The sequence below is a fragment of the Schistocerca nitens genome, chromosome 10, assembly GCF_023898315.1.
Source record: "Schistocerca nitens isolate TAMUIC-IGC-003100 chromosome 10, iqSchNite1.1, whole genome shotgun sequence".
Lineage (NCBI taxonomy): Eukaryota > Metazoa > Arthropoda > Insecta > Orthoptera > Acrididae > Schistocerca > Schistocerca nitens.
Genome location: NC_064623.1, coordinates 225272690 through 225416868, shown reverse-complemented (window position 1 = coordinate 225416868; position 144179 = coordinate 225272690). Strand labels below are relative to the sequence as shown.

At 43.1% G+C, this 144179-nt stretch overlaps 2 protein-coding genes across 3 annotated transcripts; both read left to right on the top strand.

Annotated features, from left to right (window-relative positions):
• Positions 1-30597: 30597 nt before the first annotated feature.
• On the top strand, positions 30598-32520 carry LOC126210029 (uncharacterized). Its single transcript, XM_049939132.1, has one exon. The coding sequence runs from the start codon at positions 30598-30600 to the stop codon at positions 32518-32520; it is 1923 nt and encodes a 640-aa protein (XP_049795089.1).
• Positions 32521-80320: 47800 nt separating this feature from the next.
• LOC126210329 (hemolymph lipopolysaccharide-binding protein-like) lies at positions 80321-143830 on the top strand. 2 transcript variants are annotated; one of them, XM_049939531.1, is made up of 5 exons: positions 80321-80375; positions 102956-103080; positions 103148-103283; positions 113029-113271; positions 143561-143830. In XM_049939531.1, the coding sequence occupies exons 1-5, from the start codon at positions 80363-80365 to the stop codon at positions 143713-143715; spliced, it is 672 nt and encodes a 223-aa protein (XP_049795488.1). In that variant the 5' UTR covers positions 80321-80362; the 3' UTR covers positions 143716-143830. The 2 variants fall into 2 exon arrangements, with proteins under 2 accessions (XP_049795488.1, XP_049795489.1); XM_049939532.1 differs by lacking the exon at positions 143561-143830 and adding an exon at positions 127898-127956.
• The last annotated feature ends 349 nt before the right edge of the window (positions 143831-144179 follow it).

The following is a 144179-nucleotide window of genomic DNA, read 5'->3' as shown; positions in this document are numbered from 1 at the left end:
CATATTAAAATAGCTATTTCTTAGGTAACTATGATATAAAATGGTGTTGTATCCTAATGAGATCAGGTTAAATAACTAAACAAATAAAGAAAATATATAGCCTATGCTTACCTACGGAATTTAAAAAAATGGTATCGACTTTTTCACTAGTCTAAGGGGGAATAACTCGAAACTAATAAAACCAACGTAATAACTGTTTTGCGTTTTCAACCATAATGGTTTTGCCTGCTTAAGATCTTATATTTAACAAGTCAGCCAATTTGCAAAGGAACAGACGTCTGACGCTGTTTTATACACGGGTCTTCGATTCCTTACGGAATCTGGGGTAGGGGGTTGTTGGTACCTTAGGATAGGAGAAGCCTATGTACTGAATCAGTACGTCAGTGCCTGGGATGATGCCACAGGAGACGCTGCGGCTGTTCCCGGTGGCTCCGGTGATCCCTCGGATGGTCACGGAGGACATCTGGTTGTCCAGAGGGAGGGTACTGGTCCCGAAGGGCGCGATGCTGGGTGTGATGCCCTTCCTCACGCATCGCCTGCCGCAGTTCTTCCCAGACCCGCTGAGGTTCGACCCTTCGCGCTTCCTGGTGGGACGAAGCGGCGAGGGCCACCTCTGCAGCTACCTGCCGTTCGGATTGGGCGCACGCAACTGCGTGGGCTCGCAGTACGCGCGCCTCGATGTGAAAGTCTTCCTGGCGACCGTCTTGAGGCGACTCCGGTTCCTGCCGCACAGCCGCAGGGAGGACCTGGAGAACGCCGCAGTCTCCGTCGCCATGCACAGCATCGAGCCGATCCAGGTCTACTGTGTGCCTCTGCAAGAGTCTGGCCCGTAGCACCACCACCCGGCACACCCGCGGGCCTCAATGTCCAGAGGTCCTGGGAGGAGTTGGAACGCTGCATCCTTTCCGTCACCCTTCACACCATACATTCAGGGATTCCATTCAATCAGGGGCTCTCGTGTGCCTATCCGGGGTCTTATCGCATAGCTCACCCTCAATATTGCCAGAGCCCTCAGTCTCCGTAGGCAGTACCCAGGGGAGATTTAGTTTCCTGCTACATGCCCACTATAAGGACCTGTAGAATAATACGTTCTCCATCAGCCTATAGATCATCTGTCTGATGAACGTCTCGTTTGTGTCTTCGAGAAGACTAAAATCATCACTGTCCATACTGCAGCAATTCTGATGTGTCTCCCCTCACTACAACAGGTCTTGCTGCTCATCATCAGGAGGTGCTTCTGCTTTCTGCTGCGGAGCAGCTATATGATGTAGGGGACAGATGACCGCCTGCCAGCGTCCACACCGTCCACCTGGCCGTGGCTGCCCTACCGTCTCTGCAGGAGCCTCCAGCAGGCAACACACATGACTGTACACACAATTTATTCTCCACTGGATTAAACGAGTTCCAGTTAATCAGTCTTCAGATGTTTCACGTTCCTAAAGTGGCCCAAAATAAAAAACACTGATATTGATCGAGGTCTTCCTGGCCAATGGCCTCAGGCACTTCCCCTTTCTGCAGTCCAGCTGCTGGAATAGACCTGGCAGACAAGGTACTCTCTATCAGACAGCACACTATCCAGCTCATCAGGGCCTCCTCTGTGTCTTCTGCCTATGCAGGGAGCGAGTGTACAGTATCCATGCAGGTGGATACTTTTGCATACCTGTGTGGCAAGGCCACCGCGTACCACCACACTCCACACTACTGTGACTCAGGGTCTTGCTGGCTGCCATCCTGGAGCGCTCCCACTTCCTGCCACACTGGTGCTGAGACGGCCTGGAGCGCAACTCCCACTCAGTGCCGTGCACACTGAACAGTCAGGGCTTCCTTTATGCCTCTGGAGGCTCCCAGCACATACCACCACCATTCGCACGGTTGGAGCTCAAGGTCTTGCTGCTCATCATCAGGAGGTGCTTGTGCTTTCTGCTGCGGAGCAGCTAATGATGTAGGGGACAGATGACCGCCTGCCAGCGTCCACCTGACCGTGGCTGCCCTACCGTCTCTGCAGGAGCCTCCAGCAGGCAGCACACATCACATCACTGAGCACACTGATGGTGGGCACTAGCTGCACCTCTTGTGATGAGTGGTTTCTGACGAGCAGTTCAAACGGAGATTTCCCTATTAACATGGACATACTGGTCTGTATGTGCAATAATTTGTCGATTCTCCAATTTTATTGTGTAAAATATCGCTTCTGTTGTTAATGTATGTCTTCTGACAAAGTGTAGAACTGTTTCTGTTTTCAGTGTGTATAGGTATTGTCTAGGTTATAATTAATAAGATAATTTGAAAGTATTTTCTCTATGTAAAGTTATCCGATGGCCAATTAGGGATATATTTTATCTAATATTTTGTGAATATTGATGATATTTTGTTGCTTAAACGAGATAACACGCATTGCTGTGTCAAAAAGAGGACGCGAGAATATATACAGAGTGCTATGAGGATATTTTGATATGGCTGTTTGGAGTATTTGGTTAAGTGAAAGCGATGTGAACGCTGTTGTATACTAATTTCCTACGGCGCATTATAATGAAAATGAAGGTTACTGCTGTATTAAAACCCGTGGATTACTAAAAGACTGTGCTCGTGGATTTGAGCCGTGTGGGAGATGGAGTTTTAATAATAGGGAATTCTTGATAAGAACTGTGTGAACTGTAATAATTAAATGCTGAAGTGTATCAAACTCTAATTTAAGCAATCGTCTTTTGTGTGAGGATTAAAATGAAGTTCAGGCAGACGGTATGTGACAGATTGTATGGGCCATTCGCGCATTTTACGTGTGTGTGTGTGTGTGTGTGTGTGTGTGTGTGAACTAAAATTAATATATATGCTGTGATGAAATAAATTTGGAAATGCTGTGTGCTGTTGACAGTATTATCTATGTTTTGCCCTAATTAAACGCTAAACTCCAATCCCGAAACTGTCGAACGGTGGACAGCCAGTGAAGAAATTCAACACCTTAAATTTTAATTTTATACTTTCTGCCATTAAACTTTGGACTAAAGACTGTTCTTCAATCCAGTCGTGATCTTGTGTCCCAGTGACATGAAGCACTGTCATCCATAAAAATTCCATCGTTGTGTGGGAACATGAAGTCCGTGGGTTGCAAGTCGTGTCTAGGTAGCCGAACACAACCATTTGTGAGCAAAGATCGGTTCAGGTGGTCCAGAGGACGCAGTCCGTTCAAGATAAACGCAGTATACACCAGCGCGGCGCGGCGCGGCGCGGCGCCACCACCAGCTCTCACAGTCTCCTGTTGACAGCCTGGGTCCACGGCTTCGTGAGGCCCGCACCACACTCGAACCCTGCCATCAGCTCTTATCAACTGTCTGACCAGCACACAGTTCTCCAGTCGTTTAGCGCCCAGGCAATACGATCGCGATCCCAGGGCAGGCGCTGCCACGGATGTCGCACTATTAGCGTCGGTCGTCTGCTGCCATAAATCATTAACGTCAAATTCTGCCGCACTGCCCTATCGGGCAGGTTGTTCGTACGACCTACATTGATTTCTGTGGTTATGTCACGCAGTGTTGCTTGTCTCTTACAAGGGAACCTCCCCATCGCACCCCCCCCCCCCCTCAGATTTAGTTATAAGTTGGCACAGTGGATAGGCCTTGAAAAACTGAATCCAGATCAGTCGAGAAAACAGGAAGAAGTTGTGTGGAACTATGAAAAAAGTAAGCAAAATATACAAACTGAGTAGTCCATGCGCAAGATTGGCAACATCAAGGATAGCGTGAGCTCGGGAGCGCCGTGGTCCCGTGGTTAGCGTGAGTAGCTACGGAACGAGAGGTCCTTGGTTCAAGATTTCCCTCGAGTGAAAAGTTTAATTCTTTATTTTCAAACAATTATTATCTGTCCGTCAGTCCGTCCGATGCGAGGTAACTGCACCGTAGTATGGGGACGCTACACCTAAACAAACATCGAAACACACGTCAGTCGACTACAGCGAACGGAAGAGAGAGTCTTCCTGCTAACGAGGCTCCCTGGCTGGCAGTTGACTGTTCGCTACTTTGGACGAGAGTGCATTAAATACGTGGGATGTATTGCGTGCGCAATATAAATTCAGCAAATATAGCTCGCGACTTCAATAACAAGGTCAATGAATATTTTCCGAACTGTAAGTTTGCGGTGCGGTCGCAAAACACAGACACTAAACTTATTACAGTGAACAGAGACGTCAATGAACGAACGGACAGATCGTAACTTTGCGAAAATAAAGAATGTAAACTTTTCGCTCGAGGGAAGACTTGAACCGAGGACCTCTCGTTCCGCAGCTGCTCACGCTAACCACAGGACCACGGCGCTCCTGAACTCAGACCATCCTTGAAGTTGCTATCTTGGGCATGGACTATTCACTTTGTACATTTTGCATATTTTTTTCATAGTTCCACACAACTTCTTCCTGTTTTCTCGATTGATCTGTGTTCAGTTTTTCGAGGCCTATCCACTGTGCCAACTTATAACTAAATCTGAGGAATGACCAGAGTACGAGTGACAGGTTCGCCGACGCACTGTCCTTTGGTACCTTACGTACGCGATACTACCGCCGTGTGTATATATTCATATCGCTGTCCCACAACATTACTCACGTCCGTGTACACCAGCAGAGTCGAAGAATTTTTCATCAGTACAGCTACAAAAAGTATAGAAAGGCCCAACAGCTTAATACAGTGACTAGGTTACGCCGATAGTAAACATGTTTCAGAAATGAATCCAAGGACTCCACATCTGTATGGCTTACCCATATTCAGCAAGCCAGTAATTCCGAACCGACCAATGGTACCTCCAACACGAGCTCCAGTACACAATATTGCCAGGAGGATAATCACCATTTTGAGGAGGAAAGTGAACTTCACAGATAAATATAGCATTAAGAACAGTTTAGATTTACTTAACAAATTAACAGATGCTAAGATTCCAACAAATCCAAATTTTTTTTTTTTTTTTTTTTTTTTGTAATCAGTCTACTGACTGGTTTGATGCGGCCCGCCACGAATTCCTTTCCTGTGCTAACCTCTTCTTCTCAGAGTAGCACTTGCAACCTACGTCCTCAATTATTTGCTTGACGTATTCCAATCTCTGTCTTCCTCTACAGTTTTTGCCCTCTACAGCTCCCTCTGGTACCATGGAAGTCATTCTCTCATGTCTTAGCAGATGTCCTATCATCCTGTCCCTTCTCCTTATCAGTGTTTTCCACATATTCCTTTCCTCTCCGATTCTGCGTAGAACCTCCTCATTCCTTACCTTATCAGTCCACCTAATTTTCAACATTCGTCTATAGCACCACATCTCAAATGCTTCGATTCTCTTCTGTTCCGGTTTTCCCACAGTCCATGTTTCACTACCATACAATGCTGTACTCCAGACGTACATCCTCAGAAATTTCTTCCTCAAATTAAGGCCGGTATTTGATATTAGTAGACTTCTCTTGGCCAGAAATGCCTTTTTTACCATAGCGAGTCTGCTTTTGATGTCCTCCTTGCTCCGTCCGTCATTGGTTATTTTACTGCCTAGGTGGCAGAATTCCTTAACTTCATTGACTTCGTGACCATCAATCCTGATGTTAAGTTTCTCGCTGTTCTCATTTCTACTACTTCTCATTACCTTCGTCTTTCTCCGATTTACTCTCAAACCATACTGTGTACTCATTAGACTGTTCATTCCGTTCAGCAGATCATTTAATTCTTCTTCACTTTCACTCAGGATAGCAATGTCATCAGCGAATCGTATCATTGATATCCTTTCACCTTGTATTTTAATTCCACTCCTGAACCTTTCTTTTATTTCCATCATTGCTTCCTCGATGTACAGATTGAAGAGTAGGGGCGAAAGGCTACAGCCTTGTCTTACACCCTTCTTAATACGAGCACTTCGTTCTTGATCGTCCACTCTTATTACTCCCTCTTGGTTGTTGTACATATTGTATATGACCCGTCTCTCCCTATAGCTTACACCTACTTTTTTCAGAATCGCGAACAGCTTGCACCATTTTATATTGTCGAACGCTTTTTCCAGGTCGACAATTCCTTTACTTTTCCTAAAGCCAAACTGATCGTCACCTAGCGCATACTCAATTTTCTTTTTCATTCTTCTGCATATTATTCTTGTAAGCAGCTTCGATGCATGAGCTGTTAAGCTGATTGTGCGATAATTCTCGCACTTGTCAGCTCTTGCCGTCTTCGGAATTGTGTGGATGATGCTTTTCCGAAAGTCAGATGGTATATCGCCAGACTCATATATTCTACACACCAACGTGAATAGTCGTTTTGTTGCCACTTCCCCCAATGATTTTAGAAATTCTGATGGAATGTTATCTATCCCTTCTGCCTTATTTGACCGTAAGTCCTCCAAAGCTCTTTTAAATTCCGATTCTAATACTGGATCCCCTGTCTCTTCTAAATTGACTCCTGTTTCTTCTTCTATCACATCAGACAAATCTTCACCCTCATAGAGGCTTTCAATGTATTCTTTCCACCTATCTGCTCTCCCCCCTGCATTTAACAGTGGAATTCCCGTTGCACTATTAATGTTACCACCGTTGCTTTTAATGTCACCAAAGGTGGTTTTGACTTTCCTGTATGCTGAGTCTGTCCTTCCAACAATCATATCTCTTTCGATGTCTTCACATTTTTCCTGCAGACATTTCGTCTTAGCTTCCCTGCACTTCCTATTTATTTCATTCCTCAGCGACTTGTATTTCTGTATTCCCGGTTTTTCCGGAACATGTTTGTACTTCCTCCTTTCATCAATCAACTGAAGTATTTCTTCTGTTACCCATGGTTTCTTCGCAGCTACCTTCTATGTACCTATGTTTTCCTAACCCAACTTCTGTGATGGTCCTTTTTTGAGATGTCCATTCCTCTTCAACTGTACTGCCTACTGCGCTATTCCTTATTGCTGTATCTATAGCGTTAGAGAACTTCAAACGTATCTCGTCATTCCTTAGTACTTCCGTATCCCACTTCTTTGCGTATTGATTCTTCCTGACGAATGTCTTGAACTTCAGCCTACTCTTCATCACTACTATATTGTGATCTGAGTCTATATCTGCTCCTGGGTACGCCTTACAATCCAGTATCTGATTTCGGAATCTCTGTCTGGCCATGATGTAATCTAATTGAAATCTTCCCGTATCTCCCGGCCTTTTCCAAGTATACCTCCTCCTCTTGTGATTCTTGAACAGGGTATTCGCTATTACTAGCTGAAACGTGTTACAGAACTCAATTAGTCTTTCTCCTCTTTCATTCCTTGTCCCAAGCCCATATTCTCCTGTAACTTTTTCTTCTACTCCTTCCCCTACAACTGCATTCCAGTCGCCCATGACTGTCAGATTTTCGTCCCCCTTTACATACTGCATTACCCTTTCAACATCCTCATACACTTTCTCTATCTGTTCATCTTCAGCTTGCGACGTCGGCATGTATACCTGAACTATCGTTGTCGGTGTTGGTCTGCTGTCGATTCTGATTAGAACAACCCGGTCACTGAACTGTTCACAGTAACACACCCTCTGCCCTACCTTCCTATTCATAACGAATCCTACACCTCTTATACCATTTTCTGCTGCTGTTGATATTACCCGATACTCGTCTGACCAGAAATCCTTGTCTTCCTTCCACTTCACTTCACTGACCCCTACTATATCTAGATTGAGCCTTTGCATTTCCCTTTTCAGATTTTCTAGTTTCCCTACCACGTTTAAGCATTGACATTCCACGCCCCGACTCGTAGAACGTTATCCTTTCGTTGATTATTCAATCTTTTTCTCATGGTAACCCCCCCTTGGCAGTCCCCTCCCGGAGATCTGAATGGGGGACTATTCCGGAATCTTTTGCCAATGGAGAGATCATCATGACACTTCTTCAATTACAGGCCACATCTCCTGTGGATACACGTTACGTGTCTTTAATGCAGTGGTTTCCATTGCCTTCTGCATCCTCATGTCGTTGATCATTGATGATTCTTCCGCCTTTAGGGGCAATTTCCCACCCCTAGGACAAGAGAGTGCCCTGAACCTCTATCCGCTCCTCCGCCCTCTTTGACAAGGCCGTTGGCAGAATGAGGCTGACTTCTTATGCCGGAAGTCTTCGGCCGCCAATGCTGATTATTTATCAAAATTTAGGCAGTGGCGGGGATCGAACCCGGGACCGAACACGTTTTGATTATGAATCAAAGACGCTACCCTTTTTTTTAATCTCATTTTGTTCACTTTTGTTCGTTGAATCTGCTCGGCGTGGACGTCGTAAGACATCCGTTTTAAGTTCGTTGTTGATCGATTAACTCAGTTTTTTTTTATTACAGAGGGCAGCTAACCCTCTGACCGAACACGCTGAGCTACCGTGCCGGCAACCCCTAGACCACGGGTACTCTCTTTATATACAGAGCGCTATGAGGATATTTTGATGTGACTGTTATGAGTATTTGGCTAAGTGAAAGCGATGTGAAGGTTGTGGTATACTTATTTCCTACGTTGCATTATAATGCAAATGGAGGTTAGTGCTGTTTAAACTCAATGATTATCAAAAGACTCTGCTTGTGAATTTGAGCTGTGTGGGAGATGGAGTTGTAATAATAGGGAATTTTTGATACGAGCTGTGTGAACTGTATTAATTAAATGCTGCAGTGTACCAAACTGTAATTTTGTTCCTCAGTGGTTTTAAGTAATCGTCTTTTGTGTGAGCATTAAAATGAAGTTCAGGTAGTCGGTATCTGACCCATTGTATGGGCCGTTGGCGCATTTTACGTGTTGTGTGTGTGTTTGTGTGAAATAAAATAAATGTACACGCTGTGATAAAATAAACTTGAAAACTGTGTTAAAATAAACTGCTGTTGGCAGTATTATCCGTGGTTTGCCCTAATTAAACAGGTGTCCGGATACTTTTGATCACATAGTGTAAGTCCGAAAGAACTGACAGCGCACATGTAAATAAATGCGTCTTAACGGCAATCAATCATAACCTTCAGTACGCATGCATTCTCCGTTCGACCTCTAGCGGGAATGAGGTGAGGCTACGAGCAGTGAGCATAATGGACGAGGGGCACTACGTCTGTATTGTTGGCAGACGTGTGGGAATGCGGGTTGGACGGAAAACGTGCTCGGATAGCCGAAGTGGTTGCCGTGACCGCTCACGATAAGTTGTAAATCCGCGTTCGAGCCCCGAGCGCAAATTTTCACTTCTCGGCACAGGATTTATTTCAATGCCCAATTGCGGCTGATGTCGAAGTTCCTCTTCCGTCATGTTTACATACGGCTTACGGCTGCAGGGTCATGAATGGTGCCCGTCCTTTCGGACATGTCCGAACAACAGACATCACACACATAAATACAATCACTATGCTTCAGAATTTCTTATTAACGAAGTTTTTAATTTTTCACGATCAAACTACGTACTTCTTTGGTAACATACAATCGTATAAACCAAAATTTCTGTAATAAGTTCCATTTGCAGAGAAGAAAACAGACAAGATTGTAATAATTATAGAGGAAAGAAGGTTGTATGGTCGAATTCTGTGAAACAGTCGTGAAGCAGAAATTGTAGTTCTGGAAGAACAGCAGATTAAAGAAAGAGTGTTTTTCAAAAATCGATTTTTCGAACCCAAATCCATGACATCCCTCTTACGGGCAGAAAATTGCGAAAACATAAAAATATTTTGATTCGTTTGGTGTGAAGTATTCTTTGCGCCAATACAAAAGTGTTTTAGACCGAATCCTGATTTAAAGACCCTAATTGTCAGTTTAAATGATAGAGTGAGACACACGCAGTTTTAGCCGACCGGTGTGGCCGTGCGGTTGTAGGCGCTTCAGTCTGTAACCGCGTGGCCGCTACGGTCGCAGGTTCGAATTCTGCTTCGGGCATGGATGTGTGTGATGTCCTTAGGTTAGTTAGGTTTAAGTAGTTCTACGTTCTAGGGGACTGATGACCACAGATGTTAAGTCCCATAGTGCTCAGAGCCAACCACACTCAGTTTTTGCTCTGTGTGTACATTGCTTTTTGAGTTCATAAACCTAGGGCATTTTTTCCCGTCGCTTTGAGCTTTCAGATATTGGCTACGCTGTTTGTAGTCTCGTTTTCAGTTCTTTTCTATAGCAATAAAGTTAACACGTGTGTTTCTTTTTCTGAACAATTGAAAGCTGACATCGAGCTTCTAAGTTTACAAGAAAAGTTCTGGAGGACTTGGAAGAAAAAAAAATAGTCAATATACCCTTTATAAGTACAAGGAGAGATGACAGTCGTTTATCTAGTGATAGTTGTCTAAATTTAAGGTTGGATGATACTAATACTTCTATGAGCACAGAATCAAATGGAAGTGCTCTTCTAGGAACAATCAAAGAACACTCTCAAACCAGTAACCAGAATGTTATATTGGATATCAAAGAACGTTTAGAGGATATCTACACCTAAATGTACATGATTATATTATTCTGCAATTCCCAATCAGGTGCCTAGCAGAGGGTTCATCGAACCACCTTTAAGCGCTTTCTCTAACGTTTCTCTCACGAACAGCGCGCGAGAAAAACGAAATCTTTTCGTGGGATCTGAGATTTCCCTTCTTTCATTGTAAGATAATTTCTCCATATGTAAGTAGGCACGAACAAAATTTTTTCACATTCTAGATAGAAAGTTGGTGATTGAAATTTCATGAGAAGATCCTGCTGCAGTGAAACACACTATTGTTTTAATGACTGCCACCCCAGTTCGTGTATCATATCGTGAGACTCTGTCATCTATTTCTCGGTGACACAAGACGAGCTGCCCTTCTTTGGACTTTTACGATGTCCTCCGTCAGCCCTGTCTGATGTGGGACCCACACAGCACAGGACGGGAGGGGAGGGGAAAGCGCGGTACAAGCACTCTGTTTAGCAGAACTGTCACTGCTAAGCCAATAAATCGCACTCTTTGGCTTGCCCTCCCTACAACGTTGCATTTTAAGTTATTCGTAATTATAACCCCAAAGTATTTAAAACTTTAGATTTGTTTCATTTATATTGTAACCGAAATGTGGTGCACTCCTTTTAGGATTCCTGAGGATGACTTCTCACTTTTCATTATTTGTATTCGGCTGCCGCTTTTCATACCATAAAGATATCTTGTCTAAACCATTTTGCAATTAGTTTTGATCATCTGATGACTTAACAAAACGGTGAAATCACAGCGTTATTTGCAAACGATCTACATTGCCTCCTAAATCATTTGTGTGGTTTAGGAACGCCAGTTATCATTTCTATTTTACTCGTTCACTTTCCGTAAATTGCCACGAAGTGTGACGTTTCGGATAGGAAATCACGAATCCAGTCGCACGACTGAGACTATATTCCATAGGCACGCAATTTCGTTACCACCTGCTTGTGAGAAACGGCATCAAAAGGCTTTTGGAAATCTTGAAATATGGAATCAATTTGAGATCCCCTGGTGATAGCACTCATTACTTTGCGAGAATAAAAAGCTAGTTATGTTCCACAAGAACGATATTTTTTGAATCCATGTAGGCTGTTTGTCAATAAATCTTTTTTTTTTCCGAGGTCATTCATAATGTTCAGAGTCAGTATACGTCCCAAAATCCCACAGAAAATCGACGTTAGTCATTATGGGTCTGTAATTCAGTGGACTACTCGTACTTCCTTTCTTGGCTGTTGGTGTAACTTGTGCAAATTTCAAGTCTTTGGGTACGGATCTTTCTACTAGCGTATGGTCGTATATGATTGCTAAGTGTGGGGCTGTTGTATCAGCATACTCTGAAAGCAACTTTATAGTTATACAACCTGAACCGAAGACCTTGTCCTTATACAATGATTTAAGCTGCTTCGCCACAACGAGGATATCTAGTTCCAAGGTACTCACATTGACAGTTCTAGACTGCTAATATGAAATATTTACATCGTCTTCCTTTGTGAAAGAACAAGCTGTATGTTCGTTTTGAACATAAAAACATGTCAGTAATGCGTTACAGACAGTGTAAATGCAATTAAACAGGAAACGCGGTTTCTTGTAAGCTTTGTTTTTCCGAGCTTAATGTATCTTTCCTGTGAAACCATTTATCCTACAGCAAAGAAATTCTAACAACCAATTGTCTTAGTGCCAAGGGATGAAGTGACACTTCTTTTAGCTTTCCAGCTCTATTACATGGCAATTTTATTTTAAAAATTTGCCCACAAAATAGTTTTTATTAAAAAATTACAAATTACAGTTTTAATACATCTTTCTTAAAAAAATGCCAGATTGTTAGCAAGTAGCTTGAATGAATCTAAAAAAAATTTCCGTGTTCTACAGTTAATACTTTGCATGGGGGCTTAATTATAATAAAATGCAAATAATTTTAATTTTTTGATTTTAGTAACTGTCTGTTCGGTTACGAAGTCTCGTAAACGGTTGGCCCTGACTAGTATTATTACGCAATCTGACTGCTTAGAACAACAACAAAGAATGAAAGAAAATTTTCCTTAACACAATTAATTAATTAAGTCCCCAGCAACTATAAAACCTACGAAACCAAAGCACAAGTGTCACTGTTCTGTGTGTGGAAGTATGACTCAACGTACACATCTGGCACGGTTCTTCTTCAATAACACAAAAAAAATTTTACATATCATTTATACTGAAGTAATTAAAGAAAATAGAAATAGTATAATTACGCAAGAAAACCAGAATAACACTCTAATCCAAGAACACAAGCCAGATGCTTTGTTGACTGAACCTGTAATGACGCATTATTTAAGACACTGAAATAATAAAAAGAAAACATGGAATATTTTACCTTCATATATATTGACGAAAAGCACTCTGATCATTACAATATCTCCATTCGAATAACATCTGCTGTCTATCCATCAAACAACTGCATAAAACATGGAACAAACACTTTTCGCTATGACATCTCAGCGAGCACTCTCCTCCGCTACCTCTCAATAACCACTGACTACTACGAGTTCTCGACAAGCACTGCCTACCACGACATCTCAAGAATCACTACTAGTGGAGGCGGCGAAACAAAACTCTCTGGCACGATCTCTGGCGCTGTGGCTCAGTGTAGCCACCTTTCATATGCCCTTCCTCCACGGGCTAGAATTTGATGGTATTTTTGCCAGCATTGGTGGTGAAAATACCACCAAATTCGTCCAAAAAAAATACAGACAAAAATAAAAGATAATATTAATGCGTAAATATCACATAACTAGATAAAATTTTGGCTTTGCACTGACCTTTCAATAACCTAATATATAAAATACAGTAAGCAATACAAATTCTTTCATACATATGACTTTACATAATAGTTTACACAATACACAAAAAATCAGTTTATACAAATGTTCACATAAAATGCATTCAATTATTAAAAAAAAAAAACAAGTAGTTGATAGTTCCAGCAGTAGCACCCAGCAATGGTCAACAGGTGCAAATACCAACAAGTGACATCATTTTAGTAGAAGCAGTTCCATCAGTTGCACCCAGCAATGTTGAACAGGTGCTACAGCAACAAGTGACATCATCCCAGTAGAAGCAGTCCATCAGTGGCACCCAGTAATGTTGAGCAGGTGCAGACACCAACAAGTGACATTATTTCAGTAGAAGCAGTCCATCAGTGGCACCCAGTAATGTTGAGCAGGTGCAGACACCAACAGGTGACATCATTTCAGTAGAAGCAGTCCAACAGTGGCACCCAGTAATGTTGAACAGGTGCAGACACCAACAAGTGACACCATTTCAGTAGAAGCAGTCCATCAGTGGCACCCAGCAATGTTGAGCAGGTGCAGACACCAACAAGTGACATCATTTCAGTAGAAGCAGTCCATCAGTGGCACCCAGTAATGTTGAGCAGGTGCAGACACCAACAGGTGACATCATTTCAGTAGAAGCAGTCCAACAGTGGCACCCAGTAATGTTGAACAGGTGCAGACATCAACAAGTGACATCATTCAGCAGAAACAGTTCCATTAGTAGCACCCAGCAATGTTGAGCAGGTGCAGACACCAAGAAGTGACTTCATTTCAGTAGAAGCAGTCCATCAGTGGCACCCAGTAATGTTGAGCAGGTACACACAGCAACAAGTCACATTTCTCAGCAGAAGCAGTTCCATTAGTGGCACCCAGCAATGTTGAACAGGTGCAGACACCAACAAGTGACATTATCTCAGTAGAAGCAGTTCCATTAGTGGCACCCAGCAATGTTGACAGGTGCAGACAGCAACAAGTGACACCATTTCAGTAGAAGCAGTTCCATTAGTGGCACCCAGCATTGTTGAATAGGTGCAGACACCAACAAGTGACATTATCTCAGTAGAAGCAGTCCATCAGTGGCACCCAGCAATGTTGAACAGGTGCAGACACCAACAAGTGACATCCTTTCAGTAGAAGCAGTTCCATCAGTGGCACCCAGCAATGTTCACAGGTGCGGACAGCAGTCCATAATATTCACTATCACTAATCACACTGTTTATCAGAGTTTATCAGCAGAAATTAAACATGTCCTAGTGGCACCAATCATGTAGAAAAAGTGCAAGTAACAGTCCATAATATTCACTATCACTAATCACACAGTTCATCAGCAGTAACTAAACATTTCTAAGTGGCACCCATTATTTTGAACAAGTGCAGGTAACAGTCCATAATATTTACTATCACTGATCACACAGTTCATCAGCAGAAATTAAACATTTCTAAGTGGCACCCATTATGTTGAACAAGTGCAGGTAACAGTCCATAATATTCACTATCACTAATCAGACAGTTCAGGCATGAACAATAGTTTGAATACACATACAAATGCTTTTACACACTAAACATATAAATTCTAATAAATTCTAATAAACACACAAATGATATCAGATAATTGTCATATTAACTATTACAAATACTCAAATATCAGTAAACCTATAATATTTATGGGTGTCAGTGCAAGCCACTACAGACAAATAAAATAATATTTAGGAGATAGGTGGGTAGGATTAGGAAAGGAAAACACACAAAACACACTCACTCATCTTTCATCCACATTAAGTACTACTGTGTAATTGAATAGTGTTAACTATGTAAATGCAATTCTGTCAAATTTTGATGTTCATCATGTGTATCAAGTAGTAGTGGCAGCAACGTATAACAATCAATAATAGTTAAGTCAACGTCATAGTCATCATGTCAAGACCAATGTTTGCCAAGCCAGATCAAATGTACTGTTGCTGAACAACTGTCAGTGAGCCAAGATATGCAAATACTTCCTCTCTTAAAAAAAAAGTATATACTGCTTATTGATTTAACAAAGTGTGTGTGTATAGACTATCTTCCTTCTACTTTAGTGTTGTAGTCTGCTATCTTCATCGTCCTTGTTCCATAAGACCAACAAAAAAAAATATGCACCTCACTTACTTTACCTCTTATACACCAAAACTCCAATAATCATCAGCATCACATAATCTCAATACTTCAATAATACCTCTTACGTCGATACATATAAACCTTAGCATCAATATCATCAATAATACCTCTTCAATACGTCGATACATATAAACCTTATCATCAATATTATTTACCTTACCTCTTGTCCACGAAAACTCCAATAATCATCAACTTCACATAATCTCAATACCTCAATAATACCTCTTCAATACGTCGATACATATAAACCTTAGCACCAATATCGCTTCACTTCCATAACAACTCTTTCCTCTAGTCAGTCTCCTCGAACAAGTACAGACAAAATCCTAGTGCAAACCTCAATTCATCATCTCATGCAATCCGAAGACACAGTGTCCACACACAACATCTGTGTAATCCACCTGACCCATATCTTCTACTCATTATGAATCATAAAATATATTTTGGTTTCCTTGTTCATCATTAAATAAAAGAAATGCATACCTGACCTCTAACAGACTTTAGTTCGAATAACTCTCAGTAAGTAAGTACAATTACGGATTGTGAATGATCACAATATTTCACAGTTTGTACACCACTTCAAGAATTATGGCAAACAGAAGCAAACATGTGGAGTATTTCTTGTGTCAAGTGTCACTTCCTATTTCAATTGCTCACGAAAATGCAGTGTAATAACTGTCAATGGTCTAACCCTAGTGTTGGTATGTCATGTCGTTAGCTTCCTTCCTATTAGCATACATTTATACAGCTTCCATAAAACCTCCAGCTCATGTGACTTCTATGAAGTTTCTTGTACTAATGTCGTTCGTCGAATTATAGCAGTTCATTTTCTTATCTTAAAAATATAAGGCACTGAGCGTAAGCAAAACATGCAATAGCGAGTAAATATACCAGTAGAGAACGGAATGTCAACAAGTGGATGCAGCACAATTCTTACAACGAGGCTCTGCCAAGCGAACAATCTGTAACTAATACCATAGTGTAACCTAAACTCTATGTTCATACACAGTATATCAGCATTTCTATATACTAAATTGAAGAGTAGCTATGACAACAAAACAGAAATGTGTAAATATGCAATCCATACGCACAGCAGCAAACATATATCTTACGTAATAAACAAGTCATTAGCATCATATCAGCATAAGCAAATAAATGTACATATGTAATCTTAATAAGTAAACATGAAGGCGCAAGCAGATAAAAGACAAAGTATAACCTACATACATAACCATATCAGCACAATTAATCAGGTGACAGTTATAATTTAAATAAATAAGCACAGCAGGCACATAATAAAAAAATATGACGTCAGTGAAAAAGCATAGCAGCCAAGCGATGCATAGTATACACAAGTAACAACCCTGTTCATTAATCACTCATTGTCAAAAACAGTTAATGTGCGCAAGCACGTCGCTTCACAAGTAAATTCATAGAACATGAAATTTAGCACAATGTATGAATCACGTAATCGGGAGCAGCAAATTACGTCTAAAGTACGTACCTAAGTGGAAATATGTTACCTGAAAAATGAACTCAATTAATCGTTACCTTTTTAGTTTATTAGTTTCTTCTTCGAAATTACATTCTTCCTGAAAATTTTCTCGATAACAAGTCCTCTTAACGTCGGACACACACAGAATTTACCTGAAGGTCTTAAATACTTTATACAACCGTATCCTGAAAAATACTGAACGTTAATAACATAATTCATCAAGTCACTATAGCTTTATACTGAATTTAATTGGAGAAATTAGACTGTGTATTTGTTTACGGCTGTCAGTGCGTTCGCACTGAGCGCTCGATCAGCTGTTGGTGCGTGACGTAGGAAGTAATTGTTTGCGGTCAACGACTGCCTTGTGCGGCGCGCAGACTTCACTGTTGCTTTGAGTATCTGCCGCCGCCAGAACACGGCGCGGTATCCTTGTACTCTCTTCGTGTTTACCTGTAGCTGTTAGTTTCTCACAAGTATGTCATTCCACAAAGTTTTTTCAAAAGTATATCATTCCACAAAAATTTTAACGTTAGATATATGATGTATTCCCTTAGAGCGTCGAGATTTAAGAGTTTCTACTTCAATAGTGTTATCATGAATAATTTTGCGAATTCTATACGGACCGTTATAAAGCAGAAAAAATTTGCGAGACAAGCCTTTTCCTTTGTGAGACAAACGGTGAGACTTAATTAATACCTTTTGGCCAACTGACAAGATTTTTAAACGACCAGGACGCTTAACTGATTTCTCTCTTCTAGCAGCCGCAGATGCAATATTTTTCAGAGCCAGGTTCACAACTTCAGAATGCCGCAGTTTCCGTGAAGGCGGAAAAGGAACGATTTCAGAAATGCAATTTGTCGGTGCTTTGTTTTTTAATATCAGTATAGGCAGTAAAGAAGTTGAATCATTAGGGAGTTCATTCAGAATGTTTTGAAAAATATGAAGATACTGATCCCACGTTCTGTGATTCTGATGACAATAAAGACGACACAATTTATTAATTTCTTTCATCTATCTCTCTGAAGCGTTAGATTGAGGGTGAAAAAGTGAAATGAAGATTGGTTTAATTTTACGACGCCGTAGAGTACGAAGCCAAATTTTAGAGCGAAACTGTGATCCATTATCTGATATAACCTTATCAACATGACCAACTTCTTTAAGAAAATGTTTGATGAAAGCATTAGATACTGAACGAGCTGTTGCTTTGCGTAAAGGTGTAAAACACACATATTTTGATGTCAATTCCACTGCTACGAAAATGTACGCAAAACCATTAGTAGAACGAACCACTGGACCGAACAAATCGACTGCAGCCATGTCCTTTAATTTCGCTGGAATGATAGGAAACAACGGTGCTCTGTGAGAAATCGTTGGACGCTTAGCCTTTTGACATAATTTGCATTTGGCAAGAACAGATCGAATACGTTTTTCCATATTACTGAAGTAACAATTTTCTCGTAATTTATGAAAGCATTTTGGGACCAAAGTGTGCATAACTGAAATGTGTAAACGAGGTGTGGCCAAATCATCCAATCTAACAAAGCGTCTAAGAAAATTACAGACACCAAGGAAACTACGAATATCACGTTTTGTGGTAAGAACAGCCTAATTACGAATAGCGTCTAGTTTCTCTGGATCAGGAAGAATACCTTCTGTAGAAATAATGTGACCGAGAAATTTCACCTGTGAACGACCAAATTCAGATTTTTTCCAAGTTCACTGTAATGACAACTCTTGCAAAAATACGTAATAATGAATCCAAAATTTTGTTGTGCTCACTCCAAGAACGTTTAGCAATAAGAATATCGTCAACATATGAAGTAATATTGTCACGAAGATAAACAGGTAAAATTTCTTTTAAACTACGAATGAATGCTGCAGAAAATATAGTAAGTCCAAACGGTAATTTCCAAAGTCACTTTTGGGTGAAACAGTCATATTCGGTTATTCTTCACCTACTGTCTAGATAGATGGATAGTAGAAGAGTTATTTTTATAGATGCAAAGAATAGTGAAAGAGTAGGCAGCGGTGCAGAAAACTAAAAGGGAAATAGCACCACTACAGCTCGGGGCCCTGTGAACGCTACGGCACATATTCACTTAGTATAGTGAATCCCCTGAGGACTTTAATAGCTGCACATAAATTTCAGTTTGTGACTTAGTGGCAAATTCGGCGGAAGTGCGTACATAAATTGATCTAACCATGCACATGGATGTATGTCATTCTTAGAATTGCGGAAGATCTTAAATTTCCGAACAGTCAAAAAGTGTTTATAGTCAAAGTTTTCGCCTCGTGGCGACAAAGACCTACCGCGTCTGTCCCAGTCCCAATGACGATTATTGTTAAATTCACGCGCCTGGCGCTCTCTTGTTGCATCCCGTACACGAAACAAATTACTTTCTTCAAAGCCCTCTGGTATCTGTGATTCTAAATTTCTTTTGCTGTCTTTTCCTACGATTTCGCCTTCAGTTTGTTTGACTTGCATTCGTAATGCCTCAAATTCCTTTTTAACGCGTTCATTAAATTTTGCCGGATTTTCAACATGATTATTTATGTTCTGGTACTCTTCAGTCTCCGCAAATGGCAATGGAGCTGTATCATCCGAATCTCTGTCCCCATGTAAACTAAGATTTGTCAATTTCCTACGATTTCGCCTTCAGTTTGTTTGACTTGCATTCGTAATGCCTCAAATTCCTTTTTAACGCGTTCATTAAATTTTGCCGGATTTTCAACATGATTATTTATGTTCTGGTACTCTTCAGTCTCCGCAAATGGCAATGGAGCTGTATCATCCGAATCTCTGTCCCCATGTAAACTAAGATTTGTCAATTTATCTGAAATCTCCTCATCTCTTTCCGATAAGTTTACGTCTTCCGTAAGTATCGCAACTCGGGTTTCGGTATTGTCACATTTAGTAGTTGACTGTTCACACTGTTGCGTCAAGTCATTTGGTACGGATTCCTCGATTCTTTCAAGTATTTCTTCCTTGTCGTTTGCACGTTGTAAATTTAATTCTGAAAATTTTTGTACTATCACGCGATCTTTTTCTTCCCGTTCTCTGTCCTGTTCCTCTTGTCTGATTTCTGTTGAAATTAAACTATTATTGTGAGCATTCAAAATCGGTTGTACTTCTTCTCTAATTTCTTTCTTTGATTCATCATTCGTATTTTTGAAACATGTCCCTATTCGTGAGCATAACCGTGTTGTCATTGCTTTCATCTCAGTTCTAATTGTTCCCATCTCAGCTTTCATCTCGGTTCCAAATGTTTCTATTTGTGAGCCTAACTGTATTGTCTTCGTGTTAAATCTTCTTATTTGTGACCCCAAATCTAATATAGCACTCATCAACTGCTCCATTTCTTCTGTCGTTAACCACGCAATCTGAGAGTTTTGCGATTGTGAAAAATTTTGAACTGTTTCCGAACTATTTTCCCTGCTTATTAAATTGTTTTCAACACCATTATTCATCACACTGTTGTCCTGTGTTGGCGAGTTCGCCATGTCAACAATTTCGTTATTCTCACTATTCATCATTTTTGCCTTTTTCATTGCTCGCGTAATCATTTACAAAATATACAAAACTCGTCACTGTACGAAAGTTACACAGAATGACACTATATCTCCAACAATATCATTCACTCGAAATGCTTCCCTCAACCACAATTAACGAACAATTGAAATAATTGCACTAAATTGTCAAACCCGTAGACAAGACAACAAATTTAAATTTTGAAAAATACCATTAGAAGAATCTACACATGCAAAATAGACTACAATTACTAAACTACAAATTACTACAACAATACTACTGTCTACACAATCAGAAGAATTCCAAGGGACGATCCGAAGCAGCGGTCGCCACGTGCATGGGGGCTTAATTAAATGAAATGAAAATAATTTTAATTTTTCGATTTAGTAGCTGTCTGTTCGGTTACGAAGTCTCGTAAACGGTTGGCCCTGACTATTTTTATTACGCAATCTGACTGCATAGAACGACAACAAAAAATGAAACAAAATTTTCGTTAACACAATTAATTAATTAAGTCCCCAGCAACTATAAAACCTACGAAACCAAAGCACAAGTGTCACTGTTCTGTGTGTGGAAGTATGACTCAACGTACACATCTGGCACGGTTCTTCTTCAATAACACAAAAAAATTTTAAATATCATTTATACTGAAGTAATTAAAGAAAATAGAAATAGTATAATTACGCAAGAAAACCAGAATAACACTCTAATCCAAGAACACAAGCCAGATGCTTTGTTGACTGAACCTGTAATGACGCATTATTTAAGACACTGAAATAATAAAAAGAAAACATGGAATATTTTACCTTCATATATATTGACGAAAAGCACTCTGATCATTACAATATCTCCATTCGAATAACATCTGCTGTCTATCCATCAAACAACTGCATAAAACATGGAACAAACACTTTTCGCTACGACATCTCAGCTAGCACTCTCCTCCGCTACCTCTCAATAACCACTGACTACTACGAGTTCTCGACAAGCACTGCCTACCACGACATCTCAAGAATCACTACTAGTGGAGGCGGCAAAACAAAACTCTCTGGCGCGATCTCTGGCGCTGTGGCTCAGTGTAGCCACCTTTCAACTTCCTGAGAAAAGGTACACTGAAACCGATCAATTTAACATGGCGGAGACAGAAGGTACCCCCTCCCCTTAAAGTGGTGACTAATACTTTGTCTGATGAGGCACTTTAAAGTCACCCCAGGGACGCAACTGCACAGGGGCACCCTAACGACTGCAGACTGCAACACACGGACACTCTGCGGGTGGCCTAAACGTCAGGTTTAAGGCGCCACCGTACAGAGGCTGACTCACGCACGATGTCAGCGGAAGGGAACGGAACGAAAGGCGACGTCACCGTCACACCTGTCTCCTCGCAGGGCGCAACGTTCAGACAACGTCTTTTCGTTTAGGCCAAATGTTGGAGAACAGAAACACCGAGACGTGAACTGTTTTCTAATCTACAAATTGCGCATATCAAATCAAAATTGTATCATTCTAGATTCAACTGAAGACACCTTAAAATAAAAGGCGAAACGGGTTTGTAACAAACAGAACACGGTGCAGAAAGGAAAATGCGTTTCTTACTTACAAAACGAATATAGTAACAGTACTTATTACCGTCGAAACAAATTCTGTAACCTAGAATCTTGACGAAAGTAAACTGCTTAGAAGTGGAAAAGTGACGTTTAAACTTTTTAGAAAACTGGCTGGGTGTGACTAGGACCCCGCAGAGGGTGCCTCGCAAACTCAATTATGTATGTAGACGGTTCATCCATTCCGAGAATCGACGATCTCGACGATTTTTGCCTGTTATCGATATTGTTACTGGCAAGATATCGATCCCAGGGGCTCGAAGACTTTCGAGAACTTTTTAATCCCAAATACGAAGTTGCATAACAAATGACAAAAGAAATATTTTTTCGTGTGATACAAAAATGGAAATGACAGCATTGACAGGGAGGCCCCTGTAGCGCCTCGTTTTCTTCTCTCCCAGTAACTCACCGAAAAATCTTAACACAAGCGTTAATAAAAAAAATTAATTTTAGCATTACTGAGGATGAGGAACCGGGGAATATAAATCACCCACAAGCTTCGCTTTAAGTTTGCATTTATTGCAACACAAGCAGTTAAAACCCCAACAATTACGTGTTGTAATTGGTTAGGTAGGTCACAGCTATACTGACAACAATTTACACTAAACAGACTAAGGCTTGGAAACTTAGAAATTTTAAATTCCACGGAAATTAGGGAATAAACAGTTAAACTGGAGAACAACTTTGTTCAGATTTGACTGGTAGGCTATACATTATAGCACTCAAACACTTTTTGACGAAATAAACCGTAGAACACAGAGAAATAAACAAATTCACGTGTTACAGGAAGCCGGATCAGTTAGCTTAATTTGAGAGTGATATTTCAGTGGGCTTACTTAAACACTAAACAAGACAGCATAAATCTAGCACCCATCAAAAGGGGCATATACATTAAATCATGGAAACAGCACAATGAATTTAAAGATATTATAAATATACATAAACTAGCTTCCAACACAACTCTGTTTCACCCTGAACAATTCAGCATATAAAAGGGGTTACAAATTATTCTTAAAACCATCACTTTTGGATCAAATTAATAAACTCTACCACAATAAGTTACTCTCTAGAGCTATATAAAACTATCGTATCAAAGGAATTCTAATGGACCTGCGCTGGCCTAAATCTAGCTTGACTAATTAACCCCCCCCCCCTTAAGGCTGAGGCAGGTAAAGAAAGGGTACGATTGACCTCCACAAGGTGCTAAACACATTAATTGAAGCGATTGGCTGAAGAACAAACAGGTACGATAAAAATCGTAAAAGCCACCAGAAGCCGAGCAAGTGCAACAGCATATAGGAAGAGACCCGCCAATAAATCTTTACATATTACGGGCATTCACACTTCCAGAATAAGGGTAGAAAATACGAGACCTTGTAGTCACTCAATAAATGAGAGGACTGGAATGATCCGAACAAAATTACTATTAATTAACCTAAGTAATAAATTATATATACCCTATATGACTGTTGCGAGTGCTGAGACACTTAATAGACTATTAAGATGACATAACGTGGACTTGACCAGAACCTAAAAAGAGTGAACATTGCATGTCAGAACCCTGTTTCAAAGGCAGAACAAGTTTTACATAATTTAAAGAATAAATAGTTATTTAACTAATGAACTGAAACCTGATAGAAAACTGAATAAACAAGTAACACAAATGCAGATTTAAGTCACATTTATTTTGGTTGCTTGACGTGCGTCGTGAGTGGTATGGGACGTCCTGGTTATCGATTCAAACAAACCCAGGACTCAACCACAAGACAACAAGAACTCATTTCAAATACATTGGGCTGAATATTAACGCCGAAATGAACCCAAAAGCACACAGTGGAAGAAACGGAAGAGAATACTAAAGCGTCTGATAGGAACAGTCAACAGTAGTCACGACGAATAACTTCGCCAATATGGCCGGGTTACTGAATAACCTTTGAGCAGAATGTGAATGTCAACCACCGCTAAACAAAGGTGTATGATAGGACTTACTTTGATTGATGCACAAACCGACGAATAGCTACCGGTACCGGGACACAGTCTTGCTTCCACACCGACAACGTAGACGAAACAGAACTGACAGAATTTCAATCCCCCCCAAGAACCATGGACCTTGCCGTTGGTGGGGAGGCTTGCGTGGCTCAGCGACACAGATAGCCGTACCGTAGGTGCAACCACAACGGAGGGGTATCTGTTGAGAGGCCAGAAAAACGTGTGGTTCCTGAAAAGGGGCAGCAGCGTTTTCAGTAGATGCAGGGGCAACAGTCTGGATGATTGACTGATCTGGCCTTGTAACACTAACCAAAACGGCCTTGCTGTGCTGGTACTGCGAACGGCTGAAAGCAAGGGGAAACTACAGCCGTAATTTTCCCCAAGGGCATGCAGCTTTACTGTATGGTTAAAATTACCGAACAATCAGTTTAATAAGTCACGGATGCAAAATACTAACACGAATTCTTTACAGACGAATGGAAAAACTGGTAGAAGCCGACCTTGGGGAAGATCAGTTTGGATTCCGTAGAAATATTGGAACACGTGAGGCAATACTGACCCTACGACTTATCTTAGAAGCTAGATTAAGGAAAGGCAAACCTACGTTTCTAGCATTTGTAGGCTTAGAGAAAGCTTTTGACAATGTTAAATGGAGTGCTCTCTTTCAAATTCTGAAGGTGTCAGGGGTAAAATACAGGGAGCGAAAGGCTATTTACAATTTGTACAGAAACCAGACAGCAGTTATAAGAGTCGAGGGACATGAAAGGGAAGCAGTGGTTGGGAGGGGAGTGAGACAGGGTTGTAGCCTCTCCCAGATGTTATTCAATCTCTATATTGAGCAAGCAGTGAAGGAAACAAAAGAAAAATTCGGAGCAGGTATTAAAATCCATGGGGAAGAAATAAAACGAGGATAATCGAATGTAGTCGAATCAAGTCGGGTGATGCTGAGGAAATTAGATTAGGAAATGAGACACTTAAAGTAGTAAACGAGTTTTGGTATTTGGGGAGCAAAATAACTGATGATGATCGAAGTAGAGAGGATATAAAATGTAGCCTGGCAATGGAAAGGAAAGCGTTTCTAAAGAAGAGAAATTTGTTAACATCGAGTGTAGATTTAAGTGTCAGGAAGTCGTTTCTGAAAGTATTTGTATGGAGTGTAGCCGTGTATGGAAGTGAAACATGGACGATAACTAGTTTGGACAAGAAAAGAATAGAAGCTTTCGAAATGTGGTGCTACAGAAGAATGCTCAAGATTAGATGGATAGCTCATATAACTAATGAGGAAGTATTGAACAGGATTGGGGAGAAGAGGAGTTGGTGTGGTACAACTTGACTAGAAGAAGGGATCGGTTGGTAGGACATGTTCTGAGGCATCAAGGGATCACCAATTTAGTACTGGAGTGCAGCGTGGAGGGTAAATATCGTAGAGGGAGACAAAGAGATGAATACACGAAACAGATTCAGAAGGATGTAGGTTGCAGTAGGTACTGGGAGATGAAGAAGCTTGCACAGGATAGAGTAGCGTGGAGAGCTGCATCAAACCAGTCTCAGGACTGAAGACCACAACAACAACAAAATTTCAATAACGTCTTGAATCAGACACCACTATTTCGTTCCGAAGCCAGTAACCTTATCGAGGCCACGCCCACTCTAGGCATATTCCGTCGACACGACCACCCCCCCCCCCCCTGCCGGCCTTCCCGTCACCCCCTGCAGCGCGTGCAGCGAGGAACCGCTCCGCGCAGAGCACACAGCGCCCCCTTGGAATCGTAAGTAAACAAAAGAAGGCGCTAGGCGCGAATTGAAATTAACGCTGCATGCGACATTAAGAGGGAGAGGAATCAAACTGTGAGAAAGACACAGTTCAGCCCCTATTCGGGAAAGTTCGGCCGCCAAGTGCAAGTCTTATTTCATTCGACGCCACATTGGGCGACTTGCGTGCCGGTTACGAGGATGAAATGATTATATGGACAACACAACAGCCAGTCTCCGAGCGGAGAAAATCTCCACCCCGGTCTGGAATCGTACCCAGTCCCGCTTGCATTGGAGGTGAGCAAGTTACCATCCAGCTAAGCAAGCGGACTGCGTGAGATATAATTACAAGTTAATAATTTTCTGATTTCTTTTCCTTTACTTGTAATGTGAAACCTATCTTGTTGCCAAATTTCGTGATTCTAGGTCAAAGGAAGTACCCTACAGGTTTTGATGGGTGAGTTTGCGACTATCGAAATATGTGACATAAGAGGCCGTATCTTTTCATTCTTAGAAGCTCTAATTTTTTACATCGCCAGGAGACCGAAGACCGTAATATCCGACATTAATTTCAACTTGATACGTGCGCCCGTTCCTCAGAAAAAAAGTTCTGAACAGTCGGACAAACAGACAGACACACAGAGTCATCCTATGAGGCTTCCGTTTTTACTGATTGTGTTACGGAGCCGTAAAACTCGACAATCATTTACTAAATGTACACATAAGCACATCTTATTTTTTTCATTATAAACAGTTTATGAAAGCCTGCGAAAATAAAAGCCAGTGGTTTCCTTTTAATCAACTTTTTTGTTTACAAGACACGATTTTCGTTTACTTATTTCTGGCACGACGCTTTTCAGGAAGTGATTCTCATTTTTCGCATTTTCATGCGACATGTGCTAATGATGTTTCCGATGTGTGGAGTGCAGCCATTTTCTATTGCTTTTACTTAATATGCAGGGTGTAAACAATGTTTGCAACAGACAACAGTGGTGGAGGGGAAGTCGAGACCAACAAACTGATACGCGGGACACTTGTGGTCTAATTTTTAGCCGGCAAGCAGCCTTAAATTATCCTACAAAAGCAACCTAAGCCAGTGCGCATGCCCACCGTGAGATGCTTTGACTGAAATCCTCCTTGATGTTAATAACTCCTTAGCCTTCCACTTACAAAATGTAAAATTGAAGTTTGAGTGAACTGAGTAAATCGTTTCGTTTTTATGGCCTTCGTAGAATTAAACAACTGTTAAATTTGTAAGTAGGCTGGGATGACATGAACTGATATATATATTATGACTTTTGAACACTATTAAGGTAAATACATTGTTTGTTCTCTATCAAAATCTTTCATTTGCTAACTATGCCTATCAGTAGTTAGTGCCTTCAGTAGTTAGAATCTTTTATTTAGCTGGCAGTAGTGGCGCTCGCTGTATTGCAGTAGTTCAAGTAACGAAGATTTTTGTGAGATAAGTGATTTGTGAAGGGTATAGGTTAATGTTAGTCAGGGCCATTCTTTTGTAGGGATTTTTGAAAGTCAGATTGCGTTGCGCTAAAAATATTGTGAGTCAGGTTAGTGTTGATCAGAATAAGTAAAGAGGGAAATGTCTGAGTACGTTCAGTTATGCTCAGCTGTTTGAAAATCAAATAATGTAAGAGGTTTATCAACACAGTCATTTCATTAATTTTTCTAGGGGGACGTTTCAAATTTACATCGAATTCTAGATGTAATTAATTTTTCATAATATTTACAAAAGTCTTTTTTCTTCCATTACCTTGACGGGTAAGTTTAAATTAATGATCTTAAAGATATAATTGACTAACCCGGTGGCGCAAAGGCCCACCCTCACACGACAATCTTTCGGCGCAATTATCTGAGCGGATGTGTGCGCGAGTATACGTGACAGGTCTCTAAAAATGTGATACGTTCACACCACACAGGCTCGTACTGCTCGCCCGCCATCTGTCGGTGCGAGAAGAAATTTCAGTTGCAAGCGACTACACTTCCAGGCTGTAACTTCAAAGTTTATTTCATTTATTCAGAAATGAAGTAAATTGTATTACGATCTTCGTTTGCTACTTGTGTTGCAAGTAGCAAAAAGCAAACAAATCCTCAGATACAGAAAGACCGGCTGAAATGGTCTACACTGTGGTTGCTTAAGCAAAGGCAGTTCTCACGCATAAATTTACTACACGAGTTGCACGGCAAACTCTACGAATGGCGTAATTACTTGAGTATGGATTTAGAAACGAATAATTATCTTTTAACACTCGTAATTCCTAGTATAGAGCAGAAAAAAACTTGTATGGCGACAGCAGTTTCTCCACAAGAGTGGCTGACGGCAACGTTAACATTCACGGCAATAGAAGCTACAAGCATCTAGAATTTGCTCCTACAATTTCGAAAAAGCAATAAGTGAAGTAGTACTCAACACGTGTGCTATTTATGCTGTCCTAAGGAAAAATTTCGTAAAAGCAAGTAAAGTTCGATTGTGACAAGTTACAGATCATATTTTTACAGTTTTAAACACGTTTGAGACACAATATATTGCTACAAGTTATGTAAGTGGACAGTGAGATGTAGTTCAGTTTGTTTCTAAGTCGAGATTTTCAGTTCCCTGGCTGTAATCTGCCAGAAACTTTTGCACCAGAATATAAAATTACATTCTTAACTCTATACATGGATTCATACTATGTCTGGAAAGTCTTACTCGTAATGCGGTGGCACTTAATTCTACAGTTCACCTCTAAATCACTCTTGTTATGAACCACATATTATACTGTAATTACCGCTATGTCCCCGAAGGCACTGTTCCAAGGCCTTCCATTATCAGCTTAACACAATAATCTGACTGCACTCTTCTTTGGAACAAACAGGGCCTACTTTTCGTCGCTACGTTGCCACAACTCACGTTACATTAAGGCACAGTACAACACCGACAGAAAGTATGCTAGCAGTTCCCCGGTCCCAGATAGAAAAGATTTCGCAACTGCTAGCCGGAGTGGCCGAGCGGTACTAGGCGCTGCAGTCTGGAACCGCGAGACCGCTACGGTCGCAGGTTCGAATCCTGCCTCGGGCATGAATGTGTGTGATGTCCTTAGGTTAGTTAGGTTTAAGTAGTTCTAAGTTCTAGGGGACTGATGACCTCAGAAGTTGAGTCCCATAGTGCTCAGAGTCATTTGATTTCGCAACTTTGCTAGCTCTTTGTAGTAAACAGTCCGCAACGATTTTTTTTTATTATGAACTGCTTCCCTATTTGCTGTAGGACCACCCGCTCGCAATTTCTTCGTTAAGGAATTATAAGCAGCTGCCTTCTTGTCCCTATCACTGCATTCCCTACTTTTAATTTTCCATAAACATGTATGTCTCCTGTACATTCCAGCAAATTCGGCAATGAACTACTGGTAAATAAAATACTGACATGTATCTGTCATTTTAAAATTCACTCTGCAGAGAAACACACAGACAGAGGAGAAACACCTGAGTTCAAAAATGGCTCTGAGCACTATGGGACTCAACTGCTGAGGTCATGAGTCCTCTAGAACTTGGAACTAGTTAAACCTAACTAACCTAAGGACATCACAAACATCCATGCCCGAGGCAGGATTCGAACCTGCGACCGTAGCGGTCTTGCGGTTCCAGACTGCAGCGCCTTTAACCGCACGGCCACTTCGGCCGGCCAACACCTGAGTCAACAGACAGCTGACTCACATTTTAGCTCGAGATTTGCGACTATCCCCTGCCCACACTCTCTGCGCAGATGTGATTTGAATCCACTCATTTGAGAAATTTCATTCAAATCTCCAACTTTCAGGTTTGCGCACGTAACGATCTATCTGGGTAGATGTGGGGCGCAATGAAATTTCCGCAGACACATCTCTGCGCGTGGACGGGCCTTTTTAAGAGAGCGCGCATCCGCCAGTTAGAGGTAGTTTCCCAGCGTGACACAGCGCGTGTTTCCCGTGTAGCAACTTCCTCGTCTCTACTTCCCCGACGCCATTGCGGTACGCTGTAAACAGATAGCGCTTACATGCTCTATAAACACGCGCAATTTTGTAATTAGTGATAAAGGTTTATGCGTAGTTAATGATGAATTCCGAAAAACTTTTTCACTTACTTGCTCGAAAACTCACACATTAAACATCACCCATACAATTTACAGTACGGGGTACACGTTGAAAAAAGCAAACGTACATTATCAAATTCGGACACAGATATTCTACATACATAGTGGACAGAAGTAACGCTACAGATCATTCAAAGAGTTTGTACACTACTCTTTCCTGCAGAGGATGTTGTTCGCATTTGTAATCTGAATCATTAAATGAGTTTAAATATATTGTTTAGAAAGCTACTTGCATTCAAGGGTGCTATCGCAACATCGGAAGAAATTCACTAAGTCACTTTCCAGTTTTCATTCAACATTTTGCCTTTATATTTTTGTGATGTAAACTTATCTCCAGTTGCTCCAACAGATTACTAAACTTTTTCACTTAGTTATGTCTCTGAAGGCTCACCGTCGCTGTACTGGAGGGATGAAGTGAACACAAACGCCACACAGACAACGCACAGCCCACCAAGTCGCCCATGGCAGAGCACTGCATCTCACACGGACATGACATGAACTACAATGGCACAAAGGTGTTACAGCAATAGAACACCTTCTGGGATTGTCTCCTCAGAGAGGCAGTGGAGATCTGGCTGCATGACGAACTAATAAATAAAGACAGCGGTTTCCAGTTAAGCAAAGCCTGGGATCCAGCTTTGAGTGTGGTTAAAACACAACAACAGTCCACCCGGAAATCCGCTCCTGCCAGGACACCTGAAGAAGAAGAAGCATTGTCACCACGACCTCAGAGTTATGCAAGCGGCCGTATCCACGACAGGACTGCGGCCCACGACCCATTGTGGGGCGCCGCACTTCCCCCACCACCCAGCCCCACCCTTCCCCAACCACCCAGCCCTGCCCATCCCCCACCACCCAGCCCCACCCTTCCCCCACCACCCAGGCCCGCACTTCCCCCACCACCAAGCACCGCCCTTCCCCCACCACCCAGCCCTGCCCATTCCCCACCACCCAGACCCGCCCTTCCCCCACCACCCAACCCCACCCATCCACCACCACCCAGCCCCACCTTTCCCCCACCACCCAGCCCCGCCCTTCCACCACCACCCAGCCCCGCCCTTCCACCACCACCCAGCCCCGCCCTTCCCCCACCACACAGCCGGCCCATCCCCCACCACCCAGCCCTGCCCTTCCCCCACCACCAAGCCCCGCCCATCCCTCACCACCCAGCCCCGCCCATCCCCCACCACCCAGCCCCACCCTTCCCCCACCACCCAGCCCCACCCTTCCCCACCACTCAGGCCCGCACTTCCCCCACCACCCAGCACCGCCCGTCCCCCACCACCCAGCCCCACCCTTCCCCCACCACCCAGCCCCACCCTTCCCCCACCACCCAGCCCCACCCTTCCACCACCACCCAGCCCCACCATTCCCCCACCACCCAGCCCCACCCATCCCCCACAACCCAGCCCCGCCCTTCCCCCACCACACAGCCCCGCCCATCCCCCACCACCCAGGCCCGCACTTCCTCCACCACCCAGCACCGCCCTACCCCCACCACCCAGTCATGCCCATCCCCCACCACCCATCCCCACCCTGCCCCCACCACCCAGCCCCACCATTCCCCCACCACCCAGCCCCATCCTTCCCCCACATCCCAGCCCCGCCCTTCCCCCACCACCCAGCCCCACCCTTGCACCACCACCCAGTCATGCCCATCCCCCACCACCCAGCTCCACCCTTCCCCCACCACCCATCCCCGCCCTTCCACCACCACCCAGTCACGCCCATCCCCCACCACCCAGCCCCGCCCTTCCCCCACCACCCATAACCTGCACTTCCCCCACCACCCAGCACCGCCCCCCACCACCCAGCCCTGCCCATCCCCCACCACCCAGCCCCGCCCTTCCCCCACCACCCAGCCCCGCCCGTCCCCCACCACCGAGCCCCGCCCTTCCCCCACCACCCAGCCCCGCCCTTCCACCACCACCCAGCCCCGCCCTTCCACCACCACCCAGCCCCGCCCTTCCCCCACGACCCAGCCCTGCCCATCCCCCACCACCCAGACCCGCCCTTCCCCCACCACCAAGCCCCGCCGATCCCCCACCACCCAGCCCCGCCCATCGCCCACCACCCAGCCCCACCCTTCCCCCACCACATAGCCCCACCCTTCCCCCACCACCCAGGCCCGCACTTCCCCCACCACCCAGCACCACCCTTCGCCCACCACCCAGCCCTGCCCATCCCCCACCACCCAGCCCCACCCTTCCCCCACCACCCAGCCCTGCCCTTCCCCCACAATCCAGCCCCGCCCTTCCCCCACCACCCAGTTATGCCCATCCCCCACCACCCAGCCCCGCCCTTCCCCCACCACCCAGCCCCGCCCTTCCACCACCACCCAGCCACGCCCATCCCCCACCACCCAGGCCAGCCCTTCCCCCACAACCCAGCCCCGCCCTTCCCCCACCACCCATAACCCGCCCTTCCACCACCACCCAGCCCCACCCATCCCCCAACCACCCAGCCCCGCCCTTCCCCCACCACCCAGGCCCGCACTTCCCCCACCACCCAGCCCTGCACTTCCCCCACCACCCAGCCCCACCCTTCCCCCACCACCCAGCCCCACCCTTCCACCACCACCCAGCCACGCCCATCCCCCACCACCCAGACCCGCCCTTCCCCCACAACCCAGCCCCGCCCTTCCCCCACCACCCATAACCCGCCCTTCCACTACCACCCAGCCCCACCCATCCCCCAACCACCCAGCCCCGCCCATCCCCCAACCACCCAGCCCCACCCTTCCCCCACCACCCAGCCCCACCCATCCCCCAACCACCGAGCCCCGCCCTTCCCCCACCACCCAGGCCCGCACTTCCCCCACCACCCAGCCCTGCACTTCCCCCACCACCCAGCCCCGCCCTTCCCCCACCACCCAGGCCCGCACTTCCCCCACCACCCAGCCCTGCACTTCCCCCACCACCCAGCCCCACCCTTCCCCCACCTCCCAGCCCTGCCCATCCCCCCCACCCAGCCCCACCCTTCCCCCACCACCCAGCCCTGCCCTTCCCCCACAACCCAGCCCCTTCCTTCCCCCACCACCCAGACCCGCCCTTCCCCCACCACCCAGCCCCGCCCTTCCCCTAGGGATGAGATGTTAGCCAGTTCCGCACGTTCAGCTTTGACGTCGCCATCTGAGGTGAATCATTATGTTGACGTTCTTCTTTGAGCAAGATGGGCCCATTCTGATTCACTTCTTACAGCACGGGACAGCAGTGAATGCCCAGTACTACTCGCAAACTTTGACCACCCTTTGCCAAGCGATCAAATCAAAACGACCAGGCAATCTCACCCATGGGTTCATTCTGCTCCACGACAATGCAAAGCCTCATACGGCCAACACAGCCGCGGCACTCCAGGAGAAATTCAAATGGTAGGTTCTTGGCCACCCTGTTTACAGTCTGGACCTCTCTCCCTGTGATTACGCCATTTTTGGTCCCCTTAAAAAGGCTCTGAGTGGCAAACGATTCGCCTCGGACGACGACGTCCAGTTGTACGTGCGGAACTGGTTAACATCTCATCCCTGGGAATTTTATGAGACAGCCATTCACTGCCTTGTGTCACAGGTGTCTCAACACCCATGGTCAATACTTCTAACATACATTACTGGTTTCTGTAATTATGCCTCCGGCTCTTTTCTTTATGAACGCCCCTTATATTTCAAAAGTAATCACCATAACTTTTAATATACAGAGTGTAACAAAAAGAATCCTCTGATATGGCACGTCTATACTGCCGAAACTAATAAACACATACAATGAATTATGTTTTTTGATGAACGAGAAACTAAAAAAAATTTTTTTGATGGCATTTCATAGGTGTTCAATATGCCCCCCTTGAGACGCACGGCATATGCCTGTGCGGTATTCAAATTCTTTCCACACTACAGCGAGCGTGTCTTGAGTTACAGTTTCCACAACTTGTGTTATGCGATGTCTCAGTTCATTCATTGTTGTTGGCAACAGAGGCACATAAACAGAGTCTTTCATAAACCCCCACAAGAACTAATCACATACAGTCAGGTCCGGTTATCTTGCAAGCCAGTAATGTAAAGCTGAATCATTTGGTCCAGAGCGACCGATCCATCGTTCAGTAACCCTTTACTAAAAAATTCCCCCAGTTCTAGACCAATGTGGCGGCGCGCCATCCTGTTGGTAAATAAAGTCGTTCGAATAAGTCTCCCACTATGGGAAAATAAGGTTCTGAAGCATATCGAGGTATGTATTCTCCGCAAATAAAAATTGACCTCAAACCTTTTGCCGTGAAACTGCACAAAAGACATTAAATTTTGGAGAGTCATTCTGATGTTGTACAGCTTCATGTGGTTGTTCTGTACCCCATATTCTCACATCATGACGGTAGACCTTTCCGTTTAAATGGAATATTGCCTCGTCACTAAACGCTAAGCGTGGGAGAAAAGTATCATCCTCCATTTTGCCAAGAACGAAATTACAAAACTCCACACGTTGTTGTGTGCCACCTTCACGAAGAGCCTGCAGTAGTTGAATTTTGTACGGTCTCACGTGTAAACGTCGACGCAACACACGCCACAGGGACTGGTGGCATGTCGAGCTGTCGAGCTGTCGAGCTGCACGGCGAACGGATTTCTGTGGACTCCTTGTGAAACTATGGCGGATGCGTTCGACGTCGGCGATTTGCCTTTACACAACCTGAAACTTCCTGGCAGATTAAAACTGTATGCCGGCACACAGTTTTAATCTGCCAGGAAGTTTCATACCAGCGCACACTCCGCTGTGGAGTGAAAAATCTCATTCTTTACACAACCTGTTTCTCGGAATTGTTTATGCCATCGACTAATGGGTCTGTGCTGTAGAAGGAGCCACACCATACCTAGTATAAAAGTCACGCTGAACAGTTGTTACTGACCAGCTCTGCACGAGACGTAGAACACAAAACGCTTTCTGTTGTCGCCACACCATTTTTACTAGAGCTGAAGTGGGCGCACACTGCTGCTACCTAGCGGGAACCATGTGAAACTGCAAAGTTTGCTCTTTCCAACACTACGTTGTTCAGGGTCATATCTGAAATAATAGCTACGATGTTTTTGAACAGGATGATTCTTTTTGATACTCCCTGTATTTCCCCCACAGTGAGACAAGACGGCCAGTGGCATCGTGAGAAAATGTTTGCGGTTGCCTGTCCGAAGCACATCGACGACCACCATTGTCTTTCTTCAGATCTTCAGAAATACCGAAATCGCATGGGGAGAAATCGGGAGCGCATGGACGATGTGTTTACCACAGAAACTTGTGCAGCGTACTCGAAACAAGGGGCACGCCAGGTCCGTCAAAGTTATAATAGCGTTTTTCCTTGACTGTAAGCGTCTGCTATTCATTGACTGTGCGAAAGACGGTGCCACAATTAAATCACAACGGTACGCGGACACTTCGCAAAAACTGATTTTGGGGAATAGTCGGTTGCATTCAACGCTTCGATCACCAAAAGCGACTCGTCTTACAATCGGGCCGTTTTTTTTAAATTCTTTATTAATACAATACAATACAATATGAAGATGCAAACAAGTAGTGGGTCTACATATGATACAACATAGTTCAGCAGCATTTTTACATTAAATTTTCTGCAACTGGCATATTTATGAGCAAGATTAATCTATTTTATTAATCTGTTCTATTTCTAAGCTAATGTACTCTGCAGCGATAAGAGTTGTTCAAATGAGTGTGAAATCTTATGGGACTTAACTGCTAAGGTCATCAGTCCCTAAGCGTACAGACTACCTAACCTAAGGACAAACATACACACACCCATGCCCGAGGGAGGACTCGAACCTCCGCCCGGACCAGCCACACGGTCCATGACTGTAGCGCCTGAGACCGCTCGGCTAATCCCGCGCGGCGATTACAGTTGTGCCAGTTTATGTATAAACCTCCTCTTGTGGCCTGCTCACCGAGCTAAAGCCAGTGAGCGTGGCGCTGGCACTGGGCTGGACAAGTCTGTGTTGTCGCTGCAGTCCCTACTTTGTGAGCGAGGTTAGTGTTCTAATCTAGCTGCTACTGACTTCTACTTGTTACAGTAAGAGTGCAGTTGTCTCTGCCTGGGAGGTGACGCACCCGCCGGCCTGGTCCAGTATGGCGGCGGATTCCAGTCGTGAAGCGACTGGCCAGTTCCGCACCCGGCGGCATGGCGGGTACATCTCAGTCTATTCCGGGTTTTCTGTTATCCATTTTGGTTCCTTTAAAAATCCCGCAAGATCTTCTGTGATACCTCGTTTGCCAGAATGTTAAGGACATTAAAGGTATCAGCACGTCGTATTAGGGTATAGGTGTCGTTATTCGGTAATTGTGCTCTTATGCGCCACATCATCGTATAACAAGCAGTCATAGATGATGTGCTCAGGTGTGCCGTCTTGAGCGCCACAGTCGCACGCTGGTGTAGCTCTTTTCCCAAACCGACATAGGTATGTCGGTTATGGTGCATGGTTATGGTGAGAAAGTGCAGTAATCCCCTGCTTGGCTCGAAGTAGCTCATCCCAAGTCGTTCCTTAATGTTAGGCAGCAGTTGGAAGATCTTCCTACCAATTTCTTCATTTTCCCATGATAGTTGTCACAACTCCTCCCCACTTCTTTCAGCAGCAAGTTTGTCTCCCACCTGAACCCCCAAGATGTCCCTAGTCCTAGCTATCTTTCCTTTGGAAATCCAGTACCATGCTGCCTGTTCTCTTATTTTTATGTCTAGTGGGTATAATCCCATCCAGGAGTTGTTCTGCATGCCCCTACAGATCACATAATCATGTTTCTGTGCACCCTTCTCACGGCCACGGCTGGCATCACCCTCGTGCGCCTGTCAGCCCAGTCCCCTCACGCGTATCCTGCTACTGATGATAAGATGCAGTTATGGTAGAGCTTGATCAGCGTGGGTGGCAGGTGAAATCTTTTATGTCCTGTGTTAATGAGATTATTTAGAGCTTCTAGGGCTCGTTGCGTTGTGGTTTGTATATGGGATGTGTCGCTCCATTTTTCATCAATGATTACTCCTAGGTATCGTGCTTCGCGACGACGGAGAACTGGTGTCCCATCGACTATGGGATTCCTGATGAGACTGCCTTTTAGAAGAAGATATGTTGACTTATGCGGTACAACCTTCATTTTTGCTTCTTGGCACCACTCAGTTAGTATTGTTATTGTTCTTTCTACTTTTGTTTCTACATCTTCTCGGCTACGGCCGCCAACAAACAGGAGGAGGTCGTCAGCGTAGGCTGTCACGTCTAGCACTTCCTCGCTGAGTTGTAGTTCCTCCAATAACGGCTCTCTATTAACGTCCCAAAAGAGAGGCCCCGGAACGAAGCCCTGGGGACCCCTCTTCGTGATGGTTATGCTTATTTTTTTGCTAGGCGATGATAACCAGACCTCCCTGTCCGTGCAATAGCTCCTCAGACAGCCGTAGATGGGCCCTGGGCACTCCTTCTCACGCAACCGGGAGAAGAGCGATGGCCACCACTGGTTGTCAAAGGCGCCGCTGATGCCTACCACGTACTTGTGCGGGGCTGAGCTGCAGACCTCAGCCGCCACGGCGATCGCATCAGACGCCGATCGGCCCGGCCGCAAGCCGAACTGCCTGCCGCTCATCCCGCGCAATGTCCTGTGGGCAGTCAGTCTGTCAGCCAATAGCTTCTCTAACAGTTTCCCCGTGATGTCCAGGAGACATATTGACCTATAGGACTTCGGCCCCATGGGATCTTTGTCCTTGCCCTTTCTTATAATAATCGTGTTTGCTCTTTTCCAGATCTTTGGGAATTTACTGGTCCTAAGACATTCATTAAATAACCCCGTGAGAGGTGCTGTTTGCTGCGAGGCGAGGAACTGTACCACATCCTGAACTATACCGTCTGGCCCTGGTGCCTTTCCCCGTTTTAATGACCTAACCTGTGCAGCAACTTCTTTTTCAGAGATTTGCTGTAGGGTCTCCGTTTGTCCATTTTCCTCGTCGTCTGGCAGCAGAGTCTGCAGGAGGACCTCGGCAGCCTCTCGCCAGGACTCTGTTGTTCTGCCACCTTCTCTGACTGTGGAGAGGACCGCAGGAGACCTTATCTTTCCCCTGACCAACTTGTAGGGTGAGTTGCAAGTTGCCTCAGTACGTAGCCCTCCCAACTTTTGAAACGGGCGGTTTGCGGAATTACTGCCGGGTACAACGAACCAAAGAGCGGCTAGGTGGCGTACAGCACGCGCGAGGAGAGGCCGCGGTGAGGAGTCCCACACAGGATAAGGCCTGTAATTACGTGAAAAAAGTTATTGTCTTCTTTAATGCGTTCTGTTAGATGCTAGTCTACTTTAGCTTTGCTCGATAAACTAAAAGGTGTGAAGGAATATGTTGTTGTGGTCTTCAGTCCTGAGACTGGTTTGATGCAGCTCTACATGCTACTCTATCCTGTGCAAGCTTCTTCATCTCCCAGTACCTACTGCAACCTACATCCTTCTGAATCTGCTTAGTGTATTCATCTCTTGGTCTCCCTCTACGATTTTTACCCTCCACGCTGCCCTCCAATGCTAAATTTGTGATTCCTTGATGCCTCAAAACATGTCCTACCAATCGATCCCTTCTTCTAAAGTTGTGCCACAAACTTCTCTTCTCCCCAATCCTATTCAATACCTCCTCATTAGTTACATGATCTACCCACCTTATCTTCAGCATTCTTCTGTAGCACCACATTTCGAAAGCTTCTATTCTCTTCTTGTCCAAACTAGTTATCGTCCATGTTTCACTTCCATACATGGCTACACTCCATACAAATACTTTCAAAAACGACTTCCTGAGACTTAAATCTATACTAGATGTTAACAAATTTCTCTTCTTCAGAAACGATTTCCTTGCCATTGCCAGTCTACATTTTATATCCTCTCTACTTCGACCATCATCGGTTATTTTACTCCCTAAATAGCAAAACTCCTTTACTACTTTAAGTGTCTCATTTCCTAATCTAATTCCCTCAGCATCACCCGACTTAATTTGACTACATTCCATTATCCTCGTTTTGCTTTTGTTGATGTTCATCTTATATCCTCCTTTCAAGGCACTGTCCATTCAGTTCAACTGCTCTTCCAAGTCCTTTGCTGTCTCTGACAGAATTACAATGTCATCGGCGTACCTCAAAGTTTTTACTTCTTCTCCATGAATTTTAATACCTACTCCGAATTTTTCTTTTGTTTCCTTTACTGCTTGCTCAATATACAGATTGAATAACATCGGGCAGAGGCTACAACCCTGTCTCACTCCTTTCCCAACCACTGCTTCCCTTTCATGCCCCTCGACTCTTATAAATGCCATCTGGTTTCTGTACAAATTGTAAATAGCCTTTCGCTCCCTGTATTTTACCCCTGCCACCTTCAGAATTTGAAAGAGAGTATTCCAGTTAACATTGTCAAAAGCTTTCTCTAAGTCTACAAATGCTAGAAACGTAGGTTTGCCTTTTCTTAATCTTTCTTCTAAGATAAGTCTTAAGGTCAGTATTGCCTCACGTGTTCCAACATTTCTACGGAATCCAAACTGATCTTCCCCGAGTTCGGCTTCTACCAGTTTTTCCATTCGTCTGTAAAGAATTCGCGTTAATATTTTGCAGTTGTGACTTATTAAACTGATAGTTCGGTAATTTTCACATATGTCAACACCTGCTTTCTTTGGGATTGGAATTATTATATTCTTCTTGAAGTCTGAGGGTATTTCGCCTGTCTCATACATCGTGCTCACCAGATGGTAGAGTTTTGTCATGACTGGGTCTCCCAAGGCCATCAGTAGTTCTAATGGAATGTTGTCTACTCCCAGGGCCTTGTTTCGACCCAGGTCTTTCAGTGCTCTGTCAAACTCTTCACGCAGTATCGTATCTCCCATTTCGTCTTCATCTACATCCTCTTCCATTTCCATAATATTGTCCTCAAGTACATCGCCCTTGTATAAACCCTCTATATACTCCTTCCACCTTTCTGCCTTCCCTTCTTTGCTTAGAACTGGGTTGCCATCTGAGCTCTTGATATTCATACAAGTGGTTCTCTTCTCTCCAAAGGTCTCTTTAATTTTCCTGTAGGCAGTATCTATCTTACCCCTCGTGAGACAAGCCTCTACATCCTTACATTTGTCCTCTAGCCATCCCTGCTTAGCCATTTTGCACTTCCTGTCGATATCGTTTTTGAGACGTTTGTGAAGGAATACGTATCTCCATATTGGCCATAATTTTTCTTATCATCGTGGTTTTCATGCAAAATTTATGTTGGTGGCAGTAGAATCATTAGTTTCTCCATGTCTGCATGATTCTGATGATATGCAACTGTTCAATTAATGAAAAACCGCTGTTTTTTTTCAGAACATCATTAAGTTCAGACAACCAGTTTCGGCTTTTATATGAGGCGTTTATGAAGTGTGTTTGAAATGCCCAAATGTTAATACGTAATACGATGGGTATGCAGATGTTTTTTTTTTTTCTAGCAGATGAGAGACATAGCATACATACATACTGCACAAGTGCACAAATAATATTCTGTGCAGAACCAACGTCAGATAATAAAAACAGTAGAAGTCAAATGGATTTAAAAACGTTTCGCGCGCAATGACTTCAAGAGAAAAATTAACGTGTCATAAAAACTGTACTATTGAACACATTAAAACTTAAAACAATTTATCTTAAAAAGGGTTATCTGATTCGTCTCAAAATTACGTTACCTGATTTTGAGATAAAATGCTACTACTAAAGTTCATAACAACAAAGTCAAGTTAATTTAAAAGCTAAAGCTTAGTCATGTTAACAGTTTTTCCGATTGTACGTTTTTATAATTGCGATACGCCCATTTTCCCATGACATCATTGGGTGCTAAACTTTTTTAAATCTTTGGTCGAATGTGGAACGTTGTGGGACACATTGTTAAGATTGCATTTTGGCATTTATTTTACGTTATCTCCTTATTATATTAAGTGACTCTTATGCAGGGTGTCCCAAAAAATACTGACAAGCTTTGGGCACACAATCCTTAACGAAAACCAGGAGAAACATGGGCTCTAAAATGCATACCTTAAGAGTTATGAGCACTTGTTCATCTTCGATACTGTGAAACACATATCTTCTGATCCAGCTCTTTGCTTTCGTCGATTTGAGAGGTGCTACTATGGACCAAAACAAGGAGAGAATGTCCAGGAGACATGGACTCTAAAGCCCATACCTTAACAGCTGTGAGCATTTGCTCATCTTCGCTGGTACGAAAGGCATCTGTTCTACTGAGGTCTTAAGGCGTGCATTTTAGAACCCATGGTTACTAGACATCTCTATCTTGTTTTGGTTCGTACAACGTCCACACAAAACATGGAAAGCAAAGACCTTGAAGTAGAAGGCATGTATTTCACATTATCGAAGATGAATAAGTGCTCATAGCTCTTAACGTAACAATTTTGTGGCCCATGTTTACTACAAATTTTTTTCTTGTTTTGATGTAAGGAACTTGTTCCTAAAGATTGTCCAAAGTTTATATACAGTATGGGCTGATGGCAACATGTACTTGTCCCAAATTGTTGCCCGTTCACCAGAAGATAAATGCCCTCTTCATTATTGTTGATTGTCTCTGTCTCACCGTTATATAATCTATCTGAAACCTTCCAGTATCTCCAGGCCTCTTCCGTGTATACAACCTTCTTTCATGGTCCTTGAACCAAGTGTTAGCTATGATTAAGTTATGCTCTGTGCAGAATTGTACCAGATGGCTTCCTCTTTCATTCCTCATCCCCATTATGTATTCACCCACTACGTTACCTTCTCTTCCTTTTCCTACTATCTAATTCCAGTCACCCATGACTATTAAATTGTCGTCTCCCTTCACTATCCGAATTAATTCTTTTACCTCATCATACATTTCATCAATCTGTTCGTCATCTGCAGAGCTAGTTGGCATATAAACTTGTATTACTGTGGTAGGCGTGGGCTTCGTGTCTTTCTTGGCCACAATAATGCGTTCACTATGCTGTTTGTAGTAGCTTACCAGCATTCCTAGATTTGTATTCATTATTAAACCTACGCCTGCATTGCCCCATATCTGATTTTGTGTTTATAACCCTGTATTCACCTGACCAAAAGTCTTGGTCCTTCTGCCACCGAACTTCACTAATTCCCGCTTAATTCCCACTATATCTAACTTTAACCTATCCATTTCCCTTTTGAAATTTTCTAATCTACCTGCCCGATTAAGGGATCTGACATTCCACGTTCTGATCCGTAGAACGCCAGTTTTCTTTCTCCTGATAACAACGTCCTCCTGAGTAGTCCCCGCCCGGAGATCCAAATGGGGGACTATTTTACCTCCGGAATATTTTACTCAAGAGGACGCCATCATCATTTAATCATAGAGTAAAGCTGCATGCCCTCGGTAAAAATTACGGCTGTAGTTTCCCTTTGCTTTCAGCCGTTCGCAGTACCAGCACAGCAAGGGCGTTTTGGTTAGTGTTACAAGGCCATATCACTCAATCATCCAGACTGTTGCCCTGGCAACTACTGAAAAGGCTGCTGCCCCTCTTCAGGAACCACACGTTTGTCTGGCCTCTCAACAGATACCCCTCCATTGTGGTTGCACCTATAGTACGGCTGTCTGTATCGCTGAGGCCTGCAAGCCTCCCCAACAACGGCAAGGTCCATGCTTCATTGGGGGGCGGGGGGGGGGGTGGGGGCGGGAAGGGGCGCTTAATAATACCATTCCAATAATCATGATAAATTCTATTGAAACATTGCTAAGAGGAGGTGCAAACTGACTGATTTTAAGGATCCTTACTAGGGAGCGGAATGGCGCTGTGAGATGTAATAGCAAGGAATTTAACAATCATTGACATTTATTTTTTCGCTAACAATAACACACACACCATAAGTTAAAATACAGATACTTGGGATGCTAGCTCGTGCATCGACACATGGCACATTACACAGCGCAGCATCTGGAGCGACATATGTGGGGCAAGACTGCTAAATTACTGGATACGATTTATCAGGATCGCACACACCATGTTCACATTGGTCACTCACACAACGAAAGATAGAATAAAAAAAAAAAAAATCCCTAATCCACATGTAAGCTCACTGGGTCATGGTGCCACTGCCTTTAACACTCAATTTTAGAGAAAAAAGTCTACATCTAAAATACAGGACGACTTCGTAATTTACTAAACCAGAACATATCTACTCCGCCATGAAGCTCAGGCTTCAATTCGAACACGAGAGATGTTTACGTCGAACTGGAGCCTCATGGTGTACAAAGAAACACACGTGGTGCTCCAGAGTACGGGCTACTAAGTCCGTGGGAATGAAATACAAATTGGGCGGTAAATTAAATAAAATTTAGCACAAGCATTCCACAAAGCACACAAGACATTCACACATAATACGCTTAACTAACTAAAGCTGTACATCGTATGGTGGCACCTCTCGTCCACGCCGGGTACAACTGCACAAAACATCTCACCGAATAAACGGACTATTACTGAATCAGTGCCACGCACCAGAGTGACTGCCGGGAACTCAAACAAAGCTCGCACACATTTCAACTCAGCAGACCGAGAGGCTACTCAGAGCATACGTACTCGCCGGCGTCCTAGGGGAGAGTAGCTTAATCGTCTCTCCCCTCTGGGATCAACACACAGCAGCCGGAAGGGCCCAGGGAGGGTAAGCGGCTTCAGCCTGTACCAGCCTCACAATGGGTGCTGACCAGTGGCCACTAATGCTCCTCTGACCCAACGCAGCCGTATTCGAAGCCGTACGGTCGGCTACACTGCTCTTAACATTCATAGAACAATGCAGCGGCTCACGTGGAGCCATTACACGGGGATGTCTTTCTTCAGGCTGACAAAGATGCAAAAATCGCACGAAGAAAGTTCCAGGCTGTACAGACGATGTTCCAGTTTTTCCCAATAGAATGGCTGACTCGTGCTTTCGTGCAGCTGGGTCAATCCGTCCGACAGCATTCATACAGCCTGAGGGCAAACGGCAAATCTGACAGTGGAAACATTCCACATCTTCCCCACCAAACAAATCCAAAACTTTTCGCAGACGTTCGGGTGAGGTCACGATGACCTTATTCTTCAATTGCAGAGTCCCTCTGCTCGTCGAGTTCCTCGAGGGTGGAACGACAACCGACTTGCAGCGCTACGAAGACACTTTGCAGAAACCGCGACATGTCATACAGTCAGATCGTCCACGAATGCTGTTGCCCGATAGCGCCCAGCCCCACACGGGTAGTAGGACGAAGGCTATGCTTCGGTGGTTTGGTTGGGAAACACTGCAGCTACCTCCGTAGAGCTCGGAACTTCCACTGTGTGGTTTTCACATCTTCGACGAACTGAAGAGAGACAAGAGTGGAAGTCGGTTTCAGTCGGAAGTGCGAGAGTGGGGGCGGCTGTGAATCCGTGAGCGACCGAGTGCGTCCTACGAAACTGAAACTGACCGTCTCGTCCCTCAGAGGGATAAATGAGTTAACGCGTCTGGTGATTGGTTCTGAATATACCATTCCATTGTCCCATTGCGGTGGGTGTCCGTCTTGAACTTGGCTGCCTCTTGTACATAACTGCATCATTTGTGAAATGTCCCCGGCCGAAGTAGCCGAGCGGTTCTGGGCGCTACAGTCTGGAATCGCGGGACCGCTACGTCACAGGTTCGAATCCTGCCTCGGGCATGGATGTGTGTGATGTCCTTAGGTTAGATAGGTTTAGGTAGTTCTAAGTTCTAGGGGACTGATGACCGCAGAAGTTAAGTCCCATAGTGCTCAGAGCCATTTGAACCATTTTTTGTGAAATGTATAAGGTTTTAATATTCTCTGGAAGGTCATTAATGTACAACATGAACGGCAAGAGTCGCATCACACTTCTTTGGCTCACACACGAAGTTGTTTCCAAAATTTCTCGGTAATTCTCCAGCCAAGATAACATGCTCCGTCCTCCGTAGCAAGAAATCCTCAACCCAGTGACGAATTCCGCTTTATACCCTACGTGCTCATTCTTTCAATAATAAGTGTAAGCGTGATAAACAGCCAGAAGCTTTTTGGAAGTCGAGAAATACTCCCTCTACCTGACTGCCTCCATCTGTGGCTTCCAGTCTGAAATGTGGAAAAAAAAGTGCGGTTTCGATCTCATAAAGTTGATCGAAATTCGTGCTCGTTGGCAAGGAGCAAGTCGTTCTGTTCCAGGTACAGCACTTCGTTCTAAGACTGTACTACGAATCGATGTCAAGGATATTGAACAGTAGCGTTGTGGACCTCTTCCGGTAGCGGAAATCTGGGTAAGTAGACCCCTAAGGAAAATGTTGTTTTTCTCCGACATCATCTCATAAATAAGGATATAAAAACATAAACTGTATACATTTCATAACTATGAAACAATTATATTGTTATTTATATCCTGACGTTGCAGTACGAGCTTCACTTAAAGTCTAAGAGATGGCCACTTTTCACATATGCAGCGCAAAGTGGCCACATGACAGAGAAAAGGAAAAATAAAATCAGATGAAGTGGAATCTCGTTTTCTGAGGTTTATGTTAGAATGTCTGTTCCCAAACTATGTCCCCCAGTCCTCGCCTCCTTCCTTTCTTTGTTGAGTAGATGCGGTAGATTATTCCGCTCTGCAAGTTGAAGTGCCAAATGGTGCTTATCAACTATCGATATGCCACAATATCTTCGTTCCATGTCAAAAATGTGGCTAAGGAGTTCTTCTTTTTACTCTTCGTTGAATAGACATCCGAAGTTTTCAATAATTTCAAATGGTTGAAATGGCTCTGAGCAACATGGGACTTAACATCTGAGGTCATCAGTCCGCGACCGTAGCAGCAGCGCGGTTCAATAATTTCATTGTCTTCAGTAGCACCACCTGTTTTTATGAACTCTTCTTTTGAAACGCCCCCTTTGGAAAATTATAAATTACTGTGCTGGTAAACCTCTTACGTTATTTGATTTACAAATAGCTGAGCAAAACTCAACGTACTCAGACATTTTTCTCTTTACTTATTCTGATCATCACTAAACTGACACACAATATTTTAGCGGAACGCAATCTGACTTTCAAAAATCCCTACAAAAGAATGGCCCTTACAAACAATAACTTACCTCACAAAAATCTTCGTTACTCAACTACTGCAATACAGCGAACGCCAATACTGCCAGCTAAATAAAAGATTCTAACTACTGAACGCACTAACTAATGATTGGCATAGTTAGCAAATGAAAGATTTTGATAGAGAACAAACAATGCATTTACCTTAATAATGTTCAAAAGTCATCATATATATATATATATATATATATATATATATATATATATATATATATATATATATCAATCAATTCATGACATCCATCTTTACAAATTTCATTTTTCTGGCGGACACACTCCCAGATCGTCCTCTCAAAACTCTGGCATCTCTCTTTCCACATCCACCACTGCTGGTGGCTTACACCCAACTGTACAACGCTACGTGCTGTCAACATCCAAATGTCCAACACTACACAAGCGAATATTCCAACAATGCCAACCAGCCACAGACTGCACACAGCACAGTCAGTGATTTTCATACAGAGCGCTACGTGGCGTTACCAACATAAAAACCTAAACAGCCTACTTACATAGCCCCCATGCTCCCCACAAAAAAATTTTACAAATTGTTTTGGGCAGTGGCCAAGACAAATTTGCTAAAGTTATTTTATATTAACGCTAATAAATATATCAAATGCACGCAGTTATTGATACAATGTTGGTCAAAAGCAAAAACTGTTCTCATAAAGACAGTCCTGATCATTCATCACAGTATTAATTGCAGTTTTTTTCTCAAAGTCTGAACAGTAAAAGAAAAGTAGTGGCTTTTCATGCAGTCATGAAGAAGTAGTGTTGTCCTTCCAACGGGAAGATAGTGCTGATTCTTGACATGCAGACAGGTAATTGGCCACAACAGAGCAAACCCACAGCAGAGTCAGTCGAAGTTTTGAAGAATATTGGTAGGTAGCTCATCATAGAGCAAAATCACTGTATTTCTGGTAGATATTATGGTATTGGTGGGCCACCAGAGGTGCAGACCCACTGCAGTCCTTGTAGAGATAATGGTATTGGTGGTCCATCAAAGGTGCAGAGATGGCTATCAGCCATGTGTTGTGACTGTGCGGGTGCACAATCAGCATCGAATAATATAGCTCAAGTCCATGAACTTCATATCAGTTACTATCTGCCTTCCGCATGGAACACGCCTGTCTCACCACTGACTACTGGTGTTAGACACATACAGTTGCTGTCAACAAGTATGGGCCTGAAGATGATGTTGTAACAACATCGAAACTAGTCGCCAGTAAAACCAACACCCTAATAAAGCTGGAGGAATTTCCTCATTTTCTAACATATACTAGCTGACGTCCCAAATCGTCCATTTCAATTATAGATATACGTAAAAACAGTGTATTTGCCTTAATAGTGTTCAGTTCATGACATCCAGTCTTACAAATTTCCTTTTTCTGACGGACACACGGCCATATCGTACTCTCATAACTCTGGCATCTCTCTCTCCACATCCACCACTGCTGGCGGCTCACCTCCAACTGTACAACGCTACGTGTTCACATCCAACTGCCCAACACTACACAAGCGAATATTCCAACAATGAGTCCAGCCAGCCACAGACTGCACACAACACAGTCAGTGATTTTTATACAGAGCGCTACGTGGCGTTATCAACATAAAAACCTAAACAGCCTACTTACACTTTTAGGTGTGTTTCTTGAGACACTGAATAGTTCGGCTGGTGTAGCAAAACGGCATCTTGTGTTTTCTTACAGCATCTTGACATGAACCTGTAGCAAGGAAACAACTCTCTTTGCTATGTTGTTAATACACTAGTGCCTTAGTATACTTATTTTACGAACTACTCTTGTCTCATTATGAATTCCATTGTCCTGAAACTAGCTAAATAGATTACAAAATCTACAAAGTAAGGGGAAAGGTCACGACTTATGAAAGGAATATATTTTTTTGCTGTTCAGCTAAAGAATTTTCTAGAAAAATGGTTATGTATCGAAACTGTGAAGCAAGTTGAAGGCAGTCGCCGTAATTTGTTTATTGGATTATATAAAGGTAGGAGCTGTGAGCTCTCTCTCTCTCTCACACACACACACTCGTTTGTTTTCGATGGCAGTTAGAAAGATGTAAGTGTCGCTCTGTAACGTTTGGCAAATAATAACGCAAATTTAATTTTAAAGCCGTGTTTTAATTACGACTGTACTTTCCTTTTTCATTAATTCCACATATCAAATTATTATGCTACATTTTAGAAATTTTTCAGGCTGCAGCGAAGGACAGTTGCCGACGAACTGTTGGGTGGTCACAACCGAACGCTACTAGTCATCAATCGGCTATTACTTTATCAAACTTATATTTCAGCGTCCCTGAGATCTCTTTTACCGGTCTCTTCTATCAGTATCTGGGCAATGTAATTACGCAAACTGAGTAATTTTTATATCGGTCAGAGGTCCCTAAACAATGCCGTCGGTCAAAAACGTTCTCGTCGGTCTGATGGGAATCGGATCCTGGTTGGCGGAATGTATAATTTCATCATCCACAAGTAACACTTTCGTATGCGCCATTATATAGTTTTAGAAGCTTTCCACCAGTAAAAGCAATAAATGTAATGTTGCATTATTATTTTTTTTTAAATACCAGTAATATTAAATTGGCGCAGCCAACATGGGTCTCGAACAAAAAATTGTATGAATCGACTGTATTCTTGGAGACAAAAAAAAAAAACTGATGACGGCTACATGAAACATAAATGAAATTAACTGATGTAACGGAATTAAAGCAGACTCCAAGCAGTAACACGGAAAAAAACGGTATGGTTATCAACATGGTAACAGTTGCCTCTGCTTTCGTAGTCTGCGACGCGTAGCTCATTTAATTCATGATCAATTTTGGATTTTCTGCATTTTGCGCAGTTTGCAATTGTAGTAGGCATTGTTGGTAAGCGTTATACTAAGATGGCTACTTTCTGCCGCGCGCAAGCGAAATGAAAACGAGTGATGATTGTTCTAGTTTGAAGCAACCATATTGTCATTTTAGTAATACAAAAGTTAGTTTCTGGTCAATTTACGCTAATTATTCTGTGTGTTGTCAAGAGATTTTATTTCAAAATATATTTTCAATTTGTGTTATGACAAAGATAGGTAAACCTGAAAACATGGATTCCACAGGTAATAGTGTTTCTGAAAATAACATCGATGGCGTAACAATAGTACCGCTCCGACGGTGGCAGAATCCGATGCTCAAAATGTGGAGGCAGAAGCTAATATGCAGGCACAAGCAATAGAAAGTGACGAGCAAATACCTCCTCCCACCGTAAATCCGTTTTCTCTGTTATTCGATAAAACTGCTGAGATTATTAATGCTCGCGATAAGGAACTGGTAAAGACAATTAACGAATGGGATGAAGCGCTTGCTTCACGCCTAAATACTACACCGAATGAACGCGATAAAGTGGTTGCTTCACGGATAAATACCACTCTTGTCGACAGAGATGTAGCGCTGATATCTCAAATAAATAATACCTTGACTGAACATGACAAACAATTCGTCACGCAAATTTCCTCTAGGTAAATGAGGAATTAGTAAAAAAAATTAAACACCGGTTTAGGAACAATAGCATCCGAAATTAGCAGCCTAAAGGAGGCATATAAGAATTTACAAGAAACTGCCAAAAGACGTGGAAACAATAAAATCAGCACAGAAGGCTATGGAAGGTACGATGCGCGAATTAACACAACGTGTCGACAGCGTGACTGTAGAAACAGAAGAAAAAGTGTTAAAAACCAGGCTAGATGAGCAGAGTGAAAAATTAAATAGCTAATTCACCAAAAACGTGGACTGAGCAAAAAGACAAAATGCTCAGAGATAAAATAAATTCAGAGGGGAAAACGGCAATACGCCGCGCTAGGAGAGAAGCGATCGCCGAGCTCGGTACGGCGAAACAAACGCTCCGCTCTGAACTGAAGTAGACCACATAGAGCGCATGACACATCACGACCTTCCACGGTGGCGAGGCGAAGTTTCGTCACGGGTGAGAGACGGGCGACGTGCGGTGGAAACAACAGCACAGCAGTCACGAGAAGCACCGACTACCGATGCACAAATGCATGGCGAGTACATTGCAGGTCCACGAAGCCCAGGGACATACTTAGAACCGCATCAGCCTATAAATCCCGCTGTACAACAATCGCATAATGAGATGGGGGCAGGTGCAACCTTAACAGAGATCTTTCAGGAAGAAAGCCTGTTGAAACGCACACAATTTCAGGTCTTTATCCCAGACAAAGGACAAGCCCATCCCTTAGTTTTTATACGTTCATTCCGCAACGTATTGCCCAGGTCACGGAATGAGAGGCAGAGAATACAGTTCGTTGCTCCACATATGCAAGGAGACGGTGCTACTGAGACCGCAGAGAACTGAACGCATTATGAACAATTTGAAAAGGCTTTTCTGGCTAAGTACTGGTCAGTGGGCATACAAGAACGCCTTAGAAAACAGGTCTTCAGCCCAGAAATTTCTTCAGCCCAGAAATTTACAACCCAAAGCAGGGTGGACTTAGGAAATATTTGCAAAAATACATTAATTTAATGAAATACTGGGACGAACCGGTCGCGCACAAAGAATATTGCGCATCTTAAATGCAAAGTTGCCTCTGCACATAAGGGAACAGTTAATAACAGTCCCTGATTTTGACCTTTAACACTTTCTGCCAGTGCTTGATACCGTGGACCTAATACGAGAAGATACGACAGCAGGACTGGCAACAATGGCTCGCAGTCTGCGAATACGGACGGACACGGCCACAACAACAGCCGTAACGGCGGGTCGCGAGGTGCCGGCGGCACGCCCAAAACCGTACACGCACACCGGAATGGCAACAATGGTGGTCCACTAAGCGGACAGCCATTCTTCCAAATATGATCACTTTCGCATCAACACCGGCAACGGATTCTACGTCTAAATCATTTGGAACGCTGTTCTCATGTCCATTTTTTGACCAGATTGAACACTACGGTTTGCATTTTCGGTCCCATTCGGTATTTCTACGTACTCTGTTTCGTGTTGTTCACACTGATCTAGCTGTTGCGTGTCCAACTCGATCCTGTGAAGATCTGCCATTACTTCTCTCTCCCTTGACGATCTGCCATTACTTCTCTCTCCCTCGACGTAACGTTTTCTGTCACTTTTGAGCGTTCCTCTAAGCCTTGTTGATTGTGAAATTTTCGAATTTGACTACGCGTTAACATCAGATTATAAGACGACTTTACTCCACAATATCATTTACACAGTCCTATATTCAATCCGTTTCTTCATGTATCATTTGTCATTTTTAGTTACTGGAGTTGAGACAGAACTCAACACAACCCAATTCAACAGTATATTGCACCAGCAATTAAACATACAATGAATACACTTCTATCTACACTTCTTTACTTATTTACTTGTTTACTTACTACAGCACAGTTGAGTCTAATTTACTTTTACAAAATTTATTTTTCTTCAATTTCGTCAGTTTTTTGTTCACCGGTAATGTATCGGTTTACTATCCTGTCAGACTATAAAAATTCTATTAATTCAGAATCCTGGCAGGTAAGCCATTTGTAATGCTGTTGTCATTTTGTATAAAGTGCTGGTGGGTAAAGCTATTTTGTGATCGCGCGCAAGTGGATAATGTATCTTACTGTCTTCTCAAGCCCTGGGTGCTAAACAGACATTCTGCATAGCTATTAATTTTGGCCCTGTAATACCGCTAATATTAGGCCCGGATCCTCTCAAATTAATTAGAAATTCTGCTGTGACATAACAAGAATGCACTAATTGAAATAAATGAGAGTTCGGGATTTTTTTATAAAATGACAACACAACCTCTCCCTTTTTCGTTCTACATTTATCTCTGCTTGCAGGGTTAAAGTGATACATAACAAGCAAGTTCAATTAATTTCAATAAAATAATTAACATTTAGACATTGTATATGTGGTCATTAAATCTTTATCTCTATATATGAGACTGTTATAACTAGCAAAACAATTAAATCTTCATCAGTGAAATTTACATCTGCTTTGTCGTAGCTGTTGTAAGGTGTATGCTTCGCCGGCGATGGGCGAGGCATGACAGAATCTCTGACCAGAGAGTAGTTTATTGTTAGTTGTTGCTTGTCGCGAGTCTGCGCTTGTCTGCGCGAGTGTGCAGTAGTAGTCAGTCGGATGCAGTAGTAGTCGGTCGGCTTTAGTAGCGAGTGGACAGTAGTAGTATGCGGGAGTCGGCATGCGTCGGCTGTGTGCTCTGGTCGCGACTCTGGTCAGGACTCTGGAGGATGAGTATTGTTGTAGAAGGTAAAGAAGCAGCATTGTGCATAATTAATAATGTATGTTTATTGTAATCTAATTTGTTCAAAAAATGCCCCAATAATAATTTTTACAATATAAAGTAACCATGTCCTTTAAAGAAAAGTATTCATTTCAATTTAAAGAATTTTTCCAATGCATTATCATTGCTTCCAAGAATAATATATATATATATATATATATATATATATATATATATATATATATATATATATATATATATATAGGCCAGCATTGCACAAAGCTGTGTCGAAGAATGTATACATAAGAGCAGATATATAATTGCAGTTTTTATTGAGGTAAGAATTTTTGCTTTTGTTATTCAGAATACAGGGCCGAAGGTCAGCGCTGCTGTCCTTATAAAATTTACCAGATATTATTATTTCTGTTAGGAGGTTACATTTAGTTCATGGTTCACTATTTAATTAATATTATTGTGTGGATTTATGGTCAATTTTCATTCCTTAATTTTTGTGGGGAGGTTACGCTTGGCTCCATTTTGCATTATTATTAAACATTATTTTTGTTGGGAGGTTACACTTGGCTCCATTTCCATTTTCATTTAACAAAATTACGTGTGGAGAGGTTACACTTGGCGACATCCGGCCAGGATCGTATTTCTTTGGGAATCTTCTGAGAAGTAGTCATATATCTGCTCTTATTTACTTAAATGTAATTTGCATTTGGCGCAACGCATTTACTAATTTGTCACTCTTTCTTTCACAGATCATCGGCAATTTTTTTGCTCTTTGTTGTATTTGTGTTTGTTGCATTTTGCATTGTCTTTGTTTCACTTGTGAATAATTTTGATTTGTGAAAAATGCCGCGAAAAACTGTTAACAGTACATCGCGATGTATAATGAGTGAAATAGCCGACTTAAATAACTTGACCGATAATACTTGCGACACGCAGTGTAATGATGACAATCCTTCAATTACAGACAATCAGTGTGTACCGACCACTAATGTTGATTTTGATCCTAGTGATGAACAGACGAATTCAATTGTGTCCTCTGTTAATTTAACGACAATTGATGACGTGGGACGTTCTGTTACAATGAACGCTGCCCAGCTTGACACACCCGGTTTGCAAAATTTACGTAATGAACAGACAATTTTTTTAATGAAAATGAACAGTGTAATCAGAGTACGACAGATTCATTTAATTCCGGTGTAGTAACTAACAGTGCACATCCGATTGGTAAACCTTTTCAAGAATTACAGAATGAGCAAATGGTTACAGAAAACGCGACAAAAGCAGATACACCATCACACAGTACAGAGAATACAGTAGCAAATTTTGGCATGGATCTAGTCATAGCATTAATGGTACAACTTAACGAAAATATCAAACAACAACTTAATGAAACTAATGAAAATGTCAAATTAATGAAAGTCTTAAAGAATCGAAAAAAGAACAAGAATACAATCACAAACAACTTAGTGAACAGAACGAACAACTTAATGAAAAACTAGACAACAATTCCAGACAGCTTAGTGAACAGATTACAGCCGTTGCCGCGCAGTGTTATGATACTAAAGAACAATTACGTGAGGAAATTGAGGCTTGCGCTAGGAAAAGTAGTGAAGAAATTAGATCTGTTGCTCAAGAATTAAGGGATATGCAAACAGCTGCAACAGAATCACTTAGAGACGAAATTAGTGCAGTCGGTAAACAATGCTCTGAAAAAGCAACACAGTTACGCGACGAGTTTAAGTTAATGACAGTAGAACTTTCGCGCACACTGGATGCAAAAATAGACGCGAAATTCGACCAACAGAATAGTCAAATTGACGAACGTTTTAATCATCACCTGCAAAACAGTGAAACGCGTTTCCGTAAATTTATACAGGAACAGAATAAAGTAAAGCGACAAGTTATGGAAACAATTACCGCACAGAGACAGGAAGATAAACGTAAATTGTTTGCGAATGCAAAAACATACGTAGACAACAATATTGCTACTGTATCAGACGAAATTAACACTATCAAACAGTTGAACACCGAATTGCGTGATGAAATTTCCGATCTTAAATCAAAAACAGATACACACCCAGTAGATTTTCAAACAGTGACCGACAGACTCGAACAATTAGAACTAACACAGGATTCCGATGTCATCAAAGCTGACGTTAAAAAATTGAACGAAACTACACGTAAAATACAAAAACAAATTAATGCTTCTGACACTAAAAACGATGATCAGGTAAAAATACTGACTGAAAAATATGATGAATTGGCCAGTCGTATTGACGTTACTGAAAGTAATAATGACAGCAAGTCAGACGATACTTCCCCGATTTCGTTTAATCAAACACCTGAATTCCAAAATCTACAGCAGACAATCAGTGAGATAGATTCGTCTAATAATACGTTACGTAGAAAATTGTCAACTTTACAGCAAGAGGTAACAGAGATGAAAAATGTTTCAGCGTGTAATACATCACAGCAGACGCCACATTCCGAACATTTCTCACACTCGTACAGCCAGTATAACTTGGATAATTTACAGAGAGTATGCGAGTTAAAATCCGAAAAGATACAGACAAACAGATTCTTATGTAATCGTGAACCTGTTCCCACATTCAGTGACGAGAACGTTGATTATAAGCAATTTGTATCTGTGAAAAGATTTGGGGTATTTGAAAGTGACAGAGCACAGGTACACGCTTTGAACTGAATACGTCGATTTATTTTTGTACTTTCATCAGCATTGCCTGTAATGCAGAAATTAGAATTAGCATGGATACGGCAATTTGCTTTTGAATTTTCACCGGCATTGCCTATAACGCAAAAGCTAAAATTTATTTGCAGCACGTAATTGACCTCAGGGGATTCATTACGCTTTAATGAGTATGTGCCGTAGCGTGCACAGGGCCCCGAGCCGTAGTAGTGCTGTTTCATCTTTAGTTTTCTGCACTGCTGCCTTCTCTTCTACTATCCTTTATATCTATCAAAACAGCTCTTTAACTATTGCTCTATCTAGGATTAAGAAATGAGTAAAGAAAACCTGATACGACAAATTTTACCGAAAGTGACAGTTCTCTTTAGACACTCCCGAAATGACAACTATCGCCGTAACATTAATAACAGATAAAATTATAATCATCAGTATGTGTAAAATTATCAGCAACAGGAACCATATTTTGGTAACAATAGAGGTTTTTCCCAACAACAGCAACGAAACCAGCCGATTAGCATACGTAACCAACAATGTAATGCACAAGGTCAACCAAGCTTTAATGTTTCGCCGCGTACACGTATAGCGTCAGCTCCAACAAATAGTAATGCACAGCAACAAGGGAATCAGTACGTACAGAAGACACACTATTTCAATTCCTATCGCAATGCACCGCATAGCAATGACTATCATGACAGAAGTGAAAGTAATGAGCACAATTTTCAGCGTACATTTAATAACAGTCTATCTTATCAGCAGCAAGAACATCCGCCACAACAAATAATCATGAATGAACCAGACAGTAGGTATCATCCAGAACGTAAGACGTCAGGAAGAAATAATAGAACAGTACAAATAGTTGAAATGCCACAGCATCCTCCTGAAAATAATAACACGCCAGATAGAATTTGATTAAATACAGTACAGGTTGCATATTCCAGTAACGCAAGCAATACTTTTGACACGCAGAATCTTGTTCACGAGAATGTTATGTGAAACATGTTTTGTTGGATGCACCACTTTTAGCGCACCCAGATCTTACCAGAAATTTTTCCATTGCCACCGACAGTTCTAACACCGCTTTAGGCGTACATATTTTTCAGGAAATTGAAGAAGATGGTTGTACAGTAATTAAAAACATCGCTTTTGCAAGTCGCATTCTGTCACCTGCTGAACGAAAATATTCTGTTACAGAACTTGAAACATTGTGTGTTGTATGGGCTTTTACCAGATTTCGGCATTTTCTTTATGGAAGACATACCACCGTTTACACAGACCATAGAACGATACAATTTTTACTTTCGCCTAAATTTACACACGACAGATTAAGCAGATGGAAACTTTATTTGCAGGAATTTAATTTTTCAATTGTTCACATTCCCGGCACACAAAATATTGTAGCAGACGCACTATCCCGTTCTCTCAGCAACAATCAGCAAGACATCGCAACCAACTTCTGCAAAGCAAATTTCAGCGTCATGTACATTCAACAAGTAGCATTTGAAAATTTCATTTCGTCGTCATTACAAGACATAGCACAAGAGCAGAATAAAGACAACGTATGGAAAGAGATTAAACACCTTTGGCAAGATGGGAATAATGTTACTATTAGAAACCATTACACTGTACGCAATGACATTCTGTTTCGCCGCTCTCATCCTGACAGCAACAATTGGTTATTATGCATTCCTGACAAGCTTGTTAACAAATTAATCTGGTATACTCATTTAAGTTACGCACATTACGGAGCTAGAAAATGTTTTCTTATACTGAGACAGAACTGTTATTTTACCAACATGGAGAAGCGTATTCGACGAGTTTTAGCGTCATGCAAAATCTGCCAGAAAGCTAAATCAGACACGACTTCACATATTCCTCCATTACATCCCATTGTTCCTGTTAAATTAAAACATATGGCCGCTGTAGACATTTTTGGTCCGATTCCCAGGACTAATAGAGGTTTTTGCTACATCTTTGTCGCTGTTGAACTCACTTCAAAATTTGTTACCTTCACTCCGTTACGCAAAGCTACTGCTAAAACTGTATCGAAAGCATTTGTAAAATATTTTTTTATTTCATGTAGGGCATGTGTTGAAAGTAATTTCCGACAATGGATCACAGTTTCGATCTGCTATATGGACACGTATGTTACGAGCTAGAAACATTTCTCCGATATATATATATCCAGGTACCATGCTTCTTCGAACCCTTGTGAACGATTAATGAAAGAAATTGGTAAACTGTGTAGAATATACTGCCATAAAAAGCATATTGATTGGGACACACACATACTCTTATTCCAAGATGTAATTAATTCCATACCGAATGAATCTATTATGCTATCTCCGGCTGTTATACTGAAAAATGTTGAACCACCTAACAAAATTAAAGAATTAGTAACATTTCCTACATCTCGTCGACTACGACACCATGAAATAATTGACATTGCGCTGAACAACATCAAACGTGCCGCATAGCGCCGGAGAAGACAGCAAAAACAGGTTTGTACACGCCGTGAATTTCACATTGGACAGAAGATATTAGTACGCACACATTATTTATTCAACAAAGGAAAGAGTAGATGCAGTAAATTTGAGCTTCTATACGCAGGTCCATATCGGATTCGCAGCATTCCTCACCCCAATGTAGTACACGTCGAAACTTTGAGAACCAGAAAAACCAAAGGGAACCACCACGTGTCGAACGTCAAACCTTTTATTGAATGAAAATACTTTATGATTTATCACACTGTAATGCCATTTCCTAATTTTTTATGACCGCTTATGCAATTATATTCACATGAACACCTACTGATGATTATCGTATTTTTTCTTGGCAAGTGCCCGGCAAGGTAAGGTTAGCAGGTCGCTTTTCTTGTCGTTACACATTAGACAGTGCACATTTTCCAGATAAAATTACGTATCTTACGAATAATTATGCAATTCTATCTAGTGATATATTAATTTTCTCTCTATTAAAGTCTTCAATTCTCGCCTCAATTAACTACACAACATACAAGCTGTACACAAAGAAGATCACATTTCTTGTCGTTATACACCCTAGACCGTGCATATTTTCCATTTTTATGTATGTATGATTGTTTTCCTGTTTTGTTTGTATGTGCTATGAAATATTTAAGATATAACAAACATCAGTTGACTTTAACATTTTGCCTTATGATAGCTAAACATCGTGACTTCTTTACTTTTTTTTGCTGCTACATTGTGATACACTGTGTACATTTTTGCTTCTGAACACTGTCGATGTTTTTGACATATTACGTTTTCTGTCATGCTATGCTGTATGCTCAATGGGTATATGAATTAAATGCAAGACATTAATCTTTGTTCATCATTTTCAGAAAGAAATAACGTGTAAACGAAATAAATTAAACAGAAATGGGAATTTCACCTTCGGAATGAACGAAAGAGGATGCAATACCTCGTGATGAAGAGTAAATGGATCAGAATTAACAAGCATTAACAAGAATATACTATACACATCGTAGAATAGCAGTCTTAACTAATTTTTTCTTTCAGAATACGAGGCGATTGATGCAGGCTGTCAGACAGAACTACACATCTTAGTTTTAGTGATGAAATATGACAGAAATAAAGAATAGTTGTATAATGAATTGCAGATGATAATGAATGGTGATGAATAATGATGAAGAATATGCTACTATGGATAATGAAGTTTTTCTTTACAGGTGATGATAATAATGGAGTTATGGTGATATGGATAATGAAGTTTTTCTTTGCATATGAAAATAATGATGAAGTTTATATATTTGCTGTTAGCTAAGAGATGCTATGTAGTTATTTAAGTATTTGTTGCAGTTCGTTTTGACAGTATGTCTTATATCGCATGGTATGATGACTGGAGGTTTTGGAAAGGACAGCTAGAGAACATATATATTTTTATACACATTTCACTACCTGTTAATTCGAAGTTCACTACTTTTCAGCATTATATGTGTTTCTTCTTTCAGTTTCATAATCCATTTTGTATATTTTGCAGGAGAAATTATTCATGAAATTAATGTGGTATAAATAGTTGTTTATTAAACCTATGTCGTTTATGAATGTGATCACATATATTCTACTTGTTTCATAACCTTGCTACAGCTGACTCATGACGAATGACGTTACACATCTTCATTTGCAGCAATAATTCAAAAACAAACAAAGTAATTACCAGTCCCAAATAATGCTACTAGTTTAAGAGAGTTCTGAATAATACTGACCAGCTCTGAATAGTATGTCACTTCAATAATGACTTCTGAATAATACAAAAAAATGCTTTGTAACTGGCCAATGAATGCCACTGTTTATTGTAATAAGATTACCTATGATGCCAATGATTACTATAATTAGATTAATTATGTATAAATGCTATGCCAATAATTAACTCATTTTGAGTAATGACTTCTGAATTATACAAAAAAAAAATTGCTGTGTAGCTGGCCAATGAATGCCACTGTTTATTGTAATAAGATTACCTATGATGCCAATGATTACTGTAATTAAGTGAATTATGTTAATACTATGCCATTCATTAGCTTCTGTTTTGAATGATGACTTCTGATGGTTTGTAACTGGGCAATGAGTGCCAATAATTACTATATTCAGAAAATTTTATGAACATTATTCTGCAATACTAAATACATGGTACAGAAATGTTCAGTAACTGGGCGATGAGTGCCACCAATTACTCAAATCAGTTGTTAGACTAGTGTAATTCTCAATGAAGACTACTATGTGACTTAATGTCCTTCGCCTTCTGACCTAATTAGCAGAAATTACTGCAATATCTATTTGTCCTGTCTATCCTCATGATCATGGAGCACTATATTTGGTTTTTGCACTAATTCTACATTGGTCTACTTTACAAGAACATGGTGTTGACACGACATGCTGTCCACCACCTTGAGCGATGGAGATGTTATTATGGTCCCACTGTTTGGTGTACCTAGTGTACTACCAAAATGATAGCATGGAATATTATTACGACATTTCAGTGTCTTGACTACACTGATTAATACTTCAAGGAAAAGAACTTCAGATTGTCTCACTTGGTGTTGTGCTTCGGTAGAAAGATATGGACTTTCAGTGTAGCTGCGTGCAACCTTAAGTGCTACAACCATGACGCAATCCTTCCCATTCCTTTCCTAATTCTTGTAAAATGATAAAGACATATACTGTGCGTGTGCACTTCCTTTCATTTGTTAATAAGATCAGTTGTCCTGAAAATACTAAAGACTTCTATAGTGCATGTGCACTTTATTTCACTCCTTGATATGTTTGTTTGTTGTAAAAATATTAGAGAGTTTTACAGTGTGTGTGCACTTTATGCCATTTGTACTCAATATGTATACATTTTTTTTGTGATTCCCAGATATGTTCTGTATTACAGTGCGTGTGCACTTTCGTCATTTTGTTAACATGATTTGTATTCATTGCATATACATTTTTGTGATTTGCTGATATGTTCTGAACTTCAGTGCGTGTGCACTTTTGTCATTTGTCAATATGATTTGGACTCATTATGTTTATTTGTTGTACAAATATTAGAGAGTTTTACAGTGCGTGCGCACTTTATGCCATTTGTACTCAATATGTATACATTTTTTTTGTGATTCCCAGATATGTTCTGTATTACAGTGCGTGTGCACTTTCGTCATTTTGTTAACATGATTTGTATTCATTGCATATACATTTTTGTGATTTGCTGATATGTTCTGAACTTCAGTGTGTGTGCACTTTTGTCATTTGTCAATATGATTTGGACTCATTATGTTTATTTGTTGTACAAATATTAGAGAGTTTTACAGTGCGTGCGCACTTTATGCCATTTGTACTCAATATGTATACATTTTTTTTGTGATTCCCAGATATGTTCTGTATTACAGTGCGTGTGCACTTTCGTCATTTGTTAATATGATATGTATCCATTGCGTATACATTTTGTGATTTCCGGATATGTTCTGTACTACAGTACGTGTGCACTTTATGCCATTTGTTAATGTGATTTCTACTCAATCCGTATACATTTTGTGATTTGCTGATATGTTCTGTACTCAGTGCATGTGCACTATATTTTATTTCATGTTCTGCACCTATACCTATGTATATATTCTCTGATTGTAAATTTAGTTAATTAAGAAAAATTTGTTGCTCATGGCAAGTCCAATTGACTCACCATCGCTGCCAAATTTTTGCCCTCCCCCAGTGGAGGGTTATGTAAGGTGTATGCTTCGCCGGCGATGGGCGAGGCATGACAGAATCTCTGACCAGAGAGTAGTTTATTGTTAGTTGTTGCTTGTCGCGAGTCTGCGCTTGTCTGCGCGAGTGTGCAGTAGTAGTCAGTCGGATGCAGTAGTAGTCGGTCGGCTTTAGTAGCGAGTGGACAGTAGTAGTATGCGGGAGTCGGCATGCGTCGGCTGTGTGCTCTGGTCGCGATTCTGGTCAGGACTCTGGAGGATGAGTATTGTTGTAGAAGGTAAAGAAGCAGCATTGTGGATAATTAATAATGTATGTTTATTGTAATCTAATTTGTTCAAAAAATGCCCCAATAATAATTTTTACAATATAAAGTAACCATGTCCTTTAAAGAAAAGTATTCATTTCAATTTAAAGAATTTTTCCAATGCATTATCATTGCTTCCAAGAATAAAATATATATATATATATATATATATATATATATATATATATATATATAGGCCAGCATTGCACAAAGCTGTGTCGAAGAATGTATACATAAGAGCAGATATATAATTGCAGTTTTTATTGAGGTAAGAATTTTTGCTTTTGTTATTCAGAATACAAGGCCGAAGGTCAGCGCTGCTGTCCTTATAAAATTTACCAGATATTATTATTTCTGTTAGGAGGTTACATTTAGTTCATCATTATTTAATTAATATTATTGTGTGGATTTATGGTCAATTTTCATTCCTTAATTTTTGTGGGGAGGTTACGCTTGGCTCCATTTTGCATTATTATTAAACATTATTTTTGTTGGGAGGTTACACTTGGCTCCATTTCCATTTTCATTTAACAAAATTACGTGTGGAGAGGTTATACTGTTCAGTGGACTAAGTAGGTGGAGCATCACATTTTATCTTTTAAACTAATCAAACTCTCATGTACTCAATGGAGCGTGTGTTAGTATTCAACTCTTGAAATTCTATATTCAAAGCATATGCAGGTTGGAGTGAGCAAACTGTCGATTAAGCATTTAATGTTGCCTAATGCACATTGGTGCATTACCAAGCGGGAACTACGGTGGCGCTCTCTCCGTGCTGGATCTGAAACGCAAATTCCCTACTCTGACGTTGACTGAATCAACTTTCCTGCGTTCCGTAGAACGTTAAATTTTCCATAGTCGAATTAATGTCAACTACACACTCGCTAAGATATGGAGCGACGTGCACAATGCTCTACCCGCAAAAATTCCCGCAGGAATATGAACTACCACTTTACATCTGTCGCCACGATACGTGAAGCGTGCTACCCTCACTTCACAGATTTAAAGGTCTCAACGTCTTCGCTATTTTTCCACACACAGGTGTGGCCTGCTGCAAGACGAGAAAACTGTGTTAATTTAGTTCTCAAAAAAGCTTTTATATGATTTTACTCTCCCCACTATGTCTCTTCTATGTCACGCAGTGTGGCTTCACCCATACCGCTTCCTCGTTATAGGTGAATATTTATTTTTCTTGCCGTGTCGCCGCTATCCTTGTTATTGCTGTCTAGCCAGTTTCCCACGATCTCGACTCTGTTTATTTAAAAGGTATTATATTGTTCTCATCTTATTTCTTTCTGTGTAGCAGCCGGACCTTCTCTTGTTAATGTTATTTGTGGTTTCCGAATGCCATTAGCCACGCGCACAGGCCGCCTCCAAACTGCGTTCACTTTATCTCACTTACACATGTCCCTGTCGTTATAAGAGTAGATATTGTTTTCTTATTTGGTACATGAGAATATTTCAATTACTTCCTGTTAACAATATAGACATCGTGAGACAGCAGAATGAGGCACTCGGCGAAACTCACGGATGTGGTCAGGTGATTGGGTGTCACTTGTGTAATACGTCTGTACGCGAGAGTTTTTCACACTCCTAAACATCCCTAGGTCCACTGTTTCCGATGTGATAGTGAAGTGGGAACGTGAAGAGACACGTACACCCAGGCCGACTTCATCTGTTGACTGACGGAGACTGCTCATAGTCAAAGAGGGTTGTAGTGTGTAATAGGCAGAAATCTATCCAGACCGTCACACAGGAATTCCAAACTTCATCAGGCTTCACTGCAAGTACTATGACAGTTAGGGGGTAGGTGAGAAAAGTTGGATATCATGGTCGAGCAGCTGCTCATTGCCACACATCATGCCTGTAAATGTCACATGACACCTCACTTGGTGTAAGGAGCATAAAGATTGGACGACTGAACAGTGAAAAACGTCGTATGGAGTGACGAATCTCGGTACACAATGTGGCGATCCGATGGCAGGGTGTGGGTATGGCGAATGCCCAGTGAACGTCATCTGCCAGTGTGTGTAGTGCCAACAGTAAAATTCGGAGGCAGTGGTGTTATTGTGTGGTCGGGTTTTTCATGGGCTGCACCCCTTATTGTTTTTCGTGGCGTTATCACAGCACAGGCCTACATTGATGTTTTAAGCACCCTCTCTCTCCACACTGTTGAAAAGCAATTCGGGAATGGGAGTGCATCTTTCAACATGATCGAGCACCTGTTCATAATGCACAGCCTGTGGCGGAGTGGTTACACGACAATAACATCCCTGTAATGGACTGGCCTGCATGGAGTCCCGACCTAAATCCTACAGAACACCTTTTGGATGTTTTGAACGCTGGCTTCGTGCCAGACTTCACCGACCGACATCCATACCTCTCCTCAGTGTAGCACTCCGTGAATAATGGGCTGCCATTCCCCAAGAAACCTTCTAGCGCCCGACTGAACATATGCCTGCGTGAGTGGAAGCTGTCATCAAGGATAACAGTGGGCCAAACCCATATTAAATTCCAGCATTACCGATGGAGGGCGCCACAAACTTGTAAGTCATTTTCAGCTAGATGTCTGGACACTTTTGGTCACATAGTGTAACATTAATGGAAAAAAATTACATCCCAGTTTGACTTAAAGTGGGCTCTTAGGCTAATGTTATACAAAATCCGTCGAAACTAGTGTGTATCCAAGACGAAAGGGGACATTAACACGAGATCGGCTGATGAGAAATTTTTGACCCATAGTAAAATTGTAACCTCTTCGAATTGTTGTAGAAAGTGGATGAGGGTTCATGAGCTTAATATTCTTTTCTCTTTCAGCCTAGTACACTGAAACGAAAGCTCGCTGTGAGTTGCTAAGTTTCGAAGAAAAAAACAATAAATCCCTAGTACCGCCGGTGTGGAATTTCTTGTCCCATTGAATAAATTAAGCGCTGTCGATTGTTACACATTGTGTCTACTGAGTCTGTTGCAGCAGTGCCAGCATGAAACTGTAAGTGTGATGTCTTAGACGAATGTAACTTTGTATAATTAGAATAAACAACAGGCACTGCAAAGCTGTGCAGCGTGCCCCCCCCCCCCCCCCCTCCTCCCGTCACACTCCGGTGCATGAACAGATGGTAGTTTGGTAAAGTAATGTTGAAGAACCTGAATCCGAAGGAGAGTATGAGGCGGTATTTCAGCTGATTATGTTTGTCATGCAAAGCAAATGTTGCATAATTCAGATAAAAGATCTTTCTCAGTAATTTCACTGTCAGTACATAGTTTGAAGCTCCTGAAGGAACGAAGTGGAAACTACTCCCCGCTAGTGACGGAACTCCTGGGAGCAGTGGACAGCAAAACGCTCTCCGCGAGAGTCTGCAGCTCGTGCTCTAGAGACTAGCGATGCTGCCTCTGAATTACGGGGTCCCGGGATAGATTCCCGGCCGGGTTGGGAATTTTTCCTGCCCGCGGACTGGGTGTTTGTGTGGTCCTTGTCATCTCATCGTCATCATCATTCGCGACAGTGGCTAGACCGGACTGTGTAAAAAATTGGATTGCGTAAAAATTGGGACTTTGTAGAGGCGCTGATGACCGCGCAGTTGAGCGTCCCACAAGCCAAACATCATCATCATCATCGTTCTCTGGGAGGATTCTGGGACTTTTCCGTGTGCGAAAAGGTGTGTCATCAGGGATTTTTCCCTACAGCCATTGCCATTTGTTTATTGACGAATTAGTCAAATCAGACTGAAAAGTGCACAGAAACGTAGGCGCATTCAATATTGAGAACTAAACTCTGAACTCCGTCCAAACAGACCTAGGAAGGCCCAACGGTACCGACCGGCCGCCGTGTCATCCTCAGAACCACAGGCGTCACTGGATGCGGGTACGGAGGGGCATGTGGTCAGCACACCGCTCTCCAGCCCGTATGTCAATTTACGAGACCGGAGCCGCTACTTCTCAGTCAAGTAGCTCCTCAGTTTGCCTCACAAAGGCTGAGTGCACCCCGCTTGGCAACACTCCTCGGCAGACCGGATCGTCACCCATCCTAGTGCTAGCCCAGCCCGACAGCGCTTAACTTTTGAGATCTGAAGGGAGCCGGTGTTACCACTGCGGCAAGGCCGTCGTCATTACAATATTGAGAGGTGAAGAATTTTCATGACTTTGGAAGAGCTTGTTTAGTTTCTTGCTGTTCTGTATTTCAGGGGTGCCACGGAATCCGAAGAAATAGATGTTGTACTTCATCGGTCAGAAGCGGAGAACACAAGTTTTCAAACCGCCAAGTTACGGAATCGTTTCTTAGAAATCATGAGGAGATTCAGGTTCGATACGAGGGGCGACTAAGAGATGACAAGCATGCTCTCATCTCAAATGCATGACAGAGATTCGTAGCAAACTGACAGAACGTGTAATTTGCGTCGACGAACAGTTGTGCCCGTCCGAGTGTAAATGTTGGTTCACTAAGATCATGGCTTGCAAACCAGACAGTTTTCAGGAGAAGTACAGCATGGTTGTCGGTAGAGATACCAAATAGATGCTAAATGTTTTTCCATACCTCGGTTGGTAGGACATGTTTTGAGGCATCAAGGGATCACAAATTTAGCATTGGAGGGCAGCGTGGAGGGTAAAAATCGTAGAGGGAGACCAAGAGATGAATACACTAAGCAGATTCAGAAGGATGTAGGTTGCAGTAGGTACTGGGAGATGAAGAATCTTGCACAGGATAGAGTAGCATGGAGAGCTGTATCAAACCAGTCTCAGGACTGAAGACCACAACAACAACAACCCTTGGTAAACGTGAAACTCCTCCTTGTGGTGAACATCTTAGCGACTCTGTAGTGATGCAACTTCATGTCTATACCTAAATAAAGGAAGGAATACTGGGTTCAAATGGCTCTGAGCACTATGGGACTTAACGTCTCAGGCCATCAGTCCCCTAGAACTTACAACTACTTAAACCTAACTAACCTAAGGACACAAAATTGTTGAGGCTTTCGTGGCCACTTGTTGACAAACTGCCTATTGGCTTCTGTCTCGGGTTCTTCGGCCGACGTTCATCTAATGATTTTTCTGACGTTTCGCCAGCACGAGTGGCTGGCATTGTCAAAGCTTCACCCTCCATTGCCGGTGGTGAACTGGAGCCGAGCTCGCGGGCGCAGGCTATATGTACCTGGCGCGCCAACGTCCGAGGGCTTCTCCGCGGTCATTTCCGGTGCGGTTCTCCTCTTGCTACCAGCGACGATCGTTCGCTGCAGTACGGGAAGCCAGGATCCGTTGACCTTAAGGCTTTCCTCTTTCTTGTTCAAACTGTTCGCGTGTTTTTGTATTTCTACAGCTTCTCTGAACAAGCGCGTGTGATAGTGCTTCTCTACAGCCAGAACTTCCGTGTCGGCGAATTTTATTACATGGTCTGTCTCATTCAGTGCGTGCTCTGCCACGGCTGATTTCTCCACCTGCCCCAACCTGCAACGATCCATTAACACCAGGATCAAAGAGCATAAGCGACATTGCAGGTTGGGGCAGGTGGAGAAATCGGCCGTGGCAGAGCACGCACTGAATGAGACAGACCATGTAATAAAATTCGCCGACACGGAAGTTCTGGCTGTAGAGAAGCACTATCACACGTGCTTGTTCAGAGAAGCTGTAGAAATACAAAAACACGCGAACAGTTTGAACAAGAAAGAGGAAAGCCTTAAGGTCAACGGATCCTGGCTTCCCGTACTGCAGCGAACGACCGTCGCAGGTAGCAAGAGGAGAACCGCACCGGAAATGACCGCGGAGAAGCCCTCGGACGTTGGCGCGCCAGGTACATATAGCCTGCGCCCGCGAGCTCGGCTCCAGTTCACCACCGGCAATGGAGGGTGAAGCTTTGACAATGCCAGCCGCTCGTGCTGGCGAAACGTCAGAAAAATCATTAGATGAACGTCGGCCGAAGAACCCGAGACAGAAGCCAATAGGCAGTTTGTTAACCTAAGGACATCACATACACACCCATGCCCGAGGCAGTATTCGAACCTGTGACCGTAGGGGTCGCGCGGTTCCAGACTGTAGCACCTACAACCGCTCGTCCACCCGGCCGGCGAAGGAATATTACCTGTCACAAATAGTTCATCTCACTTTCACTGATACAACAACTGAAAATGAACTGAACGCCCTTTCTTGGTACAGTGTACAAAATCATATGGGAAGTACCTGAATGCACGAAGAAAGCACTCAAGGACATACAAGGGATTGCTGCTTTCAAAAACGACGATACATTCCTCAAGTGCATCGAGGAAGGTTATGAAAGAATGTAATAAATTTCATTTCCTTGCCTTCAAATGTAAAAGCTGGAAATGACCAAAGACAACGCCTGAGACAATGAAACAAAGAACAGAGTAGATGTTGTTGACGAATTGGCTTGAAAGTACACGATGGAAACTGTCGGAAGGAGGTAGCCTGTCCATACATTTTATAATGTACCAGATTTAGCAGGCATAAATGCTCGGAGAGCATACAGGGTGAGTCACTAACTATTGCCACCTAGAATAACTCTGGGAGTATGATAGTGGGACAAACGTTGCATGAGACAACGGGGGCCATAATATGACGTTGGTTTTTTGTTGCTACGTGGATCGCTTCAGAGATATGAAGGTCAACTTTTTTTTTTTAGTGGGATGCTATAGTTTAGCACTTATTTTTTGATAGCGGCTGTCGAGACGAATCCAGTGTTGTGTTACACTCAGTTTTTTGAAGGTGAACGATGGTCAGAAAGATGGCATGAACATCCATTTACAGAAGGAGTTCGAACATTAAATATTTAATGCAGACTGTTAAATAGCCACAGTTTTGAATATAATGTTAATGTTTTCCCTGTTTGCTCCTTTTGTACTTATGTATTGTTCAGCCTTTTTACTTTATAAAATACAGTACCACCACACTCTCAAAGATTGCATTTACTGTATGTTCCCTCAAACTCCTCCGTTTTCCTGCATTTATTTATTTATGTTTATCTTATTGACATTGCTTAAGTTCCTTATGAATTCTGTAGTTACAATGATAATTTTTTCTACTTTTAGTTTTGTTTGTGTATCACTCTCCATGTTTTATACCTCCTGAAGTAGGCTTGTCAAGTACTAATTTCATTTTATTTCATTAGTTTTATTTATTAATAGAAACTGTTATGTAGACATGCTGTTCCTATTTTGTGTTAATGTGTCTCCTTTCTATCACATTTTTTTATATATTTACTGTTCAATTTTTTTAGGTTTTCATTGCATTATCACCACACTGTCAAAGATGTTACATACTGTATGTTTCAGCTTCAATCTAGACGTGTAACGTCTCTTCCAATGTTGTTTACAAACATTGTAACTTATTTGGTCAATGTCTGAAGATGTCCTCGTAAGCCGAAAACCGGTTAAAACAATAAAAGTAATACTGTAGAACAAAAGCGTTCTTGTTTATTTGTATAAAATATCATTTGGTTCTAAAAGCTTGTCAATGTGACTGTACTTTCCTAAAAATAAAAAATTTAATTATTGCATTACGAACTGTTTTCACGAATGTGCACATTTATGTTGATTAGCAAAAAGCACGATAAAATGTACAGTTTGTATTTCATTACGTGAAAGTATTCCATAGTAAATTCTAAATGTCTTGCATGACTATTGCAACGTTTGGATCTATGTCATCGCGCGTGCTCTCGGCCGGCGGTCACTTTTTATCGGCAACCCCTCGGGTTGCGACATTCTCACTGCATGTGCGCCAAATCAGCGAGACGTCGGGGAAGCCCCTGCCTCTGTTTTCGCTGTCGCTGAGACACCGACGCAGCTGGCCGCTGTCGCCGTTACGAAACCCAGCCGTGCGCAGCTGGTTTTCCTCGCAACAGCTTAGGAGGCTGGCGAGGGAATACAGGGGAGCATGTGAAAATACTCCTAGTGAAACAACTGTAGGGACGCTTGGAACTAACTGCCCTCGAAACGGAAGCGCACGTGTTAGTTCCTGTGCATGTCTGAGTACCATACCATCTCCTTTCATCTCACGAGTATAGCAGTTATTTCCGATATATGTTCAAAGTTGGTCCAGTCGCGATATCTGGAGATTAAATCTCTTTTACACTATGTTTGCCAGTACCTTGCTGCTCAGTCACGTGTGTATTATGTGTAACTGACATTAACGCTTCATATGCCGTTTTGTTATTCTGAACGAAGACGTCCCTAAGGCTTAGTTTTCAACATATGTGTAGATTGCTGTGAAATAAATATGAATTCCTTCTGCTACTACTTCGAAGTTAACAACCTCTGCCACTATTTGATTACGAATTGACCTGGCCATCATCCGTACTTATATATGAGGGATATGTTTCTTTTGACAGTTGCACTGCACATACCTACACCCAGATGGCAATCGTTTTTCAATTGGCATGCTCTAGAACAGGACTTTTCTTGTATTTAGTTCTCCCCATTTGCAGATACATTTCAATTGACGACACAGGCAGGTTTACTTATTCACTTTCATATGATACGTTTTAATGAGTGTGTGATGGATCACCATGACATATTACATTGGGAATGTTTGACGAAATCAAGAAAATTAAAACGTATTTTTTAAGTAGGCCATCGGAAGAACTGCAGACTGTGGTAAAGTTTACCTACCAGTCGTGTTGTACTTAACAGAGCAGACACATTTTTTTAAGTATAAAAGGCGCGCGGGGTAGCCGCGCGGTCTAAGAGCGCATTGTCACGGTTCGCGCAACACCCTCCGTCATCCCTCTGGCGTGGGTGTGTGTGTTGTCAGTAGCGTAAGTTAGTTTAAGTTATATTAAATAGTGTGTAAGCCTAGGGACCGATGACCTCAGCAGTTTGGTCCCATAGGAACTTACCACAAATTTCCAAATAAAGTATCAAAATCGAAAAATCTCACCCATCGGTTAATGGGGAACTAGGCAGCGGTACGACATGCCTTCTACCCAATAGGTCCTTAAGGTCCCTAGAGTCCTTACTTTCTTGATGAGTCTCAGCCATCTTCTAAGCGATCGATCTCAAATCCATTTCCCTCTGGGATCACTTAGTTACTTCTAGATGTTTCATTCATCATAATTCCTTCTTCCCATGAGATACAGTGATCTAAACTATGTTCAGTCTCTGAAAAACACACACACAGTACTAGCATACATACAGAAATTACTGCATCGAGCGAAAATAGCAGTCAAACAATTATGATTTCACTTCCTGTTTGAAATTAATTTTACGACTTATGATACTACACGTCATGCCTGCTTTTGGTGCTATGTTCATTATTGTTGCTGTTGTTTTCAAAGTGTGATTGACTGTTGACAAAAAAATTTTCACAACAGAGTAAGTGTACTTAGAAGCTCTTGTGTCGCTGCCGAAAATTTAAGAACTATCTACATACGGATCTAGAGCGGGCATCACATATACTACCACAACACGCTTCACCCCCGTAACTGTTTTGCCAGCTAGTCCCATTCGCTCTAAATGGCCATACCATAGCAACCTCTTCCTTTCAATAACTTCCTTCATGCCCATTTCCACTTCCATCATGCTTCTGAATTTTTCATTTATCATATGCTATAATCTTGAGACTCCAACCCTTCGTCCTCAGTGACCAATTTCCATGGCTTGTAATTGCGTCTTCTCTATGTTTCTTATTTCCCAAGCCTCTGACGGAGAACGTAATAATCTCAATTCCAAAAGGAAGCCAGGCGCTAACACGTAAGAGCATTACCAAGCTATCAGTCTAATATGACAAGCTGCAACATTTTAATCATCTACAGACCGGAGGGCGATTGGTGTAGGAACAGGAGAGGCAATGTTCACCTCACGCCCTGTTTTATATTAAAGGAAGGTAAACGTACAACTATAGCACTTGCGGATATATGAAATCTTTTTGGCAGTGGAATACACTTCATGCAGTTCTAAATTTATCGCGGATAAGAAGTTATATGCGCTGTGGTCAGAGGCGAGACTGCAGCTCTAAGAGCTGATTAACACGGAAGAGAAACAGTATTTGAGGAGTGAGAACTAAGCAAAAGGAAGTAAGGAGGAATCTGGAAAAGAAATTAACAGTCAGGGAAACAAATAAAAACATTAAAATTTGCCGACGATATTGTAGGCCCGTCAGAGACTGGACGATTAATTGAACAGAAATGCTAGCGTGGTGACAAGATAACATGAATGAGTGAAGAACGATTTAATTGTGCGTGATTGAATTTACATTAAGAGCTGCTAGTGGAATTCGATTACGAAATGAGTTGCTGAATTGTAGAAGAGTTTTACAATTTGGGCTGCAAAATAAGTGACGACTGAAGAAGAAAGTCCACAGTGTGTGTATCAAGAAAAGTGTTCCATAAACGAATAAATGGTGTGTAGCCTTATACTGAAGTCGAACGTAGATTGAATACGAAATATACATAAAGAAAGTCGATGTTTTGAAATGTGCTGTTAGAGAAGAATACTGAAGTGGTATCATGTAAAGATCGGATAAATAATGAATATGTAGGGAATCGTATGGGGAAGAAACGAAATATGTGGCTCAACTGAAAGAGGGTTAGGTTACTATGGCATCGAGAACTAGTTAATTAAAATAAATGTGTGAATCGGAAATGTAAACGGAGACGGAAGCTTGGCCGTAGTGAACCGTTTCAAATGGTTGTACGTTACGGTAGTTGTGTACAGGCGACGATACCTGCATAGGATACGCGGCGCGGCCACGGAGGGTTCCATCAGGACAGCGACGGCAGTCAGCCCGGCCGTCAAACTGTTACTCGTGATGAATGCAGCGTTGTCATATAACTGATGTTAGTTGTACGGGCATACAGACATCTAGAATGAAAGAGCAACCACGGCTTAGGAATTAACATGTGCCAACACTTTGCTTGTGGTTGGGTCTGAACCATGTAGCCTTAGAAAAGAGAAGTGTATAGGGACAAAATTCCGATTTGAGACTTGCTTATACTTGTTTCTCCCCTTTCATCTATCCATTATTTCTTCTGTTCATGAACTTGCTAAATTTTTGCCCCTTGTTTAGAAACATGCCTTACGTAATACCATCACCACAAGTGCGTGTTAATCAACTTGAAGCGCAGTGTAGTGCCTTTTAACGTGAAAGTACAAAGAAAGACTGTTTTTTAAACGTGGTGAGGTATTCCTTACAAACATGCAGCTAGAAAGCGGCCAGTTCACTCATCAATAGCAAACTGCTGAACCTCGACACGTGGGTTTCTCAGACGGACATACTGAAACTGGCCGCAGTCGGATGTTATGGGATCGACAACGGATAACAACAGAGAAGCTGCTTCAGATTCGGAAAATTTACAGACATTCCACGTGAAATGCTGTGATTAAAGGGGACAGAAATCCATCCATACCTACGTGTGTTATGTATGCTTAACATCTCCTCCTAGCTCACTAGTCTGGTTTCATCCAAAGTTCGTACATATGTCCCTCACTGTCAGCAACAATTGCTGTGGGGATAATAATCACCTACCTACCATAGTTCACTAGACACGATGTTATAAACAATGATTTGCGATAAAAACTGCCGCATCATGCACGAAGTTTAAATTTATTACTTCTGTACTGCTAACTATATTCGCAACAAATATCGTAGACAATACTCACATGTGCCGCTAAACGCATTTACAAAACTGTATCATGGCACCAGGCACCCCACATAGTTTACAACATACGACGTCATACGCGCTGAGATGCTAAAAAAACGTTCATTCTTTACGATTAAGACACTCCTACAGTCGATTCAGCAGGTTTAGGGGAAACTTTGATGAGAAACGCACACTATTTAAAAGTTGCACCAAATCCACAGTTTTGAAGACACGGCCATGAAATTTTGTACCATGCTTTATATGATATTAAGACAATTATTATTATGTTCCTTCGATTAAACATAATTAATTTTTTTGGCAATTAGAAAAAATTGTTTGACAAAAAATAATATATGTTCTTTTTTATCAGGCATTATTCAAGAACTGCTACAGAATTTTCTCTCTTTAATGTCTCTGTATACGGTAAGCTTCTCTCTTGAGGTTTTGTGAATGTATCGAATATGTAAAATTTAATAATTTTTTATTTATAATTCTATAAGTATAATAGGAAATTAATTCATAATTCCAAGTAGTTTGCCTCATATCTCAGTTCACACTCAGAATTCCGGAAGCCACTCCCGGACAAACTTTACTGGGCTTACAGAAACACTTTTCTGAGAAAAACCTACATAAACTTTAAAAAACATAATTTTCAGGAAACGTAATTTAAGGTTCAATAGAACTTTTTTTTTCTTGTCACCTCTTCAGAACTCACCATATTTGTCCTCAGTGTTCTCTTTCCCTTCAAGGCTTCTCTTCTGGTTTCTTCTTTCTACCTTCTTTTCTTTGCCAGGTCTTGAACTGACTTTTCAGTTCCAGAGAGGCACTGTAAATGTATTTTTCTCAAGACATCTTGTGTCAAATTTCCTACCTTAAAATCCATTCTGTTTCGTACATGATCCTTCCTACAAGAACTGCATCATAAATTGCAATTCGGACAACTGTAGCGGATGACAGTGTGGTTTTAAACTATCTTTGGCGTATTAGTGAATTTAGAGAGTCATTTGAGTAGTTCTTGCCATGAACACACTATTTTAGAAGTTCCAGATCGTCCAGAAACCCGTACGTAGGCTTGACAACATCGAGGATAGAATTTGTAAGCCTCTGCTTGAGGATGTAGCTGTTGTGATCCCTCTGAACCTAAGATATTTACACGAGCTAATGTGACACAGATGATGAATGGGGTGTTAATCTGTTGACGTCACGTGGAGATATGTAGCCCATACTGCATTTATCATGTGACTTACACTGGATTGGCTCTGTCTGATACCCTTGCCATAATACACTAGTGTCCATCGTCTTCTTTGCGAGTCTGTTGTGTCAACAAACGCCCTTTCCATCTTCCAACCTCTTACCCTTCACATCACCGACAAGTGGCCTCAGTGTAGAGTCCAGTCCCTTGTGGATGCGTCCATTGCAGCGTTCTAGATGCATCCCGCGCACTATTGCTTGAAAGTAATCCACGGGAATCCTTGTTCTCCGAGCTAGTATTGAAGTGTTGCTTCAAAAAGCTGGTGTGGCAAGAAGGTTTAGTCACGCATGGTAATCATTTTTCAGGCGCTTCAGATATGATTTCATCATTGAAACTTTGGGAACTTATTGCAAATGATCTGCTAATAAATAAAAAATTAATTGAAAATTGACATTCTCGGTCAGTTTCATGAAGGAATACCCATACCGCCGGCGGCACTTGTGACAGCTTTGTACTGCGTGCGAAGCGCAAGCGGCTGTAGCGAAAATAATAGCCGTCTACAGGGGTATGAAGAGGCATTGTCATGGAGATGTCTGAAAGGTCACGTTGTAGACAGACGAGACAGCTGGGCCCAGCATAAAGAAACTGTCAGGGATAATGTGCTCATTCATTTGTGCATTAAGCATGTTTCTTTTCTACAAGTGTTTCATACCTGCACAGCTGTATTCACGAACATAAGGACATTATCGTATAGATCTTATAATTAAAGTTTCTCCTAGACATTTAAGGCTCAACTTTATCTACGATAATGTTGGAAGCTGCAGATATGAATTAAAATCTGTGCAGCGGCCGGGACTCGAACCTCGGTCTTCTTGCTTACTAGATAGAAATGCTGACCATTACACAACCGCAGCACCATGGTCAGCGTTTCTGCCTAGGAAGCAAGAAGACCCATGTTCGAGTCCCAGCCGCTGCACAGATTTTAATTCATATCTGCAGCTTCCAACATTATCGAAGATAAAGATGATACTTAAATGTCTCGGGGAAACTTTAATTATAAGATCTATACGATTACAAGTAGTACAGGACTTTCCCATTACGTCCAACACCGGATTGCTATTTCAATGTCGGAGAGACCTGGTAATAGTGACAATGTATGGGGAAAATAAGCTTGAGATATGAATTGAAAATTGTGTTGGGGAGGGCAGTCGACTTGACTAGTTCGTGCATGAATGTTGATAACAGTGGTGCGGTGTGGTAATGGTCAACTTTTTGCGCGTAGTAAGGTAGAAGACCTGAGTTCGGGTTTTGGCTGTGACACAAATTTTAATTCATATCTGTAGCTTCCAACATTATCGTATATGGAAATGAAATTTTTCGATATTGCGCTAGAAACGTGGCTTATTTTTTGTGCTCGTTTCTCATACAAAATACTCGGGCAATGCCAGTTCTAACAGGTAGTACCAAATTTTTATACACTGGTGGTCAAAACATTATGACCAGCTGTTTAAGTTCCTGTGACTCCACCTTTGAAGCTCAGTACAGTAGCAGTTGTGGGACTTCACAAGTCCGCAGTAGGAATCCGGAGGTACGAGGTCCAGATGTCAACGCAAAAGCCACCCGATTCTCGTAAATTACTCAAAGCCGTTTCGTTGGCGTCGATCTGGCGCCCCATAGTGTTCCAGATGAGTTTTTTTCGGTTCAGACCAGGCGAATTTGGTGGTAAAATCATCGACATGTGTTTACTATTGTGCTCCAAAATCCACTGTATCACGATTCTGGCCTTGTGCACGGTTATCCAGCTGGAAGATGCCACGGCCTTGGCGAAGGCGTCCAACTTCAAGGAATGCAGCTAGCCTGCTATGGCGTGCACATTGTCCAGAGCTGTCGTGCGTTCGCATTCTATCACTGGACTGGTCCATGGGAGCCCAGGTAAATGTCCTCCCACCATTTTGGGTCCGTTGAGCGTTGAATGTTTCTGTCAACCGTTTGCCTGTACGACGGCGGCCAGGTATGGGATGAAACTCCATTCACCCAACCAGGCGACTCGTTTCCACTGATTCACCGTCCACTTTCCGTGATCCCGCGTGAACTGCAAACGTAATTGGTGATGTCGTCGAGTGGACGTGAGGACATCCGATCTCCGCTGCGGAATCCCCGTTCAGCAACGAGCGTTGAACGGTGTGCTCCGATACATCTGTGGCAGCACCGACGTTGTACTCGTCAGATCTGTCACAGGTCGCAGCAAATCCTGATTTACGGATCTAGCAAGCTTCGACCACTAAGTTGTGCGAAGAGGCGTGGACGTCCAACGCCTTGTCGCCTCCTCTGGTTCCATCGACCTTCGGCCACGTTAAATCAGTTCCCAGGGCAGAGGCACGCGGCCAGCTGAGGAGCGCCGCCGCTCCCTTATGCACATTCCCAGACACAACACTCGTAATTGGCGCCCACCCAAAGCCGCTTGAGCATCGGCGCCCTGTACCGTCGTCGCAGGCATTCTCCAATCGCCTCTGCTGCACTTTACATTCATAACCGCGCCATACGCTAGCATCACCACCAGGCAGCATTCAGGCTTGCACTGAGCAGTGGCCACAAGCGTGTTTTTGATACTTCCGTAATCTTGTGTGCAAGATTATGAAACAGGCGAAATACCCTCACACTTCAAGAACAACATAATAATCCCAATTCCAAAGAATGCAGGTGTTGACACATATGAAAATTAACGAAATATCAGTTTAATAAGTCGTGATGTAGAGGCTTATCTCACTAGGGGTAAGACAGATACTGCCTACAGGAAAATTAAAGAGACCTTTGGAGAAAAGAGAGCCACTTGTATGAATATCAAGAGCTCAGATGGAAACCCAGTTGTAAGCAAAGAAGGGAAAGCAGAAAGGTGGAAGGAGTAGGTCTATACAAGGGCGATGTACTTGAGGACAATATTATGGAAATGGAAGAGGATGTAGATGAAGATGAAATGGGAGATGTGACACTGCGTGAAGAGTTTGACAGAGCACTGAAACACCTGAGTCGAAACAAGGCCCCGGGAGTAGACAACATTCCATTGGAACTACTGACATGAAAGGGAAGCAGTGGTTGGGAAGGGAGTGAGACAGGGTTATAGCCTCTCCCCGATGTTATTCAATCTGTATATTGAGCAAGCTGTAAAGGAAACAAAACAAATTTCGGAGTAGGTATTAAAGTCCATGGAGAAGAAATAAAAACGTTGAGGTTCGCTGATGACATTGTAATTCTGTCAGAGACAGCAAAGGACTTGGAAGAGCAGTTGAACGGAATAGACAGTGTCTTGAAAGGAGGATATAAGATGAACATCAACAAAAGCAAAACGAGGATAATGGAATGTAGTCGAATTAAGTCGGGTGATGCTGAGGGAGAGTAATTTGTTAACATCGAGTATAGATTTAAATGTCAGGAAGTCGTTTCTGAAAGTATTTGTGTGGTGTCACCGCTAGACACCACACTTACTAGGTGGTAACTTAAATCGGCCGCGGTCCTGTAGTACATGTCGGACCCGCGTGTCGCCACTGTGTGATCGCAAACCTAGCGCCACCACATGGCAGGTCTCGAGAGACTGAGGAGACCTCGCCCCAGTTGTACGGACAACATAGCTAGCGATTGGACGTGCTAAGCCTTGCTCTCATTTGCCGAGAGATAGACAGTAGAATAGCCCTCTGCTAAGTTAAATGGCGACCACCTAGCAAGGCGCCATTTGTATCAGTGCCTATAGCTTACTAATATTCAAGAGAGATGTATTCCAAGGACTAATTAAAAGTTAAGTAACCAGCATCTACGTACTTTTCTTCTTATTCATTTATAAGTTCTCATGTTCCAGACTTCACGCCCGTCTGCATTAGCATTGCGTGCCCTATCGGCCACAGCATTGTGTCTAGGCTGTATGGTCTAGACACAACAATTTGTATGGAGTGTAGCCATGTATGGTAGTGAAACATGGACGATAAATAGTTTGGACAAAAAGAGAATAGAAGGTTTCGAAATGTGGTGCTACACAAGAATGCTGAAGATTAGATGGGTAGACCACATAACTAATGAGGAGGTATAGAATAGAATTGGGGAGGAGAGAAGTTTGTGGCACAACTTGACAAGAAGAAGGGACCGGTTGGTAGGACATGTTCTGAGGCATCAAGGGATTACAAATTTAGCGTTGGAGGGCAGCGTGGAGGGTAAAAATCGTAGAGGGAGAACAAGATGAATACATTAAGCAGATTCAGAAGGATGTAGGTTGCAGTAAGTACTGGGAGATGAAGAAGCTTGCACAGGATAGAGTAGCATGGAGAGCTGCATCAAACCAGTCTCAGGACTGAAGACAACAACAACAACAACAACAAGTCGTGATTGCAAAATACTAACGCGAATTCTCAACAGAAGAATGGAAAAACTGGTAGAAGCTGATCTGAGGGAAGATCACTTTGGATTACGGAGAATGAAGGATCACAAGAGGCAATACTGACCATAAGAAGGAAAGGCAGACCTACATTTATAGCATTTCTAGTCATAGAGAAAGCTTTTGACAATGTTGACTCGAATACTCTCTTTGAAATTCTGAAAGCAGCAGGGGTAAAATACAGGGAGCGAAAAGCCATTTACGACTTGTACAGAAACCAGACGGCAGTAATAAGAGTCGAGGGACGCGAAAAGGAAGCACTGGTTGATAAGCGAGGAGACATAGTAGTAGCCTATCCCCGACGTTATTTAGTCTGTGCATCGAACAAGTAGTTCATAAAAGCAAAGAAGAATTTGTTGAAGGAACTAAAGTTCAGAGAAAAGAAATAAAAACTTCGAGGTCTGCCGATGACATTGCAATTCTGTCGGAGACAGCAAAGGAAGTGGAAGAGCAGTTGAACGGAATGGACAGTGTCTTGAAACGTGGGTATAAGATGAACATCAGCAAAAGCAAAACAAGGATAATGGAATGTAGTCGAATTAAATCTCGTGACGCTACGGGATTCCGATTGGGATACGGGACACTTAAAGTAGGAGATGAGTTTTGCTATTTGGGCAGCAAAATAACTGATGATTGCCCAAGTCGAGAGGATATAAAATGTAGACTGGTAATGGCAAGAAAAGCATTTCTGAGCAAGAAAAATTTCTGAACGTCGAATATAAATATAGTGTTAAGGAGTCTTTTTTGAAAGTATTAGTCAGGAGTGTTGCCATGTGTGGAAGTGAAACATGGCCGATAAACAGTTTAGACAAAAAGAGTATAGAATGTTTCAACATGTGGTGGTTCAGAAGTATGGTGAAGATTAGATGGGTAGACCACGTAACTAACGCATAAGTCCTGAATGTAAATGGGGGGACAAAAAATTTGTGGCACAACCTGAGCAAAAGAGGGGATGAGTTGATGGGACACATTCTGAGGCATCATCAGTTTAGTGCTGGAGGAAAGCGTTGGCGGTAAAAATCGTAGAGGGAGACCGGGAGATGAATACAGTAAGCAGATTCAGAAGGGTGTAGATTGCAGCGGTTATCTGTGGATGAATAGACTCGCACAGCAGGGTGTAGCGTGGAGAGCTGCATCAAACTAGCCTTCGGAATAAAGGCCACAACAACAACAACAACAACAACCGAAGTGGTGTGCATCATCGTTGTATTTCGTCAAAGCATTTCCTCGTAATTTCATTCAGCTGCTGTACTTGGCATTTGAAAACATTCACATTTAAAAAAAAAAATTCTTTTAGCTTTGTATAAAAGTTCAAAAGCTTAATCGTTAGCTGATAATCTTTAGTGGATGGCATGGCCTAATGACAGTCCCGTACCTGATTAACTACACGAGAACAGAAACGGGATACATTCGTAGGAAGGTCTACTTTCCTTAGACGTTAGTGAGGTAATAGAATGGTGTACCAGAAAAACTGTTAATCTGGCCAAAAGGTCTCTTTATAACGGTGATATCTTGTTAGTGGAAAATAACTAGCTAGGCATCAGAAGCGTCGTTACTGCTAATTATGAAATATCTGACAAATAAAAGTTGCTGAGTAGGAGAGATAAACTCGCCTCGTGAGGCACATAAGAACTCATGCCACGCACATATATATATATCACACGTCCAGAAGCAAGGTCAGTCGCCCTTTCTGCTGCCACACCTCAACTTGCGCGCCATGGCTGCTGAAGGTACTAACATGTGTCACATAGTAGAAGGCTTCACTTAAAAGTAGCTAACGGCTTTTGAAATTTGCATTTGCTTAGTATTTTCTGATCTAACGTGTGAAATAAAGACCCTTGAAGTCGAATTTGCAATTATTCAGCATTCAAACACACGCAGATGAAAATCTACGTCAAGATCGCCAATTTTCTTTACTGATTACCGGTTTGGGCTAATTTACTTATTTATTTATTTACACAATAAGATCCGTAGGACCAAATTGAAGAGCAAATCTCCAAGGTCATGGAATTACAGCATAAAAGAAATAACAGATAAAAATAAATGTTTATGAACCCGAAAAAAGTCAATCCTTAAGTTTAAGTAAACGCAATCAACAATGCAATAAGAATCAGCTTAATTTTTCAAGGAACTCCTCGACAGGATAGAAGGAGTGACCCATGAGGAAACTCTTCAGTTTCGATTTGAAAGCGCGTGAATTACTCGTAAGAGTTTTGCATTCGAGTGGCAGCTTATTGAAAATGGACGCAGCAGTATACTGCACACCTTTTTACTCAAGAGTTAAGGAAATACGATCCAAATGCAGGTTTGATTTCTGCCGAGTATTAACCGAGTGAAAGCTGCTTATTCTTGGGAATAAGCTAATATTGTTAACAAGAAATGACAGTAAGGAATATATATATTGAGAGGCCAATGTCAAAATACCCACACACCTGATCAGGGCTCGACAAGAGGTTCGTGAACTTACACCACTTACTGCCTAAACAGCCCGTTTCTGAGTCAAAAATATCCTTTTAGAATGGGAAGAGTTACCCCAAAATTAATACCATACGACATAAGCGAATGAAAATAAGCAAACTAGAGTAATTTTCGTGTCGAACGATCACTCACTTCTGGTATCGTTCGAATAGTAAAAATGGCAGTATTAAGTCTTTGAACAAGATCCTGAACGTGGGCTTTCCATGACAGTTTACTATCTATCTGAACACCTAGAAATTTAAACTGTTCAGTTTCACTAATCATATGCCTGTTCTGTGAAATTAAAACGTCGGATTTTGCTGAATTGTGTGTTAGAAACTGTAAAAACTGAGTCTACCTGTGATTCAGCGTTAGTTTATTTCTACAAGCCATGAACTTAGGTCATGTGCTGCACTATTTGAAACCGCGCCAATGTTGTACACAACATCTTTTAATACCGAGCTAGTGTCATCAGCAGACAGGAATATTTTAGAGTTAGCCGTAATACTAGATGGCGAATTATTTATATAAATAAGGATCAGGAGTGGCCCCAACACTGATCCCTGGGGCACCCCCCACTTGACAGTACCCCACTCAGACCCCATATCACAGCTGTTATCAACATTGTGAATAATGAACTTTTGCTGCCTGTTGCTAAAGTAAGAGGTGAACCAATTGTGAGCTACTCCCTGTATTCTGTAATGATCCATCTTCTGAAGCAATATTTTGTGATCAACACAATGAAATGCCTTAGTTAAATCAAAAAAATGTCAAGTGCTCGAAACCTTTTGTTTAGCCCATCCAGTACCTCACAGGGAAAAGAGAATATAGCATTTACAGTTGTTAAACGACTTCTAAAGCCGAACTGTAGTACATTTGATAGCAAATCGTGTGATATGAAATGATCAATTATCCTTACATACACAGCCTTTTCAATAACTTTTGCAAACACTGATGGCATAGAAATAGGTCTAAAATTATCTACATTATTCCTTTCTCCCGTTTTATAAAGCGGCTTTACTACTGAGTACTTTAATCGCTCAGGAAACTGACCATTCCTAAAGGAAAAATTACAAATATGGTTAACATGTGCAGCACAGTACTTTAATATTCTGCTAGACCCTCCATCATAACCATGAAAATCCTTAGTCTTTAGTGATTTAATTATTGACTCAATTTCCTCTTGTCTGTAATACAGAGGAGTATTTCAGACGTCTCGGAAATGCATTTTCCAAGAAAGTTATATGATTCCCTATACAAACTAAATTTTTATTTAATTCACCAGCAATGCTCATAAAATGATTGTGAAATACTGTACATATATCTGATTTATCAGTAACAGAAGTATTTTTACTATGAACTGACTTAATATCGTCAGCCTTGTGCTGCTGACCAGACACTTCCTTCACAACTGACCATATGGTTTTAATTTTACCCTGTGAATTAGCTATTCTATTTGCATTCAACATACTCTTTGCCTTTCTAATAGCATTTTTAAGTACCTTGCAATACTGTTTGTAATGGGCTACTGTAGCTTGATTGTGACTACTCATAACATTTTGATATAGTTCCCGCTTTGTTCTACGAGATATCCTTATCCCACTAGTCAGCCACACAGGCTGTCCATTACTGATAGTACCCCGTTTAGAGCGTTGTAATGGAAAGCGACTCTCAAAGAGCATGAGAAATGTATTAATAAAAGCATTGTATTTATCATCTATGTTATTAGCACTATAAAGATCCTGTCACTCTCGTTCCTTGACAAGGTTTAAAAACTTTGTATAGCTGTTGGATTAACTTTCCTACATAGTTTGTAATTAAATATGACATTGGTTTGAATACAAAAGCCTTTTAGTGTTAAAATTTGTGCATCGTGGTCTGAAAGGACATTCACACTTTTATTAACAGAATGCCCATCTAGTAATGAAGAATGAATAAAAATATTGTCTACAGCTGTGCTACTGTTCCCCTCCACCATAGTTGCAAAAAGCACAGTCTGAATCAGATCATATCAATTTAGGAGATCCTTTTTCTTGCACCATCATATACTAAATTAATATTGAAGTCACCACATACAATCCGGCCGCCGTGGCCGAGTGGTTCTAGGCGCTTCAGTCCGGAACCGCGCGAAACCTGCAGGTTCGAATCCTGACTCGGGCATGGATGTGTGTGATGTCCTTAGGTTAGTTAGGTTTAAGGAGTTCTACGTTCTAGGGGACTAACGACCCTAGTCCCATAGTGCTCAGAGCAATTTGAACCATTTTTTCACCACATACAACTAACTCCTGGTACTTCCTAGAAAAGGAATCAAGAACCCTCTCTAGCTTGAGCAGAAATGCTCTGAAGTCGGAGTTAGGGGACCTATAAACAACAACAATTAGAAGTTTAGTTTCACTACATTCAGCTGTCCCTGCACAACATGACCTAACTTCATGGCTTGTAGAAATTAACTAACGCTGAATCACAGGTAGACTCAGTTTTACAGTTTCTAACACACAATTCAGCAAAATCCGACGTTTTAATTTCACAGAACAGGCATATGATTAGTGAAACTGAACATAAGCGGTTCACTAACTTTATCTCTAGTACATCTTATATTTTGATGAAATATGCTAATTCCGTCTCTACTTGGAAATATTACATTCTCGAAAGTTGAACCCTTAGCTAGAGGGACTTCCTTTAGCAGGTATACCTATCAGCTGACTTCAGTCTAAAAACGGTGCAGCTCTAACACCAACTGCTACAGGCATTTTTCCATGAGTGACACCATCACCCACTACACTGTCATCTATAAGATTAGCCAGCCTCCCCTTCCCATACCTATTGAGGTGCAGGCCATGCCTAGTGAAACCCAGTTTACTGACAGCCCCCACTGGCACCACTGAGATGTGAGCCATGCCCTCTGCCATCAGCGCCCTCTCCAGCCCCATGGTAACGCCCCTAACAGCCGCATTAAGGTGAGGCTGATCATGACGGTTAAACAGTTGCACGAAATGCACATTAGTGCCACAAGTTTGAGTAGCTATCTTCACCAGGTCACAGCGTACATCATATTCCCCGTCCCTATCAAGATTGTTCCCTGCTCCACCCACTAACTCTACCTGATCATCCTTCGTAAAGTTCCTACATAACTCCCCTATACTGTCATTCACTTGAGCCAACCCTACACTAGGCTTCACAATGCTGGTGACCTGATACTCACGACCCGACACTTCCTGCAACTGCTGGCCCACACCTCTACCGTGAGAAGTACCTAGCAACAGAGCCTTTACAACTAACCTAGGCCTCCTAATTGCTGAGGACTGCTGCATGTTCCCTACATCTACAGCTACACGAAGCTTCTCTCCACTCAACTCTGACAGTTGGTCAAATCTATTGCATACACGTCTGAATAGTTCCTCTTCCTAGCTGCCTTCTTGCCAACTGCCGGTTACCGAGCCATCTTCAGGTCAGTCTCAAATGTCATTCAGTGTGTGAGATTCATTACACTCGTAGTACGTTCCAGAGCTAAGTCGTACTAGTTAGATAAAAAGTACTACAGTGAAAATCGTAGTTCATTATGCAAATTGACAACGTCAATCACTAATCTGTATTATAGGTTGTCATTAAGCACAGTTTCTGGAGCATCCATTGTAAGTGAATAGAAGCGGAGTGATAAATAATTCTCGTTTAAAGTAAATCATTATACACGTATTTGATCTCAAGCTCTTCGATATCTACTAAAACCGGACAAATTTTGATCATTGTGTCTAACACAGAAATCACATCGACAAGTGTTTTGCAAACGACGTTGTTGTTGCTGTTGTTGTTGTTGTTGTTCTGACTGCTGTTCTTGAGTGGAAAGGACTCGACAGCCTGACACTTAACGCCTAGCATTCTAAATAACGAACCAAATTTAAAGAAAAACACAACATCAAAAATAAATTAACGAATTACTTAAAAATCAAAAGTCTGGAGTATAATTCACAGCTAAAACAATATTCTGCAACGTAATAGGTTTACTACAGTGCTTGGCTGTCAGAGGCAGCTGGAGAAGTGCTCCTGCAAACATCCAGTGGCTCGCCAGACCGGTGTATACCAAACAACTACACTACTGGTCATTAAAATTGCTACACCACGAGGATCACGTGCTACGGACGCCGAATTTAACCGACAGGAAGAAGATGCTGTGATATGCAAATGATTAGCTTTTCACAGTATTCACACAAGGTTGGCGCCGGTGGCGACACTCACAACGTGCTGACATGAGGAAAGTTTCCAACCGATTTCTCATACACAAACAGCAGTTGACCGGCGTTGCCTGGTGAACCGTTGTTGTGATGCCTCGCGTAGCCTATCGCCATTGCGGTTTATCGTACCGCGACATTGCTGCTCGCGTTGGTCGAGATCCAATGATTGTTAGGAGAATATGGAATCGGTGGGTTCAAGAGGGTAATACGGAACGCTTGCTGGATCCGAACGACCTCGTATCACTAGCAATCGAGATGACAGGCATCCGCATGGCTGTAACGGATCGTGGAGCCACGTCTTTATTCCTAAGTGAACAGATGGGGACGTTTTCAAGACAACAACCATATGGATGAACAGTTCGACGACGTTTGCAGCAGCATGGACTACCATCTCGGAGACCATGGCTTCGGTTACCCTTGACGCTGCATCACAGACAGGAGCACCTGCAATGGTGTACTCGGCGACGAACCTGGGAGCACGAATGGCGAAACGTCATTTTTTCGGATGAATCCAGGTTCTGTTTACAGCATCATGACGGTCGCATCCGTGTTTGGCGACATCGCTGTGAACGCACATTCGAAGCGTGCCATACTGGCGTATCACCCGGCGTGATGGTATGGGGTGCCATTGGTTACACGTCTCGGTCACCTCTTGTTCGCATTGACGGCACTTTGAACAGTGGACGTTACATTTCAGATGTGTTACGACTCGTGGCTCTACCCTTCATTCGATCCCTGCGAAACGCTACATTTCAGCAGGATAATGCACGACCGCATGTTGCAGGTCCTGTACTGGCCTTTCTGGATACAGAAAATGTTCGACTGCTGCCCTGGCCAGCACATTCTCCAGATCTCTCACCAATTGAAAACGTCTGGTCAATGGTGGCCGTGCAACTGGCTCGTCACAATACTCCAGTCACTACTCTTGATGAACTGTGGTATCGTGTTGAAGCTGCATGGGCATCCAAGCTCTGTTTGACTCAATGCCCAGGCGTATCAAGGCCGTTATTACGGCCAGAGGTGGTTGTTCTGGGTACTGATTTCTCAGGATCTATGCACTCAAATTACGTGAAAATGTAATGACTTGTCAGTTCTAGTATAAAATAGTTGTCCAATGAATACCCGTTTATCATCTGCATTTCTTCTTTGTGTAGCAATTTTAATGGCCAGTAGTGTAGTTTGCCCTCCTGAGTGTAAACATGAAGCCCGTTTCGCACATACGACGTTTCTAGTATTTCTGGTAGTTTCTAGTATTTTCATACTGTAAGCCCCTTCTCAAATTATTCACCTGTCATAAGTATCAGCCTTGGGACCGCTCCTTTTGTCGGCAATCCACTTAATGTGGTGCAACAAAAGGCAGTTCCCTGAATCACACTGAGTAGCTAGTACTGGTATTGTTCATGTTTACTGACCATACATGGACAAAAAATTTCAGAAGCACATTTCCTGACAGCTATATTTACATTAAACAGTATTAAATTTTATTTTAACGTATTTGGTGTCCCATTTACTTCTGCCATAATGAGTTACAACTGCATTTCCGCTGAGACTGCAAGCATAAATGTGTAGCGTAAATAAGTATATCTATACCTACATTGCGTAAGACTAGTGACTCCGGGCACAGAGTGCCGAAAGTTGCGTGAGAAATTCTGCAGTTGTATGCATAAATTCGTAAGCTTTCTTTTTTGTTTTCTGCAATGTTTCCATTTTGTGGAATACTTGTGGCACCTAGCAATACGAAACATGATTATAGTCTGTATGTACTCTCGCGGAATTTTAAAAGTAAGCTTCCCTTTTATGTGTAGCGTCTCCCTTTTACTGTCGGTACTGTAGTTTTGACGAGTATGTCAGTAACGCACTCTCGCGCCTGCTACACGCACGCGCAACGAGCGTTGAGAATGGCTGTGATGTGGGGTCTGAGTGGGGTGCAATCAAATGCAGGATGCCCCAGGGATCAGTGTTGGGGCCACTCCTGTTCCTTATTTATATAAATGATAAATCCTCTAGTATTACCGCTAACTCTAAAATATTTCTGTTTACTGGTCACACTAGATCGGTAGTAAAGGAGGTTGTGTGCAACATTGGCTCGGTTTGAAATAGTGCAGTACATGACCTAAGTTCATGGCTTGTAGAAAATAAACTAACGCTAAATCAGAGTAACACTCAGTTTTTACAGTTTCTAACACACAATTCAGCAAAACCCGAGGTTTTAATTACACAGAACGGGCATATGAATAGTGTAACTGAAAATTACAAATTTCTCAGTGTTCAGATAGATAGCAAACTGTCGTGGAAAGACCACCTTCAGTATCTTGTTCAATGACTTAATTATTTTTAATTTTTTTTTTAATTTTTACTATTCGATCGGTATCTGAAGTAAGTGATCGTTCGACAGGAAAATTAGCCTACTTCGCTTTTTCTCATTCGCTTATATCGTATGGTACTATATTTTGGGGTAACTTTCCCCATTCTAAAAGGATATTATTGGTTCAAAAACGGGCGGTTCCGGCAGTTAGCGGTGTAAGTTCATGAACCTCTTGTCGATCCCTGTTCATGAGTCTGGGTATTTTGACACTGACCTCTCAATATATATATATATATATATATATATATATATATATATATATATATATATATATATAGCTGTCATTTCTTGTTAGCAATATTAAATTATTCCCTAGAACAAGCAGGTTTCAATCAGTTTATACTCAGCAGAAATCAAACCTGCATTGGGATCGGACTTCCTTAACTTTTTTGCAGAAAAGTGTGCAGTATACTGCTGCATCCATTTTCAATAAGCTGCCCATCGAATTCAAAAATCTTAGCAGCAATGCACGTGTTTTTAAATCGAAACTAAGAAGTTTCCTCATGGGTCACTCCTATTCTGTCGAGGAGTTCCTTGAAAAATTAAGCTGATTCTTGTTGTATTGTTGATTGCCTTTACTTAAACTTATGGCTTGAATTTTTCGGGTTCATAAACATTTTGTTTTGATCTGTTATTACTCTTATGTTGTCATTTCATGTACCGACATGTTCCATGACCTTGGAGCTTTGGTCGTCAATTTGGTCCTACGGAACTTGTCGTGTAAATAAAAAAAAATTAACACATCCTTCCTACACCCTCTACGAACAAATTTTTTACTGGCCACTTCTTTCATGGGTGAATTTTGTTTTATTTCTTCATGAATCTTCCAAAGAATCTTAGCAGGGTATTTGCTTTTGCTGCAGCTACGTGACTGGCCAGTAAAATTAAAGCACCGGGATCGACAGCAAACAACGAAATTTGTCTCATCGTGTACGCATAGTGGGAACAATATAGGAGTAAAGTTGTAGGCGATCTGGATGTGTACAGCTGTACAGGGTACCGTAGTTAGCAGAATGTGCCACCTCTGTCAGCAGCAGTGGCTGCAGTGTGGTTGGATTTGAGTCGAACTGAACTTGGATGAGGGATAAGGGAACTTCATTTCGTATGTGGTTTACAGAATTACAGTTTACAAGTATATATTTGAAACTGGTATACAGTTTACAGAGTTGCAGTTTACAAGTACACTACATGATCAAAACTATCCGGACACCCCCAAAAACATACGTTTTTCATATTACGTGCATTGTACTGACACCTACTATCAGGTACTCCATATCAGTGACCTCAGTAGTAGAGAGAGCAGAATGGGGCGCTCCGCGGAGCTCACGGACTTAGAACGTGGTCAGGTGGTTGGGTGTCACTTGTGTCATGCGTCTGTACGCACACCTAAACATCCCTGGGTCCACTGTTTCCGATGTGACAGTGAAGTGGAAACGTCAAAGGACACGTACAGCACAAAAGCGTACAGGCCGACCTAGTCTGTTGGCTGACAGACCGCCGAAAGTTGAAGAGGGTCATAATGTGTAATGCTAGACGTCTATCCAGACCATCACACTTCCAAACTCCATCAGGATCCACTGTAAGCACTATGACAAGCGGGAGGTGAGAAAACGGATTTCATAGTCGAGCGGCTGCTCGTAAGCCACACAGCACGCTGGTAATTGCGAAACGACACCTCGCTTGGTGTAAGGAGCGTAAACATTGAACTATTGAACAGTGGATAAACGTTGTGTGGAGTGACGAATCACGGTATACAATGTGGCGATCCGATGGCAGGGTGTGGCGAATGCCCGGTGAACGTCATCTGCCAACGTGTGAAGTACGAACAGTAAAATTCGGAGGCTGTGGTGCTACGGTGTGCTCGCGTTTTTCATGGAGGGGTCTTGGACCCGTTGTTGTTTTGCGTGGAACTATCACAACAAAGGCGTACATTGATGTTTTAAACATCTTCTTGCTTCCCACTGTTGAAGAGCAATTCGGGGATGGCGATTGCATCTTTGAACACGATCGATCACTTGCTCATAATGCACGGTCTGTGGCGGAGTGGTTACACGACAATCACATCCCTGTAATGGACTGGCCTACACAGAGTCCTGATCTGTGAACCTATAGAACACCGTTGGGATATTTTGGAACGCCGACTTCGTGCCAGGCCTCACCGACCGACACCGACACCACTCTTCAGTGCAGCACTCCGTGAAGAATGGGCCGCCATTCCCTAAGAAACCCTCCAGCACCTGGCTGAACGTATGGCTGCGAGAGTGGAAGTTGTCATCAAGGCTAAAAGGTGGGCCTACGCCATAATGAATCCCAGCATTACCGATGGAGTCGCTACAAACTTGCAAGTCATTTGCAACCAGGTGTCCAGATACTTTTGATCACATAGTGTACATATTTGAAACTGATACAATATAAGATAATATGCAATACACACACACACACACACACACACACACACACACACATATGTATATATATATATATATATATATATATATATATATATATATATATATATACGGAGTTAGACATTTCCCGTTTCCCGTTACAAACTTCTACGACCTGCAAGGGAACATAGTCAGTACATAATATTTCAAAGTGGATTCCACGTACGGAAACTTGCCGTTCCCGTGCTGCAACACTTTGAAGACCCGTTGCTAACCCGACCAATTTTACAAGTAATTGACTAGGCGTGAAGCAGTTCATTAGTTGTTTTACTGTTTCACTCACTAATAGCGAACGAAATTGTTCGTGAAGTGGCTGACAGTTACTCTTCAACCTGACGCAGTACGGAGTTCTCTAATTCGGGTGTACAGTCTCTCCGTGGAGCAACACGGTCACGCCTGCTGACGGTGAAGGTACCCTTTCTCGAAGTCGTTGCGTAAGTTTAGCGAAAACGGTATGAGATGGAACCGGATGTTGTGGAGAACGATCCGTTGCCGTGAGCTTCGCCGTTCGGAAGGATCACGTCTGTGTATTCTGCAAACATGTACACGGCTGTGTTGCTCTAACACTCACAGGCACGTGAAGAAGGCTGGAACCAGGTCACAGAGGTAGGACAGACGTTCTGACGTAACCACCCACCCTCCCCCCCTCATGACTACCGTGTTGCATGCCTACGTAGCAAACGTGTTTTCAAACGACTGTAGTACGAAAACGTTTCCGTAACATGTGTTCCTATTCAAAATGTTATGCAGTCACTCTCCTCCACTAGTCCTAGACGTCCTGTAACATCTACATCATACTCCGCAAGCCAACTAATGGTGTGAGGCGGAAGGCACTTTCGGTACCACTGTCTCATCCCTCCAACCCTGTTCCACTCGCGAATAGTGTGTGGGAAGAATGATTGTCGGTACGCCTCTGTATTGGCTCTACTTTGTCGAATTTTCTCCTCGTAGTCAACACGCGAGATGAATGTCTGGGCAGGTAATATGTTGTCCGACTCCTCCTGAAAAGTGCTGTCCGGAAATTTCAATAGTAAATCTCTCCTTGATGCACAACGTCTCTCTTGTAACATCTGCCAGTGAAATTTGATTGGCGTCTGAGTAGCACTCCCTCGCTAGCTGAACGCTCCCGTGACGAAATGCGCCGCTCTTCGTGGGATCTTCTCTATCTCCTCTATCAGTCCTACCTGATAGGGATCGCAGACAGATGAACAATACTCAAGAATCGGACGAACAAGCGCCTTATAAGCCACCTCTTTTGTGGATGAGTTACATTGCCTTAAGATTCTTCCGATGAATCTGAGTCTGGTGTCTGCTTTTCCCATTATCTGTTTTATGTGGTCATTCGACTTAAGATCACTCTGCACAGTTACGCCTCGATATTTTACGGCAGACGCTGTCTCCAGCTGTTTGTCATCAATAGTGTAGCTGTACAGTAGTGGATTTCTTTTCCTATGTTTGCGGAGTATGCTACATTTATTTACGTTCAGGGTCAACTGCCAGAGCCTGCACCATTCATCAATTCTCTGCAGGTCGTTCTGCAAATTCTTACTATCTTCTGGCGTTGCTACTATGGTATGGGCATCCGACGCTTTCTACTAGATCATTTATATGTACTGTAAACATCAACGGTCCTATCACACTTCGGTGTGGTACTCGACGTTTCTTTTCCCGTTAAGATCCACGTATTGAGTTCTATCTACAAGAAAGTCTCGAATCCAACCTCGGGTCTGCTCCGATACTGCGTAAGCTCGTTCTTTTTTCGTTAAACGGCAATGCGCGACGGTGTCAAAGCCTTACTGAAACGAAGGAACACCGCCTCAATCTCAGCCTCGTGGTCCACTGCGGTGTGGGTCTCATGGAGGAACAGAGAAAGAGCTGAGTTTCGCAGGATCTCTGTTTGCGGAAGCCATGTTGACTTGTACAGAGGAGATGTTCATTTTCCAAGAACGTCATAATTCTTGAGCATAAAACATGTTCCATAGTTCTACAACAGCCTGACGTCAAAGAAATAGGTGTATAATTGTGTGGATCTGGCTTACGGCCGCGCCCGGGCTCCCGGGTTCGATTCCCGGCGGGGTCAGGGATTTTCTCTGCCTCGTGATGACTGGGTGTTGTGTGATGTTCTTAGGTTAGTTAGGTTTAAGTAGTTCTAAGTTCTAGGGGACTGATGACCATCGATGTTAAGTCCCATAGTCCTCAGAGCCATTTGAACCATTTGTCTTACGGCGTTTCTTAAAAACGGGAATGGCCTGCGCTTTTTCCAGTCGTTAGGTACCTTTCGTTGCTCGAGCGATCTACAATAAATTACTGCTAGAAGTTCTTTCGCACAATCTTTATAGAATCTTATAGGTATCTCATCTGGTCCTGAAGCCTTTCCACTACTATGCGACTGTAGCTGCTTTTCAGTTCCGGTTGTCTCAAAATCTACGATTTCGATGTTCGTACGACGATTGAAAGGAGGGACAGTGTTACGATCCTTTACTTACGGTGAAACAACTTCGGAAGACCGAATTGAGTATTTCGGCCTTCTCTCTTTTATCTTCCGTTTCGGTGCCGGTGTGGTCGCTGAGAGAATCAATAGATGATTTTGACCCGCTTACTGATTTTTCGGGAATTTGCAAACAATATGTACGAGGGTTGGAACTTTAATAGTGGCAACTACACTCCTGGAAATTGAAATAAGAACACCGTGAATTCATTGTCCCAGGAAGGGGAAACTTTATTGACACATTCCTGGGGTCACATACATCACATGATCACACTGACAGAACCACAGGCACATAGACACAGGCAACAGAACATGCACAATGTCGGCAGTAGTACAGTGTATATCCACCTTTCGCAGCAATGCAGGCTGCTATTCTCCCATGGAGACGATCGTAGAGATGCTGGATGTAGTCCTGTGGAACGGCTTGCCATGCCATTTCCACCTGGCGCCTCAGTTGGACCAGCGTTCGTGCTGGACGTGCAGACCGCGTGAGACGACGCTTCATCCAGTCCCAAACATGCTCAGTGGGGGACAGATCCGGAGATCTTGCTGGCCAGGGTAGTTGACTTACACCTTCTAGAGCACGTTGGGTGGCACGGGATACATGCGGACGTGCATTGTCCTGTTGGAACAGCAAGTTCCCTTGCCGGTCTAGGAATGGTAGAACGATGGGTTCGATGACGGTTTGGATGTACCGTGCACTATTCAGTGTCCCCTCGACGATCACCAGTGGTGTACGGCCAGTGTAGGAGATCGCTCCCCACACCATGATGCCGGGTGTTGGCCCTGTGTGCCTCGGTCGTATGCAGTCCTGATTGTGGCGCTCACCTGCACGGCGCCAAACACGCATACGACCATCATTGGCACCAAGGCAGAAGCGACTCTCATCGCTGAAGCCGACACGTCTCCATTGGTCTCTCCATTCACGCCTGTCGCGACACCACTGGAGGCGGGCTGCACGATGTTGGGGCGTGAGCGGAAGACGGCCTAACGGTGTGCGGGACCGTAGCCCAGCTTCATGGAGACGGCTGCGAATGGTCCTCGCCGATACCCCAGGAGCAACAGTGTCCCTAATTTGCTGGGAAGTGGCGGTGCGGTCCCCTACGGCACTGCGTAGGATCCTACGGTCTTGGCGTGCATCCGTACGTCGCTGCGGTCCGGTCCCAGGTCGACGGGCACGTGCACCTTCCGCCGACCACTGGCGACAACATCGATGTACTGTGGAGACCTCACGCCCCACGTGTTGAGCAATTCGGCGGTACGTCCACCCGGCCTCCCGCATGCCCACTATACGCCCTCGCTCAAAGTCCGTCAACTGCACATACGGTTCACGTCCACGCTGTCGCGGCATGCTACCAGTGTTAAAGAGTGCGATGGAGCTCCGTATGCCACGGCAAACTGGCTGACACTGACGGCGGCGGTGCACAAATGCTGCGCAGCTAGCGCCATTCGACGGCCAACACCGCTGTTCCTGGTGTGTCCGCTGTGCCGTGCGTGTGATCATTGCTTGTACAGCCCTCTCGCAGTGTCCGGAGCAAGTATGGTGGGTCTGACACACCGGTGTCAATGTGTTCTTTTTTCCATTTCCAGGAGTGTATTTATATACAGCTTGTAGAAACTAGATACGTCTTTCAAAGTTTTACTGACCTTCAAAGTAGTCGCCAGCATCGTTTATAACCCGTTGCCAGCGATATGGAAGTCGTAGGATACTCTTAGCAGTGCCAGTTGTGTTGACAGTTCGAGCGGCGCGGTCTATTGCCCGACGAATTTGTAGCAGTTTTGAAACGAATGCCGTGAAGAGTTTCCTTCAGTTTAGAAATCGAGTTGAACTTATGACGGCTTAAGTCGTGGGACTGCAGTAGGTGGTATAGCAATAGCAGCCCCATCGGTTAAACAAATCAGTAACAGCTTGCACTGTACGTGCTTGAGCATTGCCTTGGCAAATTGATGGTCAGGTCCTGCAGAAAGTGTCGTCACTTCTGTCTCTCAGCTGGTCGTGGGTTGTGTTCCCAAAACGAACAGCCGTGGTGATCATGCAGGACTCTGAACGCAGCGCCTCGACATTCGCACGGCGGTCGTGGGTCGTCCACGGCCACACCGCGGGGTGGTGAACGCGTCTATTAGGGCCCAACCAGACGCGGCCGCTGTGGAATCCCGGCAGGTGCTGCTGGGCGTTCCTCCTCCCTTCACGAGGCTTAACGCGATCTTCTCAAGACAGCCAGTACTTCTGAGTGGCAATTCTACTGTGTAATCTTTCATTACATGCCGAAGTTATATGGCGTTACTAGTACCGCTTTTATGTGGTTGCGCTTAAATGCTAATCATTTGCGTGTCGAAGCACGCCAGTTCAGCGGAACGCTTTCGCGTTATTCCAATTTTAATGGCGAGGAGCGTAGTTTTATGCAGTCGTTCCACTTTGTATCGCTTCAGACGATTAGTCCTACGTTTTTTCCGGTAGGTACGATTACCAGTCGTCTGCCTCCAAAGTTTGACTTAAGGGTTAGGACGTCAAACGGACTGACTTGGAGCAGGAGAGGCATTGCAGCACATTTTAATTTCCACTGTCTACACTTTTTCAAATAAATTCATACAACTTTGCCGGCACGTCCAGGAAGGATTTACTGCCTCATTGCCTCCATACTCCAGCCGCTGGAGTTGACGAATCGCTGAAGACGCCACCACGATACTTAGCACAGCAGTCATCGTCTTCCTCTTCGCTACAGTAAGCTGCTGAGCGTTGAGAATTTAAAAAAATCTATAATACGAATTTACTAGACACGTCTCATAGATGCCAGGGTGGTTTCGGATGGGTAGTGTTCCTTTTGCTACTACCGTACTGAAGTCTGGGCTCCTTAGGACTTGTTCCCTGACTTTGGATCACAGGTAAGGAAGAGAAAGGCCAACTAAATTTCGTGTTCACGTACAGCAAATATAAAATATACTATTTACGTTTCCCAATATAAAACAATTGCATTACCGTTGCAAATACGAGCAAATACGACTGTATCACTAGTTTACTATATAATCTTGTGAGACGAACTCTTGGTACCTAACACAAAAACGTGACAAATATTTCATTAACATTTGTTATTGTTGTGTATATAATACACCATTGTGTTCTGTTGAGCTCGTAAGGGTGTTTTTGTATTCCGCCTGGAAGTCGGAGCGTGGATCTGCTCCTGCAAACTGAAGGGTAGGCCGAATGAAGAAAGCGACTAGGAGCAGGAGGGGACAAGCACTTCGGTTCTGCGATTAAAATGTTAGATGTTTACTGTAGGCAGAAACAAGCTAATAAATAGTTACATAACTCTCCGTACATCCCGTCGTGAGTAGTACAAGGTCTCAATATCAAGTCAACACACACTGTAGTTTAAGCTATGTTCCAGGCCGTCTGCTCTCGACGAAATGGCTGAATCTCCAGCGGAGCTCGTAAACCTCAACAGCGCCTGCTAGAGGGCGCTGTCGTCGGTGTCTCGTAGTAGTGCTATCGATACCACAGATGTTAAACAAAAGAAGGAATAAGTATCTGCTCAATACGGCATTCCAGTGGATTTGTCATTTTACGTGAATTGAGATGATTTGACACTCACTCAGCATGCACCAGTTACTGTCAGAAGTGCAGACTTTGATTACAGAGGATCATTAAATTTAGTATACTGCTAGTGCAACTGTTAACTTTGCAAAGTCGTTAAATAACATGTATGTTCTTATGTGTTCATGTACTTTATCAGGAAACATTTGTAAATGTTACTGCGGAAGTTGCACTTCGGCTGAATTTCTGAAAATCAAAATTTTACCCAAGTTGGACACCTTGTAGATTAATACCGTTTTCCACGGTGGAGAAAGAAACTTCTGCTTGCTGCTAAATGTGGGAGTTTCTCGCTGGTTACCTTTTTTCCGATGACACTGCACGTAACTGCAAATTTCTCACGCACCTATCGCCAGCATAATTGTGGCGCCTGCTCCACGTCAACTAATTTTCGTACGCACTCTATTTTCCTCTAGCTAGCAGGCTACTCCCAAATAGAGGTCAGCTATTGCCAATAAAAGACATTCGCTATCGATTAGACAGGTATTGCTCCACTCGCAGGTCCAGAACAGCATAGAAATTTACTGCGTGAAAAGGCCATTTCCGTCACAACGCAACATGAGCCTCACAGCTCCACTATGAAGAAAGTATATATACTGAAGCGAAAAAAGAAATTGTATTGGCATGCGTATTCAAACACAGAGACGTCTAAACTAGAGATGGGGGATCCGATCTTGAACTAATTCATAGAGTTGAATCTTTCAAAGGAATGAACAATCAGTGATTCAGAAAAAAAGAACGGTAGCTCCAAACGTTTCCCACGGCAGAGAGAGAGAGAGAGAGAGAGACAGAGAGACAGAGAGAGAGAGACAGAGCATATCAGCAGCGCCTCTGCTGGTCAGAGCACAGTGCACGCCACACAACACAGCCAGCGCCGGCCTCTGCCCTGCTTCTACCTTGGCTGCCTGCATTGTGCAGTGCCCCATTGGATTTTGTGTTTCACATATGCCGTGCCGTCTCTGTGCGTCGTCTGCCGTGTGCAGTGTCTGGCGCAGGTTAACTTCGCATCGCACTCTGTCGGCGATCGTTTCAGTCGCACGTCCTGCCCTCTGGGCAGTTGATGCGAGCAACAGGACAGAGAGCCACCTAGCGGATAACATAGGAACTACTTGCAAAAACCTGCTCGCAAGGGAATGGACGATTTGGCTCCGAGCGGGTGAGTTCACCGCTTCCCCCAGCCTCGGAACTCGCCCGCTCAACGCTCACCCCACCGTCTCGACTCTAGCCAGAGCGTTGAGCAAAGCGACTCAGGTGTCACTCTGGTCTCTGCGGTCTCAGCTCATGCAGTAATACAGCTCGCGGCTCGACCTGCTCGACTCAGCGCCTCTGCATCGGAGTTCATCCCCACTGGATATTGTTCTTCTTAGTAATACCGCTATGTATATTACATTATTATGTTATGTATACATCAATCGTTTTTATTTTATTTTTATTTGTTTAAACTGATTAAATTAGGTTCCTGATGACTCCTCTTACCATAGGATTTTTATTACGGACACTCGAATTTACGCTTTAATTACGAGCGAACCGATAAACGTATCGCAAAATGTGATACACCAATATTTTCCTTGTTTTATTCTGCGTAAGGCTATATGCAGCACTTTCGTTTTACAGTCAAATTTATATATTTTTTTCTTATTCTGGTACGGATTTTGCGATTTTAGGCGTCTTCGGAAGGAAACGTTCACTTTAAAAATATATGGCTTGCGATGTATTTGTATGAGGTTAATGAAATTTTAATACATTATAGCCAAATATATTGTTAATGTAAATCTCAAGTTACAACATTTTCCGATCACCCAAAAAACCACGATAGTGCAAAATACATCAATAATCAAAAACTTTGTCATATCGTGGAAATTTCAATAAACAATACAAAATTCTTACTCATTATGTGTGTTACTTCAAAATAATATCAAATAAGATCAAAATACAGGTATAGTACTGGAATAAACCAAGTTTAAAGGGCAATGTGCCTTCCATTTATTTTCTATTGTAAATGAGTGGCGAGTCATGAAAAAGAGCTAATTCATTTCAGGGAGTGAACAGTTCTGATCCAATCTGTGAAAAGAACAGTTTTGCCCATCTCTAAACAGACAGAATACGGCGCTGCTGTCGATAACGCCTGTATAGGACAACAGGTGTCTGGCGCAGCTGTTACGTCAGCTACTGCTGCTACAACGGCAGGTTACCAAGATGTGAGTGAGTCTGAACGTGGTGGTATTGTAGACAGTACACGAACGCTGGGACACAGCATCTCCGAGGTAACGATGAAGTGGGGATTTTCCCGTTGACCATTTCACGAGTTTATCTTGAATATCAGGTAAGACAGAGATTTAGGAACCAGGTTTTAAATTGTAAGACATTTCCAGGGGCAGACGTGGACTCTGAACACAATCTATTGGTTATGAACTCTAGATTGAAACTGAAGAAACTGCAAAAAGGTGGGAATTTAAGGAGATGGGAACTGGATAAACTGACTAAACCAGAGGTTGTACAGAGTTTCATGGAGAGCATAAGGGAACAATTGGCAAGAATGGGGGAAAGAAATACAGTGGAAGAAGAATGGGTAGCTCTGAGGGATGAAGTAGTGAGGGCAGCAGAGGATCAAGTGGGTAAAAAGACGAAGGCTAATAGAAATCCTTGGGTAACAGAAGAAATATTGAATTTAATTGATGAAAGGAGAAAATATAAAAATGCAGTAAATGAAGCAGGCAAAAAGGAATACAAACGTCTCGAAAATGAGGTCGACAGGAAGTGCAAAATGGCCAAGCAGGGATCGCTAGAGGACACATGTAAGGACGTAGAGGCTTATCTCACTAGGGGTAAGATAGATACTGCCTACAGGAAAATTAAAGAGACCTTTGGAGAGAAGAGAACCACTTGTATGAATATCAAGAGCTCAGATGGAAACCCAGTTCTAAGCAAAGAAGGGAAAGCAGAAGGGTCGAAGGAGTATATAGAGGGTCAATACACAGGCGATCTACTTGAGGTCAATATTATGGAAATGGAAGAGGATGTAGATGAAGATGAAATGGGAGATATGATACTGCGTGAAGAGTTTGACAGAGCACTGAAAGACCTGAGTCGTAACAAAGCTCCGGGAGTAGACAACATTCCATTAGAACTACTGGCAGCCTTGCCGGCCGCGGTGACCGTGCGGTTCTGGCGCTGCAGTCCGGAACCGCGGGACTGCTACGGTCGCAGGTTCGAATCCTGCCTCGGGCATGGGTGTGTGTGATGTCCTTAGGTTAGTTAGGTTTAAGTAGTTCTAAGTTCTAGGGGCCTTATGACCTAAGATGTTGAGTCCCGTAGTGCTCAGAGCCATTTGAGCCATTTACTGACAGCCTTGGCAGAGCCAGTCCTGACAAAACTCTGCCATCTGGTCAGCAAGATGTATGAAACAGGCGAAATACCCTCAGACTTCAAGAAGAATATAATAATTCCAATCCCAAAGACAGCAGGTGTTGACAGATGTGAAAATTACCGAACTATCAGTTTAATAAGTCATGGCTGCAAAATACTAACACGAATTGTTTACAGACGAATGGAAAAACTGGTAGAAGCCGACCTCGGGGAAGATCAGTTTGGATTCCGTAGAAATATCGGATGACGTGAGGCAATACTGACCCTACGACTTATCTTAGAAGCCAGATTCAGGAAAGACAAACCTACGTTCCTAGCATTTGTAGACTTAGAGAAAGCTTTTGACAATGTTGACTGGAATACTGCCTTTCAAATTCTGAAGGTGGCAGGGGTAAAATACAACGAGCGAAAGGCTATTTACAATTTGTACAGAAACCAGATGGCAGTTATAAGAGTCGAGGGACATGAAAGGGAAGCAGTGATTGGGAAGGGAGTGAGACAGGGTTGTAGCCTCTTTCCGATGTTATTCAATCTGTATATTGAGCAAGTAATAAGGGAAACTAAAGAAAAATTCGGAGTAGGTATTAAAATCCATGGAGAAGAAATAAAAACTTTGAGGTTCGCCGATGACATTGTAACTCTGTCAGAGACAGCAAAGGACTTGGAAGAGCAGTTGAACGGAATGGATAGCGTCTTGAAAGGAGGATATAAGATGAACATCAACAAAAGCAAAACGAGGATGATGGAATGTAGTCGAATTAAGTCAGGTGATGCTGAGGGAATTAGATTAGGAAAGGAGACAAAGTAGTAAAGGAGTTTTGCTATTTGTGGAGCAAAATAACTGATGATGGTCGAAGTAGAGAGGATATAAAATGTAGACTGGCAATGGCAAGGAAAGCATTTCTGAAGAAGAGAAATTTGTTAACATCGAGTATAGATTTAAGTGTCAGGAAGTCGTTTCTGAAAATATTTGTATGGAGTGTTGCCATGTATGGAAGTGAAACATGGACGATAACCAGTTTGGACAAGAAGAGAATAGAAGCTTTCGAAATGTGGTGCTACAGAAGAATGCTGAAGATTAGATGGGTGGATCACATAACTAATGAGGAAGTATTGAATAGGATTGGGAAGAAGAGAAATCTGTGGCACAACTTGACTAGAAGAAGGGATCGGTTGGTAGGACATGTTCTGAGGCATCAAGGGATCACCAGTTTAGTAATGGAGGGCAGCGTGGAGGGTAAAAATCGTAGAGGGAGACCAAGAGATGAATACACTAAGCAGATTCAGAAGGATGTAGGTTGCAGAAAGTACTGGGAGATGAAGGGGCTTGCACAGGATAGAGTAGCATGGAGAGCTGCATCAAACCAGTCTCCGGACTGAAGACCACAACATTAACATCAGGAATCCGGTAAAACATAAAATCTCCGACATGGCTGCGGTCAGAAAAGATACTGCAAGATCGGGACCGACGACGACTGTAGAGAAACGTTGAACGTGACAGCATTTCAACCCTTACCCAAATTGCTGCAGATTTCAATTCTGAGCCATTAGCAAGTGTCAGCATGCGAACCATTCAATAAAACTTCATCGATATGGCCTATCGGGGACAAAGGCCCATTCGTGTACCCTTGAGAAGCTTTACGCCTCGCCTGGGCCCGTCAACACTGACATTGGACTGGAAACATGCTATCTGGTCCGACGAGTCTCGTTTCAAATCGTATCGAGCAGATGGACGTGCACGGGTAGGGAGACAAGCTCACGAATCCATGGATCCTGCATGTCAGCAGGGGACTATTCAAGCTGGTGGAGGCTCTATAACGGTATGGGGCGTGTGCAGATGTAGTGATACGGGACCCCTGATACGTCTAGATACGACTCTGACGTGTGACAGGTACGTAAGCATCCTGTCCGAACACCTGCGTCCTTTCAGGCCCATTGAGCATTCCGACGGATTTGGGCAGTTCCAGCAGGACAATGCGATACCCTATACGTCCAGAATTGCTTCAGAGTGGCTCTAGGAACGTTCTTCTGATTTTAAAGACGTCCGCTGGCCACCAAACTCCCCAGACATGGATACTATTGAGCATATCTGGGATGCCTTGCAACGTGCTATTCAGAAGAGATCTCCACCCCTTCGTACTCTTTCAGATTTATGGACAGCCCTGCAGGATTCGTGGTGTCAGTTCCCTGCAGCACTACTTCAGACAATAGTCGAGCTCATGCCACGTCGTTTTGCGGAACTTCTGCGTGGTCGCTGGCGCCTTCTAGATCTACAGCTACATCCATACTCCGCAAGCCACCTGACGATGTGTGGCGGAGGGTACCTTGAGTATCTCTATCGGTTGTCCCTTCTATTCCAGTCTCGTATTGTTCGTGGAAAGAAGGATTGTCGGTATGCCTCTGTGTGGACTCTAATCTCTCTGATTTTATCCTCATGGTCTCTTCGCGAGATATACGTAGGAGGGAGCAATATAGTGCTTGACTCTTCGGTGAAGGTATGTTCTCGAAACTTCAACGAAAGCCCGTACCGAGCTACTGAGCGTCTCTCCTCAGAGTCTTCCACTGGAGTTTATCTATCATCTCCATAACGCTATCGCGATTACTAAATGATCCTGTAACAAAGCGCGCTGCTCTCCGTTGGATCTTCTCTATCTCTTCTGTCAACCCTATGTGGTACGGATCCCACACTGCTGAGCAGTATTCAAGCAATGGGCGAACAAGCGTACTGTAACCTACGTCCTTTGTTTTCGGATTGCATTTCCTTAAGATTCTTCCAATGAATCTCAGTCTGGCATGTGCTTTACCGACGATCAACTTTATATGATCATTCCATTTTAAATCACTCCTAATGCGTAGTCCCAGATAATTTATGGAATTAACTGCTTCCAGTTGCTGACCTGCTATTTTATAGCAAAATGATAAGGGCTCTATCTTTCTATGTATTCGCAGCACATTACACTTGTCTACATTGAGATTCAATTGCCATTCCCTGCACCATGCGTCAATTCGCTGCAGATCCTCCTGCATTTCAGTACAATTTTCCACTGTTACAACCTCTCGATTTACCACAGCATCATCCGCAAAAAGCCTCAGTGAGCTTCCGATGTCATCCACAAGGTCATTTATCTATATTGTGAATAGCAACGGTCCTACAACACTCCGCTGCGGCACACCTGAAATCACTCTTACTTCGGAAGACTTCTCTCCATTGAGAATGACATGCTGCGTTCTGTTATCTAGGAAATATCTTACACGATTTTAGGCAGCTGCACCAGTATCTTTGGTTCTTCAGTGTATTATGAGCAAGGAATGTGGATGTTTTATGGCTAATTGTGAATTTTTGAAAGTATTCGCCTAATTGCTTTGCAGGTCTTCCGCTGGGCGTGAAACTGCTGGCGTTTGTCCTGACGTTATGCGGTCTGTCGTCGGCGGAGCGGTCAGTGCACTTCCGAAGTGCGGTCAGCCGCAACGCAACGGGCCACTGGACCGTCAGCGTAAGTACAGCCGCGGGACCGGCTCCTAACTGCAGCTGTCTGCCTGACGTGTGCCCTTTCTTTCCAGACAGCAGTACTGCACGATGGACAGAGACGGCCCGAAGATAATGAACAGACGATAGTGTGGGGGACATACGACTTGTCGTTTACGAGTCTGTTACGGAACAATCAGCAGTCGCTGGTGACGACTATTTTAGTAACAGGTACTTAATGCCTTCTCTTTGTTGTCTTTCAGCATCATGCTGGGCCTTTATGTTTTGAACGGGTGACAGAATAGCATGAGAAGAGGTAAGCTGCTCCATGGCACTGGGCTGGAGTCGAAGCTCCAATCTTTTTTTACCCAAGTACTGACTGTAAACATGTTATGTGATGTAGAGAGGATAATTCGGTGACAACTTACTTATATTGTTTTCACGAGCTGTATTGAGCACATCTATTGCAAGGACAAATTATTGGATTGTTTCATCACTCACATCACTTGCTGGAGAAAATAGACGGCAGCGTCAGTCTCGGAACTTCTACAGTATTGCTGCAGCGGAACTTCCAGTGAATTGATACATCGTAGCACTGCGGGGATAAGCCCTGGGAGCCAGAATGTAACAGACTATTTTGAAGAAAAAAGGAAGACATGAAATAGTGAGCACGGTTTTATCATTTTGAGAGCGCTCAAAAAGAAAAATAAATGGAGGAATTGCAATGTACTTGAGCGAACTTGCTGAAATTCCTCCGATATTTCATTCAAAGAAGACAATCAAGTGCACATCACGGTTGATTTCAAGTTATCCGTAGCCACAAACAGGACTGCCAGCTCCACTTCAGGACATGACACGTTGCGGTTCAATTAATGTAAGGACGTACTGTGGGATATACTCTGCAGATGGTTTCGTAGCTGTGAATCTTCCATTTTCCGAAACTTGTAGCATCGACTTGTAATATTAGTTTTCGAGGTTTTTTTTTACGAGATTTTAATTTCCGTATGCCGTGTAGCATATTGATACTCGCACGAGCTAGTTACATATACCTAAGACTACAGCCGCATTAGCTCTGTATAAGGAATTTATGATTTTAGGACAGCTAGACTTTGAAAGAGGTGATTTCCAATAACGGTATTAGTGAATCTAGATTCATAAATTGTTTAATCATGACACAGAGCTCCTTGGAGTATTTCTAAGGCAACTGTGTATTTCCCAAGTGTTTAATGGAAGCTAAAAAGATTCTTTTCCCTGATTACTTTTCACATGCAGTTAATTTTTACTTTCGTCATTAATTCAATGTTCTTGAGAGGTCCGTTAAACCACAGAGCTTGCATTCACTGCTGGCATGCGAGACAGTACTTTCGAGTTTTCCTCCTTAGAAGACATAGGTCTACTATTTGCTAAACGATACGGACGTCTGTCCTGAAGGTAGCTCGTTTGAGAGAGTTTTCTGTCTATTCACTCAAAATCATTACAGTACTTTTCTTGACTTTGATGGAGCCAGCAAGCACAATTTCTGAAATAAACTGTTAATCCCGCTCTTTTTCGTATACCTTGGAAGAACGTAAAAGTCATACTAACAATGACTATGGTAAAATTTAATAGTCATGGGGGACTGGAATTCGATAGTAGGAAAAGTAAGAAAATAAAATGTAGTAGGTACAAATGGACTTTCTGTAAGGAATGAAAGAAGAAGCCGCCTGGTAGAATTTTGCATACAGCATAACACAATCATAGCTAACGGTTTGTGAATCATGAAAGAAGGTTGTATACCTGCAGTTTAATAAGGAACCGCTTCAAAATACTGACACGAATTCTTTACAGACGAATACAAAAACTGGTAGAAGACGACATCAGGGAAGACCTGTTTGGGTTCCGTAGAAATGTTGGAACACGCGAGGCAATACTGACTCTACGACTTATCTTAGAAGATAGACTAGGGAAAGGTAAACTTACGTATCTAGCACTTGTAGACTTAGAGAAAACTTTTGACAGCGTTTGCTGGTATATTCTCTTTCAAATTCCGAAGGTGTCAGGGGTAAAAACAGGGAGCGAAAGGCTACTTACAATTTTTACAGAATCCAGGGGGTAGTTAATTTAATTTTTCCTCACCCACTCCCTCAAATTCTACTCGCAATAATCAGCCATTCACTATGCAGGACATCATGTACCTATTAGAGTAATTTATGACTTGCTGCTTTACTAATCAGAATATTCCTAAAATAATTTTGGAGCAAACTCGACTTGTTTTTAGATAGTTTTGCTTACTTTTCCAGTTGTGCCTACTGATATAATACTACTTACTGGCTTTATCACTATCCCAGATTGGTTGTTGCTTGTTTCACAGAACATATTCGACACCGCAGCAATTTGTATGTCAGTGTACAGAAAGACATATGTGTTACTTATGTAAGACTTTACTGGTATGATCGTCCATGTTAAGTCATTTGTGTGTTTGTGCTAATTATATTTCAACAAAATATCCTTTCCTACAGTAATGTCGGTCCAAGACATCTTACCTACTTTAAAACTATAACATTCTTCTAACATTTTTTTCTTTCTCCTATCAGCCATCTTTCTAGCCTATTTGTGCTGAATAAGGTCACCATCATCTTTCTTTCATTTATGAACACCGTATTTCCTAAACGTTTGTATTTCATGAAATTCTTTGATTCACTCGTCTATTCCTTTGGGCATAGTTGTTTCTTTAGCGGTCGATACGGGATCATTATCACTGTCGATCATTTCTATATTACACACACTATCATACGCTTCTGTCTTATCTCATAAACATAAGAATGAAGAAGGGTTTCCACCAGAACCATATCAGGATTGTGCCAATCACGTTCAAGAATTAATTCGTTTTTTGAACTGAGTCTAGTTTTATTTCTCGAGAGAAGCATGGTATCATCGTCTGCAGCGGGCCCTATTTCTTCGTCGTGCTCGACTTCCGTTGCGTTTGTCAGAACCCTTATCAGATCACTACATCTTTTATTCGTTCACACTTTTGTCTATTACACCATATTCTCAGAAACTGTCAGACATCCGTAAAAGATTCCTGTAATCGTCACCAACATTTCTGGACTTCAGCATTTTTTGTCTGCTACAGACACTTGTAACGACACTGTGATCCTCCCTTTGCGACTCTGACCAGCCCTCCACAGCTACACAATTTCATTTTTTGTTCTACGATTTCTGTCATATCCCAATCTGTTACAGATTTCTTCTTTATCATACTGTGCAATAAACTCTTTTCTTTCTATTGTATTTTTTATTCCCATCTTATCCTCGTATAAATTTTCCTTTTGGAAATTATATTGACAAGAGCACTTTTTTGTTCTTGCTGCTCTTCTAATGCACATTAGTTTACAGGCGTCCATTTCATTCCACACTCGACAGCTCCACAAGCTGCACAGCACTTGTTTTTCCGTATTAATCGTCGCTCTCAGTTACTGTAACTGCTGCGGCCACGATTCGAATACGGTTCTCCCTCGTGCCCTCCAATGAAATGAATTTGATGTCCGCTTCTTTCGCGCGTGCCAGACATATTAACTTTTCGGATGTCCCTTTCATTACGTGTTCCATGCCAGTAATTCTCATCTTCTGCTTTCTCATACAAATCTGAAAACATTTTATGTTTTCTGACGACGTATATTATGAATCATTGGGCAATGTATTTCAAAAGTCACACATAGTTTCAGATTTAAACCTTCTCCCGTTTAGTTATACTAATTTTTCACGGAATTCTTCCCTTGAAAGTATGGGATTTACGTAATGACAAATAATCATCACAGGCCGTCTTGTCCCTGTTCCGGCCAAAATTCTTCTACTAATCTTTCTTTAAATTAAAAAAAGTCATATTCAGTATTTAGTAATACGCAAGCCATTTTTTGGCTGCCACGAATCTGTTTCTGAGGAGTGGCTGGTGCTCAGGAGTAACACGCTGGGTGCCATGCGGGGACATAAGTTATGAAAGCGTGGCGGAGAGCAGAGACGTTTTAGCAATATTTCGGTTGTGCTTTTAACTCATATTGGATGGTTGCGAAGTTCTAGAGTGGACTTGCTTGTCTGGCGCTAATCTTACGACTGCTTATCTGATTGAAGGCTCAGCCTATGGGGCACCAGAGTCGGCGCACTTGTGGGCGTGGCCTGGCCAGTCCGCTGTTCGTCACACTTCCCGTATCGGTTACAATTTAATCTCGCTTCCAGAATACGCGTTTGGTGGCAGAAATGTCCACGTAGCAAATTTAGCAATGCTGATGAATCAAGGTTTCCGTGCGGGCACAGCTCTTGCATGAAGTCGTTCAAACTGCTGCTACTGCTGAGTAACCAAGTGCTCTTGGCTGACCAAACCAAATGGTTTGTGGTGGAGAGTACTTTCGGTACCACTATCTGATCCCTCCAACCCTGCTGCATTCGCGAATAGTTCGTGAGGAGAATGATTGTCGGTAAGCCTCTGTAGTGGCTCTAATTTCTAGAATATTCTCCTCGCGGTCAATATGTGAAATGTATGTGAGGAGAAGTAATATGTTGTCAGACTCGTCGTGACAACTGCTGTCCGGAAATTTCAATAGTAAAGGTCTCCGTGATGCACAACGCCTCCCTTGTAACGTCTGCCGGTGGAGTTTGTTTAGCATCTCCGTAACGGTCCCGTGACGAAACGCGCTGCTATTCATTGTATCTATCAATCCTACCTGATAGGGATGCCAGATGATGAACACTATTCAAGAATCGAGGACGAGTTAAATCTCTGTAAGATTCCTCCAATGAATCTGAGTCTGGAATCTTCTTTTCTCACTATCTCTTTTATGTGGTCATTCCACTTAAGGTCGCTCTCGATAGTTGCGCCTAGATATTTTACGGCAGACGCTGTCTCCAGCTTTTTGTCATCAATAGTGTAGCTGTACAGTAGTGGATTTCTTTTCCTATGTTTGCGGAGTATGTTACATTTATTTACGTTCAGGGTCAACTGCCAGAGCCTGCACCATTTATTATATATTATATATGTTGTAAACAGCAACGTCCTACCACACTTCGCTCTGGTACTCCGGATATTACCTTTACATCTATATATTTTGTTCCTTTAAGACAGACATTGCACCGAGCGAGGTGGCGCAGTGGTTAGCACACTGGACTCGCATTCGGGAGGACGACGGTTCAATCCCGTCTCCGGCCATCCTGATTTAGGTTTTCCGTGATTTCCCTAAATCGCTTCAGGCAAATGCCGGGATGGTTCCTTTGAAAGGGCACGGCCGATTTCCTTCCCCATCCTTCCCTCACCCGAGCTTGCGCTCCGTCTCTAATGACTTCGTTGTCGACGGGACGTTAAACACTAATCTCCTCCTCCTCCTAAGACAGACATGTTGAGTTGTATCTACAAGAAATGGTTCAAATGGCTCTGAGCACTATGGGACTTATAATCTGAGGTCATCAGGCCCCTAGAACTTAGAAATGCTTAAACCTAACTAATCTAAGGACATCACACACATCCATGCCCGAGGCAGGATTCGAACCTGCGACCGTAGCAGTCGCGGGGTTCCGGACTGAAGCGCCTAAAACCGCTCAGCCACCGCTGCCAGCATCTACAAGAAAGTCTTGAATCCAATCGCAAGTGTGCTCCGATACTCCATAAGCTCGTTTTTTTTTTCATTAAAGGGCGGGACGGTTCAAATGCCTTTTACTGAAATCAAGGAACGCGGCATCAACTCGACTGCAATTGTCCACTACGCTGTGGACCTCATGGAGGAACTGAGCGAGCTAAGTTCCGTAGAATCTCTGTTTCCGAACTCCATGTCGATTTTTCTAGAGGAGATGTTCATTTTCGAAAAACGTCATATTTTTTGCTCATAAAACATGTTTCATAACTCTACAACAGATTGACGTCAAAGATATAGGTCTATAATTGTGTACGTATCTGTCTTAAGGCCTTTCATAAAAACGGGAATGACCTGCGCTTTTTTGCAGTCGTTAGGTACCTTTCGTTGCTCAAGCGATTTACGATAAATTACTGTTAGAAGGGGAGCAAGCTCTTTCGCATAATCTATATAGAATCTTTTACGTATCTCATCTGGCCCTGACGCTTTTCCACTACTATGCGATTGTAGCTGCTTTTCAGTTCCGCGTCGGTTATCTTAATATTTGCCATTTGGACGTTCGCACGGCGAATGAAAGGGGGAACAGTGTTGCAATCTTCCGGAAGACCGATTCAGTATTTCGGCCTTCTCTCTGTTCTGTTTAGGTGCCGGCGTGGACGCCGAGAGAATGAATAGATGATTTTGACCCACTTACTGATTTTACGTACGAGCAAAATCTCTTTGGGTTTTTACTCAGGTCCGTTGACAACGTCTTACTTTCAGAATAATTGAACACTTCTCTCATTGCTCTCCTTACGCTCATTTTCGCTTCGCTCAGCTTTTGTGTGTCAGCTAGGTTTTTACTTGTCTTGAATTTGGCATGAAGTGCTTTTTGTTTACGTAGCGCCTTTCTACCACGGCTATCAAACCACGGTGGATCTTCCCCATCCCTTAAAAGCTGTACTTCCTTGCAACACACCATAGATCTACACAGGTGGTTTTCCCACCTCTCTGCGGTGTCGTCAGGCACAGCGAATGGTGGCGAAGACTGTCCCGCAAGTGCTTATCCCACCGGATGCACGCTCACGTTTCGGATCAGCAATGCGTTTGTTTGAGCAGGTGCTGCTCCTGGTGTAGCGGCGGTTGCTGTCGCATCTGGTCGTGCTGTTGCTCTTGTTGGAGCAGTATCGGCTCCTGCTTTTGTTCCTGCACTGGCTCCAGAAACCATTCATCAGACTTTAGGAGCTTAATCGCACATGGGAGTCAGGTTCGTCAGCACTTCAGTGATGCAAAATCCAGGTGAGGGACTGCAACGTGTCGGTTTCTGAGAAAATGGCGAGTGGCTCACAGTACGAAGGCGTCGACTGTAAAAACCGCGCACAAATCTAAAAGCACAGTCTGGAATGGGCGAAAACGCGAAGGCCAATAATCGTCACCAGCGCTTACACAAAGCTACCGTAGCAAACTGAGGGCCAAGACAGAAACTGTGTACCTAGGTAATGTTGGCGAACAGAAAGCTTTTGAAACATCAGCACAACTAGACAGTTGGAGTGTGTACACTTCCCTCCTAGATTACGCTGTCAAAGAACCGTGCCAAATGACATCAAGCCTACGCCGTATGCTGTGTGGACACAAAACCGGGAAGATTTGTATGGCTAACGTTGGTACACCAGTCTCATTCTCGATGTCCGTCCTAGCAGTGGCGACAAACGGTTTATTTAAATTAAGCCCCACCTTTTTGTGGTACTGGGCAGAGCATCAACAACAGTGTCGATTTTTTTCTCCTGGTTACCCATTTTCACAGGTGAAATTCCTTCACAGTCCTTGCTAAAGTCCTCTGGGGGACAAATTTCCACTTCTATTTGTGGATCCAACTTTTCTCCTTTATTTAAATGTTCGACGTTTGTACCACGTACGATAAACAATTCGACCTCTTCTCTACTTACTGTTGCAAAGATTCCACTTTGCTGAAAATTTCTGAAGTAGTATTTTCATGCATTCCGTACGTATTCATTTACAGTTTTTCAGAAGAATCTACATTACTTTGTTCGTATTAATGGTGTTTCACAGTTTTCAAATTTTTAATCACATTACTTCATGAAGTCCAGTTTCCATTACTGAAATTGACCCCAGTATTTTCATCTTTCTAATAGGTTCGATAATTTTTTCCATTCTTTGTACTTCTGAAACGAATCTAGGGAAAATATTTGTGACATGATTTTGAAGTTCACTTAATTGTTTCCCAACGGAACTCACAGACACACTAAAATTTCTAATACATTCGTTCTGTTTACTTTTATATCTCTTAACCTAATACACAGTTCACTGATGTTATTAATCAGATCATTATAGGTATGAATCATTTAACTTTTCAGATTAATCGTTCACTTGCTTTAATTCTAGAAATAAGATCACTTTTGTGATCAGTCATGTTACTTTTCAGTTTCGTCACTTTTGTTTCCATTTTTGTAGAAGTCGTGTCTACTCTGTTACCTAGACCAGTTTTCAGCATAGTCATTGTACTGATTTTCTTTGTATTTTTATTCACATTTTTCAATATTTGCATAATTTAGGAATTAAATGATTGCTGTTCGGAACCCAGATGCATTGTACTCTGACTCGGTAATACGTCTACGTCCACGACCTCAGATATTTTGCAGATTCAATAAACATGTAGTACTGTGTGAAAGAAGCAGCACGAATTTTCAGTCAGATCTTGAAGAGACTTCAAATTAATGGGAGGATTGGCAATTTACTTTCTACGTTGAGAAGTGTACAATAGGCCACTCCACAGAAGGGAAACAGTAGTATCCAATGACTTTAATGTCAACGATACACAGTTGGACGTGGCCAGCTCATGCCGGGGTGTAACACTTTGCAGGGATATGAAAGTAAATGATGAGATTGGCTCATTCGTGGGTAGTGAAGGTGGTAGACTTCGGTTTGTTGGTACAATACTGTGGAAGTGCATCAGTTTACAAAGGAGGCTCATCCTAGAATACTGCTCTAGTATGTGGGACCCATATCAAATGGGGCCAACAGGAGATATTGAACGTACACATAGGTGGGCAGCACGAATAGCCAAAGTTTGGTATGACCCATTGGCGAGTGTCACAGAGGTGCTGGAGAATCTAAACTTCCAGGCTCGTGAAGATATAGACTATGCCGAGAAAGCCTACTTGCGAATATCGAAGAACTGGCTTGAAATGATGGCTCTACGGATCGCTCCCACAGAGATGGTGAGCACAAGATTAGATTAATAACAGCACGCACAGAGACATTTAAACAGTCATTTTTTCCCGCGCTCCGTACGTCAATGGAACCGGAGGAAATCCTAATAACTTACTTGTACCGAGGGACGTACCCTTTGCCATGCGCTTCACAGTGGGTTGAAGAGGTCAGATGTAGACACATGAGTGATGTGGCATATGACGATTCAGTTCCTGCTCCCCCATACCGATACATTACAAACTAGGGAATCGTGTTTGAGTAACTCATAGGACTACACATTCTATCGAGAAATTTAACAGTTACAATTTCTGACACATTACCTGCGCTATTAAAGATCGTTGCCTTTGCGTAAGGGCAACATACGTGTCTTACGCACGACGCGCATTCTCTTCATTTTCTACATCTCGTGCGACAGTAACTAACATTTAATGCGCAACAGATTGATTGACGATGCGCAGTTGCTTGGCTACACCGTTCATACCCCCATAATGTGTCAGATTTATGCTACGAGAATGTTTAAAGGAACTGATATATTCCACATTCAAAGACAACGTGCGCACATTGCAAGAATCTGTTTCCCTTCCGTATGACCACATCCGATGGCAGCCAGGTTTTCCAGGTGGTACTTTGAGAAAGAGGGCTGGGGAGGAGTCCTAACGACACTGAACACCTCCCGCAGTATCAACAGGCGGTACTGCTCATATCTCAAGATGTGTTTACATCCGGACATATCTAGGAATATGGGACGCCTTTTTTTAAAACACCTTGCATATATAAATATAACGCAGAGAAACGAATGAATCTTAAGTGTTCTGCGTTACCAGTATCTAGGTTAGTAAGTGACTTTTAGTTTGAATAACCCAATACCGATTGTAACGACGTCCAACAAATAGATCATAGAAATTCTGATAGTTTTAATTCGTCAGACACAAATTGTACCTTGCTACACTGGCCCATGAGAATTTCTCGAGTATTCGTGCATTATTCGGTGTTGGTTTTCACTCAAATCACGTTGGGCAGTTAAGAAACATGAATATTATCAGCCAGTAACAATAATAATAGTAACAGGCATAAAAACAGTCACAATTTATGATTACTGCAAAACAAGTAAAGTTGTTAGCGTCTCTATAGTATTTGCACTATGTTAATGTGTATTACGTGTTCAACAGTTCCTCCTGAAGTCCATCCAGATTACAAATTGTACGATGGAATCGGATATTACAAAATTCACAAAAGAGGGTCATTCTGGAATGAAGCAAATGAAACATGTCGCAACGAAGGTGCCCATCTGGTTGTCATCAATTCCAAGAGGGAGGAAGACGTCGTCAAAGGCATTGTAAAAGACAGTGGAACCGAATGGGCCTATATTGGATTGCACCGTGATGATAAAGAGGAATTTAGAACCGTTCTCGGTAAGTAATGCTTTAAGTCAGTATTACTGTGTCTGTAGTTTATTACCTTCCACTATACGTATGAGAATGTGCATTTTTAATTTTTCCTTTCTTCTTCTTTCTGGAAAGTTATGTGGGTCCAAATCCAAGTTATCTCTTTCACTTCTAGTATTTAAATAGTGTTGTCGAATTTCTTGATGTTAAACATCCTGAATTTTTCAGATATTTTCGGTGTATTCTGGAATACTTTTACGTGTTCGGAAAACTTCAGTTGTGTTGTCAAATATTGTAGGAATTGTAGAAATCTTCTCGAGTATTCAAGAAAATTAATGAAATGTTATCCAGTTTTCTTTAATCGAAAATTTTACGTTATATAATGGCCTGGGATATTACCGAAATATCTCTATTATTCTGTGACTACGAATACTTACGTGCTTTGTTCGGAGTATGTAAGGTAAGATTTGGGTGTATTGTAATAGTCTTAAACAAAAGATAAAAAACTGATTAATAAATAAGTCTCGAGTGAAATCATAGGATGGCGTAGTGAAATGAAACTAAAAAAGAGTGAGGAAAAAGACTTGATTGAGAACGGGAATAGCTTCTACGATTGAGAGAGAGCCAACGTAACACGAATAACGAAAAGATTCGCACATTTAGATATTTTCACTCATACCAGACACATTTCTAAAAAAAAAAGAAATTGGAGTGTTTCCCATTTTGAAAAAAAAAAAAAATAGATGAATGGTTTGGGTATCGGCTCTTACGCCAATTTCCCATTAAACACCACACGTGTAGAGGTACTCGAGAAATCTAACGGAAGGCAACAAGTTAACATCAATCAGTATTTTAATGTGAAAGAAGTACCACAATAAAATAATGAAAATACTGTGAAATGAAAGCATTTACGGAAGTGATAAAACTTTTAAAAGCGAGAGAAAATTAAATTAAGTGGTGGGATGTCAGATGACTTCGATCCTCCAATAGGCAACAAAGACGTACCAGCCTCTACATATTTCTCTTTTATTTTTTGCTTTTTGGCATCTAAAGGTGACGAGCCATCACCATAAATATACTTGTACCAAAATGCATTAGAAAGTGTCCTGCACCTCAACTGAAAATGAATCTAACTGGTGCTCCACTCTGAAGTCCGTAATGCTTGTCAGCGCTGTTCCAGCAGGCGAAGATGTGGTTTGCACCATCTTCTTTACCCCAGCCACGTAATGGGGATTCGAGGAATCCAATCCAATATAAATCTTTCGTACAACTGCCTTGGAGGCACGTTACGATGTTCTTAAGTCTTGTGGAACCTTGGTATTTCTCGTGTCAGAGCTTGTTATGTTCAACTGGGTTAATTCTGGCATACTCTCAGCCTTTTAATGTGGATGTACGTTGCCATCCCGCGTTCCCGCGCCACTCTGACTATTATCCTGAGGACGTTTAAAACGTCTGCAGCTGCTATTGCTGTATGTTTCTTTAATGCACGTAAGTGGCTGCTTTAACTTATCTCTTGCTTTATTTCCGAGAATGCCATGGAGCGCTTCAACACAGCAGAAGGTAATACGCTGTTTCTTTGGTGCGAGTTTTACACTACTGGCCATTAAAATTGCTACACCAAGAAGAATTCCAGATGATAAACGGGTATTCATTGAACAAATAGATTATACTAGACCTGACATGTGATTACATTTTCACGCAATTTGGGTGCACAGATCCTGAGAAATCAGTAGCCAGAACAACCACCTCTGGCCGTAATAACGGCCTTGATACGCCTGGGCATAGAGTCAAACAGAGCTTGAATGGCGTGTACAGGTACAGGTGCCCATGCAGCTTCAACACGATACCACAGTTCATCAAGAGTAGTGACTGGCGTATTGTGACGAGCCAGTTGCTCGGCCACCATTGACCAGACATTTTCAGTTGGTGAGAGATCTGGAGAATGTGCTGGCCAGGGCAGCAGTCGAACATTTTCTATATCCAGAAAGGCCCGTACAGGACTTGCAACATGCGGTCGTGCTTTATCCTGCTGAAATGTAGGGTTTCGCAGGGATGGAATGAAGGGTAGAACCACGGGTCGTAACACATCTGAAATGTAACGTCCACTGTTCAGAGTGCCGTCAATGCGAACAAGAGATGACCGAGACGTGTAACCAACGGGACCCCATACCATCACGCCGGGTGATACGCCAGTATGGCGATGACGAATATACGCTTCGAATGTGCGTTCACAGCGATGTCGCCAACCGCGGATGCGACCATCATGATGCTGTAAGCAGACCCTGGATTCATCCCAAAAAATAACGTTTTGCCATTCGTGCACCCAGGTTCGTCGTCGAGTACACCATCGCAGGTGCTCCTGTCTGTGATGCAGCGTCAAGGGTAACCGCAGCCGTGGTCTCCGAGCTGATAGTCCATGCTGCTGCAAACGTCGTCGAGCTGTTCGTGCAGATGGTTGTTGTCTTGCAACGTCCCCATCTGTTGACTCAGGGATCGAGACGTGGCTGCACGATCCGTTACAGCCATGCGGATAAGATTCCTGTGATACGAGGCCGTTGGGATCCAGCACGGCGTTCCGTATTATCCTCTAGAACCCACCGATTCTATATTCTGCTAACAGTCGTTGGATCTCGACCAACGCGAGCAGCAATGTCGCGATACGATAAACCACAATCGCGATAGGCTACAATCCGAATTTTATCAAAGTCGGAAACGTAATGGTACGGATTTCTCCTCCTTACACGAGGCATCACAACAACGTTTCACCAGGCAATGCCGGTCAACTGCTGTTTGTGTATGACAAATCGGTTGGGTTAATCATTTGCATATCACAGCATCTTCTTCCTGTCAGTTAAATTTCGCGTCTGTAGCACGTCATCTTCGTGGTGTAGCAATTTTAATGGACAGTAGTGTAATATCGTGTTCATTATGTCGTATGGCACCAGATTTTGCTTATCCACTGTAGAGTTGTTTTAATAATTTTCCGCGACGACCTCGAATTAGAGTGATTGGAGAGATATTCACTACCAAGAAAATTTTGAGTTGACGATTTCTGAAAATCGGTGAAGTGGGCGACACGCCCGAAGCATTTTTCTCCAAGTTCCGAAAGCACGTCGCTACATGCTGGAATTAGGCACATATCAGAACTGACGACCAAACGCTGAAAACTACCTATTACGAGGGTAATTTTTAAAGTAAGAAGCGGCAGCACGTGTCGTGTCCTCGCAGGCTGCCCCTTCACGGTCGGCCACCCTCGGCCACTCTCTCCGTAGGCCGCCATTACTCTTCACGTCTCTGCCGGTGATGGTTGGTTGGTTGGTCGTACTGCTTCGTCCTTCGCCATGCCGATCAGGGATCACGCCGATCAGGAAGTGCACTCGCTTATCCGATCCTGAAATGCAAAAAAAGTTCGTTCTGATGAATTCACCTGCAGCTTCTTGAAGTTTATGGTGCAGGTGTAGCGTATGATGGAAATGTGCGTATAAGTGGTGTAGGCTGTTTATTTGAGGAAGAACAAATGTACACGATGATGAACGATCTGGATGTCCTACTGTCACGAATGAAGACTTCACACAAAATGTTGATGAGGCAATTCGCCAAAGCGGGCGCTTAACTATTGACGAGCTGATCCAAAATTTCCATGTTTCAGGATCAGTAGTTTTCCACATTGTTATTGACAAACTTTGTCTTGTGTTTAATTCCATCCGAGGCTTGGTTTAGATTTGAAAGAAGTATGTATTTGTTCAGCTGCCGACTTGCTAGGCCTAATACAGGTGAGGATTTTCTTTCAGGGTATACTCCCTTAGCCTTTGTAGGTCCCTCTTCTCCACAAGGCAATGGTGTCCTCTTCTAATTATCCCCAGGGAGGATGGGTTGCCTCTCCTTCTCTGCCGAAGGTGCCGTTACGGTCTTCGCCCGTAACCCTGGAGATGGGTTCCACGTTGTACCCTGTGGAGCTGGGTCTCTCTGTGAACTCAGAAATCCGTTCAGACTGGCCTACAGCTGTGGAGGATGCCCACCCCCGCAGCAAGGATGCGCCAGGCAAGAATTACTCAACTAGTTGGTAGGGAGGGTGGCCTGTCTCCCTTGAGCCGGGTTAGTGGTTGTATATAAAGCCACAACAAAATCCCAGCAAACTGGAGTAAAGGAGTCGTTCTGTTCAAAAAGGGCAGTCCACGAAAATGTGAAAATTAAAGAGGTATCACGTTCCTGTCACACCCCTTGAAGCTGCTATAAACGATCATAGAAATGATCGCTTGAGGAACAACAACACGCATTGAGGAAAGACCGAGATACTATGGATCTTATTTTTGCAGCAAGAATGGTATACAGTCTGGACCATAAGACTTACTTTTGGTCAAGTTGGTACACTACTCCGAGGATATCTACGTTACTCATGCTGACAGCTATTCTTGATTCGAATTCTGGAATATTTACTTCGTTTTCTTTTGTGAAGGCATTTCGGAAAACTATGTTTAGTTACTCTGCTTTGGCAGCGCAATATGTCCATTGCTATCGCGCGGAAAACGCACTGAATGCTGAAGCTTTAATTTTCACGTTTAAACCACGAAGATTGTACAAATTAAGGTGTCGTGCAGACTAGCGCACGGTCATGGAGCTAGGCGTTCCTCACGTATAGAAGCAGCTGGAAGACTTGAGAACGAAGTCTTGCACTTAACACAGATATCTCGAGCAGCACAAAGTCGCAAGGGACTGGAAAAAAAGCAGATGACTCCTGCATATAAGAAAGGGCACGTGACATGGGCGCCGCCATCTTGAAATGAGCCGCCATCTTGAGCCAAAGACTCTTGCGTCAAAGATATGTCACTCAGCCACTGGCGCCAGTAAGTAAATCCCGTTCAAGGTCACACAGAAATGCCCCATAGAGTGTAAATCTCACAGTGCCAATAGATTGACATTTTTTAAAAAAAAGAAAGATAAGGAAAGGAGAGGAAATTTATTAATTTAAGTAATAGTGAGTCAGATCACCTACAATATAAACATTAGCACAATAGCCCAGACACATACAGATTCATATTCACCGATTTTACTTTAAGAACTAGAAATTCAACTAAATACCTAGAAATTTCAATAACGAACAACTTAAATTGGTAGGAACACATAGAAAATGATGTAGGGAAGTCTAACTAAAGACTGTGTTTTATTGGCAGGGCACATACAAAATGTAACAGATCTACTAAGGAGACTGCCTACATTACGCTTGTGCTTCCTATTTTTGAATACTGCTGTGCAGTATGGGATCCTTACCAGATAGGACCGACAGAGTACATCGAAAAAGTTCAGAGGAGGACAGCACGTTTTGTATTATCGCGAAATAGGGAAGAGAGCGTAACTGAAATATACAGGATTTCGGATGGACATAATTAAAACAAAGGCGTTTATCATTGCGGAGAAATCTTCTGAAGAAATTCCAATCAGCAATTTTCTCCTCCTAATGCGAAAATACTTTGCTGACTCCGACCTACATATGGAGAAACGATCACCATGATAAAATAAGGGAAATCAGAGCTCTACGGAAATACCGGGTGATCAAAAAGTCAGTATAAATTTGAAAACTGAATAAATCACAGAATAATGTAGATAGAGAGGTACAAATTGACACACTTGCTTGGAATGACATGGGGTTTTATTAGAACCAAAAAATACAAAAGTTCAAAAAATGTCCGACAGATGGCGCTTCATCTGATCAGAATAGCGATAGTTAGCATAACAAAGTAAAACAAAGCAAAGATGATGTTCTTTACAGGAAATGATGCTCAATATGCCCACCATCATTCCTCAACAATAGCTGTAGTCGAGGAATAATGTTGTGAACAGCACTGTAAAGCATTTCCGGAGTTATGGTGAGGCATTGGCATCGGATGTTGTCTTTCAGCGTCCCTAGAGATGTCGGTCGATCACGATACACTTGTGACTTCAGGTAACTCCAAAGCCAATAATCGCACGGACTGAGGTCTGGGGACCTGGGAGGCCAAGCATGACGAAAGTGGCGGCTGAGCACACGATCATCACCAAACGACGCGCGCAAGAGATCTTTCACGCGTTTAGCAATACTTTGTTTTTTTTTTTGTTCTAATAAAACCCCATGGCATTCCAAGCATGTGTGTCAATTTTTACCTCTCTATGTACATTATTCCGTGGTTTATTAAGTATTCAAATTTATACTAACTTTTTCATAACCCGGTATATAGGTGTTCGTTCTTTCTGAGCGCTATACGTGATTGGAATAATAGAGAATTGTGGAGGTGGTTCAATGAACCCTCTGCCAGGCACTTAAATGTGATTTGCAGAGTATCCATGTTGACGTAGATGTGCTGCTGCTTCTATTGCCAGGAAAGTTACAGCCTCGACATCGATTTATTACAGAAATTGTGAACGTGTTCTGAGCTCAAAAGCACTAAATTTCCTTGAGACAGAGAAGTTTCTGTTTCCAAACCAACACGGACTTGGAAAGCATCGCTCGTGCCAAATTCAGTTGGTCCGTTTCTCGCATAACAGCCTGCGAACCGCCGATGAAGGGCGCCACGGAGGTTGCGTATTCGTAGCGTCTGACGCGAGGCGCCACTGCACGCAGGTCCGAGCGTACGGATTAGATGCCCGGATACGTTCGTGGCTCGAAGAGTTCTTAAGTAATACAACGCAGTACGCCGTCCTCGACAGCGGGTGTTCATCAGAGATAAGGTTATCGTCGGGAGTGCCCCAGGGAAGTGTGAAAAGACCGCTCTAATTTTCGATATGTGTAAACGGGCTGAGGTCAGGGTGAGAAGCGAGTCATGGCTGCTAAGCTGTCGCCACTCAGCGACTGCAGGAGGATACGAGATAACGTAGAAGGAAATTCTAGTTGAGTAACATGAAGAAAAATATGAAATATATCCTATGAGTAGGTAATCGATTCTGTAACGTTGTTGTTGTTGTGGTCTTCAGTCCTGAGACTGGTTTGATGCAGCTCTCCATGCTACTCTATCCTGTGCAAGCTTCTTCATCTCCCAGCACCTACTGCTACCTACATCCTTCTGAATCTGCTTGGTGTATTCACCTCTTGGTCTCCCTCTACAATTTTTACCCTCCACGCTGCCCTCCAATACTAAATTGGTGATCCCTTGATGCCTCAGAACATGTCCTACCAACCGATTCCTTCTTCTAATCAAGTTGTGCCACAAACTTCTCTTCTCCCCAATCCTATTCAATACCTCCTCATTAGTTATGTGATCTACCCATCTAATCTTCAGCATTCTTCTGTGCCACCACATTTCGAAAGCTTCTATTCTCTTCTTGTCTAAACTATTTATCGTCCATGTTTCAATTCCATACGCCATACAAATACTCAAATACTTCCAGAAACGACTTCCTGACACATAAATCTATACTCGATGTCAACAAATTTCTCTTCTTCAGAAACGCTTTCCTTGCCATTGCCAGTCTACATTTTATATCCTCTCTACTTCGACCATCATCAGTTATTTTGCTCCCCAAATAGCAAAACTCCTTTACTACTTTGTGTCTTATTACCTAATCTAATTCACTCAGCATCACCCGACTTAATTCGACTACATTCCATTATTCTCGTTTTGCTTTTGTTGATGTTCATCATATCCTCCCTTCAAGACACTATCCATTCCGTTCAACTGCTCTTCCAAGTCCTTTGCTGTCTCTGACATAATTACAATGTCCTCGGCGAACCTCAAAGTCTTTGTTTCTTCTCCATGGATTTTAATTCCTACTCCGAACTTTTCTTTTGTTTCCTTCACTGATTGCTCAATATAGAGATTGAATAACATCTGGGAGAGGCTACAACCCTGTCTCACTCCGTTCCTAACCACTGCTTCCCTTTCATGTCCCTGGACATCTGGTTTCTGTACAAATCGTAAATAGCCTTTCGCTCCCTGTATTTTACCCCTGCCACCTTCTGTAACGTTCGAATACACAATTAGTAGTGCAGAACTGCGAAGTAGTAAGGTTATTGGGCGGCTTAGTTTTATTGGGAGAATTTTGGGGAAGTGTAGCTCACCTACAAAGGAGATGGCGTATAGAACACTAGTGTGATCAATTCTCGAGTGCTGCTTGAGTGTTTGGGCTCCCCACCAGATGAGAGGAGTGCTGATAGATTTGTTGCCGGTAGTTTCGATCAGTTATCGTTTTGGCCGTCAGTCTTCTGACTGGTTTGATGCGGTCTGCCACGAATTCCTCTCCTGTACCAACCTCTTCATCTCAGAGTAGCACTTGCAACCTACACCTACATTCTCAATTATTTTCTGTATGTATTTCAATCTCTGTCTTCCTCTACAGTTTTTGCACTTTGCAGCTCCCTCTACTACCATGGAAGTCATTCCCTCATGTCTAACAGATGTCCTATCATCCTGTCCCTTCTTCTTATCAGTGTTTTCCACATATTCCTTTGCTCTCCGATTCTGCATAGATCCTCTTCGTTCCTTACCTTATCAGTCCAACTAATTTTCAACATTCATGTGTAGCACCACATCTCAAAATGCTTCCCTTCTGTTCTGGTTTTCCCACACTCCATGTTTCACTAGCATGCAATGCCGTACTCCAGACGTACATTCTCAGAAATTTCTTCCTCAAATTAAGACCGTTTTTTGATATTAGTAGACTTCTCTTGGCCAGGAATGCCCTTTTTGCGATAGCTATCCTACGTTTGATGTCCTCCTTGCCTTGTCCGTCATTGGTTATTTCACTGCCTAGGTAGCATAATTCCTTAACTTCATCTACTTCGTGACCACTGATGTTAAGTTTCTCGCTGTTGTCATTTCTACGACTTGAATCAGTACGCAAGTATTATGGAGATGTTTCGTGAGTTGAGATAGGAATCCCTGGAGCGGACGTTCTTTTCACGAGAGAGCAATTTAGAGAACTGGCAGTTGAGGCCGACTGCAGAACGGTTATACTGCTGCCAACGTACATTTCGCATAAGAACCACGAGGATAAGGTAAGTGACGTCAGCGCTCGTACAGAGGCTTATAATGACAGTGGTTTCTGCCCTGCTGCATCTGCCAACTGAACAGGAAAGGAAATGACTAGCAGTGGTTCGTGGTACAGTCAGTGAGTTGTGGCGAATGGAGGTGTGGATGCAGGAAGGTGGTTTTCTATCTTGCATTGTGAAAAAAGGAAACAAGGTTAGAGGTTCACGACCCTTCGACAACGGGGTCATTAGAAATGGAGCGCAAGTTTGGACTGGCGAAGGATCAGATTGGGAATCTGCCGTGCGCTTTCAAAGGAACCAGTTTTAGAAAACGGTTTCAATTAAGACACATGCTTCTAGAAATTCCTCAAAATTCTTAAGACAAATATTTAAAACATTTAAACCGGGGAACCTTTGCAGAGCCACCACAAGTTTTAGAAAACTGCAGCTCGTACAATAGCTGAGGCCCGAGATTGTGAGGCCGCGACTTGGCCACGAGCGGTGGACGCGACTGAGTACTTATCTTCGAATTAAGAACTGGATTCCGTTTGTACTTCCACCCCGTTCAGAACAGCGAAACCATAACCAAACAGCACACGCGAGCACAGGCGAAGTCCACCACCCATACGCCCGCTAGTAATTTAAAAGGCGAAGCTCTGCACTTCGATGGCCCACTGCTTCCGATCTCTGAAACATAAATCAGAAGCGACAACAGGGAACCAAACAACCCTTCCTTCACTTTAATACTCAAACTTATACAGAAAACTACTTCGATAAAATTGACAATAATAAAACTGATTTCATTTCTTTAAGCAGAACCACGTACACGAATGATGCAAATTGAACTGGCTCAATAAAACCCAAGCATCACATGGAGCACCTTATGTGGACCAGCTGAAGCAAGAACAATACTATTAAGGAGCGAAGCACACACTAATAAGAGGCACGAAATATCACATCACAGTCCTTGCTTTGCTGCTTCAAGAGCAATCATCATTATATTTCACTAATCGTTGGTAAGACTTGAATTATTTAACTTGATGCCAGCTGCTGATCGATGTGGCGAAGACACCAGACGTTGCTTAGTCCGATATTAACGGCGTGTCCCTTCACGGGAGCGAGCACATGCGTAGCTTCACGAGGTGGCCAAGAAGCCACAGCGCCGGCCCGCTGTTACTGACCCCAGTACGATCGAGTGCTAACTGCCACCCGTACTCGGACACACCGTGTTCGCCGTCGTCTCTCCAACGTCTCACTAATACGCGCACTTCCGCGAGCTGCACCCGACGTTGTTGTCCCTTTCCACTCCGTACTGCCCCCTATATGCTGAGCCTGGCCAGGCTCCAAAAGCAAACTTCTGCCAGAGGGAATCGGTAGTGCCTAACCAAAGATAGCCAGGCACCAGTCCCGCCACGGCTCAGACAGATCTTTTCATTTCTCTGAGATTGTTAAATATGTTTCTCTGTGATATACGCAACAGCAACTATTTGTTGCGTGTTAGTTGCATACGTGCTGAGCTAGCACATGGGCATTTCCCCTATTCTGACCCTACTGTTTGGGTTATACAACTTGCATATGCTAGCCTCTTTTTTTTTTTTTTTTCCAAGTCAGATATTTGACAAAACCTTAAAAAGTGTACAACATTCGCCTCATTGGCAGCAAAAACAGAGGAAAATCCTCCAGATAAATTACCTGTTGCCTTTCTTCTTGTCTGAGTACAAAACACAGTAAACTCAAATATGGCGCACTGTGATCGCCACAACCTCCACACGTTCGGGTCCACCACGGTGCAGCAGGAACCCCTGCGACATCGGGCTGTGTGCGACGCAAAGACAAGGGCCTGTCTCAGCTTACCTGTGTGGCTGGAAGGCGGAATGCCACGGGCGCCACGTAGACTACGTCACTTCCATCCGCTCTCTCCCATCTATACGTCGCATGGTACCTCAGCAGCTAGGTGATACACTACGTTATCAAAAGTATCCGGACACCCCCAAAAACAAACGTTTGTCATATTAGGTGCATTGTGCTACCACCCACTCATCATCATCATCAGTTATCTGCTATATTAGCAGGTCCTTTGCCTCTCCATTTTCTGCGATCCATTGCTTCCTTCTTACGGCTGCTGTATGTTGTACCGTCCATCATGTCATCCAGTATCTGGAATCTCTTCCTTCCTCGCTTCCTTTTCCCTTCTACATAACCTTCTAAAACTGTTTTTATGTCCGTCATTCTTTCTTAATATATGCCCAATCCAATTTGTTTTTCTTCTCTTTTTTACATCTACTAACTGTCTTTTCTCTCCCACTCTTCTCAGTAACTCTTCATTTTTTACTCTGTCCATCCAACTTATTCTTTCCATCTTCCGCCATGTCCAGATCTCAAAAGCCTCCAGCCTTTCTCTGTCTTTTTTCCTCATAGTCCACGTTTCAGCGCCATATAGAAGAACACCCTCATACAAGATATTTTATGAGTCTCTTTCTGAGTTCTCTGTCCAGACCGCTGCAGAAGATTCTCCTCTTCTTATAAAACGCCTCTTTTGCCATTGCTACCCTTGTTTTAATTTCTGTGGTGCACTTCCAGTCCGTGTCTATCCTGCTTCCAAGATACTTAAAATTTTGCACCTGTTCTAGTGTTTCTCCATTCGGCACAATTTTTATTTCCTTATTTCCTCCTATTGCCAATACTTTTGTTTTATTTGTGTTAATTTTCATTCCATATTTTTTCCGTTAGTTGCAATGGTGTCCACCAAATCCTGTAATTCTTTCTCCCCTGTGGCTAGAAGGACCACGTCATCAGCGCTGCCAGATACTAAATATCAGCGATCTCAGTAGTCCACTCTAACCATCCCTAGATACACTGTTTCCGATGTGATAGTGAAGTGGAAACGTGAAAGGACGTGTACAGCACAAGAGCGTACAGGCCGACCTCGTCTGTTGACTGACGTAGACCGCCGACAGTTGAAGAGGGTGGTAACGTGTAATAGGCAGACATCTATCCAGACCATCACACAGGAATTCCAAGCTGCATCCGGATTCACTGCAAGTACTGCGACAGTTATGCGGCAGTTGGGAAAACTTGGATTTCATGGTCCTGAGGCTGCTCGTAAGCCACACATTCGCCGGTAAATGCCAAACGACGCCTCGCTCGATGTAAGGAGCATAGACATTGGACGACTAAACAGTGTAAAAACGTGTGTAGTGACGAATCACGGTGTACAATGTGGCGATCCGACGGCAGGGTGTGAGTATGGCGAATGCCCAGTGAACGTCATCTGACAGCGTACGTAGTGCCAACAGTAAAATTCGTAGGCGGTGGTGTTATGGTGGGTCGCGTTTTTCATGGAGGGGGCTTGCACCACTTGCTGTCTTGCGTGGCACTATCACAGCACAGGCCTACATTTGATGTTTTAAGCACCTTCTTGCTTCGCACTCTTGAAGAGCAATTCGGGGATGGCGATTGCATCTTTCAACACGATCGAGCACCTGCTCATAATGTCCGGAGCGGCGGAGTGGTTACACGACAATGTCATTCCTGTAGTGGACTGGCCTCACAGAGTCCTGACCTGAATCCTATAGAACACCTTTGGAATGTTTTGGAAAGCTCACTTCGTGCCAAGCCTCATCGACCGACATCGATACCTCTCCTCAGTGCAGCACTTCGTGAAGAATGGGCTGCCATTCCCGAAGAAACCTTCCAGCACCTGACTCAACGGATGCCTGCGAGAGTGAAAGCTGTCATCAAGTCCAGGGGGGGTCAACACCATATTGAATTCCAGCATTACCGATGGATGCAATCGCCATTCCCGAATTGCTCTTCAACAGTGGGAAGTAAGAAGGTGCTTAAAACATCAATGTAGGCCTGTGCTGTGATAGTGCCACGACAAACAACAAGGAGTGCAAGCCCCCTCCATGAAAAACGCGACTACACCATAACACCACCGCCTCCGAATTTTACTGTTGGCACTACATACGCTGGCAGATGACGTTCACCGGGAATTCGCCATACCCACACCCTGCCATCAGATCGCCACATTGTGTACCGTGATTCGTCACTACACCAACGTTTTTCCACTGTTCGATGGTCCAATGTTTACGCTCCTTACATCGAGCGAGGCGTCGTTTGGCATTTACCAGCGTGATGCGTGGCCTATGAGCAGCCGCTCGACCATGATACCCACGTTTTCTCCATTTCCGCCTTACTGTTATAGTCCTTGCAGAGGATTCTGAAGCAGTTCGGAATTCCTGTGTGATGGTCTGGATAGATGTCTGCGTACTACACATTACGACCCTCTTGAACTGTAGCGGTCTCTGTCAGTCAACAGACGAGGTCGGCCTGTACGCTTTTGTGCTGTACGTGTCGCTTCACGTTTCCCCCTCGCTATGGACCTAGTGTGACACCCAATCACCTGACCACGTCCTAACTCCGTGAGTTCGGCGGAGCGCCCCATTCTGCCCTCTCACGATGTCTAATGACTACTGAGGCTTGCTGATATGGAGTACCTGGCAGTAGGCGGCAGCACAATGCACCTAATATGAAAAACCTGTTTTGGGGGGTTTCCGGGTACTTTGGACACATAGTGTAGCTGACCAGCCCAAATGGTCACATAATCTGGAAATGGAAACTTGCAGAGAAATCTTTGCATGTGGTTGCTCAAATCATCATCGCACTCCGCCATATTCACTCATGAGACGTAAACTCCGTCAGACGCTAAAAATAGTGCAAACAAGGCTCATCGGACAAAACGACTTTCTTCCATTGCTCCGTAGTCCGGATGTTATGGCTCCCTTGGTGTTCTTTTGGCGCTAACATGTTTTGCGAGTGCGACAATCAGTTCCGTAGCGACTTTTCCACTTGTTGCCCTCTTATTTTAAGTCATAATCCCGTGTAATGACGGTCCGTTTCGATGACTCGACACGCAATTTCGTCGTGAGCGTGACTTAGTGGATGACGTTTTCCTTGTATGCGGTATAATTCTTCTACACGGTGCCTCTTCAAACAGGAAACACATCGTCCACGTCGATTACGGAAGCAGTCACCGTACGACCTTCAGCAGGTTGCACACATTCGAATACACTTTGCTCCGACATGGCCCACTCACAACTACACAGACTGTCTGAGCGACACTGGCAACATATTTAGGACGCTCAACAGCTGCCGTTCGCGGTCGTATACAACAGCCATAGTCACTGCCGGGCATCGCCTGTCCGAGTGCCTGTAAAGTGTTTTTGATCATAGCTCTCTACAGCAACTTGGTTGCTCGAATCTTCTAAAATTGGAAAGTTGTGGTAAGGTCTTATGGGACCAAACTGCTGAGATCATCGGTCCCTAAGCTTACACACTACTTAATCTAAGTTAAACTAACTTATCCTAAGGACAACACACACACCCATTCCCGAGGGAGGATTCGAACCTCCGAGGAGGGAGGCAGGAGGGGGGGGGGGGGGGCGCGTGGCTCGAATCTCTAGTGACTGGAGCAGATAACGTTGTATTGTTCGTATTTTATGACTTTCCATGCGCTTTTGGCTTGGCAAACAGCGTTCCTGCTGGTCGCCTGTGTTGTCAGAAATTATGGACTGGCTGGTTATCATTTGTTTGTATCGAGAGTGCGTCTCCTTACAATTTATTTATGAGAATACGAGTATGTGTGCCTTCTCTTAGCCGTCCGTTACGGTACCTGAGTCTCCCCTCCTCTCTTCATTAACCAATTAATTTCAGGAAACAACGGAAAGCCTTTCCGTAGGTGAAGACGACGCCAACGCCGTCACGGTCCGGAGAACAGCAGAGCGTCAGGTAAGTTTATTCTAATCTGTTGGCAGAGAAAACTGTGACAGGTCGAAATCATGTCTTTCATTTAGATACCTGCGAAGCCAAAAGAAACGATCAAGCTACAACTGAACACTTGAACACGTGAACGAAGCGGGAAAAAAATTACATTATGAAAATTAGATGATGTTTTCATACTATGTCAACGAATATTCACTTGTATATTCACTGTTTCCCCAGGCAGATAATGATAGTTTTAGAATAAGGTTGTTACTGATGAATAATAATTGTACTGTAGAGTTATATTTGAAGCAAAGGTGTTACTTTTCTCGGCGACGATGCTTCTAGACTCCATTAAAGTTTTACGTGCCTCAGAGTTGCTACACAAAGCGCCGATAGTAACAGAAGTCCTAAGCACGTCAAGCTGTTCATATCCCTAATGATACGAAACGTACTGGTCCTCGAAGATAAATAAAATTATCTACACTGTGTTATTCAGATAGTTTGAAGTACCAATCACTGTCGTGACTCCACAACAGCATAATACCTTCCGTTGACAGTTTGATATGTGTATAGCGTCCGAAAATATTCGTATTCATCTGCTTCTGTTGGTATAGAACAAGTAACTTGTCTTTTATGGCACTAATTCGCACACGTTTCACGTGCTTTTTGTTCTGTTGACTACCATTTGAACTGAATTCTTGTTACTGCTTGATCTAGCTGGATAATCAATACATTGTAGCAACATCTGAGAGGCGACGGGACCAGAGGTAGCGCTGCAACTTTCCACACACAGCAACGAGCTGAGTCCAGTTAAGCAGCAAAGGAACAAACACAAACACTAGGGCATGATTACAAAGGTAATTTGCAGACTCATCAGTAGTGTATTACCCTCAGTTAACGAAAACATAAACTACCAGGCAAGTTTTGAAATGCAGTTCTTTTCCAACCGTCATCGTTCTCAAAAATTAGTGAATTGAGCTTTTTGCATCTTGTTCTTCCTGAAAATAGCCTGCAATTACTTTCGAAACATGTGTATTTTTTCCATATCGGCATTTGTCATTCTAAATTTCCGAGATGTTTTTTCCAAAATAAGTGAGAACAACTCATCCTTTGGGGATTTAATTTCCAAGAATACAATGTGCAGAATAAACACATACCACACCATGTACTCTTGTTATTGTTACATTTAAGTTTCTCTAACATTGTGGCAGCTATGATATTCGGTTTCTCACAGGAGATCTGATTGACTATTCGCATGAGCAATCTCCTTTCATAGTAGATTTACTTCAGCTCCGGTTGTTCTAAATGTATTTCATAATCGCATGACTTTTACTTTCCTATACCTCAAGTTTTTTTAATGAAACTATTGTTGCACCTGTCAGCGAATCATTCCCCACATTTTTTCGGGCAAACGAAACACTAACAGACATGCAGCTTCTGCTGGTTTAACGTTTTCCCTACAACAACTTCTCTTTTGGAAAGTTTTACTGGTGACGTTTCTTGTGTAACTTCCTTTACACACGTCTAGATAAAATGGATGATATATTCTAAGACACAGGAAACGACACGCCACGAAAGAATTATCCGAATGGGACGGAAATAGGTCTAACCAATGTAAGAGTACAGACGAACAAATGATCTCCGTTTCGGATAAATTGGATGATTCATTCAGGAGGAAGAGATTCACAAATTGAACTGGCCAGTAGTGCGTCGGTAACTTCCGGCCCTTAAGCAAGAAGCTCTTCGGCTCTGTATTAATTGACGGAGGGGTTCGGTGCAAAATTCTGTGTCCTGTTAGCGCGTTAGATCGATCATCAAAATCCAGAGCTGCTCCAAACCTTCTCAATTGAGGAGAGGCCGGGCGACCTCGTTGGCCGACGTAGTGTTTGGCAAGTATGAAGGCAAGCAGGAGAAACTGCCAGCTTTGTGCAGGCGGGCATTACCTTGGTGAAGCACGAGCCCCGGATGGCTTGCCATGAAGGGCAATGGGCCGGGCCGTGGGATTTCGTCAGTGGGCCGCTGTTCTGTAAGGGCTCCGGGGATGACCACCAAAGGAGTCCTGCTATGAAATCAAATGGCGTCCCAGACCATCACTCTTAGTTGTCGGGCCGTATGGCAGGCGACAGTCAGGTTCGTATCCAGGACGCCTTGACACACTTAATGTTGACGCATTAAGTTGTTCTGAAAGCGGTGCTGATATTCAAGACAATAAAAGCGAGTTAAAAGCTGTGAGCTGTCTGGGGAAGTTAACCTTGCATTACTGAGCAACTGTTTCACCAGGTATCCAGTCTAGCTACCAAATTCCCAACCAGACTAACATTAATTATCATCTTTTACTAGTCATCTTACGACAACCGGTGATATATATATATATATATATATATATATATATATATATATATATATATATATATATATATATATATATATATAAAGAGAATTTACATAAAAAGAAATAAATCAGTTTATATTTGGACATTTATTTTAACATTGATCACTGTTCCGTTAAAATTTCAGCATATTAAACTTGATTCATAACTAAATTAGTGCCTTATTTAGGATTGTGAAAATGTGAGTTTGTAATCTTACAGAACACATCAAATATGGAGCCAAGATTGGGAGACTGCATACAACACTGCATCCATTAAATAACACACGAAGAACGTTGAAACATATGCGACAGGAAATTAGCCACAACCAACCGATTCAATTTTCACCCAAAGAAGTTACGTTCGTAGCGCAATCCTGTCCGTCATGAAATTACCACACACTGGCATACTAAATTCATACAAACTCTCTGTGAAATCTTTCCGAAAAGAATAGCTGAGGGCTACTTTGATGATTACACCACATGCTTCACGTGGTCACCTTGGTTGACAATAATTTTGATAATTACAATAAATTCCATCGAAACGCAATTTACAAAAGAAAAACCTCGAACTGGTTACTATCGTCTTACTATTAACCTGATGGGTCAAACAGTTATATAAGCACGTGGTACTGGTCTCACAAAGTACACCTCACGTGGGTTGAACATAAAGAAAAGTTGCTATATTGAAAAATATTGTCAAGATGAGACTTTATAATCTCACGCACATTCGCATTTAAGATTGATGATCTTAGTTAGAGTTACGGATCCTCAACACGTGGTTCACTTTGCTCACAAAGTAGTGACAAAGCAACTACTGGAAGATATTCTGAACTTCACACTCGAATTACACTGCGTTGCAATTTAAGATAACATTAGATATTTTAGATCTAAACCTAGGTGATTAAATTTTCAGTTAGGCTGAACTTAATAAATCCATTGTCCTACGGACTTAGCAGAGATGCGCTAAGCCGGAGATCTTACCACTTCAGACGCTCGCCGTGGACCAACTGCCGTGGACCCCCAACGACGGTGCTTAACAGATACAAACGGAAGTGACCAAAATATTTTATAATGTAAGTCCTCAAGCCTATATTCAGGACAGTGGAAATTGCACAATGTGCTGCTTCCAGTCGGGCGGTTTGCCACGCTCCCTCCCCATAAAAATCACCATACTAGGTGAGATTATTTGTAACCGAGAGAATAAGAAACTCTTCAGAAAGTTTGCACTGTGTGTTGCTTATTAGCTAATAATCTTCTGTTATGTAGCAATTGTAACGCACGCCAAATAACCGAGACTAATTTGGCAGAAGTGGTCATTTTTTACCTACCTTATTTACATAAGTAACATGACGGCATATAATTCACGAAGCAGCAATATCAAATGCCTATTAGGCCTCCGACAAGCAAGAAGTTTCATGTTAGGAAATACTTTCACATTTCATTCATACGTTCCAGTTTCACAAGCATGAGTTCCAAAAATAGTAGTACGACGTTTTTATATAAATTTGGAATCGTCATATTCGTCCATAAATTTTTTGCGAGGTCGCCGTTCTTCTCCTTCCTTGTTGTAACAAACAATATTGCCATCACTAATTCTGTACCTATTCCTGCCGTTGTCAATACTTTTTCTCCGGGTTACTTTCACTAACCCTCCCAGAATCATCGGACTAGGTATCCTGCGTTTATTCTCCGGTTAGGCGTCATTACGTGTTCGTACAGCGCGTCCTACGCGCTATTCCGAGAATAGGACTGAAGCGACTGCTAACTGCAGACTGTACAAATGGCCGTTAGTAGTGTAGTGATCTGGCAAAATCTTTCTGTCGAAACCTCATTTTATTGGATACACTGAGAAAATAATGTGTAATCTTTCTTACCCGTTATTCCTGTTAGTCGTTTATTTCCACTCTGGTAGCCTGACTCCACGGATTTCGCTAATAACGGTTATCATTCGCACACCTAATCAACCACATAAACAAATAGCGAGTAGCATTCACCCGTTCGGGTTTATTCGGCTCAGCTCGTATTGCCCCGTCCCGTTTTGTCTGCGGGAAACTTTTTTATTTCTATATGCGACGTGTGAAAATTATTGAACTATCAGTTTAATAAGTCACAGCTGCAAAATACTAACGCGAATTCTTTACAGACGAATGGAAAAACTGGTACAAGGCGACCTCGGGGAAGATCAGTTTGGATTCCGTAGAAATGTTGGAACACGTGAGGCAATACTGACCTTACGATTTATCTTAGAAGAAAGATTAAGGAAAGGCAAACCTACGTTTCTAGCATTTGTAGACTTGGAGAAAGCTTTTGACAATGTTGACTGGAATACTCTCTTTCAAACTCTAAAGGTGGCAGGGGTAAAATACAGGGAGCGAAAGGCTATTTACAATTTGTACAGAAAGCAGATGGCAGTTATAAGAGTCGCGGGACACGAAAGGGAAGCAGTGGTTGGGAAGGGAGTGAGACAGGGTTGTAGCCTCTCCCCGATGTTATTCAATCTGTATATTGAGCAAGCAGTAAAGAAAACAAAAGAAAAATTGGGAGTAGGTATTAACATCCATGGAGAAGAAATAAAAACTTTGAGGTTCGTCGATGACATTGTAATTCTATCAGAAATAGGAAAGAGCTTGGAAGAGCAGTTGAATGGAATGGATAGTGTCTTGAAAGGAGGATATAAGATGAACATCAACAAAAACAAAACGAGGATAATGGAATGAATTAAGTCGGGTGATGCTGAGGGAATTAGATTAGGAAATGAGACGCTCAAAGTAGTATAGGAGTTTTGCTATTTGGGGAGCAAAATAACTGATGGTGATCGAAGTAGAGAGGATATAAAATGTAGACTGGCAATGGCAAGGAAAGCGTTTCTGAAGAAGAGAAATTTGTTAACATCGAGTACAGATTTAAATGTCAGGAAGTCGTTTCTGAAAGTATTTGTATGGAGTGTAGCCATGTATGGAAGTGAAACATGGACAATAAATAGTTTAGACAAGAAGAGAATAGAAGCTTTCGAAATGTGGTGCTACAGAAGAATGCTGAAGATTAGATGGGTAGATCACATAACTAATGAGGAGGTATTGAATAGAATTGGGGAGAAGAGAAGTTTGTGGCACAAGAAGAAGGGACCGGTTCGTAGGACATCTTCTGAGGCATCAGGGGATCACAAATTTAGCATTGGAGGGCAGTGTGGATGGTAAAAATCGTAGAGGGAGACCAAGAGATGAATACACTAATCGGATTCAGAAGTAAGTAGGTTGCAGTAAGTACTGGGAGATGAAGAAGCTTGCACAGGATGGAGTAGCATGGAGAGCTGCATCAAACCAGTCTCAGGACTGAAGACCACAACAACAACAACAACAACAACATCCGACGGGGATTCCCCTAGCGGAGACATCACGTACAGAAGTCACACATTCAAAAATCAACTCTTTTATTCTTCAGAAATCAACTTAGAATGTGTTCAATAATGTTCAAAAACCAACAGGGAAGCGTTTCAAAATCATGCGAACAATCGATAGACCAATGTGCGCTGGAAGCTAGGCGCTTTGTTTGTTTCTTCGAGAATACGATTTCGGCGCCCTCTGAAATTGCACCAGGGGCAGATGCCGCGGTCTGCCCCGCACCACCCTACATGTGGGTCAGGTAGAGGCGGCCCAATCGGACTGTCGCCCATCACGTATGATGGTAGCAGTGGTCCGGGGTGCCGTTCCCTTTGATAGGAAGACCCCTTTGGCTGCCATCCGCGGCAGCGACACAGGTACGTCGACGCTATTCTACGCGCCGTTTTGTTGTCACATGGCAAGAAGCAGTCCTTGGCTCACAGTTCAGCAAGGTAATCCCCACCCACACATGGCGACAGATTCCTCTGTCTTTGCGTTTGTAAAACCCTACCTTGGCAAGTAAGGTCGCCGGATCTCGTCCCATCTGACAAGTTTGGAACATTACGAGCGGAGCCCTGCAACCAGCTCGGGATTTTGACGACCTAGCGCGCCAATTGGACAGAATTTGGTACGATACCCCTCATGAAGACATCTAAAAATTCTGTCAATCAATGCCAAGCCGATAACTTCTTTTTTAGGGTCAGAGGTGGACCAACATATTATTGACTTGTTCTATTTGTGAAGCTCTTTGTCTCGAGAAATTATCCAATTTTTCTGAATTATAATCATTTGTTTTTCTATACATGTACATCACATATACGTATTTACGTCTCATTCGTACTGTGAGTTCTCCATCTTTCCGGAGAACAACTCGCACTCATTAAAAAGTCCTGATTAGTTCTTTTGTGGATCTAATGAAATATTTACTCATAATTTTCCTATAGCCGCATCTGCACGCTGAAACGTGTGCACTTCTTCCGCTTTTTCTCTTTTGATTGCGAGTGACGTTAAGGCCTAACAATACATCTTCACCTCAGCCTTCAGCTACTCGTCGTTCACACAGCATATAGTAAAAAAAAAAAAAAATGAACACTGAGAGTTGCCACAGGATGTGGCCTCTGAAGCATAATCGTGTCAAGCTGAGCGCCTCTTGTCCTACGTTGCCTGTGTCAACACGCGGTAAGACAGCACGTTCCCTGTCTCCTACTCGCTATTCCGTTATCATCCGACCTCTTTCTAATTGCACACTAGTGTAAACACACGGAATTACATTAGTCAGAAGTTTGTGTTGCGGTCTTCAGTCTGAAGACTGGCTCGATGTGGCTCTTCCCAAAAAAAAAGGTTCAAATGGCTCTGAGCACTATGGGACTTAACTTATGAGGTCATCAGTCCCCTAGAACCTAACTAAGGACATCACACACATCCATGCCCGAGGCAGGATTCGAACCTGCGACCGTAGCGGTCGTGCGGTTCCCGACTGTAGCGCCTAGAACCGCTCGGCCACAATAACTGCTTCAGTCGATAGCCATTTGATCTTTGTAGTATACTCAATACTTGCCCTCGATGTACAGTTTTTACCCATTACACCTCCCTCCATCATCAAACTGACGATTCCTTAATGCTACACGTCGAGTCCTATGAACCTGATCCTATTTTTTAGTCAGGTTGTGCCACTAATTTCTTTTCCCCCAATTCAGTTCAGTAAATCCTCCTTAGCTGCGCGATCTAACCACCTAGGCTTCAGTACTCTTCTGTAGCTCCACGTTTCAAAACCTTCTATTGCCTTCAGTTTAAACTTCACGTTTCACTTCCTCACAGGGTTACACTGCAGAGAAACACTTTCAGAAAGGACTTACTAACAATTAAATTTATGTTAACAAATGTACCTTTTTCTCAAGAAATAGCTTCCTCTTATTGCTGTTCTATATTTTATATACTCTCTACTTCGATCATCATCAGCAAACTTCGTCAACTGCTTTTAGTGTCTCATTTCCTAATCTAATTGCTTCAGTATCGCCCGATGTAATTCAACTACATTCCATTATTTTTCTTTTACTTTTGTTGATGTCAGTCTCATGAACTGTTTTCAAGACATTGTAAAGGATGAGCCAGACAATAAGAGATTTTACTTTATTATATGAGCCTCCAACCGGTAACTTCATTTTTCCATTGCGGCCAAGCCACGGCCGGCAGTGTTAGCTGCCTGTAAATTCTTTCGTCCCACGGTCTAGTAACAGGAAGTCAGCACCAAGGAAGGGCACCTTGATCACGCGCCTCTCTCATGTGCTTACGAGGTAACGCCGCCCCAGGCGTCGCTTAGCAGGCAACGCTCTGGGAAGTTCCATGCCGCCCGCACGGTTTGCTCGGTCCTGACCAATCAGGGTGGAGGAAGCCGCGTGGAGCGTCGAATATACCCGGCCGCCCGTCGCCGGGCTCGCTCTCTTGTATTCTTGCTCACCCGCGTGTCAGATGCGCGTCCTGTAGCACTGAACATCTCCCGCTTCTCCCGGTGCTACCGCACTGTGGACTTAGTTCTGGCAGACGACCACTTTCGGTAGCTTCGCGAGCAATGTTCGCCAAATTATAAGCTCTGGCTCACCCTCACCTCCCTAGACCTATGTAGCCCCTTTTCAACATGTTTTAGCCAATAAATGGCCTTTCTCTAAAAATTACTCTATTATTCCATAACGCCCACCGCCTGCCCATGCCCGCCATCCTGTGCAACATTATACATTCCGCTCAGTTGCTCTTCCGTTCCTTTACTGTCTCTGATGGAACTACAATGTCATTGGGAAGCGTCATATCTTTTATTTCTTCTCCGTGAACTTTAATTCTCGTCTCTAATGCTTTCTGTTATATCCTAGCCAGTAATGCCACACGAGCCCGCTGCCAAAAGGTTGGCAGCATCAAAGTCCGGACGCCGTCCGCATAAGCAGCGCCAGCGAGACAGGAAATCGCCGCAAGTCTGCGCGCGCCACCGCTGGCTTCTGGCTTCTTAAGCGCTGGAGTCGCGAGCGCTAGGACAGTTCTGTATTCGCCGCTCAGTTGTATACTCGCCACCGAATTGTGTACTGGCTAGTCAGTGTGTGTTCATCGCAGCAGAGTTGTTGTTTGTCGTCAGCCGACGCTGACCTAGCCGCTCCGACTCGAACTAGACAAATTTCTGTATCTTCGTTAATAAAGATAAGTACCAACTTTTATTTAATAAGAGTGTTTGGGTTTTCATCTTTCTGTTCACTGTTCCAGCGGACCGGTCGGCCCGCTATTAAAAGTGTGGCGGTGACTTCGTAAGCCGTTTCTACAGCGAAGTGTTTGTGGCTACGAACGCCGCCACAAAACTGGCGACGAGGACTTCCGAACTCGTGTGCAGGGCTGGTTCAACTTGTTTCTTGAAATAGAATTTTGGGGGCTGGTTTAATTTGTGTTCACTATGTCTGCCGAATTACAACAGTTGATCTTGTTACAGAGTCAGCAAATACAAAGTCTGGTGGAAGCAATCGCCAAACAAGCGGCTAATCCACCAACACAAAAGGAACAAGCACAGGCAGCACCGCCTTTCCGTGCTTTTGATGCGGCACGAGAAGAATGGCAAGAATATTTCGCGCAGTTGCAGGCGCACATGACAGTCTACAAAATCACAGGTAATGAGCGGCAGCTTTATTTAATTTCCACTGCAGGCGTGGAAGTCTATAGACTACTTTGTAAGTTGTTCCCGGAATCCAAGCCAGAAGCTTTAGACTATGACGTTGTTGTTAACAAGCTTGCTGAGTATTTCGAGTCGCGAGTTCATGTGGCAGCAGCCAGATTCAAGTTCTTCAGATTAAAGAAACTGCCACATCAATCTAATAAACAGTGGTTAACAGATTTTCGGGGCCTCACCCGTCAGTGCCGATTTAATTGTGTATGTGGAGCTTCCTACAGTGATGTCATGTTACGAGACGCTATTACTCAAAACATTGCAGATTCTCGTATTCGTGCTGCTATCTTAAAGTTGCCTGACCCGTCATTAGAGACTGTGATGAACATCATTGAAGCCCAAGATACTTTTGACTATGCTGAGTGTGAGTTAGATCAGCCATGTATTTCTCAAATTGCCTGTGCTAAGCAAGTTATGTCACGCCCGCGGCCCCACCGGCAGCGTCAGACTGTAAACACTGGCCGGCCGCGTCATGTTAAAAACATTCGTCAGCCGCGTGTGCCAAATGATAGAGTTAAGTCTTGCCCTAAGTGTGTTCTTGCTCATCCTCGTGAACGTTGCCCGTTAAGAAACGCGGTTTGTCACTTTTGTCAACGGAAAGGACACATCCAGACTGTTTGTTTGCGTAAACGCAAGAACAATTCTAGTGCTGCCCAGCCCATGGATATTCATGTTCTTCAAAGCCAGCCCGCCCAGAAGGTCGCGTTTAAAGACTCTTCCACGGTTCGTGTGGGTAATAAACTTGTTCGCAATAAGCCACCCACCCAGCCCTCTGCTATGCGACCCAAGCGTTATTCAAACGCTGTAAAAAGTAATGTACGGACTGCAAGTGAAGCGGGAGTTGTTGTTCCACCCGCCCAACCCACGAGTTGTCGTAAGCAGCGAACACGCGCTAAACGCGCTGATTTTGTGTCTTCCGCCTCCACTGCACCGATCCAGAGACAGTGTAATAAACTATTTGTGAAGCTACGCATCCAGGATAAGACCTTCAATTTTCAATTAGACACTGGTGCGTCTGTGACTCTCATAAATAGTGCTACGTCTGCGGCTATCGGCCGCCCTAAACTTTCAGCGGCAAAACATTCTTTGGCTACTTATAGTGGCGAACAAATTCCTGTGTTAGGTGTATGTAGCGTGCCAGCCACATTCCGGGGCAATACAAAAACAGTTTCATTCACAGTGCTCCGCGCTACAGACAGTGTAAACATTTTCGGATTAGACTGTTTTGACTTGTTTGGCCTGTCTATCCAAGACAATGTGTTGCAACTTAATTCTGTTGTTGTTCCTCAAGACAGCATAACCGATTTGTGTAAACGATACAGTGACATATTTAAAGACGAACTAGGTTGTGCTGCGAACTTTGCCGCTCATATTACGTTAAAAGATAATGCTCAGCCTCGATTTTTTCGTGCTCGTCCAGTGCCCCACGCCCTCCGGGCACCTGTAGAAGATGAACTTCGTCGTTGGCAAAACAACGGTGTTATTCAACCCGTTTCAGCGAGCCAGTGGGCTTCTCCCTTAGTTATTATAAAGAAACCGTCTGGCAAGTTACGTTTGTGTGCTGATTTTAAGTCGACAGTTAATCCTCAGACTGTCATTGATTCTTTTCCTTTGCCTAGACCGGACGACCTGATGGATAAGTTAGGGGAAGCTCGTTTCTTTTCCAAAATTGATCTCCGTGACGCATATTTGCAATTGCCCCTCGACGAGCAATCACAACAGTATTTTGTCATAAACACGTCGTTGGGGTTGTTCCGTTTTCTGCGCTTGCCTTTTGGTTGTGCGTCAGCTCCAGCTGTTTTTCAGCGTTTTTTGTCACAACTTCTGGCTAATGTGCCATCGTGTTGCAACTATTTAGACGATATTGTTGTGTCCGGTCGGACGCCTGCTGAACATTTCCGTAATTTGGAGTGTTTGTTTACAGTGTTGTCTCAGGCAGGCCTACGTTGCAACATCGATAAATGTTCATTTTTCCTTACGGAGATGGAGTATCTGGGACATGTTATTAATGCTCAAGGCATTCATCCCTCCCAGTCACATTTAGCAGCTATTCGTGATTTGCCCGCCCCTCGCAATCTGCATGAATTGCAAGCAGTTCTTGGCAAATTGACATATTATATTAGGTTTATACCTAATGCATCACAGATTGCTGCACCGTTGCATCGTCTCCGCCGTAAGAATGTTCCGTTTGTGTGGTCAGCTGATTGCCAATCAGCCTTTTCAGCAGCTTAAAGAGGCTTTATTGAATGATCGTTGTCTGGTCCATTACGACCCTAACAAGCCTCTGGTGTTAGCTTGTGATGCCTCTTCTTTCGGCCTCGGTGCTGTGTTGTCTCACCGAGTCGGTAACACCGAACGTCCTATTGCGTTCGCATCTAAATTGCTAAACAAAGCTCAGTGTAATTATAGCCAATTGGACAAGGAAGCGTTGGCTATTGTGTTCGGTGTCACAAAATTCCATCACTACCTCTATGGTAGACCATTCTATTTAGTAACAGATCACAATCCCCTGACGTCACTGTTTCATCCGCCTAAACCAGTTCCTCAGCGGACAGCTCAGAGACTTACAACGTTGGGCTCTTTTGTTATCACAATACCAGTATGAGATACTGTATCGCCCTACAGCTCAGCATGCAAATGCTGACGCGCTTTCTAGATTGCCGATTGCTGCGGATGATGTCTTCGATTCCTCTGACGACTCTTGCCATCAGATTGACGCCGATGAGCATCAATCCCTCCGGGATTTTCCGATTGATTATCGTCAGGTGGCACGTGAGACAGCTACGGATCCTCATCTCAGTTTACTATTACGTTTTGTTCAACGTGGTTGGCCGTCCAAGGCAAAGGACATATCGGATCCTGTGGTTCGTCGCTATTATCCGCAACGTCATCTGTTGTCTGATTCGCACGGAGTTTTGCTGTTACGCACCGACAATGACCAGCTTCGTGTAGTGGTTCCCCAAGTGCTCCAACCCAAGGTCCTCGACTTGTTGCATCAAGGTCATTGGGGAGTGGTCCGCACCAAGCAGCTTGCCCGCCGTCATTGTACATGGATCGGCATTGATAAGCAGATTACGCAGATGTCTACAGATTGTTCGACGTGTGCCGAACACCAAGCTGCTCCGCCTCAACGCTATTTTGAGTGGGCACGACCTGCCGGTCCCTGGCAGCGAGTACTTATTGATTTCGCTGGTCCATATTGGCATTCTCGTTGGCTCATCGTGATAGATGCCTTTAGTAATTTTCCGTTTGTTGTGCCCATGCAGTCTACAACGTCTGCACAAACTATACAGGCGCTGACTTCAATTTTTTGTATTGAGGGTCTTCCAGAAGTTTTAGTGTCTGACAATGGTCCACAATTTACCTCTGCTGAATTTGAAAGTTTTTGTTCTGCCAATGGCATTCGCCATGTTCTTACTCCGCCGTTCCACCCTCAATCGAATGGTGCAGCGGAACGTTTTGTACGCACATTCAAGGATCATATGGACCGCCTTCGTGCTACGCACTCTCGTCAGCAGGCCCTCATCACGTTCCTGTCGTCGTACCGGACCACGCCACGCGACGGCCCTTCGCCTGCGGAGCTTCTCCACGGCCGTCGTCATCGCACCCTACTACGGTTGTTGCACCTCCCGGATCGACCCGCCGCTTCTGAGCATCGCACGCGTTTTCAGCGCAACGACGCCGTTTTTTTTTCAGAGTTTATCACGGTCGCCGTCGTTGGGAACGTGGTACCGTGATAAGTGTCCAGGGTCGCGGTTTTTATACTGTTCAAGGTGCTACTGGGGTGCACAGGAGGCATCAGAACCAGTTGCGCCACGCTGGCCGCCCGGATTCTGCCGCTCGTTCTTTGTCCACAGATTTGGTCCGCGGCGGGTTCCAGCCGCGCCTTCCGCCTTCGCTGCCGCCCCCAGGGCAGCAGCAGCAGCCGTCGCCGCTACCACGCCGACAGCCCGCCCCGTTGATGCCTCCCGCGCAGCTTCATCTGGGAGCGCCCCGGGTGGTCGCTCCGGCGCCTGCGGTCCCTCTTCAGTCGCCACCGCCTTCGGAGCTGATGGACGTCGACCCCTCAGCCGGGCCGCCTTCCCAAGCGGTGGCTGTGCAGCCTGTCCTGCAGCCGCTTTCCTTGGGCACCCCCAAGGAGTCTGACACCGCAGCGCCTTGTCTGGCGCCCACTCAGCAGCCGTCGACGCAGCGTCAGGAGACGCTGCCTCTCTTCGTGGGTCCCGACGCCCCGTCGCGCCTAGTACCAGAAGCTGCGCCCGTGGTCACAGGCGTGCACCCTGACCTCGGTTTTCAGTCGGTGTTTCCCGAGGCCCCGCGCAGCCAATGCTGGGGTGCGGACCGGGGACTGCCACCGACAACAGTCTCCGCCTCGGTCTCTTCTGCTACGCCTGCGGCCAGACCCCTCCCCCGCCGTCGACGCTCGCCACGTCATTATTCAACGACGGTGCGGCGATTTGGGGGGGAGGAGTGTTATATCCTAGCCAGTAATGCCACCCGAGCCCGCTGCCAAAAGGTTGGCAGCATCAAAGTCCGGACGCCGTCCGCATAAGCAGCGCCAGCGAGACAGGAAATCGCCGCAAGTCTGCGCGCGCCACCGCTGGCTTCTGGCTTCTTAAGCGCTGGAGTCGCGAGCGCTAGGACAGTTCTGTATTCGCCGCTCAGTTGTATACTCGCCACCGAATTGTGTACTGGCTAGTCAGTGTGTGTTCATCGCAGCAGAGTTGTTGTTTGTCGTCAGCCGACGCTGACCTAGCCGCTCCGACTCGAACTAGACAAATTTCTGTATCTTCGTTAATAAAGATAAGTACCGACTTTTATTTAATCAGAGTGTTTGGGTTTTCATCTTTCTGTTCACTGTTCCAGCGGACCGGTCGGCCCGCTATTAAAAGTGTGGCGGTGACTTCGTAAGCCGTTTCTACAGCGAAGTGTTTGTGGCTACGAACGCCGCCACAAAACTTTCCATGCCCACATTTCAGTAAATCCACGTGTTTCATAACAATGAGGAAACTTCAATGCGCCGTTGATTCGAGAGGATTAAAGAGATCATGAACAGCACCTGGGATCGGATATATAGGCCTTTCGGAAAGGAATGTATATCATCTACACGTGTATCACGACTGCTCCGCAATTCACTCCAATGTGCCGGGCAGAGAGTTCATCCAATCACTTTCAGACTTTATCTCTGCAGTTCGACTCTCGGACGGTGCTTGGGAAAAATGAACTCTTAAATCTTTGAGCACGAGCTCTGATTTCTCTTATTTTATTACGATGATCATTTCTCCAATTGTAGGCTGCGACAGTAAAATGTTTCTCCATTCAGAGGAGAAAGTATACTGCTGAAATCTCGTGAAAAGCTCTTGCCACAACGAAGAACGACTCTATTTTATTGATTGCCACACCAATTCGCGTATTATATCCGTGACTGTCGCCTCCCCCCCCCCCACCCCCCTATTTCGCAATAATACAAAGCGAGATGCCCTTCTTTGATCCTATTCGATGTCCTCCGTCAATCCTCTATGCTAAGGACCCCATACCGCATAGTAGCGCTCCACCAGAAGACGAACAAGCGTAGAGTAGTCAGTCTCTTTAGTAGGCCTGTTGCATCTTCTAAGTTCTCTGCCAACAAAACGCAGTCTTTGCTTTGCTTCCTCACAGCTTTATCTGTGTGTTCTTTCTATTTTACGTTGTTCGTAGTTGTAATCCTTAGGTATTTAGTTGAATTTATGGGCTTTAAATTAGTGAGATTTATTGTGGAACCCAAATTTTAAGCATTTCCTTCAGTAAACATGTGGATCACGGCCGGCCGAAGTGGCCGTTGAAGTTAAAGGCGCTGCAGTCTGGAACCGCAAGACCGCTACGGTCGCAGGTTCGAATCCTGCCTCGGGCATGGATGTTTGTGATGTCCTTAGGTTAGTTAGGTTTAACTAGTTCTAAGTTCTAGGGGACTCATGACCTCAGCAGTTGAGTCCCATAGTGCTCAGAGCCATTTGAACCATTTTGTGGATCACACAACACCTTCCATTATTTAGGGCCAGTTGTCACTTTTCGCAACCATAAACAGATGTATTGTCTAAATTTTAAGTAAATAAAGAATAAATCTTTTCTTTGCTACATCTCAACCAAGTACGTAAATTTTAAACTGACTTTTCCCATTATTTCAGGTGACTCTCTCAGCTCCCTCCGATATCAGAACTGGAACTCCGACCATCCCAGGTATGTCTCGGGCGAAAACTGCGCCAGCGTCAGCTACGAAGGAGTCATCGACGACGACAGCTGTCGCATCGAGAGGTACTTCGTTTGCGAGGTGCCGCTCTAGGGCACCCAACTACATTCCTCGTCGTCGTCGTCGTATTCTCGCACACAGTACTGTCTTCAAGCGTGTGTAAAACATGTTCATTTAAATAAACTCTTCTAATTTCATCAGATATAATACAACTTTCCTGATTTCGTACAACATCCAGTTACTTAGGTGAAGGATGTACTCGCAGCATAAGTTATCCAGTATGCACCCAATGACACACAAATCTTGAGGCATTTCCAAGTGTTTGGTGCCTGACTGGGTCTGCACCAATGTTATGCTTTTTTTATAGATGAACAGAAATCTGTGGATTATGAGACCGGCTTCATTATCAGTACTGCAGAAGGACAGAAAAACTTCTACATCATTAATAAAAGCAAAAAATGGAATCCAGAAAAAATATGCTTGAATTGGCCTTCCAACTATCAAAAAATACATAGAACAAAAAGTCCCTTTCATGGGGGTCCAAAATTACAGATTAC

Excerpts from the sequence above, each read along its gene's own strand:
- LOC126210329 (XM_049939531.1), top strand. Across the intron at positions 103,081-103,147 it reads CGGGCCACTGGACCGTCAGC|ACAGCAGTACTGCACGATGG; the intron begins GTAAGTACAGCC and ends CTTTCTTTCCAG. Across the intron at positions 103,284-113,028 it reads GACGACTATTTTAGTAACAG|TTCCTCCTGAAGTCCATCCA; the intron begins GTACTTAATGCC and ends CGTGTTCAACAG.
- LOC126210029 (XM_049939132.1), top strand. The coding sequence starts at position 30,598 with ATGCAAGCGGCCGTATCCACGACAGGACTGCGGCCCACGACCCATTGT.